Source organism: Mandrillus leucophaeus, unplaced genomic scaffold (genome assembly GCF_000951045.1).
Source record: "Mandrillus leucophaeus isolate KB7577 unplaced genomic scaffold, Mleu.le_1.0 Scaffold388, whole genome shotgun sequence".
Classification (NCBI taxonomy): domain Eukaryota; kingdom Metazoa; phylum Chordata; class Mammalia; order Primates; family Cercopithecidae; genus Mandrillus; species Mandrillus leucophaeus.
In genome coordinates, this window is record NW_012104120.1 from 2792798 (window position 1) to 2914477 (window position 121680).

General features: G+C 40.4%; 1 protein-coding gene across 2 annotated transcripts; it reads right to left on the minus strand.

Annotated features, from left to right (window-relative positions):
- Positions 1-16006: 16006 nt before the first annotated feature.
- On the minus strand, positions 16007-95704 carry LOC105547377 (DNA excision repair protein ERCC-6). Of its 2 annotated transcripts, XM_011990952.1 has the most exons (21): positions 95522-95704; positions 89297-89732; positions 87602-87722; positions 85247-85355; positions 80943-81690; positions 62828-62956; positions 57477-57635; positions 50683-50818; positions 40953-41123; positions 40299-40475; positions 35664-35780; positions 33530-33625; positions 31341-31556; positions 30790-30900; positions 30228-30347; positions 29697-29791; positions 28325-28470; positions 27534-28241; positions 18703-18907; positions 17726-17804; positions 16007-16578 (listed from the first exon to the last, which is right to left on the minus strand). In XM_011990952.1, exons 2-21 carry the CDS (start codon positions 89716-89718, stop codon positions 16159-16161), a joined length of 4485 nt encoding a protein of 1494 aa, XP_011846342.1. In that variant the 5' UTR covers positions 89719-89732; positions 95522-95704; the 3' UTR covers positions 16007-16158. The 2 variants fall into 2 exon arrangements, with proteins under 2 accessions (XP_011846342.1, XP_011846343.1); XM_011990953.1 differs by lacking the exons at positions 16007-16578; positions 17726-17804; positions 18703-18907; ... (11 more) ...; positions 57477-57635; positions 62828-62956 and adding an exon at positions 71998-74005.
- Between the last annotated feature and the right edge of the window lie 25976 nt (positions 95705-121680).

Consider the following 121680-nt stretch of genomic DNA (forward strand, 5'->3'; position numbering starts at 1 on the left):
AAAAAAAAAAAAAAAAAAAAAAAAAAAAAAAAGCAAGGAAGACTAAAAAACTATGAAACAAGGGTCCAGCTCAAATTATTATTTGAAGAATTAACAGACTAAATTCCAAAGCCACCAAAGGAAGAAAATGATGTAAGCATATTCATTGGTGAAACAAATGAAATTGAACCTCTACCTCTCTCTATGCTTAAAAATTAATTCTAGCTGTATTAAGTAATTAAATGACAAAATTAAAAATTTCAGTAGGAAATACAGGTAAAAATCCAAATGTAGAGTAGGAAAAGACTTTTTTAAAAAGACACAGCAAACACTAGCAATAAAATAAAAGATTGATAAATTTGACTATATGTAAAAAAGTAAGCTCATCAACAAATACCTTAGCGAAACAGAAAGACACATTAGAAACTAGGAGATAATATTTACATAATCTATGCTGAATCTGAATCAAGAATACAAAGAACCCCTACAAATCAATAAGAGAAGGACAAACAAGCCAATAAAAATAAACAGGAAAAATAACTGAAAAGGAAACACACATGAAGAAATGTCTGAAACCATTAGACATAAAGAAAATCAAATAAAGGTCAAAATGAGATTTTAAACTCATATGGTCTACAAAAATTGAAGTCTGATAGCATTACATATTGGAAAGGATACAAATCAGCAGGATTTCTTATAAAGTGTGATAGTTGGCACAATGGGTACAATTCCATTCTTGGCTCTATGTCCAAGAGACAACCTCACTCACATGTACCGGGAGGCATATATCGGAGTGTTAATAGCTGCAGTATTCATAATGGAAAAAACCTGAGATAACTGAATGCCTTTCAATAAGAAATCACATAGGAAATTAGAAATTAGAACCAGGTAAGAGAGAATAGATAAATTGTGGAATATTTACAAAATGGCCTATCATACCATGGTGAAACAAAAAAAGTACAGTGATACGGTTTGGCTGTGTCCCCACCAAATTTCATCTTGAATTGTAGTTCCCGTAATTCCCACCTGTTGTAGGAGGCACCCGGTGAGAGATGATTGAATCATGGCGGGTGGTTTCCCCCATGCTGTTCTTGTGGTAGTGAATAAGTCTCAGGAGATCCGATGGTTTTATAAGGGGAAACTCCTTTTGCTTGGTTCTCATTCTCTCTCGCCTGCTGCCATACAAGACATATCTTTGTTCTTCCCTTGCCTTCCGCCGTGATTGTGAAGCCTCCCCAGTCACATGGAACTGAGTCCATTAAACTTATTTTTATTTATAAATTGCCCAGTCTCAGGTATGTCTTTATCAGCAGCATGAAAACGGACTGAAATATATAGCTACATGCCATAATGTGGATAAAACACACCAGTATAACACTGACTTTAAAAACGAAGTCTCAGAATATTAAGTAGAGCAAGATCCCTTTTGATTACATTAAGAACAACTAAAAATAATGTTATTCTAGGTATACACAAACATAGAAGCAAGGAAATAGTACAAAGCTGAGAATAGTGTTTACTAGCTGTGGAAGAAAGGTGGAGGAGAGGAGAGGAATAAACAGGTAACTGTGAGTTATTGGGGTGTCCTTTCTCTTATGCTGGGCAGTGGGTTCATGGGTGCTTACTAGTACAGGCACAACCAAAATAAAACAGGCATGACAGGATGACGGGGAGCCTCTTCTGCCAAGAATTCTGGCTTATCTGGTTCTGAGCACCTGAGGTCTGTTAGAAAGTTAACAACAGAGTAATCAAATAAATAATAAAAAGCTGATTTTTTTGAAGAGGCTAATAAGAGAGACAAATCTCTAGCATGAGATCAAGGTGAACAAAGGGAAGAAAAACATGGAAACTTTTTAAAAAAAAAAAAGTTTTTTTTTTAAAAAAAGTAATTAAGTTAAAGTCAAAATTTAAATAACCATTTGAGAACAGGACACATGTGCATTTAACATAGGCACATCCTCCTGTGTACTTTACATCATTTAAAGACTACTTGCAATACCTAATACAATGTAAATGCTATGCAAATAGTTGTCATACTGTATTGTTTTTTGTTTGTATTATATTTTATTGTATTATTATTTTCTAAAAAAGTATTCTTGATCTGAGGTTGGTTGCAGATCCAACCACACTGCAGATCCAGTGTGGAAACCAGGGACAGCAACGGCCAGAAAGGCATGGTCAGTGAATGAAGCACGCCCAGAGACCAACACACATCAACTTTAGAAGGGGAGTACATTAGTCTGTTTTCACCCTGCTGATAAAGACAACCTGAGACTGGAAAGAAAAAGAGATTTAACTGGACTTACAGTTCCACATGGCTGGGGAGGCCTCAGAATCATGGCGGCAGGCAAAAAGGCACTTCTTACATGGCAGTGGCAAGAGAAAATGAAAAAGTAGCAAAAGTGGAAAACCCTGATAAACCCATCAGATCTCATGAAATTTATTCACTGTCACAAGAATAGCATGGGAAAGACCAGCCCCCATGATTCAATTACTTCCCACTAGGTCCCTCCCACAACACGTGGGAATTCTGGGAGCTACAATGCCAGATTTGGGTGGGGACACAGCCAAACCATATCATTCTGCCCCGACCCCTCCAAATCTCATGTCCTCACATTACAAAACCAATTGTGCCTTCCCAACAGTCCCTCAAAGTCTTAACTCATTTCAGCATTAACCCAAAAGTCAACAGTCCAAAGTCTCATCTAAGACAAGGAAAGTCCCTTCTGCCTATGAGCCTGTAAAATCAAAAGCAAGCTAGTTACTTCCTAGATACAATGGAGGTACAGGTATTGGGTAAATACAGCCATTCCAAATGGGAGAAATTGGCCAAAACAAAGGGGTTTCAGGACCTATGCATCCAAAATCCAGCAGGGCTGTCAAATTTTAAAGCCCCAAAATGATCTCCTTTGACTCCAGGTCTCACATCCAGGTTACGCTGATGTAAAAAGTAGGTTCCCATGGTCTTGGGAAGCTCCACCCTTGTGGCTTTGCAGGGTACAGACTCCTGCCCAGCTGCTTTCACAGGCTGCCATCGTCTGAGGCTTTTCCAGGTGCACGGTGCAAACTGTTGGTGCGTCTACCATTCTGGGGTCTGGTGGACCGTGGCCCTCTTCTTACAGCTCCAGTAAGTGATGCCCCAGTAGGGACTCTGTATGGGGGCCCTGACCCCACATTTCCCTTCTGCACTGCCCTAGCAAAAGTTCTCCATGAGAACCCTGCCCCTGCAGCAAACTTCTGCCTGGGCATCTAGGCATTTCCATCCATCTTCTGAAATCTAGGTGGAGGTTCCCAAACCTCAATTCTTGTCTTCTGTGCACCCTCAGGCTCAACACTATGTGGAAGCTATCAAGGCTTGGGGCTTGCACCATCTGAAGCCACGGCCTGAGCTCTATGTTGGCCCCTTTCTGTGCCAGCTGGAGCAGCTGGGATGCAGGACACCAAGTCCCTAGGCTGCACACAGCTGGGAGACCCTGGACCCAGCCCATGAAACCACTTTTTCCTCCTAGGCCTTCAGGCCTGTGATGGGAGGGGCTGCTGTGAAGACCTCTGACATGTCCTTGAGACATTTTCCCCCATAGTCCTTGATTGACATTTGGCTCTTCATTACTTATGCAAATTTCTGCAGCCAACTTGAATTTCTCCTCAGAAAATGGGTTTTTCTTTTCTATCACATTGTCAGACTGCAAATTTTCCAAACTTTCATGCACTGCTTCCCTTATAAAACTAAATGCCTTTAACAGCACCCAAGTCATCTCTTGAATGCTTTGCTGCTTGGAAATTTCTTCTGCTAGATACCCTAAATCATCTCTCTCAGGTTCAAAGTTCCACAAGTCTCTAGGGCAGGGGCAAAATGCTGCCAGTCTCTTTGCTAAAACATAACATTGAAAGTTAAGAAATTAACAGAAAAAAATTGGTCCCAGGCTGATAATACCCATGAGACACAAGCACATACAAAAACCATGCTGGTGAGAAAGCCCCTTTGAAGATGACTCACCCATCTTTACACACACACGAGTCACACACACACACAAAACCAATTTACTGTGAGGGAGAGAGCCAGCAGACACCACAAAGAGCAGGATCAACAGCAAGACCTGCAGCTAGTGCAGTAATCCGATGAAGACTATGAAACAGTGGTGTTTAAAATTATTATAGCCACAAGAAGAAAAAATAAGAAAAAAGCATTGTAAGACAAAATCGGGAAGCTTAGAGGGGAGAAAGGAGCAATTTTAGAAATCAATATTATAATTATAAAATTAAAAATTCAGGCTGGGCACAGTGCTTCATGCCTGTCATACCAGTGCTTTGGGAGGCCAAAGCAAGAGGATCACTTGAGGCCAAGAATTCAAGACTGGCCTAGGTGACACAGCGAGACTCTGTCCCTCTGAAAAACTTTTCAAACTTCAGCCAGGTATGGTGGCACCTGCCTGTAGCCCCAGCCTCTTGGGAGGCTGATCACTTGAGCCCAGGAGTTCGAGGTTGCAGTGAGCTATGGTCAAAAGTTTGCAGTGAGCTATGATCATGGCTATGATCATGCCACTGCACTTCAACCTGGGCAAAAGTGAAACTATGTCTCAAAAAAATAAAATAAAAAGTCAATGGATAGCTTAACCAGAAAGTTAGAAATAAAAAGTTCCAGAAGGGTGAAAGCAAATGAGGAGAGGCAGTATTCAAAGAAATAATGGCTACAGTCTTCCAGAACTGTTGAAGGACATGAATCCTTAAATTCAAGAAGCACACACTCCATACAGGAGTGTAATAAATCCACATATCTCTGAGGACTGAACCAGAAGGGGAAAAAAAATCACATAAATCAGAATGAAACTGCAGAACACCAATGACAAACAGATGATATCCACAAAGGAACAACTTTTAAAAGAGACAAAATAAACAATTTTCTAGAAAAATCTTACCAAAATTAACTGAAAGCGACACGGAACACCTGAAGGTATTTTTTAAAGTGTACAAATCAGCAGCCTTTAGTACATTCACAATGTTGTGCAATCACCACTTCCATCTAGTTCCAAAGCACTTTCATTACCCCATAAAAGAACCCTATTCCTATTAAGAAATCACTCCCCATTCCCCCTCCCCAGCCCCAGCCTCTGACAACCATTCATCTGCTTTCTGTCTACAGAATTTCCTGTTCTGTGTATTTTATATAAATGGAATCATACAATATATGCTATCTTTTGTGTCATACATGTTGTTGCATCAGTATTTCATTCCTTTTGTTGCTGAGTAATATTCCACTGTATAGATATACCACATTTTGTTTACACATTCATCTGTCAATGGATGCTTCAACTGTTTCCACATTTTGACTATTATGAATAGTGCTACTATGAATATTCACAAACAAGTATCTGTTTGAGCACCAGTTTTCAGTTTGTGGAATATTCCACAAAGTATAACTGTTGGATCATATGATAATTCTATGTTTAACTTTTTGAGGAACCACCAAACTGTTTTTCACAGTGGTTGCACCATTTTACATTCTTACCAGCAATGTATAAGCGTTTGCTTATCCATGTCCTTGTCAACACTTGTTACTGAGTTTAAAATATTTTATTATAGTCATGCTAGTGACTGTTAAGTGGTATTTCATCACGGTTTTGACTTGCATTTCCCTAAAGACTAATAATGGCAAGCATCTTTTCATGTGCTTTTTGGCCATTTGTATATCTTCTTTGGGAAATGTCTATTCAGATTCTTTAAGCATTTTTAATTGCGTTGTCTTTTTGTTAAGCTCCCAATTTATCTTGCACCTTATGTTAATTATGTATTAACAACTGTACTGAGATATAATTCATATACCATATAACTCAATTTATTTCAGTAGTACAATTCAGTAGCTTTTAGTATATTCAAAGATATATGCAACCATCACCACCTCAATTTTACATTTTCATCACCTGAAAACCTAGAAACACCTCCAAACCCCCAACTTTTTAACTATTGTCCTCACTTATGACCCTTTACGCAACCTACTTACCACTTTTTCTTTAAGCAACCACTAACCTACTTCCTATTTCTATAGATTTCCCTATTCTGGACTTTTATATGGATGGGATCATAGCATGTGGTCTTTTATGGCTTTTTCACTTAGCAGAAAATTTTAGAGGTTCGTTAGTGTTGTAGCATGTATCAGTCCTTCACTGCTTTTTGGGGCTGAATAATATTCCATTGTATAGATATACTGCATTTTAAAATCCATTCACCTATTGATGTATATTTGAGCTGTTTCCATTTTTTTACTATTATGAACAATGCTGCTAGAGACATTCATATACAAGTTTCTGTGTGGACGTATGTCTTCACTTGGTTATATACCTAGGAGAAGAATTTCTAGGTCATAGGCTAGCTCTGTGTTTAATCATTTGAGAAACTGCAACTGTTTTCTAAAGTGGCTGCACCATTTTACATTCTCACCAGCAGTATCCATGGCTTCCAACTTCTCTACAATCTCAACACTTGTTACTTTTTTATTATTTTAGCCAACTTAGTGGGTGTGAAGTGGTATCTCATTGTGATTTTGCTTTGCATTTCCCTGATGACTAATGATTTTGAGCATCTTTTCATGTGCTTCTTGGCCATTTTTATTTATTTGGGAAAATGTCTAATCAGATCCTCTGTCCATTTTTAAAGTTATTTCTGAGTCTTTATTAGCATGATTCACAAACATTTTCTCCAATTCTGTAGGTTGTCTTTTCCCTTTCTTGATGGTATCCTTCAAAGCACAGAAGCTTTAAATGTCAATGAAGTCCAAATTCTCTTTTTTCTTTTGCTGCTTGTTTTTAATGTCATATCTAAGAATGCTTTGCCAAGCCCAAGTTCATGAAGATTTATCCATTTTCTTCTAAGAGTTTTATAGATTTTGCTTTGACAGTTAGGTCTTTCATCTTTTTTTTTTTTTTTTTAAGACAGAGTCTCACTCTGTCACCCAGGTTGGAGTGCAGTGGCACAATCTCGGCTCCTGGGTTCAAGTGATTCTTCTGGTTCAAGTGATTCTTCTGCCTCAGCCTCCCAAGTAGCTGGGACTACAGGCGCATGCCATCATGCCCAGCTAATTTTTGTATTTTTAGTAGAGATGGGGTTTCACCATATTGGTCAGGCTGGTCTCAAAGTCCTGACTTTGTGATCTACCCACCTCGGCCTCCCAAAGTGCTGGGATTACAGGCGTGAGCCACCACGCCTCGCCTCTTTCATCTACTTTTTTTTTTTTTTTTTGAGATAGGGTCTTGCTCTGTCACCCAGGCTGGAGTACAGTGGCATGCTCATGGCTCACTACAACCTCGACCTCCTGGGCTCAAGTGATCCTCTCACCATAGCCTCCTGAGTAGCTGGGACTACAGACGCACATGACCATGACCAGCTAATTTTTTTTTTCTGTAGAGACATGACTTTGCCATGTTGCCCAGGCTGGTCTGAAACTCCTGAACTCAAGCAATCTGCCCCTTTGCCTCCCAAAGTGCTAAGACTCCAGACATGAGCCATCACACCCAGCCAACTTTTTAAATATAATGTAAGGTAAGCGTTCAGCTTTATTCTTTTGCACATGACTATCCACTTGTCCCAGCACCATTTGTTGAAAAGACTGTTCTTTCCCCACTGGATGGACTTGGCACCTTTGCTGAAAATCAGTTGACTACAGACGTTTGCATTTATTTCTGGAATCACCATTTTTTAAAAAATACAATGATCTATGTCTATGCTTGTGCCAGTAACACACTTCATAATTACTGTTGTTTTGTAATTCAAAATGAGGAAATGTGAGTTTTTCTACTTTATTCTTTTTCAGGATTTCTTTGGCTATTCTGGGTTCCTTGCAATTTCATATAACTCTTAGCATCAGCTTGTCAATTTCTGCAAAGAAATCAGCAGAGATTCTGACAGAGATTATGCTGAATCTGTAGATAAGTTTGAGGAATACTGTCATCTCAACAGCATTATACTCTTCTGATCCACAAACATGGGATGTTTTTCCACTTATTTATGTCTTCTTTAATTGCTTTCTGCAATGTTTTGTAGTTTTCAGAGTATAAGTTTTGCACTTTTTGTTAAATATGTTAAGCACTTTATTCTTTTTTATGCTATTATGAATATTCTTAATTTCATTTTTGATTATTCACTGCAAGTGTGTAGAAATACAATTGATTTTTAAATACTGATGTTGTATCCTCCCATCTTGTTGAACTCATTTATTAGCTTCAATAGTTTTTTTTTAGCAGATTCCCTAGAATTTTCTACATACAAGATCATGTTATTTGCGAACAAAGTTTTTCTTCTTCCTTTCCACACTTTTTTTCTTCTTGTATAATTGTAATGGCTAGAACCTCCAGTACAATGTTAAATAGAAGTGTGATAATGGGCATCCTTGTCCTATTTCTAATCTTAGTGGGAAAGCATTGTTTTTCACCATTAAGTATAAAGACAGCTGTAGATTTTTCATAGATGCTCTTTATCAGGTTAAGGTAGTTTCCTTCCATTCCTTGTTTTTCAACCATTTTTATCATGAAAGGGTGTTGGATTTATTCAAATGCACCTTTTTTTTTCATCAGTAGAGATGACTTTTTAAAATTATATTGACATACGTATTACATTGATTTTCACGTGTTAAGCCAATCTTGTATCCCTGGGATAAATCCTACTTGATGATGGTGTATAATTCTTTTTATATGTTGCTGGATTTGGTTTGTAGCATTTAGTTGAGGATTTTTGCATGTATTTCATAAGACATATTGGTCTGCAGTTTTCCTGTGATATCTTTGAGTGGTTTTGTTATCAGGGCAATACTGGGAAGTATTCCCTCCTATTTCTTGAAAGAGTTTGAGAATAATTGCTATTAGCATTTCTTTGATTGTTTGGTAGAACGCAGGGGTAAAACTGTCTGTGCCTGGGCTATTCTTCGTGGGCAATTTTCTGATTGCTGGTTTAATCTGCTCACTAGTGATAGGTCTATTCAGATTGCCCATTTCTGTAAGGTTGGTAGTAGTGTCTATTATTTCATATTATATCCTAGTAATTTGAGTATTGCCTTTTTATTGGTCAATCTAGTGAAATATTTGTCATATTTATTGATCTTTTCAAATAACCAGTTTCTAGTAATATTTTCTCTATTGTTTTTATTGTTTCTACTCTAACTATATTTCCTTCCTTCTGCTTGCTTTAGGTTTAGTTTTTCTTTCTTCAATGACTCAAGGTGGAAGGAAGGTTACTGCTTTATTTCTTCCTTCTTAATACAGGCATTTACACCTATAAATTTCCCTCTAAGCACTTTTTTAGCTGCATCTGTACAGTTCACTTGTGTCTTAATTTTCATTAGTCTCAAAGTGCTTTCTGATTACCTTCTTGTTTTCTTCTTTAGTGTATTGGTTATTTAATAGTGTGTTGTTCAATTTCCTAATTGTGAGTTCTTCAAATGTTCCCATTTTTTATTTCTAATTTAATCCTGTGATTATGATCACAAAATGCTCTTTGTATTATTTCTATCCTTTTAAACGTATTGAAGTTTCATGGTCTAGCACAAGGCCTATCCTGAAGAATGTTCCATGAGCATTTGAGAATGTATATGCTGTAGTGCTTGGGTAAAGTGTTCTATAGATGTCTGTTAGGGCCTAGTTGGTTTATAGTGTTGGTCAAGTCTTCTATTTCATTAACCATCTGTCTAGTTCTGTCCATTATTGAAAATAGGTTATTGGAGTCTCCAGTTACTATTATGGCCATTTTCTTTTTTCATTTCTGTCAGTTTTTGCTTTCTGTGTTTTGATACTGTTATTAAGTTCATATATATGTTTACAACTGTTATTTTTTTTTGATGAGTTAACCTTTTTATCATTATAAAATGTCTCTATCTCTAGGAGCATTTTTGTCTTAAGATCTACTTTGTCTGACACTAGTACAGCCAGTCCAGCTCTTTTGTGGCAATTGTTTGGACTATTTCTCTTTCTATCCTTTTACTTTTAATCTATCTGTGTCTTTGAACCTAAAGTGTGTCTCCCATAGATAACACAGAGTTGGAATGCATTTTTAATCCAATCTGACAGTCTCTGCCTGATTAAATTAACATTTATTATTGATAAGTTGAATACACATTACTTTGTTTTCTATTATCTATTGTGTTCTTTTCATTCTCTTTTACTATTGCCTTTTGCATCAAGTGAGTATTTTCTAAGGTAGTATTTTAATTTTATTAATAATTTTTCAACTATATTTCTGGAGTTATTTTCTTAGTGGTTGCTCTAGCATTTACCATATACATCTTATCAGAATCTAGTAGAATTACACAAGCTTAAGTCCAATAATATATAGAAGCTTTCCTCCTATATAGCTATATTCCCTTTCCCCCTTTTTGTGATATTTTAGGTATACATACTGTATCCATTAATGTTACAAATCCAACACATTGTTATAATTATTATTTTACCATCTGCCATTTCATTAGTCTATTACAGCTTTGCTCCCAGCCACCTCCTTTGTGTTGTTTTGACAAATGTTATATATATGACATTTTTGAATGTTATAGACCAATACATTACATACATATTATTTGATACAGCTGCATTTTGAATCAGTTGAGAGGAGAAAAATATGCATTTATGTGACTTTTATAATTATATAATTGCTTTTACTGGTGCTCTTCATTTGCTTTCAGCCTAAAGAACTTCCTTTAATACTTATTAGGCAGGTTGGTTAACAACAATTTTTCTGTTTTTGTTTATCTGGAAAAGTCTTTATTTCACTTTCATTTTTGAATAATACATTTGCTGGATATAGGATTCTTGGTTGACACTTCTTTTCCTTCGAGCACTCTGACTGTTATACCTGCCCTCTGGCCTCCATTATTTCTTCTGAGAAGTCAAGTATTAATTTTGTTCCCTAAGTGATGTATCTTTTTTTCACTCACTACTTTCAAGGTTTTCTCATCTTTGTTTCCAGCATTTTTTACTATGATGTGTCTGTGAATCCCTCTGCATTTATCATGCTGGGAGTTCACTAAGCTTCCTAGATGTTTTTCAATCAATTTGGAGAGTTTTCAGTCATTATATCTTTAAATATTTTCTTTTTCTTCTGTCCTTCTTGTAATCCCATTACATGCACACTTAATGGTCTTCAATGGTGCATATGATGGTGCTTCACATTTCTCTGGGGTTTTGCTCATTTTTCATTTTCATTCTCTGTTCTTTGGAAAGCATCTCTCTCTTACTCTATTTGCCAGTTGGCTGACAATTTCTTCTGCCAGTTCAAATCTACTATTGAACCCCTTTCGTGCATTTTTTCCTTGTCATAGTTTTTAACTTCATGAATTTAGCTCTTGCCACTTGGAGCTGCAGGGGATAAGAAATGCTGGCATCTTGCCCCTCCCTGTGAGGTACCATACCTCTGGACAGGGAGCTGAGGGAGACGGAGCTCTGTTTTCTTGGCTGCACCCACTGAAATGGGAGGGAGGGGGGAGTCTGTTGTGGCTGAAGAGTCTGACTCACTGTTCTTACCAAGATTTGGATTTCCTTGAATAAGTGTTACTTTATTCTACATGCTTTTAGGATAATTTTCAGTACATTAAGTGTTTGTGTCTCTCTGTATAAGAGGAAGGTGTTTATTTTTTGTTCCAATTTTCACCAGTTAAAGCTAATCCCTAGGACAGGGGGTCCAGAGGGCCCTTCACATTGCCATTCTGGAAGTGAAAGTCTAAAGGATATCTCAATGTTAGAAAATTTAACTGTGTACTTTACTACACTAAGAAAAGCTATACAGTTATATCAATATATACCAGAAAAGACTTTGAGGACAATCATTCTACCACGTGTGATAACCAATTATGACACCACAATGATAAAAACAATGGGTTACTAGCAAAGTTAGATAAATGGACCAATTTAACAGAATGCAGAGCCAAGAAACATTTCCATAATTATATGTAAATTGGTAAAGGTGGCATTATACATCAGGAGGAAAATAATAAACTATTTGTTAAAGGTGGTAGGGAAACTAGTCATCCGTATGGGATTAATAATTTATGAGAATGTATTCATGACCTTAGCTAGGGAATGGTTCTTAAAGAAACAAAAAAAATGGAAAGACTGAATTTACTGTATTTTAAAACTTCCATATGATAAACATCACAAAGTAGATATGAGAATATGTTAATTCTCCATATTTTTAGATAAAAGTTAAAAGACTCACAACCAATACTAAAAATCTGTAAAACACCTAGGAATAAGCCTATTATGAAATGTGCAAGAGATTTATCATGAAAGTTATTAAAATTTCATCCAAGAATATAAAAGACTTTAATAAAATGAGGCCTATCATAATACTAATCAGAAACATAATATTAATTATAAAGAAGTCTTTTATTCTTAAATTAATGTGGAAACAAATGCAACCCTAGTCAAAAGAACACCACAATTTTACTGGAATTTAATAAACTAATTACTGATTCAGCTGGAACAGAAAACACCCAAGAATAAGACACTGAAGAGGGGGAGAAAGGAAAAGCAACTTGCCCATGAATGGCAAAACACAACGCAAAGCACCAAATGACAGCATGAGGAGTGTGGTTGGTAGAACCAACACCTGGATCCACGGGTCAGAAATAGACAACTTAGCATGTGATGAGTTGAAAGCTGACATTTTAAACTGGTGGAGAAAAGAATATTTGTTGATCATTGGAATAATTGCCTTTTTGTTTTTGTTTAGGGGAACAATCCTAAAAGATAAACAACCCACAGGAAAACTAGGCAAATATAACACAAATAGGCAAAGTATGGTAGAGATCTACAAATGGCCAATAACACACAAATGTTTGATTTTATAAGTAATCAGGGAAATTCAAGTGAAAAAAAGGTACTTTCAATCATGAGACTGGTTAAAACAAAACAAAACAACCTACCGATATTGATACCACTTACTGTTGGCAAGGGTTTGGAGAAATGGGTCCTTTTATGGAGGGTGAATTGAAGCAAGTAATTTTGCTACATCAACTGACATTTAAAATCTACACAATTAATCCAACAATTCTATGCAGGCAGAGCTATACTTACAGGAATAGAAATGTCTTGCACATAATATTAAATGAAAAGTTAGTTGCAAAATAAGGATGGTATCACCCCATTAATATAAATTACATATTTAAAGCAAACTGGTTGCTGTAATAGACTTCAAAAGACAGTAGTTTAAGCAAGTCAGTATTTTATTTTACTCTTAAATAGCAAGTCAAAGGAGAACAGTTCAAGACTGGCAGGCCAACTTCTCCTTCCTCAATACATGACTTCCATCTCTTGAGATGCCAGGTCACTACTGAAGCTCCCATTGGCCTCCCAGCCAGCAAGAAAGGGGAATGTCAAGGAGAGTACATACCCTGCTTCTTTATTTAAAGGGCCAATTTGGAAGTTTAAAACTTAGTCATATGGCCACAATTAACTTTAAGGGAGGTTGAGTAGTAGTCTTAAGCTGAGCAGCCAGACGTCCAGGTAAAACTCAGAAATTTTATTAGTAAAGGAAGAATGAGAAAATGACATTATAGCAGCAGTCTGTGTCATGTGATTCTCTAAATGCATGGAGAAGACACACCAAACATAGGACTGTACTTAGCTGTGGAACAGGTGCAAGATGGTGTAGGGGTGGGGAGGCAGACTATTGCTTGAACATTTTTAATGGTGATGGTATTAACATATTTAATTTTTTGACAAAATTTTAAAATCCTTTATTTGTGCTGATAAAGCATGTTAAATACATTAAATCTACACTGTACAAAGCTTTTAAAGTTCCAAAAATTAGATTTTTATCTAAATGAATAAACTTCTCTGCATTGTTAAAACCATTCTACTTACTGCAATGTTCTCCAAGTCCCTCCATCCAGGAGGCATGATGACAATGTGTGCAGATCTCCTCACTGAGACACCACCTTCCCAAGATCATGGTACATCAGAAAAACTGAGACAAGAACTGGAACAAGGACCACCTTGCTCCTACTGCATTATAGCTTTTGACAGTATTTGTTACTTGAAGAGAAGGCTATACCTTGTCTAGCTCAATACAGTTTATGTTTCAGACACTATAAATGTGATGCCCAAATGCTTCATATGAGTGAACAAGGTCAGTAGATCACCCTGAGAACAAGGAAGACACAATTTCCTTATAGGCTAATGATTATAAAAATAGAAATTAAGAGCTCCCCAGAAACAAACCACTTAGTCAAAAAGGAAGGAGTTTTGACTTCCTTCTAAACCAAGTATTCAAGTTTAAGACTTACTGGCCTGTTTAAAAATTCCTTCTATGACTTCTCAACAATGATGGCAAAGTGACAAGAATAATGTAATCATCATCTTCCCTCATTATATATAAACCAAACTAAAAACCAAAGAAATGAACAAGCTATAATCCAAAAAAACTAGAAAATCCTGGCAGGAATCATAAAGAACATCTCTAAGAAAAGGATTCTTGGCTTAAGCAAAATATTAGAGCAGAGAAAGCAAAACTCATGTCCTCTCATGCAGTCCGGCAAGGCTCCCCCTGCCCAGGACCCTCCTGTCTGAGTCACAGGGACAAGCAGACAGAAGATCTGGACACAGCTATCCATGTTAAGCATGAGCGAGATGTAAAGAAACAGCACGGTAGGAGGGCAGGTATACTACAGAAAATGAGAGAGGAAAAGAGCAGACCAGAGAACACAAATCCAAGAAACAAACTGCACTGAGATAGCTACAGAAGAAATTCAAGGAATACAATGAATTTCAGAAAACAACACTTCAAAGATGAGATGATAAAATCATCCTGAGAAGGAAACAAGAAAAACACAGGTAAGAAAATAAACTGGGCTAGGCGCAGTGGCTCACGCCTGTAATCCCAGCACTTTGGGAGGCCGAGGCAGGCGGATCACGAGGTCAGGAGATCGAGACCATCTTGGCTAACACAGTGAAACCCCGTCTCTACTAAAAATACAAAAAATTAGCCGGGCGTGGTGGCGGGCACCTGTAGTCCCAGGTACTCAGGAGGCTGAGGCAGGAGAATGACGTGAACCCGGGAGGCGGAGCTTGCAGTGAGCAGAGATCACGCCACTGCACTCCAGCCTGGGCGACAGAGCGAGACTCCATCTCAAAAAAAAAAAAAAAGAAAATAAACTGAGGATCAAAGCAACACCATCACAGAACCATAAACACATAAACAGTAGCGAGATACAAACAGCCTTGGCTGGAATCCAAACCACAGAAACAGGAAAGCCAGTCACAGGGAATGCAAAGGCAGGCGCAAGACAAAGGCAACTGGAGAGAAGACAGCCTGCCAGCCTGCAGATAAGAGAGGTCTGGAGTGGTGTCACTTCATAGTAATAACAGCTGGGTCTGCTGTGGGCTGCAGTGATGTTTGTGTGCATGCACATGTGTGGTTTTTATGTACCTACTTTTGGCTTTAATTGGATTTTTTTTTTTAATAGCACATTTTGTGACTGTAGGAGGGAAAAAGATGCCCTTTTGTGACTGTAGAAGGGAAAAAGATGCCCTCTGCTTAAAGGAAAGCCAGGGTAAACTGAATACCCTACAACTTTCCACAAATACATGTCTTATCATTTATTAACAAACTGTTTCATGCTTTACTAATAAAAATACCCACCAATTTGCCAGTACCTTGAAAAGAGGATCTTTTCAAGAAAATTAATACAATTATCAAACAACAAATAACAAACCTGACCTTTGTGGGTGGCAAACAGTAAATTTAAATGTTTAAAGGTTATGCATCAAAATAATGCTGTTATCAGATATTGATGAACTTACTGAACAGGTTTGACTGAATATAAAACCTGTTTTTAGCACCAATAAAAAAAATTATTGAGATTTCTGTTCTGCAAACTTCTAAATGTGCTCCCTGACAGCATCTTTTGGGTAAAGGAACAAATGTGCTCCAAGGAGTAACCGTTAGGTCCCTGATTTTTTAACATAATTCAGAGTGCCAAAAAAAAAATCAATCCAAGTATTTTCTCCTTTAGCTAGCATTATTAAAACTTTTTAACTTTCAGAGAAGAGTTTCGTCTTCTTAAAGTTTTTATTCTGAGGTAGATGTCATGCAAACAAACATCAAGTGCAGCCAACTTCCATTGACAAACATGATTATTAATAATAAATTAATAATCAGAAATGCCCATTAGAAAAAGTGACTTGAAAGTTTAGGAAGCAATGTTGTTTAGCAGTATTCTGGCTTGAGTTTCCAGATTCCTTCACCACCAGAAGTTCTATGAAAAGTGCACAGATTTCTCAATAGTTCTCGGAAGACACAAGACTGCGATGCAGATAACTTGGATTCAAACTCCTGTAGTATCTCCCTAGTGCTGGCCTGGCCATCAGTGTGGGCCTGGAAAGCGATGAAGTTTCTCATCTCCACCAGAAGGTCATCATGTTCTGTGGTGGGAAGCAGGGCAGAAGCTTCCTGCAGGTGCCCGCTTTCACTTTCTAAACGCTCTGGCAGAATCAGGTGGTTTCTAGCTCTCATTTTAGCCAAGAGTGAGGAGGAAGCAAGGGCCCCGGACGAAGAGTCTGCATCTTCTGCTCTTCCACTAAAATGCTCAGGGACATTATCTTTTCCCTCCTTTTTCATGATGCCATCCTGGAAAAAGAAGACCACTACATTGATATATTTAATCTCTAGTTTATACCCCACTTCCTTCCCCAAAAGCTGTGAGGGGTCACCAGACAACACGTGTGCCAGGGTGGTGAGGTTGACGGGTTAAGACTGAGACTCCACCTAATGAAAAGGGAAAGGAGGAGGGTCCGGTATCTAAATCCTCCCACTGTTAAGAGACCATTTCCTAAAAAAATAAAATAAAATAAAAGGGGGGCAACCAAGCCATTCCCTTAGTCACCACTCTGCATGGTGGTGGAAGGGAAGGCAGAGTGGAGGTTTCCAGGCAAGGTTTCAGGAAAATCTGTCTCTAGGAGGCCCAGGACCACTTTCAGTGCCTGTGGGCTTTTCCTATTCTTCCTCTCAAATGGACCCTGACCTGTACACTGTGGATAAGGAACAGTATCATAGCTATACTTCTTTTTCCTCACTTTTAAATCTTCTTACTCTTTCCTACCTTACATCTAATGCAAGTTTCCTTAAAAAAACACAAATCTAACTCTGAAAGGGTCTCAAATCCCTACTGCTAAAAGCACAGAACATGAGAAGTCAAAAAGGTACTCATATTCCTAAACGCGTTCATATTAACTTAAAATTGGAGTCTGAATCTGGGAGTTTTAACATAATCCTTAATCAGAAAGACCACAAAGACTTCCACTGAATGGTGGAGTCTGGACTAGTTTTAATCACTGTAGCACTCAAGGCAAGCAGGGCATTCTTGAACAGAGAAAGACAGGCACTCTGCTCTAGCAGCTAGTGAGTTACAGACACCAACATTCAAGGTAGTTTTCTGGACCTTTATTTCAGAGGATTGTGGTCTCTGGAGCTGGCACTTCCCCTCTAGACAAGGCAGGCTGTCCTAGCAGCGACACACCCATCCCTGTGTCAACCTTCTAATGGTAAAACAGAAATGCTGCTACGGATCTTGGGTTAAAGACTTTGTCTTTAGGAAATCAGCAGGTCCTTTTAGATTCAAGTGAATGTGCATCGTAAATCAGAGCATGCAACACAAATATCAGGTGTCATTACACCAGAGATAACCATTTTCTTCACACCCAAAATCAGGTGAAATTTTCATGGCATTCAATCAAGCAAATCTCACCCTGGAAAGCAAAAAGGTTATCTATATTACCTGGCACTTCTCTGTTGGAGATGTCGATGAAGAATGCTGCACAGAGAAGTTAGAATTCCTTTTCTTACCAAATCTACTCCTAAAGAAGGAAAATAATCACAGTAGATTAAATGTTTGCTTTTGAGACTCAGAGATCAAAATACTCTTTCAACAATGAACTTCTTCCTGGAAACATTTCCATCTGCATGGTTATTCTTTCACAGCCACGCCATTTCTGGTCTATCCCCCTCGACTCTTCCACACCACCCTCCTAGAAAGTAACTGCTGGCCGGGTGCAGAGGCTCATGCCTGTAATCCCAACACTTTAGGACGCCGAGGCGGGCAGATCACTTGAGGTCAGGAGCTCGAGACTAGCCTGGCCAACATGGTGAAATCCCATCTTTACTAAAAATACAAAAATTAGCATGGCATGGTGGTGGGAGCCTGTAATCCCAACTATTCGGGAGGCGGAGGCTGCAGTGGGCTGAGATCACACCACCGCACTCCAGCCCAGGTGACAGGGCGAGACTCCGTCTCCAAAAAAAAAAAAAAAAGGAACTGCTGCATCTCAGAATGAGAACCACTCAGTTTCTTGTTCAAAAGATGATGGGAACCATTCTCAATTCCAGGTAGGAAAATCACTCTAAAAGAGCATACTGAATAACAAAGTAATCAATGTGTGTTGTAAATTGGCTAATTATCTCATTCAAGTTTAATCATTATCCTAGATCTCTTACTATTTTTAACAACACCATCTCTCAAATAAAACCAATCACTTCTCCTGAAGCCACTTTGGAAAACAGGGGATGAAAGCAAGCAGGAAGGCAAAGTTGTAACAGTATTTCTACAAGTCACCCAGATTTCGCTGCTATAATCTTTCCATGAGGGATTTATTCCTGAAGAGAAATAACAACATAAGCCTCCACACCTGCTCTGATTTTATTTCTAGCCTTAGTTGTTTGGCCTCCTTGCAAGTATGGCATGCAACAATCTCTTACTTTGTTCCTGCTGGTGCACCAGAAATCACCCTGTGGCCAGTCCAGGTGGGAACACCAGACACTGCTCCCAGACACTGCTGACGAGAGAGCCTCAGTGCTTTCAAGGCATCCTGAGCCACTCGGTTGGCTTCTGCTTCCACCAGTACATAATCTGGGCTGGCTCCATCCATGATGGCATCGTGCTTCATGACACTGTGCACGCCAACTAGCAAGAAAAGAAACAGCAAAGTGATATTTCACTTTGTACGCAAGAAAGACACTTTTCTCCTCTGTATAAGTACAATATTGTGGTAGACAAAAAACAAAGTCATAGTACACTTAGAAAACCCTAGAGAATCAATGATAAAAAATAGTAAAATAATTCAGGCAACATAAAAAAATAAAATTCACATACAGAAACCTGTAACGTTCCTATTTACAAACAATAGCCAGCTGAAGATAAAATGGCAGGAAAATTCTACTTACAGTAACAGAAAAGACAAAACACTTAGGAATAAACCCAAGCAATGTGTAAAGCTTGTATGGAGAAGACATGAAAACACTCCTGGGAAGAGAGACCATCAGACTTAAACAAACAGAAAGATATCCCTTGCATTTGAGAAGAATGACTCAATAACCATTTTCCCTGAGTTAATTTATATGTTTAATGCAATCTCAATAAAAATATCAAGCTTTCTTATGAAGTTAGACAAACTGATATTAAAGTTCATATAGAAAAATAAACCTTCATGAATAGATCAGAAAACACTGAAAAGGCAAAGTGACACCCTACTGGACAATAAAACATGCTCCAATTACAACAGTTTGGTGCTGAGGAAGGAAGAGACACAACAGGAGATTGACCAGAAACTAGAAATAGATTGAACTACATTTGGAAATGTATTACATGATAAAGGCATCTCTAATCACTGAGAAAACCATATTTGAAATAAATGATGCTACAAACGTTGGGGCACAAATGTTGGGGCATTTTATCTTTGAACCAAGATAAAATCCACACCTCATACTCTAAATGGATCAGAAATCTGAATGTAAAAAGCAAAACCATACAAGTAGTACAAGAAAACATGGTGAATTATCATATGATCTATGTGTAGAAAAGGCTTAGAACTACAATTCCAATTAATAAAAGACTGACAAGTGTTTTTTTTTAAAAAAAACCTGTTTCATAGGAAAAAAATTATCATAAGTAATAAAAGACAACCAATGAGGAAATACTTGTAACATATATGAAAAATGAAAAGTTAACATCCCTAATATATAAAGAACTCTTTAAAACCAAGGGGAAAAAGGGACCAAAAATCTGATTTAGAAAATGGACAAAAGATATGAACAGACAAATTCACATAAAGAAAAATTTTTTAAATATAAATGGTCCTATAAAAAGTTCAATTTCACTCAAAGAAAATAACTGCAAATTGAAACTTAATATATCTTTTCTCACCTATCAGACTGGGAAAAATTAAAAGTATAACACCACACTCTTGACAAGGCTCTGGGGAACAATTGCTGGTGACAATTCAAATTGATCTAAACCTTACAAAAGGGAGTTGGGCATTATTCAAACAAACAAAACAACCTTACATATGTGTTCACCTTTTGATCTAGCAATCTCTCTTGTACAAGCACAGGATTATTTCATGCAGCATTGTGGCTGAAAGAAGCTATAAACAATCTAAATCCTCATATGTGGATAAACTGTGGTACAGGTTTAATATCTCTTAATCAAAATTCCTGGGACCAGAAGTATTTCAAATTTTCACTTTTTTGGAATTTGGAATAATTGCATATACAAAATGAGACATCTTGGGGATGGGCCCCAAGTCTAAACACAAAATGTGTGTATTTTTAACATACACCTTACACACATAGCCTGAAGGTAATTTTAATATAATACGTTTATCAATTTTGTGCAAGAAACAAAGTGTTAACTGTGTTTTGACTGTGACCCATCACATGAAGTCAGGTGTGGAATTTTCCACATCTGGCATCATGTCAGTGCACAAAAGGTTTTGATTTTTGAGCATTTTAGATTTCGGGTTTTGGGTCAACATAGCAGAGTACTCTAGCAATAAAAATTGTTAAAGGAGGAATAGTTCTCTGTTAACTAATACAGGAGTGGCTGTCAGGATATATGAAGTTTTTTAAAAAAAGAAACAGAAGATAACATAATGTACAACCTTTTGTGTAAAAGAATAAGGGAATATGAAATTATACATGTGCCTGCTTATTTCCACAAAAAGAAACTGATACAGTTCAGCTGTGTCCCCACCCAAATCTCATCTTGAATTGTAACTCCCACAATTCCCACGTGACAAGGGAGGAACCCAGTGGGAGGTGATGAATTATAAAGATGAGTCTTTCCTACACTGTTCTCACGAGTGAATGAGTCTCACGAGATCTCATGGTTTTAAAAATGGGAGTTTCCCTGCACAAGCTCTTTGCCTGCTGCCATCCATGTAAGATGTGACTTGCTCCTCCTTGCCTTCTGACATGATTGTGAGGCCTCCACACCCACATGGAACTGTAAGTTGATCAAACCTCTTTTGTAAATTGCCCAGTCTTGGGTATGCCTTTATCAGCAGGGTGAAAATGCACTAATACAGTCCATCTGTACCAGTGGGGAGGTGCGCTGCTGAAAAGATACCCCAAAATGTGGAAGCAACTTTGGAACTGGGTAACAGGTAGAGATGGGAACACTTTGGAGGGCTCAGAAAAAGACAGGAAAACGTGAGGAGGTTTGGAACTTCCTAGAAACTTGTTGAATGGCTTTGACAAAAATGTTGATAGTGATATGAACAGTAAGCTCTAGACTGAGGTGGTCTCAGATGGAGATGAGGAACTTGTTGGGAAGTGGAACAAAGGTGACTCTTGTTATGTTTTAGCAAAGAGACTGGTGGCATTTTGCCCCTGCTGTAGAGATTTGTGGAACTTTGAACTTGAGAGAGATGATTTAGGGTATCTGGTGGAAGAAATTTCTAAGCAGCAAAGCATTCAAGAGGCGACATGGGTGTTGTTAAAGGCATTCAGTTTTATAAGGGAAGCAGTGCATAAAAGTCTGGATAATTTGCAGCCTGACAATGTGATAGGAAAGAAAACCCCATTTTCTCAAGAGAAATTCAAGCTGGCTGCAGAAATTTGCATAAGTAACGAGGAGCCAAATGTTAATCCCCAAGACAATGGGGAAAACGTCTGCAGGGCATGTCAGAGACCTTCATGGCAGCGCCTCCCATCACAGGCCCAAAGGCCCAGGAAGAAAAAGTAGTTTCATGGGCCTGGCCCACGGTTCATGCTGTGTGCAGCCTGGGGACTTGGTGTCCTGCGTCCCAGCCACTCCAGCTGTGGCTGAAAGGGGCCAACACAGAGCTCAGGCCATGGCTTCAGATGGTACAAGCCCCAAGCCTTGGCAGCTTCCACAAGGTGTCGAGCCTGAGGGTGCACAGAAGTCAGTAACTGAGATGTGGGAACCTCCACCTAGATTTCAAAAGATGTATGGAAACACCTAGATGCCCAGGCAGAAGTCTGCTGCAGGGGCAGGGTTCTCATGGAGAATCTCTGCTAGGGCAGTGCAGAAGGAAAATGTGGGGTTGGAGCCCCCACACAGAGTCCCTACTGGGGCACCACCTAGTGGAACTGTGAGAAGAGGGCCACGGTCCTCCAGACCCCAGAACGGTAGATCCACTGACAGCTTGTACCATGCACCTGGAAAGGCTGCAGACACTCAATGCCACCCATGAAAGCAGCCAGGAGGGAGGCTATACCCTGCAAAGCCAAAGGGGCAGAGCTGCCCAAGACCATGGGAACCCACCTCTTGCATCAGCGTAACCTCGATGTGAGACATGGAGTCAAACGAGATATTTTGGAGCTTTAAGATTTGACTGCCCTGCTGGATTTCAGACTTGTGTGGGGCATGTAGTCCCTTTGTTTTGGTCAATTTCTCCCATTTGGAATGGCTGTACTTACCCAATGCCTGTACCCCTATTGCATCCAGGAAGTAACTAACTTGCTTTTGATTTTACAGGCTCATAGGCAGAAAAGACTTGCCTTATCTTGGATGAGACTTTGGACTGTGGACATTTTAGTTAATGCTGAAATGAGCTGAGACTCTGGGGGACTGTTGGGAAGGCATGATTGGTTTTAAAATGTGAAGATATGAGATTTGGGAGAGGTCAGAGGTGGAACGATATGGTTTGGCTATGTCCCAGCCAAATCTTATCTTGAATTGTAACTCCCACAATTCCCACGTCATGGGAGGAATCTGATGGAAGGTGACTGAATTATGGGGTCGGGTCTTTCCTGTGCTGTTCTTGTACTAGTGAATGAGTCTCATGAGATCTGATGGTTTTAAAAACCGGAATTTCTCTGCACAAGCTCTTTGCCTGCTGCCATCCCTGAAAGATGTGACTTGCTCCTCCTTGCATGATTGTAAAGCCTCCCCAGCGTGTGGAACTGTAAGTCAATTAAACCTCTTTCTTTTGTAAATTGCTCAGTCTTGGGTATGTCTTATCAGCAGTGTGAAAACAGACTAATACAGAAACACGTGAAGGAAATGCCAGAAACTCGAGACTGGAAAGGGAAGGAAGGGGTGGGGACAGGGTGGGGAATGACACAACTCTGGTATTTCTTTTTGCATATTTTGTCTTTTGTTACTATGTTAATGTGTTGCTACTCAGAAGATAACATAGAGTCAACAAGGATGGGAGGAAACCCTAAAGTGGAATACAAACAAATAAATTAACCTAACTATATTTTAAATTGATAGCACACACTGAAAATACAAAGAAGAGAAAAAAGAACCAAGTTTTTTTTGACTCAAGAAGTGTTTTGACCAAAAACTTAAAGACAAAAATAAATAAAAACAAATACTGAACTCTAGTTAGTATAAATAAAAACAAATATTGAATTCTAGTTAGTATAACTGTTTTTGCCGTAGTTCAGGTTAGAAATTCTAAAAAACTACCATGTATCCTAGGATTGAGGAGTAACTCAGTACGTTGTGAATGAAGGTCTTAAAGAGGGAAGCTACAAACATGGAAAGGGCCCTAGGGCGCTGAAATGAAATTGGAGACAACAGTATCCCCTCATTTTATTTTGCTTTTTGGAGCTTGTTAGAGTGTAACTGATATGCAGTAACTGCTAAAGTACAGAATTGGTAAGTTGTGACATTATGTACATACCATGAAACTATCACTACAATCAAGACAATGAACATAGCCATCACCTGTAAAACTCACGTCCCTTTGTAATCCCACCCTCAAATACCCCATCCCCAGACAACCAAGCCACTTTCTGTCATGACTGTGTTTTCTAGAATTTTATGCAAATGGCATCAGAGTATGTACTAATCTTACTAGTCTGAAAGTCATCCATGCTGTAGCATGTATCAATACTCTATTTCCTTTTATTGTTGAATAGTGTATGTGTGTGTGTGTGTGTGTGTGTATACATATATATATATATATATATATATTTTGAGATGGAGTCTCACTCTGTTGCCCAGGCGGGAGTGCAATGGTGTGATCTCAGCTCACTACAACCTCCACCTCCCAGGTTCAAGCGATTCTCCCGCTCAGCCTCCCAAGTAGCTGGGATTCCAGACACCTACCATCATGCCTAATTTTTGTATTTTTGTAGAGACAGGGTTGCACCATGTTGTCCAGGTTGGACTCAAACTCCTGACCTCAGGTGATTCACCCACCTCAGCCTCCCGAAGTGCTAGGATTATAGGTGTGAGCCACCAAGCCTGGTCTGTTGATTAATATTTGATCATACGGATATGCCATGGTTAATTTAACTATTTACTTGTTGATGGACATTTGATTTCTACATTTTGGCTATTACTAATAAAGCTGCTATGAATATTCACGTCCAAGTCTTTGTATGGACATATTTTCCAGTTCTCTTGGGCAAATACACATCCAGGACTGAAAAGGCTATATCGTAAGGAAGGTGCATGCCTAATTTTTAAGAAACTGCCAAACTGTTTTCCAAAGTGATTGTGCCACTTTACATTCCCACCAGGCGTGTATGAGAGACCCAACTGCTTCACATCTTTACCAACACTTAGTATGGTCAGTCTTCTTTCATTTTAGCCATTCTAGAGGGTGTGTAGTGGTGTCTCATTATGGTCCTAATTGGCATTTCCCTAATAATTAATAATATTAACAAGTTTCATATATTTATTTGCCATCTACATATCTTTCTTGGTGAAGTCTGTTCAAATTATTTGTCCATTTTAAAAACTGGGTTATACATTTTATTTATTTATTTTTTGACATGGGGTCTCACTCTGCTGCCCAGGCTGGAGTGCAGTGGCATGATCACAGCTCACCACAGCCTCAACCTTCCAGGCTCAAGCAATCCCTCCACCTCAGCCTCCCAGGTAGCTGGGACTGCAGGTGTGTGCTACCACACCCGGCTAATTTTTTTTTACTTTTTGTAGATGGGATCTGACCATGTTGCCCAGACCTGTCTCCAACTCTTAAGCTCAAGCAATCAACACACCTCAGCCTCTCAAAGCACTGGGATTACAGACTGAGCCACCACACCCAGCCAGTAATTTTTGACTGGGTTCCAGACACTGTGAATTTCATCTTGTTGGATGTTGGGTATTTGTATATTCCTGTAAACTCTCAGGTGGAGCTGAAGCAGTGCTCACTCCAAGGCTGATCATTCCCTACTACAGAGGCAAGACCCCCTACTCTGTCCTATACCCAATGCCCCATGAAATATTTTTCCAGTCTTAGCTGGTGGGAACAGGCACTATCCCTGGCCATGGGAGAGCACCAGACATCTCTCCTCTAATTCAAAAAGTTAAAGAGGAAAGGCCTTTTCACTGACCTTAAGTAGTTTTCTTGCACAATGTGCTGGTCAGTATTCAGCTGAGTGCCAAAGGAGATTCTGCAGACCTGTGGGGTTCTCTCCCTGTGCAGAGCTGTCTCCTCTATCATCTCTTTTATGTGAATGCCAGCCACCCTGGCCTCCCCTGATGCTCAGCTCTGTTTTTTCAACAGAGGGTCTGCCTTGGACTCTCATCTGGTTTCTTCTTCTTTCTGTCACAGCATGAAAATTCTCTCAAGGCAGTAGGGCAGGGCTGGAGAGTTCAGTTCATTTGTTTCCCATCTCTCAAGAGATCACTGCCCTTTGGTGCCTGAAAACCATTGCTTCGTACGTTTTGTCATTGCTTTCATTGTTTCACATGGAAGGATAAATGTTAATCTGTCTTTGCTGGAAGCCAAACTCATGGTTTTTATAGACATAGAGATAGGTGTATCTGTGCAATTTGTTGTGCATATATATGCATGTATGTATATGTATGTACACAACAAACACATACACACACATACATACATCTATTTCCTGATACTGTTGGCTACAAAAGCAATGACATACTAGCAGCAATGAACACTCTGAGAACCCAGATCCTAGTTCCTAAATACCATTCTCCAGGGCTCCTTGAAGAAATGGCTGATTCCAGGGCTGGCACAGAATACCAATTGAGCTCAGCATATATTAGTATACCAAGAAGAAAGGAGGTGCTCAAAGAATGGGGGGGACATACCAGAGGGACAAAGGAGCCTGCCTGAAGGAGCTCCCACCCACGAGGCAAATCTAAGACAATATGAGCATCATAATACCCCTACTAATGGATTACAGTTATGGAAAAAAAGAATCCATTAGTCCATACTGATCTAAAAATAAATTAATAAATAAATAAGGGAGAAGGAAAACCTTCCTTACAGTAGAATGTTAATCACCACTTGGCAATCACTGTAGTAATAACTGACTGAGGAAAGAATCATCAATGGATATTAAAACTAGTGGATAAAATTTGGATGAGAAACAGGATATTTACACAGTCTCAAAGCATATTCCTTGAAAGTACAAATTAATTACAAAGGGAAAAATATTAATGTTAGCATTGAGAAACCTGGCAGACTCCACCTTAATCTTGAAAATTAACTTGTACTAGGTCAAACCACCATGTGTCTCCTGACAGATGCATTGAGTAAGATACAGTATCACCTCTGTGGTATTCCTGCCAAAAAAAACAATGTATGCATAGATGGGTGTGTGTGTGAATGATAAAGCAAAAGCTGAAAAATGTTAATAACTTAGGTAAAGGATATAGGAGAGTTCTTCGTATTATTCAAACTGATTTCTTTAAGTTTGAAATTACTTCAAACTATGAAATTAACAAAAAAATTAACCATGCTAAATAAAAGTCTTTCTGAAATGCTACACATAAACCTGCCTTCTTAAACTGAATGCCATAAGCAGCAATCTTTGGTAACTCAAGGTCATGACATTGTGAATACAGTGACTGCTAAGGGATCACTAAGCAGGGCTATCTATACTCCATGGTCTTGAGCAATTGTTGAGTCTACATCTCCTAACTTTTCTCCCTTGACATAAGTTATCAGCTTTCGTACTTCTAGAATGTCTGTCTCTAGCCACAAGCCTGTCTCTTTCCCTTATAATGTTACTTTAATCTCCTATGGTTGGAAAATCAGATTAATGTAGCACATAGCATGTAAAGTAACTGCCTACTAATGTTCAGGTAGTACACATCTATTTAAGAATTGCACACTTCCCATAAGTGGCCATAAGTACTACCGTTTTCCAAAGTTTCAAATTCTTCTAGGTCTTCAGAAAAGAGGCGTAAATACAATTTTTTAAATGTCAATATATTTCAAATCTAAATTTTTGAAGAAAAACGCTTCTGACTGAGAGCCCTCTATGCACCATCAGTTAAAGACTGCTACTGCTAGAAACAGCCTACTCATTTTCTGGTCCTAGCATCCCTGTGGCAAATGTATCAAATGGATTACCTGATTTTTTGAAAAGCTTTTCCAAAACATAATCATCATTGCTCTGTTCCTTGGCCTCACTCTTGTTTTCACTATCTTGCTTCTGGTAACGCCTTTTCTTCACCAGGTGTGGAATTCGAGTTCCTTCAAACTTGGCGTCTCTGCAATGCTTAGGGTTCTTAGGCTTTCGCTTTGGTCTCAGATGTTTCTCTAGGGTCTCTTCTTCTGCCACACTATGATGTTTTGTTTTTGACTTGTGCTTATAAAAATTATTTTCCATTTGTTTATTCTCCCAAAAAGATTCTGTTCGAGCCTGGCTGGGTCTTTCTCTTTTGTAAGAAAGACCCAACTTTTCATCAATGCTTTCATCACCAGATGGCCTAGAAGTTTTGCCTGTTCCTGAAGAATTTGAACATTCCCCATTTCCACTAATCACTGACGACTCTTCCGGTCCAGATACTGCATTTGTCTCTTCTCCAAGCCTATCATTGCTAGCTATATTACTACTCATGTGAGGGTCATCTTTCAAAGGATCACTTTGATTAGAAGGTACTACATTTACTTCAGCTCCTTTAGCCTCAGATTTCTCTTCAGATGATGTGGCATCATTTATTGATATGTTAGAAGCAGGGAACTTTTTGCGTTTTGGAACATCATGGTCTGCTCCAAAGGCTGGTTGAATCTTTCTTTTTAGATGGCATTTGGGTGTCTGAACATCTGATCCAGTTCCTGTAGAGGAAAAACACCGCTAATACTATATTGTATCATCTTGTGCAACTGATTACTTTAAATTAAATGATTTTATGTAATACCTGCAAAAATCGCACTTGTTTCAGTGCTCTGGGATGCATCAGGGCTAGTCAGAGTAAATAGCTCATAGAGATCATTGGATTTGAAAAAACGCCTTTGTTTTGGGTCTTTTAGCACTCTATTTGTCAAAAACTGCTTGAAGATTTGTCTAAAAAAATAAAAGATAAGCTGGTATAAAACAATGTGTAGCTCTACCTAAAAATTCAAGTTATAAAGCAATATAAGAGAAATACGATAACAGCTGCTACATGAATGGCTAAATAATACCCCAAATTTTCAGCCTTGGAAAATTACAATTCAGAAAATATATAATACATCAGTTAATCTCCCACATCTTGCAGAAATTAAATTAGAAATAATACCTTATTATTTACACCAAATGAGCTTTTTCAACCTCTAAGATCTAATCCATTTCAAGAAACACCTTTTCACATGCCATCATGTGGCTCATAGCCTCTCTTAGCCTCCCTGACTTGAATACCAAGGGTCCTGCCCTGCCTAGAACCTTCCTATGATAGGGCTCAGCAAACTCTCTTACCTGGGCTTTGCAACATCTCCACTCTGACCTCTCTCTCCCTGCTCCCACCTGCAGGTCCACACTCTGCTGAAGCCCCATGCCACTGCCACTCTGGAACAGGCACCTCCACCAGCCACACTGTCCCTCTCTGTCATTTATTCTCCTGGCTAAAGCATAAATCTGTAAGAGGAAGCTCTATTCTCACAGGATCCAACTCGTCCTCCACCCTCACACAACAGTCCCTTGAGGAAGATGTAATGTTCCCAGCATGTGATGAAGGGCATAGAACTTCCTATAAAAGCTGGGCTATGGCTCAAGGAGAGTCTGTGGTGGGGGAGTGGGAGAAGCTGGCAATGTCTTGATTCTACTGTTGAAGTTACCACTGTCTAAAATCCCCTAGTCATTACAGAAAGACAGAGGAAGAAACAGGCATCCTGTCAACTTCTTTGTAAGGGGCATCAGAGTCAAAGACCGCCAGAACACCCACACTGATCCCACCTGCATAGTATGTGTAAATACCAATATGGTAACATTTAACCTTGTCACTTTTTAAAATTTTTCTGAAGGCAACACACCATAGTAGGCAGAAATATTCCTTTCAAATAACAATACGAAGTTTACACGTACGTGATTCTTGAGGTAGAATAAGGTACAAAAATTATCAGGTTCAAAGACATTTTCTGACAACTCACAGTAAGCCATCTAAGCATATTTTAAAGGGAAAGAAAAAATACAAAACAAAAACCAAAACCTTAACTTATAGCAACTATTATTCTAAGATGTTAAGACTTTTAAAAACAACACTTTGGAAAAATTCCCTGCTCAAGACTCCAAGAGCGGCCGTCGTGTGCACTGACCGGTGGTAGATCTTTTCTTCAATGGTGCCTGCAGTGAGGAGCCTGTACACAGTCACCTGCTTCTTCTGGCCTATTCTCCATGCTCGCTCCCGGGCCTGTGGCAGAGAGAGACCTCTCAACAAGAATCCTTCCCAATGACAAGCACTGACTATAAGAAACAAAGCTAGCCGGTCACAACCTTTCACTCCCAGAGTCAGAATTTTGACTCATGATGTCAAGTACACCTAAGGCCTACTCAGGAAGATGAAGAGCCAGTTGACAAGACATCTGTACTTGAAAAAAATGTTTGTAACTATGCCTATGTTCTTTTTGCCCCAACTCTAGGAAAGAATGCTATGGATAAACTGTTGAAGATGGTTCCTGTCCACGTGGCTCTGAAGGGTGTCTTCTTCCACGCTGAAGAACACTAGACAACCAAAATGTGAAATGTACTCTGAAGTCAATCAGAACATCAAAGAACAGTCACAAGCACTAACCATGAAACTATATTTCTACTAACATATTCTTTTCTTAAAAAAATAAAAAACAAACCTGTGTGTCTGTGCTTGGGTTCCAGTCGGGGTCATAGATGACAACTCTGTTTGCCCCTGTCAGGTTGACACCTAAACCGCCCACCCGCGTGGTCAGAAGAAACACAAATATGGATGTGTCCTAGAGGTAAGACACACAACACTGAGCACACACACTTAAGACCAGTTATAGCTCTCAGCCTCTGCCTCCACATACTGTACATACGGAACTACTGGGCTGTTCCCAATACAAGGAATGGTAATGTCCTAGAGACCTCTAGTGAATCAAAATCTCATTTCACACCTTTTACTTTTAATATTTAATAGAAATATTGAAAAATTGGGTTTTTAGGAGGAAAATACATTCTGTGGAAAACACATTCTTTGTTTGAACACACACATGCCCACCCCCACCCCCAAATATCTAGAAGTGCACAGAGTTAAAAGCAACAAATCTTCCCTTAGGCCCCCTCCCAAGCCCAGATGTCAACGCTGCTTCGGTGGGTAAGGGTGTGGATACGCTTAGTCCTTTCCCTCCACGTACAGCAGCACCGCTCAACTTTCCTGTTACATTCACATGTTACCTCATTGTATCTTGTAATCAGTGGCTGTCTTGAAGCTATTGTAGTGGTACCATCCATCTTGAGATAGGTATACTTTTGGGCTCTAAGGAATACTTCAAGTATGTCCAGCATCTGTTTGGAGGTGGAGGATAAGAATTTGCAAAGCAAATACACATTCCCAGTGAGTGCTTCTCTATTTGTGTAAATGGTCACACCTTTCCCCAACAGGCCTATGTTAAAAGGAGTTTCTTACTTTAGGACAGATAAACAGAACTGTTAAAATAGTAGTTTTGGTATATCCGTATGGTTAATTCTTACTTTTGTCAACAGCCAAAGCACAGGCCTAAACTCACTTGCAGACCAAAATCACATGGTGAGCTTTTTTAAAAAGTCAACTTTTAGATACCAACTCTAGAGAAAGATCTAAACTCCCAAAGAAATCAGCAGACTGCCACCTCAGCATCAGTGGTAGACTTGCTTCAGAATCATTACTCTAGACTGAATCCCATTTTGTGAGTTGATGGCTGTCATAAAGAACCAGCCTGTTTCCTGTCTGAAGTCTGTGCACTCACCTGCCTTGACTGAGAAAACAGCAATACTCGCTGACCCTGCTTGTGCCATATTTTCAACAAAGATTCAACAACAATCATTTTCCCAGAACGTTTCCAGTACCCAAACTGATCTTCTTCTAGTTCATCATCAGGAAGACCTTTGAGATTCTTGGGACCTCCAGAAAAGAGATCAGGGTGGTTGCAAATTTTCCTTAGGGCTATGAGTCCGGAGAAAATCTATGATAAAAAAGACCATATGTACACTAAGATGACCCCATGTAAAGTAAGATTCCCTAGGCAAGGAGGCTATTCAACCTATAACACAGACTAAAAAACAGGTCTCCACCAGTTTCTTAGTTTCTTCTCTAATCACAGCATTATCAGGAGCTGGGAGAAATTAACTTTCACTCATCTTGTTTCCCTGATAGAACAAGTTCTCGGAAACAAAAAAATTCTACTGGACTGAACACGTCTACAGGGGTCATATACAATTGCTGACAATTCATTTTCCCTCGCTAGAAAAAAGGCATGCTGTTTACAGTATTATAAACTTAATATAAAAAAGGAACTTGCCTTTTAAATATAGATCAGAAATGTCCTATCAACCTAAACTTGAAGACATCAGTCATGTGACTTATCAAATGCATTTAAATATTACACTCCTAAGTACCTCACTAAAAGTTCTGCAGTTTAATATGAGTCAGAGGTTGAGGATCCATTTACCTTTAGACTATTATAATATCCGGAAAAAAAAAAAAAACTGCATGAAAAATGCACAAATCGGAAACATATGAAGTATGGTCCATGCAGAAGGGCACAGAAGATGAGGGGTGAGTGCCCCTGGCCCATCCCCACAAAAGGACATTAACAAAACTTCAATAATGGGGCTCTTCCAGCCTTGAGAGGATGACTCAAATCAAACTCACTGGTATAAAAGCTTGAGCAAAAAAGGAGAAATCACCATTAAGCCAATAATCAAAGGGTAGGGCAGCTATCACTAGTAAACAACAGTTAAACAGATTAACAATAAATGATCTGAATAAGTCAGGAACACTGGCAAACCTCCCCAGAGTCATCCGTGACTCATTTTTCTTCCTTTCAATCTGCACTGTCCAATGCAGTAGTCACTAGTCACACGTGGCTCCCGAGTACATGAAGGGTGGCTAGTTCAAACTGTGATGTGCTGCATTTGTAAAATACACACCCAATTTCAAAGACAAAAACAGGAGTAAAATATCTTGCTAATCATTTTTAATTTTTGATTACATATTAAAATGTATTTTAGATACATTAGGTCAAATAAAATATATGATCAAAATTAATTTCACCTGTTTCTCTTTTTCCTTTTTAATGTGACTACTAGAAAATTTACAATTCCAAGTGTAGTTTGCATTCTCTCTCCTGGATAGTGTGATCTAGACCTTCTAACTTGGAGAGACCTGAAGAAGTTAAGCGGAGATTCACGGAGACGAACAGATGTGAATGACTGAAAAAACCTCCTGTAGCTACCAATAAGAAATGAAATAAGAAATTGTGAGAGATGGTTAAAAGAAATGAAATGACCTAATCACACTCACATTAATAGAGTCTTTTGGAGAAAACACTAGCTAGGAACTTCTGAATTCTGGACACTAGTAGAAAGAGAGCTTTCTCAGTATTGAAAGGAACAGAATCACCATAAATAAACTACTGTCCTACCCCGGGGACAATGAGTATTAGAGCCAGGGACATTTGAACTAGATTTATATCTGGTTCCTAACATGGCAATGGTTCATAAACATTTATTGGGGAATAGGGCTCCTTTAGGAAGCTGATAAAAGTTATGAATCCTCACGATCCTCTCCACAAGATATATAATTTTGGTCATAATATCTGGGAAAACCCAGTTACGTACCTGACACTTGCCCACCTAACAAGTAAGACCCTCGGAAGTAACAGTAACTGCACAGCTCGCAGCTGCATTTGCGTCTGGGTTCAGATCCACAGTGCACAGCTCTGCAACCTTCCACCTTCCACCAGTTACCTAACTCCTCTGCACCTTACGGCTCCAGGCCATAGGCTGACTGCACATCTACCATGCAGGACTGCATGCAAGTGAAGTGAGATGACAGTATGTGAAAAGCCTGGCATACTATAGATCCTAGTTTCTTTTCCTCCCTCGCTTCCCTTGGTCCACAATTCATTTCTCCAGCTTCTATTTTTTAGCTGACCTGCATCTCTCCATTGAGAATCCTGTAAACTTCTTTGGAATCAACGAAATTTTGGTAGACTTTATGCTGCTCATCTGTAAGACGGCAAAATAAGACCTACAGAGGGGAAAAACAAGGAAACTATAATTTCAAAAAAAAATTAACAGAAATAATTAAAATAGCGACAAAACTTCTCGATCAAAAGAGCACAATGCATGCGATTTTAATGATATCCCTATAATTAATATGAAAACAACAAAGGGTGATAATACTTCTCACCATACCCTCCTCACCAGCCCCTCCATCTCTGTCACTCATCTACCTCCAGGGCCCACCCCACAGTACCCAAAGACTGGCTTCCTGCTCACGAACAAGTTCAGGGCCCAGGTGCACAGACCGTCCTCCATGTTAGCCTCCAAGTGCTCAAACCATCCCACCTCCCATGACCCATGCCATGCTCTACTCGCAGACCTGACCAGAGACCACAACCTCACCTGGAGCTCTCCTTTTCCTGGAGCTCTAAGTGCAGGCCCATGAGTTACCAGACTCACCTTGGAAGGCAATCCCTATCCTCCCAGCCCACTGCACCAACCACTCCATGCCATCGTGCTCTGTGACCCTTCACCTCTCAACCCTCCCTCCTTCGTGAAGTCCACTACCACCAGTTACATTCCCATGGATGCTCATTTAGCTACCCCTCTGTCACCTACCTGGACTGCTTTCAACTCCCTGCATCTTCCCTGTAAACTTCCAAATACAGGTCAACTCAACCATCAGTCTTCTGTAGGCCTATGGTCAGTGCCGGTGCTGCTGGAGAAAAGCTCCTACCCGGCAGCTTCCTGCCATGGCCTGCCCTGCTCCAGGGGGTCCTCTATGCATGCCCACCCAGAGCCTTCCATAAGCCCAGAGCAACTGTGCCCATGTTCCTCACCACCTAAGCCACCCACACCTCTGTCTCAACTTCTACTTAAAAACAATCAGACAAATAAAAACAAAATGAAAATCAAACCTGAACCTACCAGGATCAGGCATGATTCCCTGGTTTTCACTCCCTAACATGTCTCTACTTCTGCATCCACCTCATCTTCCTTTATTCCCAGAGAAAGAGGTTCCTGAACGGGATGGAAGGCAACGCTTCAACCTCTGCACTGCATCTGAAGACCCACTCATTCTCCTCAGTATAGCGTGCCTCACCTGTTAGCCTCCAAGTGGAAGATGGGGGCTTCCCTGGGAAAATAAGGTACAATCCCCACCTCCACTTCCTCACCTCCACTCACTCCTGAAGCCTACACACAGAGCAAGCCTCACATGCACCTCTGTTGATGTCACTGAGGCATCACTCATGACTTCCTAGTGGCCAAACACACTGGGTCCTTACCAGGTCACCCTACTCACCTTTCGACGCCCAGGCCTTCACTTCTGCTCATGCACCTGTCTTTGCCAGCCTCCCCAGTCTTCCCAGCTAGCTCCTCCTCTTCTACCCTCCTCCTTGCTCTCAGCCCTGACCACACTGCCCTCCCTGCTGTCCATGGAGGCCCCAAAGCACTGCCACAGCCCACCATCTGCAATGCTCTGCCTTCAAAACCTATATGACTTGCTCCTTCGCCTTCTTTAGGCCTCTGCTCAAGTGTCAGTTCATCAAAAGTCGTCTCTGACCATCCCTTATAAATGGCCCACTTCCCCAAATCCTTGCCCTCAGCATTCCCAGCTTATCCTTCAACCCTGCTTCATTTGTCTCCACACTTACTGCTGCTACCTGACATCTTCCAGAGTTTCTGTGACACTCTCCCTCAAGAATAAATGTGGGTTCCCACAAGAACAAAACTTGCTTTGTTCACTGCTATATCTCAGAGCCTAGGATCATGACAGACACATGGTTGGCACCTAATATAATTTGTAGCATGAATGAATTAGGGGCTTAAGGAGAATGGAGATGTTTAGAAGAGCAATTGTAGGAACCCATGTGTCAATAAGAGGGAGGTCAAAGCCTGTGGACTACAGAAGAATCCACTGAGGGCAGACGCCACAGCAGGCCTAGCCTGACCACAGTTCCAGGATCATACCTCACCAGACTCACCCACAGTGGAGAATCAGAGTGAAGAGAAAGGCACACTTATGCTTTAGGAATGCTTTGTTAACTCCTGGATTTACAGACCTGTTCATTTTTATCTGGCAAAGAAAGGCTCATCTTGACATCTGACTTCATTCTCCGTAGTAGATATGGATTTATGGTATCTCGTAATACACATGCACACTTGTAAGCAGTTTTGACCTTTAAAAAGAGCAGAGAAGAGAACAATACCATACATGTTTAAGGAATGTATTTGTTCTTACCTCTCAATAGATTCCATTCCTTAAAAAAAAATAAAAGAATGACCAACAGCTGTACAAAGTCAGTGGGAAATGATTGCAAAATGGTTTGAAAAAGCTAGCATAAGTTCCATATACTCCAAGGGGTGGTAGCTTTCATAATATTATCAGTTAAAAAAATTATCTCATTAACCACAATGTACAACAAAACTGATAATTTTGTGCCTTATTTCTCTTGTACACTTTCTTTTAATTATTACTGTACAGTTAAACCCTAAAGTAGAGACTTATTGGGTTCTTGACCACCACCCCTAGGGGAAAAACTGCTTTTGTACAAATCTCTGTTTATGATCTTGTATTCTCCAAAAGCTACAAAGGCACTCTGTAAAGCTGAAGATCAAAAGCTAACTCTAGGGAAAAGCTGCAGTGATGGAGCAGCCAGCCAATAAGCAGAGATTAGTGCCCACTGGAGACTTACAAGAGTAAGTTCAACAAGAGCCCTCTGATCCTAGAAACGAAAGGTCACTCTGCCCTAAAACGCAGCATATGGTTCTGTAATGGAGCACGGCCACATGAGATGAGTACTAAATATACGCAAAAAACAAAGCCCCACAGCCCAGAAAACCACTCCCTCTGCAATTCACTTACAGGCAAAGCAGTCAATAAATTATTGCTACTTCAAAAAAAAACTAAATAGGCTTAACAACTTAGTAAATTACAATTTCATGGAAAAAATTCCAACCAAAGTTTCAATTTAAGAAAGTCAGTTGTAAAATGAATGATAATAAAAAAGAGCTTGACCACACAGAAAAAAAGTTAAAAAATTAACTTGTTAAAAAATATTTTTAAAGAATGCTAAAAATACCTCACTCATGCACATATATGTATGTGTGTGTATCTGTTGTGTGAACGCATGTGCATAAATATTAAAATAGGCTTTACTTGGAATAATACATAAAAAAGCTCAACTAATCAATGACTTTTATTTATATATAACCCCTTAAATATATCATTCAGACATTGATAAAAATCACCTTGAAGATGATGATGAGGTACCTATTACTATTTCTGATGCAGAGATGATGAAATTTCAGAATTTAAAAACACAGTCCCACCAAGGAAGCATGAATGTACAGTCTATAAAGAAAACTGCCCCCACATCCTCCCTCCGCCTACACCCCCTTCCGCAGAAGAATGAGCATGATGGTTGGAGGTGCTGGTTAACTACACCAGGGCTAGGCTGGGGAGCGGCCGGGCTGTGGCTCCTGCTCTTTCCTGCATGCCACCCCACGGAGATGATCTTCTGTTTCACTCCCAACTGGCTCCCCCAGTCTGTTTCTCTGTTCATAAAAATACAAGGTGGGATCCAGCTAGATTTCTCTACCAATGCTCACATCCCAGTGCTGTGGAAAATGGACACCTTGCTGAGCATGCCTACGCTACTTCCTACTCTGACAAGGAAGAGTTCTGCCTCTTCCTGAGCACAGTGGCCTTAGGCAAGTCACCAGAACGCTGGGAATCAAAAACCTTGTGTGTGGAATGAAGAGGGTCAACTAGGCATCTCTGCAGGCTCTTCTCAGTTCTCACATGCCCTGCCCCAGCTGAGCACACCAACCCCAGCAGCAGTCTGTATTTGGGCTGCTGACATGCTCCCCCTCACCTTCCTCACCTTTCAGGCTCCAGCTTAGTCATCCCTGCTCCAGGAAGCCTTTCTGAGCTCCATAAGCTCTGACACTGGGCATCTCCCCTGATCACAGTTGTCACTGTCCTGTACTGGGACCAGGTTTATTTGCCATTTTCCCCTGTGCCCACCCCTACTGGACTGGAAATACCTTGGGAAGGTTCTGGTTTCCAGCTCCTGCCATCATTTTAGCACCAGCATGACAGAATAAATATCGGCACACAGACTATCTTCTTAGAATTCAATAATGCATGGCAACATGGTTTTTTTTTTTTTTTTTTTTGAGACGGAGTCTCGCTCTGTCGCCAGGCTGGAGTGCAGTGGCCGGATCTCAGCTCACTGCAAGCTCCGCCTCCCGGGTTCACACCATTCTCCTGCCTCAGCCTCCCGAGTAGCTGGGACTACAGGCGCCCGCCACCTCGCCTGGCTAGTTTTTTTTTTTTTTTTAGTAGAGACGGGGTTTCACCGTGTTAGCCAGGATGGTCTCGATCTCCTGACCTCGTGATCCGCCCATCTCGGCCTCCCAAAGTGCTGGGATTACAGGCTTCAGCCACCGCGCCCGGCAACATGGTCTTAAACAAAAAGGAGCAAATACAACCAATGCTCTGCTTTCAAAGATCTCACCCGCTAGGAAGGGCAGAAAGACAAGTACACAGATTCCTGAAACAAGAACTTCAAGGAAAAAATAGATCATAATGACATGTTCTCAAATCATTTTTCTATAAATGACTTATTAATGTCAAAGGAGAAGTGGTAACTTCACAGAGTTTAGATCTGGCCAACACCAACTTAAAGTAATCAGAGTTAACATCACCCATAGTGGGACAGACAGACAGCATGTTCCTCCAGATACCACGCACTGAGGAAGACACATCATTTCTGTGATATTCCTGGTCAAAATGTATAACCTGAATCCAATCATGAAAAAATGTAAGGCAAACCCAAACTGAGGTACATTCTACAAACTAACAGGCCTATAGTCTTTAAAAATGTCAAGATAATGAAGGGCAAAACAAACGGTCCCAGATTAAAGGAGACTAGAGACACAGAAACTACTGGAACAATTGACAAAATATGAGTGATTATAGACTAGATAACAGACTCCTATCAACGTTAAACTTCTTTCTGATTTTGTTGCTTACACTGGCTATGTAAGAGGCTATCCTTGTTCTTGGAAATACACACTGAAGGATTTGGAGAAACGGGCATCAGATCTGCAACCGGCCCTCAGATGGTTAGAAAACAGTAACTTCAGCTGTGAATCTACATGGAAAGAGGTGCGGGAGAGGGAGGGGAGGAATAGTAAAGCCAATGTGGCAAAATGTTTGCAAAATGCTAACAATCAGTGAATCTGGGTGAAGTGTTAAGAGGGTTTTCTTGTTTGTTTGTTCTTTTAAAATTCTTACAACTTTTTGTTAAGTTTGAAATTATTTCAAAATGAATTTTTTTTAAAAAAATAGAATGGTATAATGGGAGATTGAGAGAAAGAAGAGAGTCCTTACAAAAGTTAGCTGAAAATAATTCAATCTCAAAATGTAAAAGATGTTAAAATTGTTTCTGACAATCTTTTAATCTTAAAGGTCTAAAATTCTTTTTCTAATTAAATATTCCAAAATACAAGAGCTTCTCTTTTGGTGGAAAGTCTCATCCCTGGCTCAGCCATGACCTGGTAGGCACAGGCCAACCCAAGAAGGGCTGCCGAGAAACCCTGCCTCCCATCCAGGCTGTAGCCTGCCCTACAAGCCACAAACTGCCCTGTGGCTAACTTTACCTCCTGGCATTTCTGCTTGTGACCACCCCATTCCATCAGGTGCCCGGGCCTGAAACCTCAGGAGTCAGTCAGTCATTCACAGCAAGCTTAGCCCCTACTCCATCTCCTCGATCCTATCAGCCTCCAAACCTTGTTTGTTCTGCCTAAAAATGCCACCTGAGTCTCCTGCCCCACCATCTTTCTCAGACCACCACCCAAGATCAGGTACAGGTCCTCATGGCCCTCACCCCAGTGGTTCCTGCAGGTCACTCAGTGCCAGCCTCCCTCCTGTGACTACCCTGTAGCATGACGAACCCCTGAGAACCAGCATCTTCCAGAGTCCTGCTCAGACACTTTCAGTAGCCCAGTCCTCCCTGAGTGCCACTGCTTCCCTTTCAAGGCCCTTCAGTTCTGGCATCCACAGCTTTCTAGCTATGCCCCCACAAGCATCTCCGATCCAGTCAAGTGGGTCTCTTCACTGCCCCCAGCCACATATGGTGGCTGCATTCACACTGTTGCCCTAATCAAGGATGCCCTCACTCTCCATGGCCTACATTCCCAGAATCAGGTTAAGGGCCATGTCTCATTAAATCATCCCTGAACAGTCCGATCCTCCTGGTGTTTCTAAGTTTCTCCACCACTTTATAAGATGCACTATCCCAATTTGCAGAACTAAATTACATGCTGTTCCAAATGATTTGTCCTTGTTTCATAATTTCTAACTGCTCTTCTGACCACATGTGACATCTTTTTAAAATTTGTTGTCTGACTAAAACATCCCAGGAACAATGCCAAAACTGTTTAATTTCCATTAAACAAAGAGATATTTTATTCTAGGGCTTTCCTCTCTGTGAATATTTTTCATGATGTTTTAAGTAAAAAAATACGATCAAGCAAAAATAATTTTGTGATTTTTTTTTTATCAGATACTAATTTATAAGCCTGGCCATCTTTCTCACATTCTGAATGACTTGGCTACAAATTATAGTATTTAATAGGAGCATTTTAAATACTAAACTGCCAAAAGTATTATCATCCTAATATATTACCTGTACTGGGGAAGCATTTGAATATCCCCCCATGGTGATGGGGACGGAGAACTGCTCCATAAACACAGGCAACGTGCCTAACTTTCCCGGGAAGATGAAGTCAAAGAGTGACCACAGCTCTCGGAGGTTATTTTGCATTGGTGAGCCAGACAGGATGATCCGATGAGGGGTGCGAAACTATTTGAGGAAAGGAAACACCTTTTTATTAAATTTACCTTTTAGCAATCACCATTCCTACCCCAAAACGCTCCTCTGCAATATTATTTACACATTTACTCATTATTCTTGCATCATTTTGGTACTCTCTAAAACATACACATTTTATGCAATTACAAATCCTTAATTACATTTAGATGAAAAAATTACAAAGAATTTTTTCTTATTGTTGAAGCTGAATACTATAGAGTTGGGTTTGGTTACATTCTAACAACTGGCCCCTACAAGAGACACTAAATAACGTGAACAATCAGAATTAAAGACATGATCAAGGGCAAAAATAAGGAGTTCTTTGCATTAACGAAAATGCACATTTTAAATTCCTTGTGCAGTTGGCACAAGAAAAGATTAATAAATGTGTTACTAAAAGCAGATCGTTTATTCTGAATTAAATATTCTTCTCCACCTGGAAATCTCCCTTGTTATAAGAGGTCATACCTGTTTGCAAGCAAGGGTGACAGCAGCATTTGGATTTCGAATTTTGTGTCCTTCGTCCAAGATCACATAATGCCAGTCATACCTGCTAATGTCATCCTGCATCAGTCGAATGTAGGAGTAAGATGTGATCAAAATTCCATGACAATGAGCAACATCTCGAATTAGTTTCTCCTAAGACCATAATAAAATGGTAAAGTCAGTTTTAAATAAGAAGTGACACCCTTTCAATCATGACACAATCTAAAGCACTTTATAAAAATGCATAAATACAAACATAACATGCACAATCATAGACATTATCAGCACTGGAAGTGTATTTGTTAACCTGGCAAGTAGTAAACAGTCATTATTGGGGGAAGGAGACTCTCAAAAAGATGACAAAGTTATAATACATATTTATATAAATATATACATATATTAAATTTTTATTTTTATTTTTTCAAAACATCCTTTGTGTCCATCCTTGTTAAAACAACAATGTGAATGGAAAATATATTAATTTAAAACAAAAGCAAGAAAATAAGAGAAAATCCAAAGACACACGGCAGACAAATCTAGGATCTCTAACAGTGTATAACAGGAATTCCAGGACTGAGTGGAAAGGATATAAAAGCAATGATTTTAAAATGATAGAAAAAAAGCCAGTACAGTGGCTTACACCTGTAATCCCAGCACTTTGGGAGGCTGAGGTGGGTGGATTGCTTGAGCCCAGGAGTTCGAGACCAGCCTAGGCAACATGGTGAAAGCCTATCTCTACTAAAAACTTTTAAAAGTTAGCTGGATGTGGTGCCAAGCACCTGTAGTCCCATCTACTCAGGAGGCTGAGGTGGGAGGATCCCTTGAGCCCAGGAGGTCAAGGCTGCACTGAGCGGTGATGGCACCACTGCACTCCAGCCTGGGTGACAGTCAGACTCTGTCTCAAAAAAAAAAAAAAAAGAAAATGATAGAAAACAATCTCCATAAATGGAGCCGAGATTTGAATCTACAGAACAAAACATCTCCCAGAGTGTCAGGCAGAGACACTAAAAAAAAGACATATCTGTAGACGTAGCTTACTAGATGTCTGAATTCCAAAAATAAATAAAAACAGCCAGGCAAAGTGGCTTATGCCTATAATCTCAGCACTTTGGGAAGCTGAGGGAGGAGGATCTCTTGAGGCCAGGAGTTCAAGACTAGCCTGAACAACAAAGCAAGACCTGTCTCTACAAAAAATAAAAAAATTAGCAGGGCATGGTGGTATACAGCTGCAGTGCCAGCTACTCAGCAGGCTCGGGCAAGAAAATCCCTTGAGCTCAGGAGTTTGAGGCTACAGTGAGCTATGATCTCACTACTGCATTCCAGGCTGGGCGATGGCGCGAGATCCTGACTCAAAAGAGAAAAATACTTTTAAAAATAAGAAGAAAGTGTCATACATTCTAGTCAGAACAAAACAGAAAAAGAAAATATTCCCACAGAGGAAAAGGACTGCCTGCATCAGACATCTTTTCTGCAGCACTAAAAATGTCCGAAGGCAAAGAGGAAAATCTTTACATAATTCTAAGAAGGAAAAGTGGTGACCATTGATTCTACATCAATCCAAACTAGCAGTCATGCCTGACGAAGAAAATAAACAAATTCCAGCTTCAGATAGGAAGGACTTGGAAGATCAGTCACCAACAGATTGGCTAGCTACCGTGCACTGTACCCAGACAGTGGAGTGGCGCAGTCGTGGACAAAAGGAAAGCATGCACAGACGCCGTGACCTGAAGAAAGACAGCAATGCTCCCGCCTCGCATCCTCACCACAGCCCATGCTCACAGCAGCTCCCCAAGGAAGGACAGAGGGGCCATCACTAACTCCATTTTACAGATGAGGGAACTGGGGTTGGAGATGGTATCTAATGTACCAGGTCATGCAGCTGCTAAGTGGTGGAGTCAGAATTCAAATGGAGAAAGGTAGCCAAATCCAAAGCTAGTACTACTGATATTAGGCTACACTACCTCCTACTAAAATATAAAAGAAAAAATTTAAAAAGAAGATTATATGTGATATACATACCATTTCTTAAAATAAATCATTAAAGCATAACAAAAAAGCCTAAATATTAAACACTTAAATATGAATGAAACTGTTAAGAAATGATCTAAAATATTAAAAGGTATATATTTTTAAGTGTTACTGTAATTCCTATTTAGTTTCATAAAAGCTGCAGTGAGATTAAGGGAAAATAAAAGCAGACTAAAAATTCCACCCTCTCCAACGATAGAATGGGACACAGGAAATTGATAGAGTTTAATTCTTAACCATGTCAGAAAAATATGTTAAAATACATTTGTCAAAACTTTAAGCTGATTACTGAGTAACAGTTGCTACTTCCACATAAATACTAGAAAATAAATAGAATGTAGAACTCTCAAACCATTACAAGGGAAAATAATAGAAAATAGCAAAAATCAGGACAACAGAAAACAGAAAACAAGATATCAGGTTTCAGACTAAACCTGGTAACCCACCACATGACAGTGGGTTATTAACAGTGAGACATTCCACTGGGTAAGGCAAAAACCTAGCCTTCTGTTTAAAAGAGACCCAAAGCAGACTGGTACTGAAAGTTGTAATACGGGAATTATCAAAGATATATCAAAGAAATGCAAACCAAAAAAGGGGCAGGATTAGCAATATAAATATGAAACAAAAAGGAGTAAATAGAAAGAGGGATATTTTATATTTTAATGGAGATGCCACAACAAGAAAAAAAAGCCATGAACCTTTACCTACCAAAAAGCGCAGCAATAAACACAAAAGCAGAGCCCTTAGAGCTGTCAAACTGACACACCCACAGCCTGAGAGAGAGTCAGATCAAAGAAAATAAAACATTTAAAAAGAGGATGCAAAGGATTTGAGTATCACCATCAGAGCTCCTTTTAACTGTGATCAGCAGCACTTTAGACTATACAAAGAATATTCAATCTTTACAAACACTCTATTAAGAAAAGATGAAATCAAAATGAGCAGTCAACTTAGCCTGCTAAAAAACGAAAATAAGAAAATTAGTAGGATAAAAATTAGTGGGTACTAAAAAAACTGGTAGAATTGATGAAGCAAATAATAACCCTTTGGAAACACTAAACCAAACCAACCTCTGAAAAGTAAGTCAAAAGAACAGACTGAGATGTACAGCATCAGAAATGTTAAAGGAACACAATTATAGATGTAGAGAATACGAAAGTGTTAAACAACATACATGCCACAAAATCTGAACATTTTGACAGATATGATAGCTAAAAAGTTCATTGCCAAAATGGACCCAAGAAAAATCAGACCAACAGAACGAACCAATACTGAACAATGTGAAAAAGATGTTACACTCTTCTTACCAAAAGTCTACCAGACCCAAAGGGGTTTTATGAGTAAAGTAGGAATAGATCCTATTACTGAAATTGTTCCAAAATACAGAAAAAGAATGGATTCCAAATCATTGTTACAAGGCTAGCAAACCCTGTTTTCGAAACTGACACAGCACACTTACATGTGTGCATACAAGCCTCTAAACTAGAGATCCACCACTTTACAGATAAAACCTAGTAATATATTAACCTAATAAGGCTTATCACAGGAATACAAGAATAGCTATCAGGAAGCCTAACATAATTCATGTAATCACAATCATCTCATATAAATTTTATAAAATTCAACATCTTCAAAAAATGGTAATTTTGTATCTTCTTAAAGAACTAGGATTAAAATGTGTTTTAATTCAACAGAGTATAAAAGGGTACAACAAGAAAGGCTAAGAAAATCTTAAGGAACAAAATAAAGAAGGGACATTGTCTTCTCATATGTTGTAATTCATGTAACATTCAAAGAGTTAATACAATTGCTGCAGAGAATAACCACAATGCCTGGACCTATTAATAATTTGACAGGTGTGTGCCATATTTTTATTACTATTATGACTACTCCTCTTCCATCTTCCCATTCACAGAATTCAACACCTGCACAATACCATATTGAAGGTCACACCTGAAAGAACCATTTCCTAACTTCTGACCTCACAAGAATACAGCAATAAACACCTTGGAGTGCACAACGGCCTTAAAAACACACATACGGGTTCTTCAGGACTCCCTCGCACCAGCCCCACTCAGCTGCTGGTGCCAGTGAAGAAGGCAGTCTGCCCAGAGAAAAACCGTCCACCTCCAGCACCTCACCTGGTCAGACCTACGACCTTTAGAAGCCAAAGCCAAAATGAATTCTGGACATCACCTAGTGTAGCTGGAGCTTTTCCATAGTTATCAAATGAGACACCAAGCTTCTCAAATGTATACCACTGGAATGATGTTTAGTTTCTTATGCTTGTTTAAGGATTGAAGTTTATTTGGAAAATTCTAAATACTTTTATAGGTATAGAAATGTTAGCTATAGAAATACAAAACTTCGACTGTGTTCAGGAAGATGTATTAATGATTAACAAGAATTTAAAAGATGCTTATGTAAAAAGAACAAGAAATTGTTCAAAATGTCCCAACCGAAAATATAATCTCCACTTAGCCACTGGGTAAAACCCCATCTAAGATCATTTATTATCACCTGATTCAATCACAGAATTCTATAGCTGCCTAGACTGGAGTTTCAATAACGGTGAATTGTTGAATATTATGGACGTCTCTATCCAAACACTTAAGACAAATCATCTCGGGCGGTTTCAAATTAAAAGCTTGTAAAATATGTAACCTCTCCTAGTTTTTGCAATTAATAGGGTACATCTGCAATTAGCCTGACTTACTGAATGCAGTGCTGTTGTCATTAAAAGATGTCTGTGAAAGTGCTGCTGTTATTATGCAGGCTCAAGAGACCAATCCCTCCTAGAGGGCAAACAGTGGACTGGTGGAAAACAACAGCCATAAATCACACTGTCAGGCGGCGGGGAGAGGAGTGAAGCACAGGCACATGAAGGCCATTCACGGGAAACACAGTACAGCCGCTTCCTAGGCAGGATTTACTGCACCTGTAATTAATTAAAATTTCCTTCAAGCTAAATCTTTAATAAACAAGGATTTGTGCTGACAATAAGGAAAAAAAAAGGGGCTCCAGCAATACAATTTTACAACATACCTCGCAGAACAAGCCCAGCATCTATCATGTCTTCTATCAGGTGTATACACTGACTCTAAAGTTAATAGGAATGATACCATTTTGCATTCTACTATAATTCGTGCACTTAGAATGTGTCTGAAATATTTCAGATGCTTGAGGAATAATGTGGCTTTTTTTTTTTTTTTAAGTTTCTTACTCCCGTCTAGCTTTTTAAAAAGCCATGTCTTTTGCTCTAGTTTCAGAAAACAGGCCCTTTTAAAGAACGTCATGTTGACGGGAGTTTCATCGGATGGCCAAGTTTTTGTGTTATTTGCTTTTCTTTTTTTTTTTTTTTGAGACGCAGTCGCCCAGGCTGGAGTGTAGTGGCGTGATCTCGGCTCACTGCAAGCTCCGCCTCCCAGGTTCACGCCATTTTCCTGCCTCAGCCTCCCAAGGAGCTGGGACTACAGGTGCCTACCACCACGCCCGGCTATTTTTTTCTATTTTTAGTAGAGACGGGGTTTCACCACGTGGCCAGGATGGTCTCGATCTTCTGACCTCGTGATCCGCCCGCCTCGGCCTCCCAAAGTGCTGGAATTACAGGCATGAGCCACCGCGCTGGGCCATTATTTGCTTGTTTAACCACACCTTGCACTTCACTGTTTCCATTTGGGGCCAAATGTATCTGAACACGAGAATAAAAGGTCTAAGTGATGTTGAATGACCACGAACATTTTTGATAAAGTACATGTGTACCGTCTCTCTAGACTACATATTGAGTCAATCAGCAATGCCTCATTCAGCATCTTTTCTTTTCCCAACCTCTGAGGTGAAGAGGCCTAAATATTCTTTGTTTCTAACAACAGCAAGAATTACCTGAGTAAATGTTACTATTAGAGACCACAATAAGCTCTTCATACATACATATTAACCCAAAAAGTCCTCACAAGTTTACCAAAACTAACCATTTTACAGGTGATCAAATCAGGCTCAGAAAGGCAAGTGACTCGCCCAAGCTTGCAAAGTTATAAAACAGGAGATCCAAGATTCAAACCCTGGTCTTATAAGCACAAAACCAATGCACTTAAAACTGCATGCTCTTGTTGCTTCTCCCACTCTTATGCATCTACATGTCATGAATTGATTAAAATGAAACAAAACTCTTTAAATTACCTAAGATGTTACAGAACTACTAGAGCCTACATAGCAAAAAAAGGTAGGAGAGAGACAACTGTTTCAGAACATAAGCAATTTCTCATTATATATCTTGCAATAAATTGAAAAAAGGATCCTTAATCATTAAATAAACTTTACAAGACAGTGCTAAAGATGTCACCACCTACTGTGAATTATGGGATAGGTATCACAAGACTGCCTTCTTTATATCTCTTCATTTATTATATTTTCTTTCCCCAAGAAAACAGTTGGCTTTTTAAGGTTAGTTAAAAACATCCTTTTTTTTTTTTTTTTTTTTTTTGAGCCCTAGCAACATCAAACATCTGAAATGCAGTGTTTCTGGTTGTTTTAACAAATAAATATTAATCAACTCACATGAAAGTTGCTCTATACTAGAAAAAAAGATCACAAAATATAATGAGAAAAAGGAAATCTTGAACTTTTATTAAATGAGGTTTCAAGTGATCATTAAAAGAGATTCAGAAGCCTAAAAATTTCTTTATCAGATTTCATCATTTGGTTGAAACTATCAGCTGTATATTTTTTTGCATGGCTGCTGGGTGTGCATTTGACAATTCTAAATTATGCTGCCAATCAAAGACTATTAACAAAGATAACATAGCATCAAAGGGTGAGAGAGGTGGGAAGCTAAAGGGCAATCTGGGGAAGAAGAATGGTAGATGTGCTCAATTGAGAAATTGACCATTTGATATTTTTCCAAATAAAAAATTGTTAATTTTTTTTTTTTTTTTTTTTTTTTTAAGACAGAGTCTCGCTCTGTCACCCAGGCTGGAGTGCAATGGCACAGTCTAGGCTCATTGCAATCTCCGCCTCCTGGGTCCAAGAGATTCTCCTGCCTCAGCCTCCCGAGTAGCTGGGACTACAGGCGCATACCACCACACCCAGCTAATTTTTGTATTTTTAGTAGAGATGGGGTTTCACCACGTTGACCAGGCTGGTCTCAAACCCCTGAGCTCGTGATCCACCCACCTCAGCCTCCCAGAGTGCTGGGATTACAGGTGTGAGCCACCATGCGTGGCCACTTTTCAAAATTTATGTCATACCAGCTACAACAAAGCATTTGGAAAATAAAGATAATCTACTTGAATGATAAAACAATTCTGGCATTATTATTCTTTTAAATATTTCTCAACAGAAATTCTCTTCCCTTCCCTGTTCTGTCCAGCATTGAATGTCCCAATGTCAGAGTACCATTATTAAATTTAGACAGGACAGCTGGTGGGCACAGAAAGTTCACTCACTGCAAAAAGCAATCACAGCTGATAAGGAAGTCAGGCATTAGATGCTGAGTTAGAGGACGAATCACCATAAACAGAACTTTTGAAATATGAATAAGAAACACAGGCTCTATTGTAATTTAACACACATGTAAGCCAGCAGGTATGCATGTGTGGTGACAAAGATCTGCACATACAGAGAAGATTGAAGGTGCAGAGGAAGCAAATACCCCTTCAGTAGTTGAATCCAGAAACCAAAATTATGATCTTAGAAATGTCAATATCAAGGCCTATGGAAAGAAACTATTAATACATTTTCAATGTGTCATCACCACAAATAATAAGCCAATATTAACATTAATAAAAAGTAATAAACATAGCGCTTCTAAGCAAGAATATAGTTTGATACATATAAATACATCTTTTTGATCTTTTGCCTAACAGTTTACATCTTTAGTGATCTAAGATACTTTATAATGGAAAAGGAACGGTAGGAAGAGAGTTAAGAGTTTGAATAAAAACACAAGAAAACCGTAATCCTGTTTTTCCTCAAAAGTTAATTAAGAATCTTCAAGTTAAAGTCCTTGGTAAACTGTAAAACACTGAAAAAATTATTAACCACCATATGTATGCATGCGTCTATGAAGGTAAAACAACCTCAGAAGGTAAAACCACTGCAACCAAAAGTGAAATATCTCTTCTTAAAAGTTTGCCCTCCAAAGTTAAGGAGGCAAATTTCACCAAGTTCACTGTCAATTCTATTTCCATAATGAGTCCATGTATGTGGTTTACATGAAGGCAGTTCTTCAAACTATGGTGACAAAGGAACTGGAGGCAAGCTATGATCCAGGTAAAGGTGTCCAATACGCACACTTTACTACTCCAAAAGAAAATGAAAGGAAGAACATTTTTTTAAATTGCCTTTATAAGACAAACATCAGCTAATGAGTCCTGCTACAGGATTTTGCAGTACAAAACACTAAGAGATGTTAACAGATAACAGAAAAGAAAAAGGAACCACAAATGCTTTACAAGGATAGTGACAGGAGAGTTTAAGGTTTGACAAACCATTTAAGGTTTGACTAGACAACAATCTAAACTGTTATTATCTTCATATTGCTAAAAATCACTTCTTTTTATAACTCACAGCATTTACCCTAATTTATTAAGTATCTTATCCAGTTTATTTTCCACTTATCACTTAAAATTCTGGGCAAAGTCAGTTGGTTTTAACAATAACAGTGTAAGCAAAATTCCATCTTGCCTTACTTGTGCTACCAAACCATAGATTTTTCTGAGTCACTTCTATCAAAAGCTTGCTTTTCCATGAACACAAACACAACAGGAATCCTGGAGTTTCATGGTCCCCGTGCATCTGACTCCGTGAGGCAAACACCCCATAGCCCTTGCAGCCGGCACTGCTTTCCTGGGCCCTGAGAACTCACTCAAGAGCTCAGAAGACTCAGGAAAGAAAGAACTAGCTCCTAAGAGACTGCTGCTTCTCCTCAATAATGTAACCTGCAAATTCACAGTGAAACTGTGTGATTATTATTTATTCAGCAAATGCTTATGGTCACCTGGGATACAAAAATGAATCAGACACAGTCCCTACTCAACAGAGCTCACAGTCTGGATGGTTGGAGAGATGAGAAGAAAAAAGGAAGAACACAGCGTATCTATGCTACCCACAGGTGCACAGATAAAGCTCCTTTTCGATACTGTGATGTTACCAAACTATAAGTGAAGAAATACAACTGTCAATACATGACGATCAAGGATTCGGGGAACAAAACACAACTAAAAAGCAACAACACTTGGGAAATTCTCAAAATGGAAGGTTTCTTCTTTCACTCATCAAAAACAGATTTTAAATGCATATTAACAAATGCATTTACCAATTAAGAGTTGTTATTCTACTTCCGTATCCACTTTCCTAAAACTGTTTAAAGCCGCTAATGCCCAAAGTCTCTCCTTACTGGACGCAGCCACCTGCGCAACCAGGCTTGTGCCCTGTCTGAGACGATTCATATTTCACTGGACAACAGACATGTCACAACACCACCACAGACTGTTGGAACAATAAGACCTATATTCATAACTGTTCTGAAAACACAGAGCTCTAAAGTAAGTCAATAATAAAATAAATGCACAGGAAAAAAACAGGAATACACATTTGAGAAACACATGGATCAGAGAAAAACCAAATATGTAAAATGGAGGGCATTAAAACAAAACAAAAAGGTATTGAAATATTATGTTACCTTTTTGTGGGTATAGGAACCGGTTTCATGTAGAATTGCCACTCTGAATGGAGGCCACCACGTGTGAAATTCCTTCACCCACTGATGCATCACTGTTGTTGGACAGACAATTACAGTTGGACCCAACCCCTCAAACCTGCATCCAAACGTCCAAGAAGAAAACAACCATGAAAGAGTATATACAGTCATCAACTGCTCAAAAGATCCCCCAAAACAACAAACAAAAAACTTAGTTCAAAAAAAAATGCTAACTATGGATATTTATTGATATTTTCTTTAAGAAAAAGTTACTGAGGTTAAAACCCAGTAAGTAAAATCTCTATAATCCCATTGATTAATTAGCGGATGTAGGTGTTAAGAGAAAACACTAAATAATATATTAAGAGATATAACATCTATAGTAACATAAAAGAAAAACAAATATTATTTAACAAAAATACTCTTCTTTTCCCTTCTACTACAGATTAGTGAAGTTTTTATACATTAGTGAAATGTTTCTTAACCTAACTGAACATAACAGGAGCTTAAATTTGTCTGAAGCTTTATAGTCTAACAAGAGTTTTCAACCCACAGAATTTCAATCTCGCTGCCCTAGGAAGCAAGCAGGCCAGAAATGCTCCACTGATGCGGGCTCAGAAGGCTGGCATGGCACAGGTGACACGGCTACCAGGGGACAGAGGGCTGCCTAGCAGCCAGTCTTCACTTACTGCAGCCTGTCCTCACTACACCACCCTGCCTGCTCCTCCACACCACAACAGCGCCATGGAGGAGCACCGCAGTGGGTGTTCTCTCCTGGGAAGCCCACACCAACTGAGTAGCACTGCTGTGTGGGCAGGTGGCTGGGCAGCAAAATCAAGAGCCTTAAAGGCACTCATGCATTGACCCAGCAATCCCAATACAAACATTTACACAATGGGATACACACTGGAGCATTCTTTTTACTGCAGAAAAAGTGGGCGCTACCTATGTCCATAGAGAAGAGGGAAGCTGAATGAACTATCCCATTTCTTTAAAAAGCATGGGCCAGGGGTTAGGGGCACTGCCTGGATCTGAATCCCAGCTCTGCACACATTGTATGATCTCGGGCACACTATTTAACCTCTGGAAACCTCAGTTTTCATTTTCAAATGGGAATAATAACAGTATTGATCTTATAGGGTTATTAAGAAGATTAAATCAGTTAACATCTGTAAAGTGCTTAAAACAGGACCATACAGAAAATACTGTAAGATTCTGTTAAATAAGATGGAATATCATATAACTATTAAAATCATTTTGAAGAAGTTAATAAACTAGAAAAATGTTCATCATAATTTTTAAAAATTATTTATGGAATCATCCCAATTTCCTTAGACATAGGTATAGGTGGAGAAACTGGTCGTGGCCATTGTCTCAACATCCATTCCCCTCTCTCTTTCTCCTGAAGAATCAGATTTCTGCAGGTGCGCCTCCTTCTTCCTTCCCGCAGACACAGTTTATGGGACTCTGACCACTGCTTGGCTCAGGAGCAGGAATCTTGACTCATCTATAACCTGTCAGTGCATGGTACCCCCCTGAAACTCTCACTAGTCCTGAAGCTGGCCTGGCAAGACTGACCAACTTTGTAAGGAAGAATTACATTCTAGGTTGGGAGAGACTTTTCTCTCCTGGTCTTTCTAGCTACATGTACAGACCAATGGTCGCTGGGTTACAGTGGTAAGGAGATCTAATGATTACAAGGAGACCTGGCCTTAGGCAAAAATTAAAGTATTTGGGTCCCTGAAGACATCACTGAACTGCTGATCACGCTGTGTCCACAGCCTCCCCCTCTGTAGGTTTCTAAGTGTACCATATATTTGTGAATGTTTAACCCAATTTAAGGCCAGGTTTCACTTAGGTGCAGTCAAATATCCCGATACATCCTACACTGTATTCCCTGTCCGCATCTGCACTCCTCCTGCCCTTCTGGGACAATGGGACAAGTGTCCCTTTTCTTGTTTGAGACCAATCCCTTTAGCTAAGCTCTTGAGCTTATATCTCCACAAGCAACGCTCCCATTAATGTAGCCAATTTATCTTCAGTCTTGCTGGAGGTTGGGTGCCAGTCAGTGCATAAGATGAAAATTAAGCAGAAGTCAAAACTAACCATGGCAACCTCTTCAACAACACTCAGCTCATGTTACAAGAGGCAACTAAAAACTGGGACTGACTGAGGGCATCACAGGGCCACACGCCTGCCTTTCACACACCTGGAACAGAGTTACTGCACTCTGCACACAGTCATCCCTCCCCTCCACTCCCTTTCCTGCCCCACAAAGATGTTGACTGTGTGAAGCCAAATGCACATACATTACTCCATTGTACACACTATCCCCATTCTATCTCACTAATTCCCACAATTTCAATTCTAGATGCTGGTAATGCCAAATCTAGGTCTCCGGCCTAGATTTGCAGTTCACTCTTCTGAACTCCAAACCACCACACACTAGGTATCTCACTGCCAATATCCCCATAGCACCACACACCATCCTCCCTTACCTGGCTGTCTCCCATCCCCATGCTTCCAAACCAATGGACAGAACTGTCTCCCACTGTCCAGGTGCCCAAATCAGAAACCTAGGCCTCATCCTTGAGCAGACCTGCTTGCTCTCCACCATGAGCAACCTACACTGAGTTCACATCATTTTTACCTCCTGAATCCTTTCAGTCACAGTATCTCTCCACCTACACTGTTACTATGCCAGTTCCAGCCACTCTCCTCTCTCATCTGGCTTACTGCATCTTCAAGGATGATTATTTCAAACAGTAAAATTTGAATTTCTCATCCCCTCACTTCAAAGCCTCTAATGGCTGCCCACTGCTCTTGGGACAGAGATTAAACACCTGGATTTGGCCTACGAGGCGACAAAGACTGACCTCTGCTCGGCTCTCCTGCCTTACCTCTCACTGCCACTATCCTAACACTTGTTCCTGTGGCCAGGAGCCCACCAGCCTGAACCATCTTCCCTTCTTTCAATCGACCTTCACCTTGTCCTGGTTACCCTCTTACCCCTCCAGCTACCTTCTACTCAACTTTCAGATCTCTAGCTTCCTCAACAAAGCCTTCCCTGTCCCTTTCTCCGTAAACAAGTTAAGGACTCTTCCTTAGTGCACTCCACATTAACCCTGTCGTAACACAAATCACCTTTACTGTAACTGTATGAGATCCTCCCTAAACTCTGTGAGAGGAGAGATAATCTCTTCTTCAAATGATCTCAATGCCTAATGGCAAGCAATTAAAGAATACTGGCTTTATTAAATTAAAACATTTTTTAAGATTGGAAGAAAATATATCAACATGCTAAAAGAGATTATTTCAGAGTTGCGGAATCATAAGTGATTTTTGTTTCCTTACTAGAGCTCAGAAATAAATGATTTCTGAACTTAAAACAATTTTTGGCCTGGTGCAGTGGCTCACGCCTGTAATCCCATCACTTTGGGAGGCCAAGGCGGGTGGATCACCTGAAGTCAGGAGTTCAAGACCAGCCTGGCCAACATGGTGAAATCCCGTCTCTACCTAAACTACAAAAATTAGCCGGGTGTGGTGGCGAGTGTCTGTAATCCCAGCTGCTTGGGACGCTGAAGCATGAGAATCGCTTGAACCCGGGAGGCGGAGGTTGCAGTGAGCTGAGACTGCGCCACTGCACTCCAGCCTGGGCGACAAGAGCAAGACTCTGTCTCAAAACAAACAAACAAACAAAATACAACTTTTACAAATAACTAAAGAGTAAATCATACAGTGCTTGAAATATTAAAAATCATCTACTATACAACTGAAAAATAATCTGTAGTTCTATAGAAAAATAACAAAACTTTGGTCAAGCCCTAACTTAAATGAAGCCTACCCTTATACTCCAACGTGACAAAATACCTGTCTACTTTGAAACTCTCCCTGCCTCCAGCTACAGTCACCACTGTCCCTGCCCTTCAACTGGGTGGAAAGGGTCAGACTACAAGAAGCCAGAGGCTACAGGAGACTCCGACACTCTTCCTACAGAGTTTCTAAGCTATGCTCCTCACCAAGACAGGGCCTCTCTAGGCACCCCTCGAGCTCCCTGAGGAGAGTGGGACTCTGCCCTGGCCCCTTCCGTGGCAGCAAGCCTTTCTAAAAGGATTAAATGCACCAGCTTCTTTCTGTCCTCCAAGGGGAATAAAAGAGTTATCATCAATACGCACTTAGCAGGGATTAGGAAACAACCAATCAAAAGCTGTCTAAAATATTTTTACAACAAACTCACATTCAAATAAGCATAAATACATGTATATGTTTTTTCAGGTTATACAGTATTTTTTTCTCTTTTATAATATGCCTTCTGCAAACTGCTACATTGATGACTCACATTTTGTTATTTAAGGCTAGTATATTCTTCTGGCTGAACATCTATCTGGCATTATTATGATGCCCTTTAATTTCTACCATTTTCCCTCTAGTAGAAAAATTTGGAGATTTTCATGCTGAGTTGAGATCTAGAAGCAGACCTAGATTGTTGCTGGACCACAGCAGGACAATCAACTCCATTAACAGTCACGTCGTCAACTGAATCACCCTTTCCTAACCCCTAATTCCAGTGAGATGAACTTGAGTAATGGCTAACTGTACTACAGTGATTAGCATCAATTACCAAACAGACTACAATTCCTTTAATCTTTGATTACCATTGATTACCTAATAAATTTAGGGCAAGCCAATAGCTCCATGGTCAAATATATCAACCTGCAAGATGGAAATCTGCTAGTCATACCCAGAACTTACCAGGAACAACAAAGTAAAATATTTATCCTTGAAAGTTTATTAAATTTAGTAACATTATAAATTAACAAAATGATATCCAAGACTTTAAAAAATTAACTGAAGTTTGAAAAGTCAAATTATTTCCTTTTCATTGTAAGATGATAGGATATAAGCATTGATAGTTAATTGATTACAGCTGTTGTTCATTATTAGCCTTGACTTCATTCTTAGTAGGATTGTCACCACCCAAGAGAGCATGTTTTAATTTTTAGATCAAAACTACACTGCAGGGATGACTTTAGGTTTCCCAGGACCCAAGCATTAGACTCCACGTAAGTTTGATGATAATAGGAAGGGAAGCAAAGAAAAGAAATGGGAAATAAGAAAATCCCAGAAACCATTTTAAGGAAAGAAAGAGTCCTAGAAACCATTTGGAGGAGTTTGGGGTAGTCTAGTTACCAAAAACACCCAATAGAGTTGCAGAAAACAAGCCAACCAAAGAGCTTATTTGAAACAGAAAAAGCATATTATTTGAAACAGAAAAAGCATATTAAAAAAATGAAGTCATAGATAAGACAACACTAAATGCCCACTTTCAACTTCAACTTTTCCTTAGATCTGGAATGTTTTCACATGCTTCCAAGCAAAATGTAATAGAATTCTCATATTTGAAAAAAAAATCCCCTGCTTCAACATAACTTCCTTGTAACAACAACAACAAAACGTCTAGCATTTAAAAATCTCCGAGTGTTTTCTTCCCCTTCCTACATCTATATAAATGCAACTGGGGTTCTAAAATATTCTAAAACTCCAAACACTCCTCACAGAAGTATTGATCTGCTAACTTAATGAAAAGAGTAAGAAATAAAAAGAAAACACTAAACTCTAGAGACTAAAACAAGATCTTGACTCAGTTTATGGTTCATATTTGGCTCTCTACTAAGCATTTTGCTGCTGATGAGCTGGAGTGTAGGAAGAACTTTGGGCACTTGCTGACTTCAGGCACACTGACACTACTGTAAAGACTATCTCCAAATCATATGTAGTGAGTGTCTGAGGTTTCCAGGGCACACCCCTCTAGCAAATACCTTGCTCTTACTCTTTACATAAGCCCTGAAACACAAGGAGCTTGGACTTATCTGGGTTCAATATGATGGAATATCCTACATAATTTACCTACCAATATTTTTACCAATACCAATTTCTATAAAGTCAATTTACAGTTTAAATATGGAAGTGCTCATAGTACTTTCTTTCAAAATAAAGTATTTCAGTCCTACCACACCAAATAAATTAAATGCTTATCCTTCTGGAATACAAAAGCCTTAATAGTTTATTTAAATTTCTAAAGAGAAGAAAGATTAACATCTAAACATAGTTTTCTACCATTTTAGGTAGTCACTTAGGTTTTGGCCTTAGAATTTATTACATAAAGTTCATAGATTGGGAAAGGCAGAAAGCACAAGGATCAGACAAGTAACTTCATTCAAAAACAAAAGACAGAGCAAGCTATCTAGAAATGCTATCATGCACACTCATTATAAAGGAAATTAGGGAGAATGGCTTCTTCAAAGCTCCAGCTCTCCCCATGAATAGACTTTGTACTTACTGTAATGCTCACCTGGTCTCCTGCCAGAACAACTATTTTAATGCAAAATTTAATAAATGGAACTAAAGGTATTATGTCTAATTTAAAATTCCATATTGTGTAAACTATTGATATTAACATAATTGAGTTTGTAAACAATCCATTTGTAGAAGCTAACCTTAGACATCGTATTGACCCAAAATATCTAGTGGGGCTCATCTGCAAAATGAAGCATCAATGCCTGGAATTCATTAAAAGTGTTACATGTTTAATTTCTCCTGCCCTACAGCTCCATTGTCTCGTAAAATTTTTCCTTTGATGTCCCCCACTAAAAGAATTAAAGGAATATTGTAATTGAAATATCATCAATAATTCACAAGACCCTCCTCCACAGCAATACATCTGATGAAATATTAATTGAGCTCCACAGACTGACAGTCTGCAGAGGAGCACTTGCCTGTAATTTGAACCACGAGTCCTGATCTTGCTGTAGCTCAGACCTGCCAAGAAGGCAATTATCTGGATGGTCTTGCCCAATCCCATTTCGTCTCCCAGAATTCCTCCTGCCTGCTGGCAGTGCAATTCCCACAGCCACCTAACACCTGTCTGCTGGTACCTACAACAACAAACACCAACAAGAAAAGAGAAAATGGCAAATGGTGGATAATACAGATCATAACAGAAAGTACTCATGAATTAATCATTTGGCTAGGTTCTAGTACCAGTCAGAGAAACATGCGGGATGTGTGTTTTACATGAGTATTATATTTATAAGGTCATACATTTTTGATCACCTAGGCATAAAATCACAAATTCTTCTTTACAAAACGTTAACACATTTCTAATTAAACTGATAGATGGGGTAATTAGAGACTATTTCCTTTCTTTTCAACATTAGAAATAGCTTGCTAAACAAGCATAAACTTACTATTTTTTACTCACTTTCTGGGGGAAAAAAATCCCAAACATTTTTCATAAAGTTCCATTAATTTTTCTACAAAACAGAGGCACTAATGTTTATTTTTTCAATCTGAATAGCATCAAAAAAGCAGGACAGAGAACACCACAACCTACAGCTTATACTGTTGAAAAGTCATTTGGTAATCATATTATCTTTTAATAGAAAAAACTAAATTTTAAGGTCATAAACAAGTCTGAATAAATAGGGCTGCTCTCAAAATTAGGACATAACAGATGATTCTGTCATATTACTAGCAGATGCAAAAAAGAACAGTTTAAAGACTCAACAATACAAAAGGTCTTTTTAATATTTCAAAGCAGAAATTGATTCAGGGAGTTTACCATAGGTATAAAAAGATCATAGCTATTAAGATTTTAAATAAGGAATATGGGCCAAAGAGAAATAATTTAAACCACCCTCCGCCCCGCAAAAAGTAGAAGTTAATATTTTTCTTTCTCCATCAATGATATGTTTAATCTAAAACCTAAAAATAAAGTTAAAAAAGGAAAAATACAAAAAAATTTTCTGAGAGTGGAAGAAACACTTAACAACAGGGAATGGTATGAAGATTATATCCCAAGTTACAAAATCTAAAGCAAATACCACTTGAATTAAAAGATGATGGGTTAGATGAGGTGGCTCATGCCTGTAAATCCCAACACTTTGGGAAGCCGAGGCAGGAGGATCACTTAAGCCCAGGAGTTCAAGACTAGCCTGGGCAACATAGTGAGATCTCATCTCTACCAGAAAAAAAAAAAAAATTAGCCTGGAGTGGTGGCACATGCCTGTGGTCTCAGCTACTTAGGAGGCTAAGGTAAGAGGACCGCTTGAGCCATGGAGGATGAGACTGCAGTGAACCATGATTGCACCACTGGATTCCAAACTGGGCAACAGAGTGAGATCCCATCTCTAATAAATAAATAAATAAATGATGCAAGATAAAGGATTTTTTTTTTTCAAAGAAAATATCAAGGCTAATGGGCTACCCATCTTAAAATAAGACGGTTTTGTTGTTTTGCTGCCCAAATATTTACTATCTGGTACCTGGTATGTCTACCTAAAATCTCATTTTGGACTTCAGCTCATTTAACTGGTTTTATTTAATCTCCTCTCAGTAAATATATCATAATTAACTTTCTCCCAGTATTTTGCAAAGCAATTCTAGAAGTTTGACTCTAGCTGTTCCATTATTACCTATTACATAATGAAAACTCTGAATGAGAATTTTGCTGCTTATTAAGTCTGCTAATTATAATACACACACTGGATATGCACCTTGGAGAAAAGGACTAAAAATCAAAACACGATGAAGTCTAGTACAGATATAAGATGGTTCAATTTGGGAAGAAGGACAAATTCCAAAAATATGTGGTATATAATCAGAGAATAATGGCTACCACTTAAGGAGCAGGCTGCTGAGGAGGCACAGGCCAGGTGGTTTGGACACAGCCTCACAATCAACCTGCACAAAGGAGATTATCAGCACACTTTATCACTAGGAAACAAAAGCTCAGAATGCTTAAGTAACTTGCCAAATGTCACATTGCTAGAAAAAAATGAGCAAGCCAGAGCTGAAATCCAGAACTGTATGTTTCCAAAGTGATTCTAGAAATGATCTAGACCAATAGTTGTCAGCCAGGGGTAATTTTTCTCCCTATGGGACATTTGGCAATGTCTAAAGACATTTTTGTTACAACTGGAGAAGTGCAATAGTAGAGGCCAAAGAAGCTGTTCAATATCTGATACTGCACAGGACAGTCCCCACAGCAACAAATTATTTAGCCCTAGACGTCAATTGTGTCAAGGTCGAGAAACCCTGATTTAAAACAAAAGTTGGTTCATGAACTGGCTACACTAGAATAATCTCAACTTTTGAAAAAGACATACTGCAAAAAGCTCTCCAAAAAAACTGATGTGCAATTAGTTTCCAGAATCACTAAATTCTAGTCAATTGACCTCTTTTTGCTGAGATACAGAACAACCATGGGACCAGCTCCTCCAGTCAGGGAACAAAATCTCCCAGTGATTATTCTAGTGTATTATTCCTACACCACACTGCCTCCATCCTACATGGGTCCAACAACTCTTTTTGCTTGGGGCTCATCAACTTAATTAAAGTGGGGAGAGTATGGAGAGGAGCAATTGAGAAATTATTAAAGGAATGGTAAATAGCATAGGATCCCTGAGAGGGGATCTCTCAGCAGGAACCTGAGAGGGGGTTAAGACAACTAGATTCTGTGTGGCCCAGGAGAGGCAGCATACAATGTGCTGGATGTTTCCTCATCTACAAATCTAATCTTTGAGGGCTTCCAAACAGCATGTGAATGTGTTTACAAGAAGATGAACAGCACTAAGAAAATGACATTAAAAAACATATCTTACTAGGCAGCATGTAAGTCATATCTCGAGTAGGATCCCTAACAACTAGGGATAGTTACAAAGACAGCAAAGAGTGGCTCTTTCTTTCCACACAACACATGAAGGCCCTCAGATGGTATTTAAAGGAAATTCACTTGCAGATTGAAAGCACTAGCCACACAGCTGGTAGATGGTATACATAGCTGGTATTGCTAGATGAGGAGTAAGCGGCCTGACTCAGGTTTCAGCGGTGCCACTAACTAACTTTGGTTTTATTGCTTTACCTTCCTAATAATAAACAGTGTAAACCAATTACATAGTTTAAATAAAAACATACTATAGAATCTAGTTTTCAAAATTTTTGAAAAGCATATAAAAATTACTTTTTAGGGACAGTTAAAGATTTTTGTAACTATACAACATAAAAAATGTATTCTGCTATCCCTTGAGACTGAGGCATCACTATGTGACCACAGACAATTGGTGTGCATTGGCATTGCCACACTAACCCAAGATTGCATTTACTAGTGTGGCTGAAGGTAAGCTCAAAAGATTGAAGTTTGTCATTTGACTGCTAAATTAGATAGACAAATGTACTTGCTGGGCAAACTTTCAAAACAGAAATTTAAGTGTTAAACATTATCTTGCAGAAAATAGTACTTAAACGGCTAATTGTACCTTCTGACTCCCTTGTGTGCAACTCTATACCCTGTTAATTCAATTCCACAGAATGCAGTAAATACAGTAAAAAATACATCTACAGTTTAAAATTAAATTGGTCCCGCTAAAATGTAATCATAAAAGAAAAATGGAGACTATCAATTCTGTTAATTTTTTTCATACAGCAAAAGAAAATGAACAGAAGTTTTATGACATTTATAAAATATTTAAAATCCTGTTTTTGCAGAGATTAAAAAACACATTACTTTCCAGGAATGTGCAATTAAGACTAATTTTTAAAAAACAAGTATTATTTATATTAACTACTATAGAGTTTTGTCAATACACTGAATCCTAAATACTTTTAGTAAGCAAAGTTTAGTTCTATTAATTGTGAAATATCTTTGCTAGAAAATCTGACATTTATACAAAAATGCAGACTCAACTTGATCCTTGAGGATATTTGCCAAATCACTTACTACACATACACAGAAGCATCCTGTCTTTTTTAAATCAATTTAATCTACAATTTGGGTGTTCCTTTTGCTAGTACAACACTGATGGTATTTGGCTTGTTTCTTAATAAACAATCACTTTAGAGAAAACAAAAAGAGTTGCCAATAAATGTGGCCTTTATTTACCTTTCCATAGTTAATTTTCATTTGGGAGAAGCAATAAACAAAGCAACCACCTCTCTGCAAATATTACTACAGATTCGGATTTCAACTTCTGCATGGCTGTTCCTCTGTCCAGTTAAAGCAATCACAAGTCACTTCACATCTTCAGAGTTTGGCTTTCTATAATGTTTAGTGGGATAAAATAACTACTCTTCGCTCTCCACTCCCCCATGGAGAGAAAAATTAAAACCATAATATAAGCTCTTTGAGAGAAAATATAAAGAGCATGCTGTTTTTAAGTAAACTTCTTCCACAAGTTTAGGGCATGGCTGACAACTGAATCTATAAAGGAGACTAAACTTAATCATCTCAAAGAAAGAACTTTGCATCCTGCTCCCAACTACAAATTGATTATACAAAAGAGACAGAAAGAAGCTATGTAATGGTTTAACTTCCTACATGCATCTAAGAAGCCTTCCTAAAGTATCTTGTTAAGTAAATCCCAGGAGTGATGAGACTGAAAATGTTCCTCAGTATTTACATTCATCACGGGAGACCGGCCAGCCCTTAGAGATGACATGCACGCATCTATCAGGCAGCATCCGGTCATCTCCAATGCTTGGCCACTTACACATGAAACCTGGCTTCAGATAGCAACTTAATCGTCAAGGTGTTGCCCATATCTTCTCTTTTGACATTAGAATGACATCCTACATAAAATATTTAGATGCGCATTTGGTCAGCTCAAAAATATTATACTCTCAGGTACAATATAAGACACTCAAAACATCTCAAAAGTTTTTTATTCCCACATACAAGAAAAAAAATCCTTCCCAATATTGATTTTAATATGCAACTCTTCCTATTAATCTGATTTAAGAAATTAGGAGTTTGGCACCTTAAAATTACTAAGAACAAAAAAATTATTCAACATAGATGGCTTTTAAATGTGTTGCTTTTAGTCTGCTGAGACAGGTCCATATAGATTCATCAGTTTACAAACATACCCAATGTACACTTTAGTCAATTTATTATCATCCAATTTTAATGAACAGCACGTGGCTATAATTTCATTTGACAGTATCTGTTTTTGCAATAAATTGCTGCAAGTACCTTCAGGGCCCACAGGTAACTACTATGTAATTCCTAAAATGTTAATTTGTACATAACGGCTTGACAGCAAATAGAAAGGAAAGAACACATGGTACATACTTAAAAAGCTTTTTGAACAGAAAACCTGGCACTTTAAAACCTTCGTCAAATTCAGCATCGCTTTCCTCAGAATCGTCCTCCAGCTTCAGACGTTTCTCTTTGTCCTGCAGTCTCAGTTTATTCCATCTCCTACCATAAAAATAAAAATCGTATTTCCATTATTTTGATCACAAGATAGATTTAAAAAGATAGCTCCTGATAATGTACAAGAAAAAACGGGCAAATTAAAATGGTCTCTTAGGTTAATGCTGCCATTATTACCTAAAACACTGATATTCAAAGAGGAAAAACAATTCTCTTCTCCGGCCATCTCAATTCATTTCTTATGTAAATTATTACAGCTGCTCTAGAAATATTTCTTTAAGGTCTCATTTCATTATCAAAACTACTTTCTCCTCTTCTGGCATACCCTAAGGGAAAATTTCTCTGCTAGTTCGTAATACATGAAATTAGTTCTAGAAAAGATTCAGTAAAAATTTCAATATAATTGAGTGCCTTCACAACAGCAATACTATATAACAAAAAATAGATTTTATTTATAATTACTGTTTCTGTGCTAAAGATATGATAATCACAGCATAAAACAACAAAGTACCTTAAACATAAAGCAAATTTTGGGTCAAAAATCACTGAATCAAGTTCACATTACTGATTACTTAACTGGGGGAAGAGGCATCAGCAATATATAAGCACTGATAGTGCTACCACTCAAAAAAATGTGTTCACTGAATAAAATCTAAGTTACAAATTTAGTAATATACTTTCAGATATAAAATAAGGCAAACACTTATATTTCAGAAGGAAATATATTTCATCTAAATATCTGAAAGTCTTAGCAACACACCAAGGTTGTGGAGAAGGTGCACCCATTTAACGAGACTAATTTTGCATTTATATAACTATAATGGACCCTAGTTGTCATGAGTGGGGAAAAAAAGCCTCAAATTCTATTCACTTTCAAAATAAAAAGGTGACTTTTTTCATTTGGCATGGTGCAACTGATGCTCTGAATTTCACAAAATGGTGGAAATGGAATAAAACAATAATACAGAGAAATGCTTTCAAACTACAATTAAAAAAAAAAACTCACAGGAAGTAAGAGTGGCAACACATATACAGCATTTATCTGCCACTGACTATGCAAGAGTAAGAGAGAATGTCTGAGGCAAGGCAAGAGAAAATGAAAGGGTAATACTACACATGCTGCCTGGTCAGACGTATGGTGTGTTGTCCATTACAAAACCAGCACAGAGCCCAATGCTAGTATCTGAGTAGCTGCTGGTGGGCCTTAAAGCACATCCTCTGATAAACTCTTGCCTTGTTGAAAATTTCAACTCTTCAAGGTAACAAAAGGAAGGGCTAGCTGAAATTTACTTGTGATCAATAAGAACTGGTGATCTGAAATTGCACTGCACGGTAGTAAAGGACCTATAAATAAGATCAATGAAGCACTGTTGGTCATTTCCAGAGAAGAACAGTAAATGGAAGAGGCAGTATATGGCTAAGTCAAGGAAATAGCTATCATCTGACAATAGTTTAATAAGTGATACTCTTTTTATAGAAAAATTTAATGTCCTTTTTGTGCTTAACTTCTAAAGGCAATCTCTTCTTCTCCACTGGTATTTTTCTTCCTTAAAAATTATCACCGTCCAATGGACAAAATGAAGTATCTCTAGGTGGCTATGAGTCTTCTGGGTTTCATGTTATTTACAAATTTAGTTAAATGCAATGGTGTACAACAACCGTTCTTGACAGGGAGCAATTCTGTCCCTTCAACCCCACCCTGGGGTAATCTGACAATGCCTAGAGATATTCTTGGTTGTTACAACTGTGGAAGGAGTCGGGAGGATATACTACTACTGGCATCTTCCATGTGAGTCCAGGTATGCTGCTAAACATCCTACAGCACACAGGACAGCCCCCAAACCCCCCAGTAAAAAGTTATCAAGTCTCAAATGTCAATAATGTCAAAGCCAAGAAGCCCTGGCATATAGGTATCCCTTACTATCAAAACTTAGAAACTAAACAGATATACTTTCCTGATACACATATCTGAATTCTTGTTACTCACTCTGTAATTCAGCAATCAAGCAGTTTACATAATGAGAGAGTCCTCAGTATCAAAACTATGAACTCAGAGCCAAACTTCTGCATAACAAAAGATACTTGTATTTAGTAAACTTGTGGATAACATAAACGCTGGAAGAATCACAGCCACTTAAACATACTTCACTTTGCAATTTCTCCAAGATAATTTTACGGAAGGAGAAATAAAAACACCAGAATATATTGCCTTTAGAAGTCTGACACAATAAGGTCATTAAATATTTTACATACAGGGTATCACTTTTTAAACTTCATTGATATATGACGACCATTTCCTTAGACTTAGCCAGTCGATCTTTGTGGCTGTTAAATTTCCCACCACATCACTCTGCATCGAAAAGATTCAGCTTCCTCCTCCTCCCTCCCTCCTAAAATATATAGGCATCTTGTCACCACAGAACTCAGCACCTAGGAAACCACATAAGCCACTACAGAAATGATTGTATTCTAGTGCCTTCCGCTTCATAAAGAAAGATGAAAAGGGCCAAACATTTATTCAGTTTGGCTAAAGGATGACTAAAAGTGGTGGGGAAAATCATTATTGCCTACAAGTATTTGTATCATTGTGAAGACAAATCGTCCCAGTAGAATTATACACATATTAAAGACAGAAAATACCATGGTTATAAAACCATACGTATACAGAGAGGCGAAGAGATTCTTCTGTTACATAAGCAATACTTCCTCATGTGACTTATCTCCAAAATAGACCTGACCATCTGATAAGGGTCCACTGAAGCAGCACAGCTGAAGGTGGGGCCGACAAGTACACCATAGCACACTAGGGAAAGGGGGAGAACCAAGTTCATCCACACATACACAGAAACATGTCTTCCTCATCCCAGATGCTGCCAAGAGACTTTAAGGTGCTCTCTTTAACATGTCTAACCAGCCTGTCCTGTAATCTGGCAGACTGAGCAGTCTGTCTGGCCAGCAGATGTAAAGGATTCTGTATACGAACACACTGGGTTTGACATACGCAGAAGCGCAGGTACAGGCACAAAAGTCTGAGCTCATACTGGCTGTAGTCAAATCCTGGTGCCATTTACTAGCTCATGAACCCTCAGCAAGTAACTTAACTTCGTCCGCATCTAACTTTCCTCCACTGTGAGATGGGGAGAACACCAGCACCTACTTCACTGGGTTCTGGGAAGGATTAAATAAGGTGTCACATACAAAGCACCTTAGCACAGAACCTAGATTAGGAAGTACTTAATAAACTGATATAGTATTATGTATAACCACATACATTTTCTGAAATCCTCACGACAACCCTGCAGCAGATACTATTATTATGTTCACTGAAAGAAGAAACAGGTTACATATGTGGCCCAATACAATGTGCATATTGCAATGTACCCTGACTGTTTAACAGAACTATCTGAACATGTATACCAGAACAGAAACTGTGATAGCTCATCAAATGGATGCTCAGTAAATTATTACGAATAATGTGTTCACCACAGGAGTAAAGACACCTAGTCTTCAGATGGTACCTGTTGGAATATCTCAATTTAAAAATTTCGTCACAAATTTGTAAATAGTAAACCGCCATTAGGTATGGCAGTCTTTTACATGATAGTAACAAAAATAGATACAGATTGACTTAAAATTGGTAGGCAGTGGGTAAGAATTAAGATCTGGGCCAAGTAAGCTGAAATCTTAAAAATTAGAAATGACCTCAAAATGTCTAAATTCTGTTATTTCAATAAGTAGACCAGTTAACTGAGAAAAAGCAGAAGGGAGCAGTAAATAGTCCAATATTTACCCTTTTAGAAAACAAATAACTTTTTCATGTTCTCTATTCTCTCATTTTAAAAAATCCACACACGTAATAGTCACAGCTGCAGCCACATAAAACGAAGTGGTGGGCATGGTGTTCACTGGCTGTGTTTCTAGCTCCTCACAGAACTGCCAGATTCAGCCTGCTGTCAACTCCACTGGCAGCCAATTACAAGAGAAGCTGGGAACAAACATAAACCTAAAATTCCAGTCAGATGCAGACAGAGAAAACACTCCCTGGTTTCCCTACATTCATGCAGGAATGAGAATCTGGCCCAGGCTGTGGGGCCTGGGGCTGAGACTGCAATAATCATCTGTCAGAAGCAACTCAGACCCAGCACAACCAGTTGAACAACACTAGGAACAATGCTTCCTCCAGTTGTAACCTATTAGGGTGCCTTCTCAATGGAACCCTGAAAGCTAGTTGCTGTCATTTAATATATTTTAGAAGAATTTTCAGCACTCCGAGGATGTTCAAAATAAGTAAGTGGAAAGACACAGCTAGCTACCACTGTGCCATACCACGTATGCAGCCTCCTCATCTCTGTGCACCTGCATTCCTGTACTGTCCCCAAATCCTTCCCCTAACACACATATCCACACATTCAGCAGACCTTTCATACCCTCACTCACGCAGCACCTCCACTCACAGAAACCTCCCATGACCAGCCAGATTTAGGCGTCCTCTCTTCTAAGGACCCTCCCAATCCCGTGACATCTTGGACACACCTGAGAACTCTACTACAGTGCCCATCAAGTATAGCATACTGTGAAATCCATACCAGTGTCCTCCACTGGACTGGAAGCCACCTGGGGACAGACACTGTCCTAGCCATTTTTATAGCACTAGAGACTGGTATAATGCCTCCTCATGGCAGACAGTAAGTGCTGAATGAATGAATGAAGTTCATAATTGGGTTAGGGAAAAGGAAGATACAGACAGAGAAGCATGGCTTGAAAATGGTCAAAAGGGGTCATCCAGAAATAGGTTCTGGAAACTTTCTGTTCTATCTCATTTAGAGCCTACCTCTTGCTGCATTTCCTACTCCTTCTACCCGTATGACTTTAAAGCACTGCTCCTAGCTCTGTCCACTGGATAAAAATGCTTAAGGTTCGTTACAAAAAAATGACCCACAATGAGGGTGGCTGTAACATCAGATAAGTTCTTTATTTAGAATCTTATAACAAAAAAGAGATAAGGAGAAGGAAAGCTCATTATTTTGAACAATAAAAAGGTAAATAAATAAAATAAAAATTGTGTGATTTAAGTCTGAGCTGCATTTTTTGGGTTCATCACCAGCAGGTGACGGTAAGGAGCCTGGTTTCTGCACGCCGGCTGACAGGAAGAACCAGGAGCCCTGAGTTTGGTCCCAAGCTTCCCCAGGACCAGGTGGGAAAGGCTGGGCAAAAGAAGTACCTTCTTATGAAAGAATTCTTATGACGGGAAAAAAGTCTAGCCTTAAACTGTCTTTACATTACTAGGAAGGAAATAGTGTTTTTGATGTTCCTACTTTCATTTGTTTCTTTAATATATACATGTAAAAGTCACAGCTGCACCCAAATAAAACAAAGTAAGTATGTTGTTCATCTTATTTTTTTCTTTTTCTTTTTTTTTTGAGACAAAGTCTCACTCTGTCACCTCAGCCGGAGGGCACTGGCGTGATCTCAGCTCACTGCAACTCCCACTTTCCAGATTCAAGCAATCCTTGTGCCTCAGCCTCCAGAGTAGCTAGGACTACAGGCACGCACCACCATGTCCGGCTGATTTTTGTATTTTTTGGTGTAGATGGGGTTTTGCCATGTCGGCCAAGCTGGTCTCAAACTGACCTCAAGTGATCTGCCTGCCTTGCCTTCCAAAGTGCTAGGATTACAGGTGTTAGCCAACATTCCCGACCCATCAAGGCATTTTCTAACTCCTAAAGCCGGCTCCAGTGGTGGCCACTAGAGGAGAACCCAGCAACAGACACAGATTTAAGATAAGCACAGATAAGTGAAAACAATGTAGGCAAAAGAGGTGCATTACAGGCCTTTAACTAGTAAGGGGAGGCCTGAACTTTAGAAAACATAATGTAACATTATTGAATCTGCCTCCTCCACCACAAAATGAGCCAAATAATGACTTTTTATGAGGACTAAATGAAATAATGTATGTACATTATACTTCTGAAACTACATAAATTTCAGATGCTATAACAGTTGGCAGATTACACAAAAGATTGAGAAATTTTAATTAATTGCAGGTTAAACGGGAATAAAAAATAGCAAATGTCAAAACACCTATTGCAATCTTAGGCCAGCAGGAGCTCAGTTCAACCCCCAAGCATAAAAGACTGTCATGCCAGTTCACTCCATACTGGTCAGTCAAGATCGGCAGGACATTCCAGTCAGGACATCCTATCATCCAGGACAGCAAGGAGGCTGGAAATCAAGCCAAAAGAGAAGACACAGAAGAGGTACAAGAGAAGGATCTGGTACATCTACCTCAGAATACAACTGTGAGAAACCACACCACAACCTTGACCTACCTACACTTAGAACCAAGGGGCATGTTGCACGGTTTGTCCCCTAGACAGATGTCTGGTGCCCCCTAGTGTGTTCAAAGGAGAAATAATTATATTTCTTCCCAATATTGATACCGTACTTATATTTTTATAGACATTTTATCATTAAGTGGGCCTTAAGCTTATTTTTAAAAATGTATAAAAGGTACCAAAAGCATAACATCAATAAAACAAAATTTGTAACAGCTAACGATTTTGCTATGCTTATGACAGGTTGAACAGTCCTTATCCAAAATGCTTGGGACAAGAAGTGTTTTGGATTTTGGAATATTTGTGTGTATACACAATGAGATATGTTGGGATGGGACCCAAGACTAAACATGAATTCATTTATGTTTCATATTCATTCATTATGTTTCATAACTTATACACACAGACTGAAGGTAATGTTATACAATATTTTCTGCATGAAACAAAGTTTTGACTGTGTTTTGACTGAGACCCAACATATGAGGTCAAATACGGAATTTTCCACTTGTGGCATCAGGTTGCTAAAACATTTTCAGATTTTGGATTTTCAGACCAGGGATGTCAACCTGTGGTATCAATTGTTAAACTGCCTTTACTTGTGAAAGATCACATTTTCATATCAATATTTATATACCCTCCTTCATGGTTCTCACAGACCCTCATTTCAAGCATCTTACTGCCTTGGTGGAATCTCTGTCATAACTTTTAGCTAGTGGGCGTGTAACAAGAATAGCTAATATTTACTGAGTGCCTGATGTATGCCAAATATCTTACACATATCATCACCCATGAAGAAGGTACTGCTGTGATCCCCATCTTACCCCATCTTGTGAGTGGACACACAAGACCTCAGAGCTACTCGGCAAGGCTCTGGCACTCACTCCATGGCCCGTGGTGTCTAACCCGTATGCTATTTACTACCTCCTTAAGGAAAGTCAGCTAGCTCTGGACAAGTTTTGTTTTGAGATTACATATATACCCATACATACATATTTTTTAATTGGGTCAGAAAACAAATAGTAATTATGACTGACAGTGATACTGGGCACTGGGCACTATTTTAAGTATTTCACATTTATTAATTCATTTAATCTTTACAACTTAATAAGGAAGATACTGTATGTATGAGTCCATTTTCACACTGCTATAAAGAAATACCCGAGACTGGGTAATTTATAAGGGAAAGAGGTTTAATTGACTCACAGTTCGGCATGGCTAGGGAGGCCTCAGGAAACGTACAATCATGGTGGAAGGTGAAGGGCACCTTCTTCACAAGGTGGCAGGAGGAAGTGAGTGCAAGCACAGGAAAAACTTCCACTTTTAAAACCATAAGCTCTCATGAAAACTAACTGTCGTGAGAACAGCATGGGGGAAACTGCCCCCATTATCCAGTCACTTCCCATCAGGTTCCTCCCTTGACACATGCATTACAATTCAAGATGAGATTTGGGTGGGGACAGAAAGCCAAACCATATCAATACTATTGTTATTGTTATTCTCTCTTTTTTCTTTTTTTTTTTTTAACAGTCAAAGCAGACAGGGAGAAAGAAAGGAAGCTGTCCAAGATTACCAATGAGTTAAGGAAAAGATTCAAACCCAGATAATCAGGTTCTAGAGTCTATATTTCTATCTGTTACATAACACTGACTTCAAAAAGTATTTTCCAAACTCCCTAGTACCACTGCTTTTCTCACAGTGCCAGCAGAAGGGTCCTCTTTAACTGCCACAGAACAAAAGCAATTGCACAAGAACAAACCAAATTCTAAAACTTCAAACCATATGTTGTCTTTAAAAAACATCAGGACTAAGGTTTAAAGAAGGGAAAGACTGCCTTCATTTTTATACAATAACAAGATTCCTTCTCCACCTTAATACTGTGCAAGGTAAGTCAAAACTCACTTTTCACTATACCCCTGCAAACTTTTCCAAGTAACAGTAAAATCAGTGTAGCAGTTCTTCGAACTATACATAATCTAGGCTGAACAATCATGTAATATACATTTTATACTAAACAAATCAATGTACACAACTGCTCATACCAACACACAAAAAGGACAGAATACACATTAATGGGAATTGTCAAATATTAGTAGCCCAAGATCATATTAATAAAACAAACATGCCGTCTCCAAAACTTCAAGGAAGTCACCTACCGTGGTGCTCAAATTTCAAAACAGACCTTATTGCTCTACTGTAATATTTTTATGTTGCAAGGGTCACTGTACACAGAGCAGTTTAAATCTGCACTGTCTGTAAGGAAAAAGCTGTGTATCACACAGTTAAATCATTCTTAATAGAGTGACATTTCAACCTCAGGATCATTCTCTACTTATTGCAATAGCCATTTAAGAAATTCAACAACAGAGGCACAATGAGTACAATTTGATTTTTAAAAATATATTCAGGCACCAAGCTGGGTATTTAATATAGTTTGCATTCTGTAGTATGATAGGCTTTCTATTTCAGACAGCTAAGAATCCCTTACAGATTAGTCTAATTTGCTAAATTGAGATACTTGGTGTTTTACTTTTCTTATCTGCCTTTTTATGGTCTATCTGGGTAAACTTAATTGGCACATCTGAGCAGATGAAATACCCTCAGTTAGGAGTGCAGATCTCATGGAGTAAATTAAGACTGATGCAGACAATTATGCCCAGAGCCAAAAATGAAAGGTATGTAGAGCAGGAAGCAAAATTAGTCTTCATTTGTGTCTCAGCTTTGTTATTTAAAAGAAGCCAATGTGCTAAGAAAACATCTTTAACCCATTTATGTCTAAGGTTACAATTTTTTGAATTTTTGCATTAAATTCATATATGTTACCTAGAAAAATTCAAGGAACAAAAATCTGAAGATAAAAAAAATTTATTATGTTCCATTGTTATGTGACGTTCCAAAATTGGAACACTAGGCAAAACCACTGTACATAATGTATAAAATTATGTTTCTTGTCTCAGGAGGTGGTGACACCTGCTATTCAGTGTGATATTCAACGGAACACTTCACATGTAAGGCAACATCACATTTTTCACATCGAAAAGTGGTGTTCTTATGACATTCAGCGCACCGCGTTTGCTTTCCCTGTTTGACTATCACATGATTTATGCCATCATAACGGGAGTCAATGTTACGCTTCTGAGGTCTTCCTTTTTGGCCAGGTTCTGGAGGATGACCATGGGTCTCCAGATAATGGCATACCACACGTCGACGAAACTCCAGAAAATCCACTGGTTTCTCATCATATGTTTTATGCAATTGCCAAGCATTTTGTAAGACCAATTCAAAACAGAACAAAAGAGGGCTTGAATACCATTTCTTTCCACGGATTGAGGCCCGATACTTATCAATGTTTTCATCAGCTCTGTCTACGCCTCCCATGAATTGGTTATACACTTTGATCATGTTTGGCTGCTGAACTTGGATCTTCTTTTTCAATTTCTGGGAATAACGACTGACAAGACACAGGGGATGGATACCAGCACCAGATGAGGCAACAGTGACAACACTGTTATCATTCCATCTGCAGACAATATTGCCTTTGCCATCAATTCGATAATCAAATGTGCCTCTTTCTTTTTTCTTTAAAGCTACATCTGATTCCAGTGGAACTTTGTCAATGTGATCCTTTCTCACTGTACCTGTTGCCTGATGTCCCATTGAACTGAGTTTATCAAGAAGTGCAATACTGGTGAAAAAGTTATTGAATACAAAATGGTATTGTCCAGGGTGTGCCTCTGTAAGTGCCTCACTAAACTGAAGGACAAGTGACGCACCAACACCATATTCCTCATGTTTAGTATTTGGGTTTTTACCCTGATACGGCTGAAACCAGCAAATGTAGCCCAGACAGGTGGCACCACACCAAAACTTATAGCCAAACCGAATGGGCTTTCCCCGAATAAACTGTTTGCACCCATGACGACCAAAATAAGGAACCATGAATTCATCAAAGCTGAAATATGTTTCATTTGGAACAAATTTCATGCATCTCTCATTGAGTTTGCTTATGAGAGGTCGCAATTTGGAAAATTTGTCCACTGGATCCAAATCTGCATTGTCAGCAACATGCAAATTAGAAAATATAGTTTCAAATCGGTCACGTCTCATGGCAGCACTAACCAGCACATTATGCACATCCGTTCTTTGTTCCCAAAACATACGCCTTCTAGGAACTGAAACATAACCACTCAGAAAAATAATTCCCAGAAAACATTTGAATTCAGAGCTAGTCAAGCCAAGATGTACACCTTTACTGTCAGCATATAAGTTGGAGTACTTGACAATGAGTTCAATGACCTCGTCATCAAGAAAAAGTTCAAGAATTTCTGTGGGAGTTCTCATTTCGGTGAAGAAATCGTTTGGTGGTGCTGTAACTCTACCTGCTACGGGTTGTACAGTTAGGTCGGCTTTTTTCCATTTGCAAACAATTTTTGTCATTTTCCTCCTCCTTGATGGTGGAGGTTGCTGCACAGTAGACGTAGATGGAACTTCGTCAGGAGAGTCATCTTTAGGTGCGTATGAGGGATCATCTGAGTCAGACTCAGCATCAGAGCCATCTTGAATAAGATACGCAGCTGTGTGCAACAAAGAACCTGGCAGATTTTTTATTGTTCCACCTTCTTCATCTCCTGATTCCTCATCAGAAACAGGTGCTGTAGCATTTTCAGGTGGTTGTATCACTATAGCACTTGCTTCTATGCTGTCATCTGTCTCTAAAAGGTCAGTTATTTCATGTAAACTTAGTGTTCGAGGCATCTTGGGACTAAAACGGAAAAAAGGTATTATTAGTCCTAGTGGTAGTGGTTTTGCCCAGTGTTCCAAAAATGGAACATGAAAAAATGTCAAACCCATAACTAATGCAACAATAATACTTTCTGTATTTTCTTTTTACTGCACAATAGCATAACTAATAGAGAAGTTATTCTTTTAAAATTACTAGTATAGAATGTAGTGCAATAAAGTTATATGTACCTGTCTTTGGATACTTCCTCAAAAATGTTTCTGAAAACTCACATCACTTTTGACAAGCTCCCAGCATGCCAGTATCTGTAGCAGTAACTAACTCTGTGCACCACGTGATAACATGCACCCTCAGGAGGCAGACGTGTGAAAAATCAGACCTTGGCAATGACATTGAGCAGTAGGGTATAAACAACTCCCACATGCTTGGCGTTCCAATAATGGAACACTAGGCATAAATAAGTTTTAAGAGTGTAACTTTTTCTTTCAACTTATAGATTCCTAAAAAAAAAAAAAACATGGGCATCATTCTTTCTTTTTTTTTTTTTTCTCCCAGGCTCAAGTGATCCACCCGCCTCAGTCTCACGGGTAGCTGGGACTACAGGCGCACACCACCACACCCAGGTAACTTTTTCTACTTTTTGTAGAGGTAGGGTTTCACCACGTTGCCCAGGCTGGTCTCGAACTCTTGAGCTCAAGCAATCCTCCTGCCTTGGCCTCCAAAAGTCATGGGTTTACTGGCATGAGCCATTGTGCCCGGCCAGGCTTATTTCTTGAGAAAAATGAACTCTCAGAGAAGTTAAGAACATTCTTAAAATCACTATATTTAGGTTTCTGGGTAAAATCTCAAACTTTTACTAAATTCAAATTTTGGGAGAGTTTAGTTTTTTCTCTTTAATTTGAGTTTTAAAAAAAAAAAGGCACGATCAAATCAACCTCCATATTGTCAGCTGGCCTTTGCTGAAGCACAGCATAAAATTGCTAAATCCTCATCGGGTACAAACCAGGATCCAAATTAAGGACAGACAGGACAATCCCAGTGCAAACAGGTGCTAGACGGAAGGAAGAGGTTACCGGAAGACAATAAAATGGAAACAGGCTGGGAGGGTGGTGGTTCTCAGGGCACTGCCTTTAGAAGCATTTCAAGATAGGAACGGGACAATGGGGTGGAGTTGGCCCCCATCAAGTGGAGGGAGAAACCAGGCACTGAAGCAATGCTTGTCCGAGTCTGCTGCAGCAAAGCAAGCTGTGAGATCACTCTCATGTGTCCCAAACCACCTTCAGACCCCTTCTCCTTCTCCAAGCCCTTCCACTGACTGCTACCTTGAGCAAATGACTTCATCTCTCTGGGCTCAAAGTCCTATCTCCTGGGTAGCTGTAAGGATTAAACAAATTAACCTATATAACAAGAAGAACCACAGGAACCACTAAGAGGTACACATTCAAACATGTCAGCCATCATTGTTCTTGTGCACCACCCCTACCCCTGCCCCCACCCCCACTTAATGCCACCCGTGCTCAGGCCCTCAAGGCCTCAACGTTCCAAATCCACAAGACTCTCTTCATAACAGTCATCCTACTTGGCTTGACCCCTCAGCATCTGAAATGCTGAGAGCTACCTCCTCAGAACAGTGGATGTGCACAACCCAACCCTCCCAAGCCAGGATCCAATGGGGCCCTGGCCACAGAGGCCCAGTGCTCAGGGGAAGGACAATGAAGAGTATTATCTTCACAGGAGATTACGTCTCACAGACTATTAGAAGACATGCTGTAAGACTTACACAATGAATAGAATCTTTATCAGCCCTTTACATCTCAAAGTTACTCATATAGAAAAGGTAAAAAATAGGGCACAAGAAAAACCTTTAGGATCAAAAATGTATTAAAAACCAATTATACCAACAGACATCAAGACTACAGATTCAGGTTACACCAGATCATGAAGTAAATTCGATCCCCATCCACACCATACTTGCCAGGTCTTCCATACTCCTGAGCCATCTCCCTATATCCTCATCCAATTCCCAGACCACAGGCTTAGGTTTTTGGTTTGGTTTCCAGTCCAACGGAGGTGGGGGCAGCTATGTGTTGATTCTTGGCACCACCCTGTGGTCATACCTAAATATTGCACCTTCTACTCAATCCCCCAAAGGGAAAGAAACACAAGTATGCAGAGGGCCCAGCCAACTTAAAATCTCAGCTCTACTTCACAGTAAGACTGTGGGCAAGCCAATTAACTGGAGGGGCCATGATTATAACCATGTAAAGATGTGTATTCACAGAACCAAAGACTGGAATGACATGTAGAAAATAAAAACATAAAAAATAGAGGTCATTTTTTCATCTTAATATTATCATACTTTTACAATAAAAAACAGGGACTCATCAGAAGTGCTGAAAGGTGGCGAGGGAGCCTTCAAACCATTCAGAGGAACCAACTCAAATCCACTTCAGGCTGTGTGTTTAGCAGCTTAGCCCAATGCACCAGGTCATCTGAGGAGACTCAGGCATCGCCTACTGAAGAGTTCATTTCTGAACTCCCCACTGTGTTTCCCTGATCGGGGTGGGCACAGGTTGGGGATTTATCCCAGAGGCAATTATTTGCTGAGTGTGGCCCAAAGTAGAGAAAAAAGCATTACATTCTCAAGCCTCAACATCCTTACCAACAATGCTTTCCAACTGCCTCAAAGCTCTCCTAAATGAGAATACAGTTATTTCTGAACAAGGGCCTGTGGACCATGAAGAATGTCACCAAGCTCCCCCCAGAGTCAGCGGGAGCTCAGCCAAAGCACAAGTGCAATGCCCAGCTCCTCCTGCCCCGCACCTGCCGCCTCGGACTACCCAGGTTGAGCTTAGGCCCCTACCCACTGAAAGTGTTCCCCATGTGATTCTGACACACACACCCCACAAGAACTAGATGATCTATGACATATAGCATTTAGCTAAGGCTCCCTGCCAGGCCCTCCCCTGTGTACATACAACTGTGCAGGGCACATAAAAGAAGATTTTTGAGAAACTGATATACAAACTGCATTAGCCAAAAGCTGCAGCCCCAAAAAGAAGAAATATGTAAGACTGACTTATTTCCATCCCTAGCTCCCAAACCTGATAGTGATCAGAGCCACCTGGGAACATATTTTAAAAGTCCTGCCCGGTGACCCCATGCTAGACTTCCTGAGTCAGCATCTCCAGTGTTGGGGGCTCCCAGTGACACTGCATATTCAGTCTGTGGGTGGGGAAGCTTTGCTGTTGTCTGTGCTTGCTGCCAAGGAAGTAGTCTGTGAGGGCAACAACTTAAATAATAACCGCTGGCAAATGAAAACAGAGTAAGAGCTTGGGGGAATGAGTTTAAGTCAAATGATAAATGCTAACCCTAGTCCTGGCAGCAAGAAGAGACAAAAACATATCTGGAAGTGCATCTTCTCACTCAGGATGCAACCCATCTATGCCCACAGCCTGACCAAGCAGCGCTGACCACTGCTGGACAAAGAGGCAGGAGTCAGTGACATTTGTTTCCTATGGCAAGGTTGGCAACTACCTAACATGAATGTTGCTAGTTCCCCACTGTGCGTATGATAGACATCACTAAGGAACTGCAGACTCTTTCCCAGCCCACCCAAAAAGGGCCTCGGAGCCCCCTGAATAGACTACCACTACCCAGAAATCAGAGCTGGCTGGAGAGTGAAGCCCACCTGCCCTCCCTGTCCTCAGCTTCTCTGCATATTGTGGCATCACACCAACCTCCAAGGCAATCCAAATGAGAACCCTGAGGAAATAATGTGCCTCCAAAGCAAAGCAAATTCCTTCCCTTCTCAATGATGTACCTGGAGCTTAGCGGCAAATGTGTAACGTTGTTAATTGGGATAAGGGCCATATTAATATATCTGAGCTACCCAACAAGACGAGGCCCTACACTGGATGAACTTCCTCCACAGTCTCTCCCAAATATCTCAATCTGAATTCATTATTCCCTTCACACTTGGTTAGGTCCTATTTGTGCCCAAGTCCATCAACGGACTGCAAATTTTTTGCCAGAAACCCTTGAAGCCAGTCCAAGGATGCAGACATGCATTCCTGACATGAAAGCAAAGATAAAGCTATGTGGGCTGACCTCGAATATGTCAACTGGGAAGTGAATCAACAACATGGAGGTAACAAGGACTGGGGACAAGCGCCCTGATCTTTATCACCCTGAAAGGGAAAGGTTCATACGAAATGTTTGGTCTTCTGGGCCATCCAGGGCTGTCTTGGCTGCACAGCCTGGACTAGGTAAGTAGCATGTAGATGCTCACCAGGAACCCATATCACTCAAACACTGAAGGTGTGTTAGTCCTATTAAATCTTTATTTGGCACCTGGAGCTCCCAGGCCCACAATGTGCAAAGCAGTAGTATATTTTAAGAAAGCAGTAGACCTCACAATCAACAGCCAATAGCAAATGGAAACTGTGGTAGCACAAAATTAAAATGAAAAAATAATGTATGTTTTATAAGACCTGTATATCATTGACCATAGAACCGACAGAACATTTACTTCTAAGCAATGGCTCATCCATCCTGTATGATATGAAATGGTATGAAAACCAGGGAACCCACTGAGGAGCTCGCCTCGAGATACAGTTCAGTGCAGAGGAGGAGGCAGGAGAAATACGTGGGAAGGGGGAATACACGGTTTGAAAAATGGTTAAAACTTCAAAGACTGAGCTGAGAGTCTGAGCCAAATGAAGGAAAGCAGGATCCAAGGTGCGACTGCCCAGTTCCATAAAGAAGCTATGGAAAGGGCTTGACGGGAAATTCCTAGTACCAGCTAAAACAAAGGTACCTAGTTAGGGTGAACCTAGTGCCAGTGAAAGGCCAATGGCTCTCACGCTGAGAGAATAAAGAGGATGAGATATCCAGAAGTTACCCACTCTCACTTCCTAGAGTTGAAAAGAGCATTATAATTAACAGGCTATACCCTCAGTAAAAGGTGTTAAGTTCAGCTAAGGGTGCCTACCCTGAGAACTATTTCTAAATTCTAACACCCCCCAAAAAACTAATTTTCTATGTTGTAAACTATATGACTTATTGTAATCATCCATCATCAAACCATTGCTAAGACAAGCAACCCTAAAGGTCTTTTTGTTTCTCAAGGGAATAGCATTACCATTTCAATCAGTCTACGAAGATCAGCAATGAGTAACAAAATATAGAGAGACTGGCAGTTCTAATATGCTTCTCAATCCTGAGCATTTTATTTTCCTTTAACATCCCCCAATCCAGAGAGCACCAAAGGAGACGTAATACAAATATTTCAATGTGGATATCTGCAGTTTAACAGCCTTAATAACTGTAGCTATAAAATGTTAAGAGCTAACGTATTTTGGTGGCAATTAAGAGTTATTGATATTTCTGAAATTCATTTGAGATTTTACTGTAGCTTTAGCAAAATATTGGCTCTGGAAATAATAAATTGTTTTACAATCTTAACATTATTAAGAAAAACTTACTGCCATAAAATTAAACTAAACCCACATTTAAAATTCAGTCAAAATAAATTGCTCTTGATCAAAATACTGATATATTTTAAACATATTTAATATTGACCCAATTTAATTGGAAAAATATATATTGCTCCATTTATAATCAATATGTTGAGATTAACACTTTTATTAATTCCTTGCAGTAGTTAAGAAAAAGCCTGACACTGCTCACTGTTCAAGAGTACTGGGCAACATTCCTCAAACAACTTTACAGGTAATAAACATGCACAGAAACGAAAGCTGCACTGAGGGATGACGAATATATGCCAGCCCTCATCTGTGCATTATTACAGAAGGTGCTACTAGAATGTGAGTGCCACAACTCTAAAGAACAGGATTTAAGTCACAGGTCCTCAAATTACTGTTTAAAAGAATTCTGACGCATCTATTTTGGAAAGGTTATGGTGTCTGTAGTGTCTGGACAGGGGTTAATGAGCAGTTCTAAGTAACAAGAAAAAACACCAGGTCAACCTTCACTCACAAAGGCCAATAAATATAACAAACTAGGTCTCTTCACCTTGAGAAATAAGAAAAAACTGTTGAGGATTGGGAAAAAACCATCCCACTATCAAGTATTTTAAAAGTAATAAAGTTCCTTGTTCCCTTTGAATTCCTTACAGCTAAGTGAGCTCTAAGTCAAGGAGACTTGAAATGTGCAGCAGTAGCACAGTGCTCAGTGGGCCACCATGGGGAGGCCTGCAATGCCGATTATTTTTCCTGGCTCACAGAAAACGTGTAGCAACATGCAATTCAGACTTCGTGTTTCACATGTTCACCTTCCCTTTTATGGTGCTTGCTTTATACAGAGACAATGTCATGGAGCTAAAAGCCAAAGTCAGTCTCTAACATAAAAAACAACAGCGAAGAGAAAGGTATGCTGTGCATACAAAGTATACTTTTTGCACGATGGTAGTTTATAATTATGCAGATGACTATCTTCTCAAGACAAATGAAGGATTTACAAAAACAAGCTTATTCTTTCTATGCCAAAGCTTGTTTCAGCTTGTTTTTGAAGAAAAGTTCTCTAAAATTACTTTCCTGCTTCAAAAGGGAAAACAGAAACCCCTATCCAGTATGCATGACATAATTCACCCTTTTCTTTTTCCTGATACTTATTCTAGGATGACTGTAGATATCAAGGCGACACAGCTCACACTCAGCCCTCTGTATGCCTCTTGCCCCACGCTTCCCTTAAGTTTTTCATCTTCGACTTGCCTCCAAATCCAAATAAAGACCTAGAAGTACATGCATTTGGGGCCAGCACCATTAAGGACTCAGGGGCACCACTGCTTCTAGCAGGTTAAGGCTGCAGAAATCCAACCTCTGCATAATCGGGGGTCTAATATATTAAGCTGGATCTAGAATGTTTACATATTAATAAACCTGTCACCTAAGATAAAGCAAACAGTACAATATATTTATAATCCCCACAGACCAACCTTAACCGCTGCTTATAATAATCTTCATCTCCATCATCTCGGTATCTTCCTACTTTCCGACTTCCTCCTCCTCCTTCTCCTATAGGAGAAGCTTCAGCTTCTTCCCCAGAACTTGGGAAAAAGTCGTCATCAATCTCCTGCACTGGGACTTTCTTCTGCCGTTTCCGGCCCTTGGGCAGAGGCTTCAGCTCATAGTCAGTACCGTCTCCAGACAGGTCTGCCTCCACCCCCTCCACCTCGTCATCTTCCTCCTCCTCCTCCTCCTCTGTGGGGAAATACTCAGACTCTTCACCCTCAGAGTCTCCCTCTGCCTCTGGCCTCATGTCTGACTCCCAGGGTCTCCTTGCCTTTGGCAATCCCACTTTCCCCTGGAACTGCAAAGCCCTCTTCTGGAGTTTCTTGATGTGCTTTTTCAAACGCTCCTCTTTTTTGGACAGAACTTTGGCTTTCTTGTTTGGTTTGTTTTTACTTTGTGTTGGGGCCGGAGGCGTGACTGAGGCTGGAGCTTTTCTAGCTGGTCTTTTATTATAAGTAGCTTGCTTCTTCCTTTCAAAAGACAGTTTTGCTTGATCTGCCAAATACTTTTCGAAGCCTGATGCTTCATTGAGCATGATTTTTCTGGGCTTTTTCTCCTGTTTCTGAGGGATCTGGGTACCAAAAGGTGTCATCTGGCCAGTGCGAATGAGCTCTTCCCAGGCAGTCTCCTGGACAGGCATGAGCATGCTGCCAAGACTGGATGGCCCCGGCTCTGAAAGAACAATGGCAACGCGTTTTGCACTAGCATGAAACTTTTCAAGGGTACAAAAGAAATGCTCACTCTTTCAAGAAATATTAGGCAGCTACAAGTAACTCATATAAAAAAAAGAATCATCCATGTACTAAAGCATGTTACATACGAAGGACAGAATAAAATTTATTATAGCATCACACTATATTTAATATATTCCTGTTCAAAAAGATGACTTCTCAGTAACTTTTCTCCACAATATTTCACTATAAATATACTCTCTGCCATCCAAAAATAGGCTGATTACTCTATAAATACAGTTATAAATAGTCACATTTAGCTGTGTTTCCTTATCAGCCAAGGAATAGTCCATGAGGAAGCAAGCTCTGAAGTTCTCATATCATTGCTAAAACCAGCATTCAGATGGACTTAAATTCAAGAGACAGTAAAACCGAAAACAGGCATCTCAGGGATCACCACATATCTAAATAGGAAAAACATAAATGTCAGCTCTACGCTGCCCAGCATGGCACTTACCAGTCACCTGTAGCTATTTACATTTAAATTACATTAAGTTAAAAACTCAGTTCCACAGCTGCACTTGCCCTTTTTCAAGTGCTCAAGAGCTACACATGACTAATGGCTACTATAATGGGCAACACAGAGAACATTTTCATCACTGTAAAAAGGTCTATTGGAGAGCAGCACTGTGTTAGATATGTGAAGTTAACTGACGTGAAGACATGAACTAAAATTGGAAGTTACACCATAAGCGTAAAGTCACCCAGAAAGTATCCCTCTTTCATTAGTTGAAATTCATTTCTGGCAAAATTAGCACATAATCAAAACACCAAAAGACATAAGGCTTAATAGGAAGGAATCCATATTCTAAAATCTATGACTCTTGCAGGCCAATGATACCCAGTTTTTCATTAAACTTGCACTGAAACAAAACACACATCTGAAAGTGCACAAATCATTAAGTGTAGAACTCAGTGAATATTCAGAAAATACGTACTCATAAACTAGCACCCATATCATATAACAGAAATTACTAGCACCACCAGATGAGCCCTTCAGGCTACCTCCCAGCCTCTATACCCCTCAAGATAATGATGGACCTGGACTCCTAATGTACAGACAAGTTGTGCCTGTCTCTGAATGCTACATAAGTAGAAATGTTTGTCCTGTGTCCACCTTCTTTCGTGCAACATTATGCTTTTGAGCTGCATCCTTACTGTTGAATGAAGCTGTAGTTTGTTAACTGTCACTGTTAATGCACATTTGAGTGGCTTCCAGGTTTTGGCTACTAGAAATAATGTTATGAATATTCTGATGTACATCTTTCGGTAACACATATATACACACACACACACACACGTGTATATACACACACGTGTATATACGTATGTACGTATATATAAGTATATATGTATATACGTGTATATATATACACGTACGTGTGTGTGTGTATATAATTATCTGAGTATGCTAAGCTTTAGTAGACACTGTCAGTTTTCCAAAGTATTACCTTCCAAAGTCCCATCAACTGCTCAGAAAGTTCCAGCTGGTGCATATTCTTGCCATTCCATGTTAGCTATTTTGGTAGATGTGTAGTGGTACCACATTATGGCTATAATTTACATTTTCCTGATGACTAACAAAATAGATGCCTTTCATGAATTTATCTTTTGGACAGTCTTTTTTGTATAGAAAGTGTTCCAGTCTTTTTCCCATTTTTCTTTGTCTATTTTTTTTAAACGACTGCTAGTTCTTTATACATCCTAGATTTGAGTCCTTTGATTCACACATGTATTGCAAATTATCTTCTCCAGCTCAGTATCTTGCCTTTACACTCTCTTAATGTTATCTTCTGATGAACAGAAGTTCTTGGTTTTATATACAGTTCATTTAACAAATCTTTTCCTTTACACTGAGTATTTTGCCTCAAGTCTCAAGTGTTGGCTGCTGTCCAGACGGAGAGATGGAACCAGGAGCTCAAAAAAAGAGCAAAGCCAGATGTCTACAGATCTGTATAAGGTACTAGTAGAACCTAGGTGGCTGCAAACGCCATGGGGAATAGATGACCAGGAAGAGGCAGTAGAACAAGAAGAGGGCTCAGAGAAATCCTGAGAAACATCAACATTTAAGATAATGCCAGAAATAACTATGCAGAAGTAGTCAGAGGGCCAAAAAGAAAACCAGTAGAGAAGTAGGGATCCCAGAAGGAATAGAAGTGTCAGCTGCTGTAGACAGGCAAAGTGGAACAAGGATAAAAAGGGGTTCTTGGATTTGAGGAGGTAGCTAATAACTCTAGACAATGTAGCTATTAACCCTACTACCAAAGTAGTAGCTGTTAACCCTGAGAGGTAGCTATTAACCCTACTACCAAAGTCACAGTAGGAGGTGAAAGACAACAGCAGATCTGAGACAGCCAGACAGGTACAAACATCTGTTACCAATGAGAAACACAGTACCAAGCAGTTAAAAGCACTGGTCATAGGCCTAATGAATTCTGAGAGACTGAACTTTAAAACCACGTATTTTTGGGCTGGGTGCAGTGGCTCACACCTGTAATCCCAGCACTTTGGGAGGCCAAGGTGGGCAGATCACCTGACGTCAGGAGTTCGAGACCAGCCTGGTTAACATGGTGAAACCCTGTTTCTACTAAAAATACAAAAAATTAGCCAGGCGTGGTGGTGCGCACCTGAAATCCCAGCTACTTGGGAGGCTGAGGCAGGAGAATCACTTGAACCCAGGAGGGAGAGGTTGCAGTGAGCTGAGATGGTGCCACTGCACTCCAACTTGGGCAACCAGAGCGAAACTCTGTCTCAAAAATATATATATGTACTTACATTTTTCTATTGCCTCAATTAATTCTTCATAACAATTCTCATCTTACTGAATAAACTTGTAAAGCTAGTAGCAAATAGTTGCTTAGAGAATTTAATGTTAAGCAGCTTTAATCTGTATTTCAAATAGTCAATGCCTAAGCAGCCACCAACAATTTGTACACACACGCACACACACAATGACTGCAAAGATAATTTAGTTCCAGAGCTTATGAATTTTCCCAAAAGGTTTTCCAAAAGACAACTATCCAAGACAGTAATGTAAATGAAATACTGGCCACAGTATAACCTGAATGAAGATGTCTTTTCTTAAACTGATGTTTGGAAAGCCTGCCAAATACGCTCCTTAAAGACATGTGAGAGCCATTCTACAAATGGGGATTGATGATGTTGGGCTTCCAACATGTAATTTAATCACGATGCTAGTTGTCTTTATCAAATTAACAATATAAGAATGTTTAAGATTTCCAATGTATTAAATGTAATAATAAATGTGTATCAGCAGCCTCCAATGAACTGAGTAAAAAGTTTACTTTAATTCTCTTTGAGAGGGATTTGGTTCTGCAAGTGTAAAGAATAAAATTTTCCTAAATCTGTTTTGACACTAAAGCAAAGAAATGGATTTTTCTCAAAACCCAGGCAAAGACTAAAGAGACACCCTCCACTGACTACAGGCATCAGGCATCAATTCAAGAACACAGAGAAACTGCTCCCAGCATTCTCACCTGCATCTTCCTCTAGACTGGCGTGATCTAGTTCAATTTTCACCTCTGCTCCTCCAAGGATGGCCTGGAGATGCTTTTGTTTTGCAGTGATCTTTTTTAGCTGTTGTTCCTTGAATGGTAAATATCGAAGACAGAAAATAGCAATGAAGTGATTTATTGTTAAATACAAAAGATAGCATTATGAAATTTTAAACTTTAATCCAAAGTAAAATAAAAATAAAATATACATTACATTATATAAAAATTCCATACATTACTATTACTAGAGAGCCCCATGTGAGCAACTACCACTTTTCTAGGAGTAAAGGGGCCATGAATATTCCCAGCAGACAGGCATGCCTGCACCACCATGCTCTCCTAAGGGCGGCAGACAGCCTTCTATGTGCCCGAGCCCTTAAATACATGGACACTGACCTGAAAGGTGGACTTGTTCTACTTGGTTTCCCCCTTACACACTGGGCAAAACCCTAAACTACTCTGTGTTTCTGATCTTCGGAGTCAATGGGCTATGGAAGTCAATAGGCCATAAGATAAGAAATAAAAACGCAAGTGTTCAGTTGAAAAAGTTAGTCCCCTTTGATAACCTACCATATTTATGACTGTCCTTTTAGTATTCTATCTAATCAAAAAGCCTTAAGAAAAAAATATATTTTGCCATGCCTCTTCACTCTGGCCACTCCAGACTCCTCTGTCTTGTTTCCTTCCACATCACTAGAACTCAGATATGTGCCCTTGGGCTTCATTGGGAAGGCCCAATGAACTGGGCCTGTGGTACCTGGTTCATCTTCCCAAAGTCAAGAAGTTTCAACTTCAAATATGAGTATGGGACTAGGGGAAATCCTGAACATAAATGCCACATTGCAATGACTTGCAATTTGTTTTTTCTCAGTCTTTCTCTCAGCAACATCCTGTTTAAAGCACTTTCCCTCTGAATAGTCTACCTAACCATCAAAGAGCTGTTAAAGACAAGAATGTATAATTAAGTTAGACTAGGACCTGAAGTGGTCTCAAGTTTGATGCTCTACACCCTTGAAATCCCAGCCCACCAGAAGCCCAAGAAGATATTTGTGCACATCAATTTCACATGCTCCCATGAGAGACCAGATATCCCCTCTCTGATTTGGGAGGAGCCACCTGCCTTGGGCAACTGCTAGCTTTGACCTTTGGGCTTGTATTCTGGAAGCAAGTGAGAGAAGATGGGGTGGTGCAGATAACAGACTGGTGAGTGGAAAGTATAATAAAAGGAGGGCCACATGAACTGAGTCTATGCACAGCCCTGCCCCTGGAGAGTTTAAAGAAAAGATGCAAGGACTCTACTCACTGCAGCGAATCAACTGTAAGCACAAGGACATCTGTTAGTCATTTGGGATGGCAGAACTGAAAAGGTTACAACTAGTCATTCCCATCTATTGCAATATATTTTCACAAAGGGGTACATAAATCCTAAAAAATGTTTCAAACCTCACAAAGCTGTACATAAATCCTTAAAAAAAGTTTCAAACTTCATAAAAATAATATCCGAAGTAACAAATATTCCCTACCCTTAAGTTTTCCAAAGCTAAGTACAGCTCCAGTGTGGCTGGGTGCTGACTGTACCACCCAAGGTGGGAAGAAGAAGGTGGGAAGAAGTGTCACTCTCGCAACAGTGAGCAAAGGTGTGTGAGGGTCAACAGCTGCACTGCCAGGAAACAGAGTGGAGCCAATCAGAGGAAGCAAGGTTGAAGCAGAAAAGAATTCACACAAGACCAGGAGACTGAGGTCAGTGTGACCCTAAGCCGGGCCAAAGAAATGGTGATGCAGGAAGACTAGGGAAGTGCACCCAAGTGAGGCAAGCAACACCAAAAAGGAACTTTTCTCAAATACACAGATGGTCTCCAACTTACCAAGTTCTGACTTGCAATTTTTCAACTTTGCGATGGGTTTATCAGGGCATAACCCCATTATAAACTGAGGAGGCTCTGGACTTAACTACGGTTTGACTTACAATATTTTGACTTTAAGATAGGTTTTTCAGCGTATTAAATGCATTTTTGACTGACAATATTTTCAATTTACGATGAGTTTGTCGGGATGTAACCCTGCCGTAAATCAAGGAGCAACTGTGTATGTATGGATGTGTGTATGGATGGATGTGTGTGTATATGTATCTGTGTTTTTTTAAATGCAATAGAATGGGATGTCAAAGGGAAACAGCAGAAAGATTAAACATAAAAAAGAAACCCAAAATTTCTCTACTGTAATTATAAGTATTTGCTTCACATCTTATAAGTGCTTTTTAAAATACTTCCTAAATTAAGTGGGCCTAAATGATGACTTTTTCAAAAATGCAATACTGAATATGTTATTCTGAATCACCTTATTATACTTCTGTCGTTTTACAGAATCTAGTTTCCTGTTGATGTCTCTGCTGGTGGCAGCTTGAGGGCTAAGCTGTTCAATAATTTTATTGATTTGCCTTAGTGATGTTGTACATGACCTGAAAAATAAGATAAATTGTCTATTTTCCACTCTGATAACATTTTTATAGCATAATATAAAGAGAAAAATGCTAAAAACACATCCCTTTTACTTATTATTAACTAAAAGATAAAAGAAACTAAACCAGAATACATACCCTTATTTGCCACAAATAAAACTTGTAGGATCATTAAAGGTTTAAGATGACTGCTAGTGTTTTCTTTTATCTAGCGGATTTAGATCAGCTCATTCCCATTTGTAAGCTGCTTCATTCATTCTACAAGCATTATTTAAGTGCCTACTTTATTCAAGACACTATGCTAGAATAATGTGCAATAAGTTGTTCTTTTACATGAAAAAATGCATACATGGGCTTTTTAACCCTTTTGCGGAAGCCAAAGTTTGGAAGCATCCTAAAAATGCTTAAACATTTTCTTATATAAATCACATATCTGCAACAATATTTTTCTTCTACATAAATGGAAGATTCACTTACTATAGCATTAAACTTTGCGGTGCAAAGAAAACAAATCAATTTAAAATAAATTACTCCTAAAATAGACACCATAGAATTGTAGCTTCCAATTTTCAAAACACAAATTCAATCTTCTTGATGCTTGTGTAATTTGCTGTTTGCATCCTCTGTGGATTACAGGATAAACAATGCATATTACTGGCTGAGATACCACATGCCAACAGCCATCCAGCATCACTCTGCATGGAGACCCCACAACTTTCCTCTGTCACCTCTGTAGAAAGAGGACACATTTCCAAGATCAAATGTAAAAGTATCATTATAAAGAGTTGAGGTCCTCAACACTCAGACTATAACCATGAATGTGCACCTGCTCCTGAGGAGACCAAAAGAACACACCAGGGAATGGTTAGCAGAAAACATGTCTTTGCAGTACCAACAGCCACATTCATGACAGCTCCACACTCCACCCTCCCCAGCTATCCTCTGCGACACTGCTCCATCCTCCATCCAGTTCAGCCCTTGCCTTCTTTCTTGCTTACCTGACACTGCCCAGAACACTGCCCAACAGGGGGCCACGCAGCAATGATAAGTGAGCTCAACACCTCCCACTTCCCCTCTTCTGTCCTCACCTCCTACCCTGGCTCAGGTCTACAGTTTCCCCTATTTCTAGAATGCAAATCTGAAAAATTGCCCAAGGACTGAACACTAAGTTTGGGGACAGCAAGCTAGAAAGAAACTACTGCACAGAGAAAAATGTGAAGGTGGCGGAATGTATTCCTGGCATCTCAAATAGGAAACACCCGAATTTTAGGTGCACTTCTCCTGAGATCACTTTGTGTACATGCTGGTGAACAGCCCTTCTCTTCTGGACATTATGCATGCAACTGGCTTTCATGAGCTGGACGGAGACTCTAACTACCATGTACAATGCCACTCCTGAGGGGAAGGGCTAGGGCTCAAAGATGAGGCTGAGGATTGCCCTTACTGACTCTGTTCTCCAAATAAAAGACTCTACACATCTCCTAAACTTCTGGAATACTAGAGCTCTCCATTACCTGAATATCCCCGTTATGTTTAACCACAACTTTTAAAGGAAGAAGACGGGCTGCACTCACGTGAGGTCATCCAGGACCGACCGATACTCTTTCTCTACGTCAGCGAGCTGGGAGGTACGGCTGGCCTCATGGATGGCATTGTCCACCTGCCGAAGCACACCCTGTTCCAGCACATCCTGGTCATAGACGTCCACACCCAAACCCTGCAGCTCAAGGGCCTGGGCGCTAGGCTCCACCGCCTGGATCTGATGACGGTTGATATGCAGCAGGGCTGGCCCTCTCCTCGGAGCTGCTGATGCGCACCCCTCGGCAGAGGTGGACAGTCCGTCACCCACGGAACTAAAGGGCAGGTATTCTTCCACCTCCCCATCACCACCACTTTCTTGCTTGATTGCCATTTCTTCATTATTACTGACAAGTTGACTCTGTAAATAGTCTTGCTCCTGAGTTTGACTTGAGTGGGGGATTCCCTCATTTGGCATTCTCTACAGACTATCTAAAAGGAAAAAAAATTTATAAGCCTTTTCGTTATGTAGGATTCATTGTAGTTCTTAAATATTTTATAATTAGAGCAGACCAATTTCTAAAAAGATCAAGTAATAATCTTCCAACTATATAAATTCAAGTGTCCGAGTATTAATTCACTAAAAAGGGACAAACAATATATCTTCTTGAGTTCTGATAATAAATAAAAAAAATTAACCAGAAATAGAAAAGCAGTGTCATCAACAAAGAACATTTAGGCAGCCAGCTAAGAAAGCTAGCCACCAAAATCCTGGGGTGATGGCCATGGAATATTCTTCAAAACAGTTGAAGTCATTTGGCTGCTGTTTTCCAAGTTAGCATCTTCATTTCATTATGACACAAATGATTTATATTATAGTGGCAAGATCAACTGTAATGCATAGGAAACAGTGATGTTAGGAAAGAGCTTCTGTGTGAATCTGAGACTAGAAACTCCTAGGCTGAACACCTATCCAGTAAGTAGGGGCTCTGAACAAATCAAAAGCTCAGCAGATTAATTAGGCCAGGCACGTGGCTCACTCCTATAATCCCAGCACTTTGGGAAGCCAAAGCAGGAGGACAGAGACCAGCCAGGGAAACAGCAAGCTCAGGACTTCGAGATCAGCCTGGGAAAGATAATGAGGCCTTGTCTCTACTAAAAATTTAAAAAATTAGCCAGGTGTGGTGGTGTGCACCTATAGTCCCAGCTACTCAAGGGGCTGAGGCAGGAGGATCACTTGAGCCTGGCAGACGGAGGCTGCAGTGAGCCATGATTGCACAACTGCACTGTAGCCTGGGCAAAAGAGCAAGACTATGTAAAATAAATCAGAAGTTTTTTTAAAAGATTAATTAAAATATTCTTGAAAATAGGCTGGGCACAGTGGGTCACATCTGTGATCCCAACACTTTGGGAGGCTGAGGCGGGCAGATCACTTGAGGTCAGGAGTTTGAGATCAGCCTGGCCAACATGGTGAAACCCCGTCTCTACTAAAAATACAATAATTGGCTGGGCATGGTGGTGGGCACCTGTAATCCCAGCTACTTGGGAGGCTGAAGCAGGAGAATCACTTAAACCCAGGAGGCGGAGGTTGCAGTGAGCTGAGATCTAGCCACTGCATTCCAGCATAGGCAAGAGTGAGACTCAATCTCAAAAAAAAAAAAAAAAAAAAAAAAACCTCAAAAATAACTCCATTTTAATACATAGTATAATTTCTCACCCATCAGGCTGGCAAGAATGTAAAGCCTGATACATCCAATACAGACAAGCAGAATGATCCCCTCCCCCCTCACACACGGCTGCTGAGAATATAAATTAGTAAAGCCCTTTGGGGGGACAACTTAGCAATAGCTATTAAAATTTTAAACGCACATGACCTTTGTCAAGCAATTCTAGGTATTTATTCCAGAGAATTATTCCAGAGAACTAGTCAAACACAGATGCAAGGATGTTTACTGGAGCACATTTTTAACAGTTTAATGTAGCTACTAAGTATATTCTGTAGTACTGATACAAAAGCCATGTTAAGTGAAAAAATTCATGGTATGAAGCACTTATGTTGAAAGAAGTATGTATCCTGCACACAGAATGATCTGGCAGGATACAAACTAAGCCTGCAAGTCAGGAGTGGGGAAGAGAAAGCACAGGGAAAAATAAGGGGAAACTTTCACATTGTACTCCACATACTCAGGACCTGCTGCTTTAAGGAGAACATATTCACTATATTACCCATACAACTATCACACCTAATAAATATATTAAAAAGCAACACAATAACCAAAAACCAGTCTTGTTTTTTGTTTATCTGTGAATATACTAAGACTTCTTTGAGCACTGTCACTTTTCTGTTAAATGACAAGTTCCCCCAATGGGTCCCACTCATTCCTTATTAAATAAAATAAGCCCAGCAATAAAGCACTGGCATACAAAGATTTTAGCACCATCTACACCCGAGTGGCTATCCACTGGAGAAGCAGCATGTCAGTAACAACAGAGCAGGGCAGGTCAGCTAGCCCAGGACACGGACAAGAGGTCACATGAGCATTGAGGGACCTATATATGGTGTCTGGAGCCCAAGAAATATCACGGAGGAACTGAGATTTGAACACATGCACCGTGCATGGTCTGATAAATAGGAGGTGCTCAATATCTGCTGAAAGGAAGTGAGGTTCAGAGCTAAGTCTAATAAAAAGTTTGGTCTGGACAAATGAGTCATAAATTCAGTCACAAAAATGAGACTCAAAAAGGAAGCAGATGGGAAGCAGGACTGGCAAGCAGCTTACATGTAATCAGTACCACGTGCAGCATGCAGTCAGAAATGCACAGCTGAGCTCAAGGGAAAGTCTGGGTGATATGTGGACACATCAGCAGAGTGAGCAGTTCCAGGGTTCTTAAGGCTCTGACAGGTACCGAAGGTCATTTTGGAGGGTCCGAGGAGGCTAACATCAGAAAGGTTAAAAAGTGAACAACACAGTGAGAAAGTTCCTCCTTTTGGGGCCTGCTGATTATTTTCAAGAGGAAGGCTCAGCTCACCTCACTTTCCAACAGAGGGAGCAGGATTCCAGCTCAGTCTCTGTACGAGCTGGCAGTTAATAATTCTGTTTTCATTTTTCTTATTTGTACACACATGAGGATTTCTTTTTAAGAGAAAAAGAATGCCAATTCAACCAACAATATTAAGTAACCTTTTTTTATTTTTGTAAAATAAATAATATCAAAAAGTACTAGTATTGTAGTGCAAAGACAAGGTTAAAAATAATGAAGTTTGGGGAAAACTTCTAATAATAAAAAAGGAGGAAGAGAGTCCAGTGAATTGGAAAGGGCTGAGTGAATTTGGATACTAACAGGTCACCATTTACCCTGGTAAAAGAAGTTTCAGGCCAGGCTCAGCGGCTCACACCTGTAATCCCAGCACTTTGGGAGGCCGAGGTGGGTGGATCACCTGAGGTCAGGAGTTCATGACCAGCCTGACCCAACACGGTGAAACCCCACCTCTACTAAAAATACAAAACTTAGCCGGGCGTGGTGGTGCATGCCTGTAATCCCCGCTACTCAGGAGGCTGAGGTGCGAGAATCCCTTGAACCCGGGAGGCAGAGGTTGCAGTGAGCTGAGAGCGTACCATTGCACTACAGCCTGGGCAACAAGAGCAAAACTGTCTCCAAAAAAAAAGTTTCAGTGGAGGATGGGGTCAAAAACCAGACTGTAGTGGTTGAAATGTAGTTGGTGTGAAAGGAGCAGATGAGAAAATGGAGGCCACAAGGGAGTGGCCTGTCCTTTAAGGAGCTTGCCTGTGGCAAGGAGACAGCTAGAGTGATAAATAATGGATTTGTTGGGGGTGGGGAAAGAACTAGGACAAGAAAAACTAGAGCATGTAATGACTGGAGGGAGACAGAGGAGATAACTCACACAGAAAGGTGTACCAAAAGAGACAGCAAAAGTGGAAGGTCCTGAGCAGAAAGGAACAGGAGGCACAACACATCTTTCTCGGACTCTGGCAGAAGGAGGAATCCTGATGGATCTAAATTTGCAGGTGGAGAGGAGGGAAGCTGAAGTGGATCATAGACAAAATATCCCACAAAGTAGCAAGTTGGGCAGTTCCTGGGTCAGGAGACAAAGTTGGCACAGGGGCTGAAGACTGAGTCTGGAATAAATGTCCTGTACAAGAGAACAGGGAGTTGACAGGAAACAAACACTGATGATTGCTGTGGAGGACCTACCTGAGGATCCCCGCCCCCAGCCCTGCAGAGCCATGGACTGCTAACAATCTCCAGGGCTGTACAATCTCCTCCTTCAGCAATTAGCAGTCCTGGGGGAAATGTCACTATCGAGGATTTTCAGAGCAGAAATGGTACAGCAAAAGGGTCATGGGGTTGAAGATGCTGAGAAGAGTAGCTGAAGTAACTGACTTCAGGGTCCAAGCTGAGTAGGTTTTAAAAAAAAAAACAAAACAGAAGGGGCCTGGAAATGGGAGAAAGGTGTCAAGAAGCCATTTAGTGTCTGGCAATGGCCAGAAAACCAAGTCTTCTGGGAGTGAGAGTTGGAAACCAGAAGGCTCTTATCAGGTTAAAGAATTTCAGAAGTGAAATAAATCATACATTTAACAAATAGTTACTGACAGTCAATTACACCAGGCAATGTACTAGGTTAACTAATTCCTGTCCTCATAGAGCTTAGAGTCTCATGAAAAAAACAGATATTTAAAATCCATATATATATATACACACACACACGTACACAATAGCGATTTCTTGGACACAATATTAAAAATAGAAGGGCAGTTGACTGATACTAGTTTCAACGCTTGAAAGTAAAAGCAGATACACAGTGGTTCCCAACTTTTGAGACACATACAAGTATAATTGTGGTGACTGCTGTTAGGAAAGTACAAGGCTTTCTGACAAAATGAGAGAAACCAAACTGAAATTATGGAGGTAGATGTGGGGTCAAGGAGGCCTCTCTGATAAAGTGACATCTGAGGACTCAGTCAGATCGAAAGTAAAGTGAACGTCTTGCAAGGAAACAACGAGTATAATTTTTTTTTTTTTTTTTTTTTTTTTTGAGACAGAATTTCGCTCCTGTTGCCCAGGCTGGAGGGCAACCTCTGCCAGGCTCCGCCAGGCTCACTGCAACCTCTGCCTCCCGGGTTCAAACGATTCTCCTGCCTCAGCCTCCCGAGAGCTGGGATTACAGGCATGTGCCACCACGCCCGGCTATTTTTTTGTATTTAGTAAACACAGGGTTTCACCATGTTGGTCAGGCTGGTCTCGAACTCCTGACCTCAGGTGATCCACCTACCTCGGCCTCCCAACAACGTGTGTAACTTTTATCACTAGAAAGAGCTGATGCATTTGTGAAAAAAGAAGAAGGCTAGAATACCGAATTTTTTACTTTATTTTTGACTTTGAGTTAAGAAGAGCCAAGAAGGGCTCCATTCATGGCCTAAGTTTTGCAGAGTATCTTCTAAGGCTTAATCATCTGGGACGCTAGTATCTTCATCGTCCTTCCCCCAGCACTGGGGCTCCCGCAGCCAGGGGAGAGCTGGGTCTGGTTTGGAGAGTTGGTCGGACACAGGCACAGTTCTGAGAGGGGACAGGCAAGGGCCAGATCACACAAGGCCTGGGAAAACACGAGCATGGATTCCACTCCCAGTGCAATGGAATGACTCTGAAAACTCTTAAGTAGGGTGATGATGGCATGACCTACTTTATGCCAGAGACCACTTGCACAACTGTGCGGATAACGGATTGGAGGAGACAGAGCAACAAGAATATGATAGGAAAAGTGGAGGAGAAAAGCAAGGGCAGCCTGTCACAGGATGACAGCAGTGAAGACGCTGCGTGGAAGTCACGTAACAGCAGCATTTACAGGCGGCCTGCCCCATCCGCCCACACTCTACTAACTTGACTCTATCAACGCCCAAAACCTCGGACGTACATCTAGCCCGACTCTCTTTAAAATAACAGCTCCAGCATTTTAATCGAGATCAAAAAGGACCCAGCTGACCCAGCGCGCAGGGGCCTTACACAAAGTCGGAGAAGTAGCTGAGTTTCTGGTCGGCCAGGGACTCGGGCCGCCTCAGGTGAAAGCTCCGCGGCGCTACTTCCGGTCTCAGGCTAGGCGGCCGGAAGCGGGCGCCTGGCCCTAAGACCGCTACAAACAGCCCTAGTTGACAGGCTCAATCACCACCGCGAGACCAAGGCGCGGGGCCGCGGCCGCCCGAGGAGCCTGAGCCGGGCCCCGACATCCACTGCCCGACATTGGGCCGGGCCCCCCGAACACTCACCCAGGGCTGCGTGGCCGCCCACACGGAAACGGAGACTCTGCCGCTGCCACTGGCGCTGCCGCCGCCGCCAGCCGCCCGGGAACCCGGCTAGACGGGCCGTGGCGCCTGCGCCCTCAGCTCAACCGTAGACACCGCCCCCAACAGGGACTCCGACTCGGGCTGGCGCGAGGTGGCTCGCGGCGCATGCGCCTGGCTCAGCGCTGGTTTTTTAAGCACGGGCAAGACCACGTGGTTTGGAGGGAAGCGCTCAGCCGCGCCTTTGTCTTTGCGTGCGAGCAGGGCCAGAACGCCGTCTCTGCTGCCTGTCAGCTGGGCGGCTTGCGGAGGACGCTTCGCCCCTAGCGAAAAATACCCTGCTAGTAAGGCAGTTATGAAAGTTAAGACATATTTCCACGTAGAGGGGGATGCGGGTGTGCCATGCGAATGTAAATCCTCATAATTAACCTTGAACCCTGCAGAGAAAGTCCGCTTGGGCAGGGGAGTTAGCCCCAGGCTTGACCTCTCCTGTCATCTGGCACAACTTAACACGGGAAGGATAGAAAGCGGTCTGCTTCTCTCTTCCCCCTCCGCCACGCGCGCGCCTGGGCGCAGTGAGTGCCTACAGAGCCTGCTTACATGTGTACATTGCATTCCATCCAGCGTTTAGTATCCGTCCTCAGATCTCAGAGGTAGGCAGGGTTTCGAGGCAGGCAAGGATTTTACCGTGGAGCGTTTGAAAAAAGATGTCCACACAGAGGTTCAGAACAAAGGGAAGAAGTTGAGCTTCGCCTGGGGAAAGTTAAGCAGCCCACGATGCATGGTGGCTGTACCAGACAGAGCTTCTCAGCTCAGGATCGGCGCTAGGAGAAGGTGGACGTTCCAGGGCCCCGAGGCAGGATGTCCTCTGGGAGCGCAGTGACTGCGGGTCACTGCCTGGGAAGTGCCGTCCTCACTTGGAAGCCTGAAGTCGGACAATAGGGAAGTGGGGTCGGAAAGCGGCCCCAACCCACAATGTAACTTGTTTTTGTTGGTGGTAGTGGGTTTTTTTGTTTGTTTTTTGTTTTTGTTTTTGAGACGGAGTTTTGCTCTTGTCGCCCAGGATGGAGTACAATGGCGCGATCTTGGCTCACTGCAACCTCTGCCTCCCAGGTTCAAGTGATTCTCCTGCCTCAGCCTCTTGAGTAGCTGAGATTACACGTGCCCGCCACCATGCCCAGCTAATTTTTGTATTTTTAGTAGAGACAGGGCTTCGCCATGTTAACCAAGCTGTCCTCAAACTCCACCCGCCTCGGCCTCCCACAGTGCTGGGATTACAGGCGTGAGCCAACACACCCAGCCTGTAACTTGTTTTTTTTAAAGAAGAAAGAATTTGGTGATTTCTTGGATAAAATATTAAGAATAGAAGGGCAGTTGATTGACATTAGTTTCAATGCTTGAAAGTAAAAGCAGATATATAGTGGTTCCCAACTTTTGAAACTGAGGTTCCCTTTGCAGTGTACTATTTTGGAGACCCTTCCTATATCAGAATTTGGACAGGAAAAAGATGATCCACTCAATAGGGGAAGTTGAGAGTTATTATTTACAAAGACGTGGGCAAGGTTCAGGAAAACAACTCAGGGTGATACAACTGGAGCTATTAAGGGCAGAATTGTGTCCCCTCCCCAAAACTCATGCTGAAGTCCTAACCCCCCACCCCCACCCCAGGACCTCAGAATGTGGCTGTATTTGAAGATAGGGTCTTAAATGAGGGCATTTAGTTAAACGAGGTCCCAAGTTATTTAGCAAGTCGTCCAACCCCTTTTATTCTCCTGCCCCATCTAATATTTCTGCATCATTTGTGTCCTTCACTCCCTGGGTGCCTATGCTCAGGATTTAGGGAACTACTTACTCTTCTCCCAGGAAGGATGTGCTGCAATTGGCTCCTATGGCCTAGTAAGCATACTGTTCACCTCTTTCCAGCTGTCTTCTCTCAGGCTGCCATAACAAGTGCCATAGACTGGGCAGCTTAAACAACAGGCATTTATTTCTCATAGTTCTAGAGACTGGGAAGTCCAAGATCAAATGCAGGCAGATTTAGCTCATTTAGGGAAAGCTCTCCTCATGGCTTGCAGATGGTTACCTTCTCACTGTGTCCTTACATGGGGGAGAGAGAGGGCTCTCTCTCTTCCCTTTCTTCTAAAGTATCAGCCCTATTGGATTAGGGACTCACCCTTATGATCTCATTTAACTGGAGTTACTGCCTGAAGACCCTGTCTCCAAATAGTCACATTGAAGGTTAGGGATTCAACATATGAATTTGGGGGGCACCCAGTTTAGCCCATAGCACCAACTCTGCTTTGTTGACTTCACATTAATAGCTTGAAATCAGCCATGGTAGGAGTATTTATACCACAGAAATGGACAAACTATAAACTGGAACTTTGAAGGAGGGGCAATTATTAATCTTTTCCCACATACCCCTATTTGTTATTCTGTCACTTCTGTGATCTTACATGATCTTACAAGCAGGTCCTTCTGCTTAGAATTCTCTTACCCATTCCAAACTCAGAAAAAGTTTATCTTTTCTGAAGCTTTCCCCTACCTTCTGACAGCAACTGGCTCTTGCATCTCCTGTGTACTCCCAAACCAATATTTCTAATGTCATTATAGTAGTTATTGATTTGGATTTTAATCCATTTTCCCTACCATTTTCTAGCCCTTACTCTAAGCTAGGCATTATTTTAAACACCCCACCCAAGGGGTTTTTGCTGCCCACTGCATAAAGAAAGACCATAGCATTGTGGTAGAAAAGGAGCTTAATAGACACAAGGCCCACCATGCCAAGTGGGAAATGAAGGGCATACTCAGATCGTCTGATCCAAAGTCTGAAGCTCATAGGCTGGGAGTTTTTCAAATGCAGCTTGGAGGAAGGGGTGGGGGTGGCCAGGTAACAGTTGCTTGCTGCTGATTGGTTGAGGCTGAGATGAAATCATAGGGGGAGTCAAAGCTGTCCTCCTGCAGGCTGAATCACTTCTGGGTGGGGCTGTGGGAGTGGGGTTGGCAGTCCAGGTGGAGCTATGGTTGTCAGACATGCAAAAAACCTGGAAAGATATCTCAAAAAGCTACAAATAGTGGTTGTATTAGTCCGCTCTCATGCTACTAATAAAGACATACCCAAGACTGGGTGATTTATAAAGGGAAGAGTTTTAATTGACTCACAGTTAAGCATGGCTGGGGAGGCCTCAGGAAACTTACAATCATGGTGGCAGGGGAAGCAAACATGTCCTACTTCACATGGTGGCAGCAAAGAGATGTGTAGAGTGAAGGAGGGGAAAGCCCCTTATAAAACCATCAGATATCGTGAGAACTCACTCACTATTAGAACAGCATGGAGGTAATCACCCCCATGATTCAGTTACCTCCCACCAGGTTCCTCCCACAACACATAGGGATTATGGAAACCACAATTCAGAATGAGATTTGGGTGGAGACACAGCCAAACCATATCAGTGGTGTTATTTGCAGGAGTAATTGGGAAAGTTGAGCATCTTATAACCTCCAGAATAACGACTGACAATCGTTCATATCTGCGACTTAGCAGGACTCAGGCTCCTCTCCTCCCCCACAGCCTGATGGCTTCCCATTAGCTTTACAAAAACAGTTGAGTTTCAGACAAGGTCTGTTATCATGTAAACTACAGCCTAAATGTTTCTCAAACTTAGCTGGCCCCAGTAGCTTAGAAATAATTAAGGGAAAGGCAAGATGGGGGTTGGGGGTGAGGTGTTAGCTCAGACCTCTTTCACTGTCATAATTTTCTAACTGATATAATTTTTGCAAAGGTGGTTTCATTGTCTTGAGTGCTTTACTAATGTTAACTTGTTTAACTATGACCATATTCATCCTTGTGCCTTTATTCACATTTAGTGTTCAGTGTAAGGAACCACTGACCCTACAGAACAGAGGTTTGAGTTGACTCTCACTTTTCAAAACTTCTGGATAATGGCAGTGCAACAAAACCAGTTTGGTTCTCTGATCCTCATAAATGGGGAAAATCTCATGAAAAAAAATTAGATGTACCGGAAGCACAATAAATACTTTGTAAAAATTATACATCAAAAAAGCAGTAAAAGCATATTATTTAGAATTGTGTTGGCAACCGCTAGAAAAACATGTTAAATGTATGTTGAATAAATGAACATGCAATCTTAAAAGCAATGAATGTATAAAAAGCATCCATTGTGAACTGTTACCAGAAGGGGTTCCTGATCCAGATGCCAAGAGACAGTTCTTAACCCTTGAGCAAGAAAGAATTCCGGGCAAGTCCATACAGTAAAGTGAAAGCAAGTTTATTAGGAGAGTAAAGGAATAAAGAATGGCTACTCCATAGGCAGAACAGCAACTTGGGCTGCTTGACTGAGAATACTTATAGTTATTTCTTGATTATATGCTAAAGAAGGGGTGGATTATTCATGAGTTTTCTAGGAAAGAGGTGGATAATTCCCAGAACTGAGGGTTCTTCCCGTTTTTTAAACCACATAGGGTAACTTCCTGACATTGCCATGGCATTTGTAAACTGTCATGTGCTGATAGGAATGTCTCTTAGCATGCTAATGCATTATAATTACCATATAAGGAACAGTGAAGATGACCAGATATCACTTTCATTGCCATCTTGGTTTTGGTGGGTTTTGGCCAACTTCTTTACTGCAAACTGTTTAATCAGCAAGGTCTTTGTCACCTGTATCTTGTGCCAACCTCCTATCTCATCCTGTGACTTAGAATGCCTGCCCTCTTGGGAATACAGCTCAGTAGGTCTCAGCCTTATTTCACCCAGCCCCAATTCAAGATGGAGTTGCTCTGGTTCAAATGCCTCTGACATATTTCTCCCTTCCCTTTTACAAGGGAACCCCTAATCCAAAGGGTAGTAGAGGGATGAAGATCCATCTGCTGTAACTTCTTCAGGCTGAATCACGGCTATGCTATTCCTACCTAACTATTGTGGTCTCTTGTATTCAGGGTAGAGAGGAGCACAGTCAGAAGTCATCACTATGGTGAGGGCCATTCATAACTCTTGAGGGCAAAAGGTGATATCCGGAAGATTAAAAAGTATTCAATTTAATAAAACATTGAGTAAGCTTATCCTGCACTCCCACACAGAGTACAACAGCAATATATTCCACAATGGTAAAGCAAAATAAGTAAAACTATCCCAAGTAAACTAAATTAGAAGGCTTTCCATGAACTTGGCAATGGTTGGAACTGGTCAAGCTGATATGAAGTTGCTGTACATGCTATATGTTCCAATACATGATCGGAATTAGAATATTGATCCAGATTTTTACATTACCCATTTCTGTTATTTTTTTCTGAGCAGCAGCCAGAGATCACTGGTTAGTTGGCAGGAATAAGTAGGGTTAGTCTAAATTGCAAGAAAAAAAAAAAAAAACTTAAAAATAACTGATGAGACTAGAATCTAGTAACAGGTGTACCATAGTTGGAACATAACTTTTTTCTCTCTTCAGGTTCCCACTTTTATTAAACACAAATCATGGTAAGACTGATTTGCTTCCGACTAAATAAATTTAGTTTTATACTTGGTCTGATTCTTTGTAAAGAGTGCAGCAAGAATAATTATTTTTCACATAGGGTTTTTTTTTGTGTGTGTGTGTGTGTGTGTGTGTGTATGTTTGTAATTGGATTTGATGGATATTTCTTCTGTAAGGAATTTTAAATAAGCCTTTTTAAAAAACTGAGCCCAGCCATGGGTTGCTGCCATCAAATACCTATAAGTTAGGTAAATTCCTCTCCTCCTGAGGTCCCAAGATATTGGGGTTCCTGGGCCTATGAGAAAGTTGCATTCTTTACTTATCACAGGCCAAGAACCCTGTATAAGGACTATGTAGATAAGGTATGAGGCCAGTTTTCCCAAGGGGTTTTTATTGTCTCTGTAAGTCAAGTTTGATTCCTTAAAGCAGTTTGTTTATATTTGAAAGCATGCCATTCCAGTCAAAGGCTTGGTAAAATAACCAGTTCCTCCAATTTTGTCCTGTTGTAAAAGAAAACAGATTCTTATTGCACTTATGCAAATAACCATATTGCCATAAGAATACTCACAAATAGTTTCCAAATTCTGGAGAAATCAGGTAGACAGAAATATGCTTCAAATTTTGTTTATAGGTGTACTCAGCTGCTACAAGTTGTAAATAAAAGTTTTCTTGTCTGTGAAAAACAAAACAAAGTATCAGCAACACTTTGAGAAAAAAGGCAAAAAGATTACGTTAGGCTTCTATTAGTTTACTCCATGCAGTTGACTCCTGTTCTGCTTGATAGTCATGAATATTTCAGCTCTCCATGAGAGTCCTGAATGTTTTTTCCTCTATTCTAATGTCACAATCTCCTAAGTTATCAGAAACCTGCATTTAAGAGCACCTGTCAAAGTCCTGTAGTTGATTATAAATCACCTTTTGAAGAGAATCAATACAAGATAACACTTATCTGTGGATGACAAAAAGTCTTAGGACAGCCACTATTAAAGTCACAATTGACCAGGAATTTTGGTTACTTCTGTGCATACAAAGACTTTTCATAATTATAATTATTAACAATATACACTAAGTCATATAAGAATTATAGGAGTTTCTCGGCTGGGTGCAGTGGCTCACACCTGTAATCCCAACACTTTGGGAGGCCGAGGCAGACAGATCACAAAGTCAGGAGATCAAGACCATCCTGGCTAACACAATGAAACCCCCATCTCTACTAAAAATACAAAAAAAAAAAAAAAAAACAAATTAGCCAGGCATGGTGGTGGGTGCCTGTAGTTCCAGCTACTCGGGAAGCTGAGGCAGGAGAATGGCATGAACCAAGGAAGTGGAGGTTGCAGTGAGTCGAAATCACACCACTATACTCCAGCTTGGGTGACAGAGCAAGACTCTGTCAAAAAAAAAAAAAAGAAAGAAAGAAAAAGAAAAAAGAATTATAGGAGCTTCTCATAATTTTGGAACAGATACAAATAAATATTTATAAAAATACAGCCCAAAGAAAGCCGAACACCATTTCATATTTGACAGTGCTTTCTGTATGATTTTTATACCAAATAAGCCAAATTTCACCATGGGATTAGTGCATTATTGATGTTAAACCAAATTCTTAATAAAACCTTAAAGATGAATCTATCCAATTTTAATGTCTGACCATAAGGTAAGATTCTCATAAATCTTTTATAACCCTTTACAAATTTTTGTTAAAGAGTAGATAAGTGCTCTAAGAAAAACCTGTTGTGTTTTTATTCCAATGTTCAATTTATGAAAAAACTGAATAATACCCCTTCAACTTTAGCCAATATGTTCATCACAGAATTTCTTTTACAATATGCATTTTTCACAAACCTTCCACCACTTGCTCAAAACTTCAACTTTATCCTATCTAACTTAAACCAATCCTTTAACCCTGTGAACTAGGCCAAAAGAAAAAGTCCACATTCCCATGCCTTCTTATAATATTTTACCAAAAATACATTTCACTTTCCTTACATACCTTGCTTGTAAAACTATTTCCCTAGTAGTCCTTTTTTTTTTTTTTTTTTTCTTTTTGAGGCAAGGTCTGGTTCTATTACCCAGGCTGGAGTGCAGCGACACAATTTCAGCTCAATGCAACCTCCACCTCCTGGGTTCAAGCTGTGCTCCCACCTCAGCATCCTGAGTAGCTGGGGCTACAGACATCACCACCGTGCCCAGTACTTTTTGTACTTTTTATAAAGACAGGGTTTAGCCATGTTGCCCAGGCTAATCTGGAACTCATGAGCTCAAGTGATCTTTCTACCTCAGCTTCTCAAAGTGCTGGGATTACAGGCATAAACCACCATGCTTGGTATATTTCTGGTCGTCTTAATTACGTGTTACAGTATTAACTCTTAGCAACTTTTACTTTTGGTGAAAAACCTGGTAAGTAAGTGATTCTAATTTTGTACCAGCTTTGGAGCTTAAGACACCAGACAAAAGTGTAGATAAGGTCTGACTCTTTCTAGCATAACCAGGAGGCATGGCTAATTCTACATGCCCTCAGGCCTTACTTAGAATCTAATGGCTCCAAAGCAGGTACTAGAACAATTTTTAAAAGTAAAAGAAGCAGTTGACCTTAAAGCATTCAGCAACCAGTGTAATTTAGATGAAATGTCTTAATTTTACCAATAATCTGTAAAACTGTCTTTATTTCCCAAAGATTAAACCAAGTAATCAAATAATCTTTGGGAAATAAAGATTGCTTGATGGCTTGATTGATTTAAGTTCTTATTATTTTTAAGCCAATTAATCAAAGCTCTTTCATTTATACACATCACACATACAACATATTTAAATAGACAGACAGATCTAGTAGTCGTAAGATTTTTCATTTGCCAGCTTTTAAGTTTCTCTTTAACGTATGCAATTTCTAGGGCCTAATAAGCAGGCACAGCTGGAAAGCGAAACAGATTCCCCAAAATTGAGGGTCCCATTTTTATACCAGATCCTGGATCCCAAAAAGAGGAAATCAGCCCATTTCCCATGGGAGTCTTATCTCTGAGTGGTGAGTGGGGATATTTCCATACCTTCCAGGGGGCCAAGAGCATGCTTCTCTGATTCAAACGTGCAAAGAGTTGAGTATCCCCCCCATAACTATCATTAGCCATCCCTAAAAGTACATTTCCTCCCTAGTTATTGTACACTAAATTTCTCTCATAGTGTAAATTTCTCATACCCCCAACAGTCAAAAACATCAGATAATGCAATGCAAAAGAGAACAGTCTTAGATTTTGAGAGGGATCTATCCACTTTCAATTCCTGGGGTTTTATGAGGAAAACAGAGATTTTTCCCACAATGAGGTCTGTGGCACCTCCTCTGTTTTTCCCAAGGAGTCCCATGCTGCTAGAAATTCTTAGGTCCTCTCATGTGTGCATCAAGAGTGGCAAGAAGACAAAATGGAGTAAAACTGATAAGAAAAAAAAAGCTTTTTTTCCAGAAAAACATATTCCAAGAAGAGACGAAACAAAAGCCTTTTTAAATATATGTAGAGCTTGGCTATCTACTTTTAATTAAGCTAACGTTTAACCATGGCACTCTTTTTAAAATGTCCTTTTAAATTTCTTGTTACTGATCTCACCCAGGCCAAATGGCCAATATTTCTGGCTTTTGAATTTTACCAACAGTAACCTCACAGGCAAAACCAGTAAGCCTTAACTAAGGTTATAACTTAACCACAAGTCAACAGGTTTTTTTCAAAGAGATGGTTAGCAGTTTTTACAAAATCTAAAATCTCCAAATGTAGCTCAGAGAAAGGAAAATTCAAGAAGAAAGTCAGAAGTTGTTCATGGAGGGGCAGAGAATCAACAAATGGCAACATTCACATAGATAGGAACCAAAAAGTACTCATTCCCTGGGCCAGGAATTGAACCCTGAACCCGGGCCCCCATTGTGAAAAGACAAAGCCTTAGCCACTAAGCTACAACACTGGGCAGTTTCCATTACTCTTCCCAGAAGGAGCCTGGAAGCAGCCAGTTTTTAGCTTGCAAAAACTTTTAACTGCTCAAGACAATTTTTAGGGCTATGACGTGATTTCCAAAATTCCTATTCTCTGGATGGTGGAAAAAGAGAAACTACTTCCCCACGGTTACAAGATCAAGCTCCCAAGAATGTAGAACAAGATAAGAGGGAAACCTCATCCAGTTTCATTGTTTCGGGGACCTGCAGCAAAGCTTGTTACTGACCAGTTTGCTGGAGTGTCTTGAACAGTGGTTTCATGGGATCCTAAGCCCATGTTCTCTCCTAAGGTACTCTTCTTTATGACAGAATGATACAGAAAGACAAATTTATAGTACAAAATACATCAGATTCACTACAGCTTAAGACTAGCCTCAGAAATCCTTTTTCTCATTAAGTAAAATTGCAAGAGATAATGCAAGAGATGGTGATCCTTTTTACCATTCCTACAACCAGTTTGCACAGAAAGAGAGGAAAGGGAAGGGAGAAAAGCATTGCCTGCAGTAGAGTAGGGAAGGCAAAGAACTCATGGAGAAAGATCCACAGAGAAAGACCCACCCATTGCAGTGACACTGAACCAGAAGTTCAGATGGCCGCCTGTCAGTCACAAGCGGATCTTTTCCAGCATGCCCATCAGCTCTCAGCTGTCCCCCTTTGGGGAGGAAAAAGCTCCCTATGTCCCATGGTCCTGTACATGCTTAATTCTGTCACCCACAGCCATCAGCAAAAAGTGCAAGACATATTAATCCAGAGAGAATAACAGTTAATATCCTGCAGTACCAAATCCATTTTTAACCAAGAAGGACTTTACTGACAGGGGACTCTAACCCCCTAAATCTTAGGAAGGACTCTAACCTTCCTAAGTTGAGCTTCAAACCCAAGTTCAGTCAAGCATCCTTGCCTTTTCTTAAAAGAGGCCTTTAACTCAATCTCATCCTTTACCTGAGTAAAATGTACCCCACCATGTACCCAAAGTTAGCCAATTGGTGCTGCAGTCTATTTCCTTTGGGTCAGGGTCTCCTCAGTGTAGTCCCTTTGCGGTTCACCAGGAAGATGTTGCCAGAAAGGGATGTCAATCCAGACCTCAAGAGAGGGTTCCTGGATCTTGTGCAAGAAAAAATTTGAGGCAAATCCATAGAGTAAAGTATAAGCAAGTTTATTAAAAAAGTAAAGGAATAAAGAATGGTTACTCCATAAGCAGTGCAGCCCCAGGGGTTTCCCATTTTTATGGTTATTTCTTGATGATATGCTTAAAAAGGAGTGGATTATTCATGAGTTTTCTGGGAAAGGGGTGGGCAGTTCTCAGAACTGAGGGTTCCTCCCCTTTTTAGACCATATAGGGTAACTTCCTGATGTTGCCATGGCATTTATAAACTGTCATAGTGCTTGTGGGAGTGTCTCTTAGCATGCTAATGCATTATAATTAGTATATAATGAGCAATGAGGATGACCAGAGGTCACTTCACTGCCATCTTGGTTTTGGTGGGTTTTGGCGGGCTTCTTTACTGCATCCTTTTATCACCAAGGTCTCTGTGACCTGTGTCTCATGCCGACCTCCTGTTTCATCCTGTAATTACAAATGCCTAACCTCCTAGGAATGCAGCCCAGTAGGTCTTAGCCTTATTTTACCCAGACCCTATACAAGATGGAGTTGCTCTGGTTTAAACACCTCTGACATAACCACCCAACGGATTCACCTTGCCTGCTGCCTATTATAAAGAGCCAATTTATAAAGACAGAGGAGCTGCAATAGAGAAAGGGTAATTCATGCAGAGCTGGTTGTGCAGGAGACTGGAATTTTATTATTACTCAAATCAGTCTCCCTAAGAATTTGGAGATCAGAGTTTTGTTTTGTTTTCCTTTGTTTTGTTTGTTTTTCTGAGACACAGTCTCTCTCTGTTGCCCAGGCTGGAGTGCGGTGTTGTGATTTCAGTTCACTGCAACCTCCGTCTCCCAGGTTCAAGCAATTCTGGTGCCTCAGCCTCCTAAGTAGCTGGGATTACAGGTGAGCACCACCAAGCCTAGCTAATTTTTGTATCTTTAGGAGAGACAGGGTTCCACCACATTGGCCAGGCTGGTCTTGAACTCCTGGGCTCCAGTGATCTGCCTACCTGGTCCTCCCAAAGTGCTGGGATTATAGGCATGAGCCACTGTGCCTGGCTGGGGATGGGAGTTTTTAAGGATAATTTGGTGGGTAGGGGCCCAATGAGTCATGAGTTCTGATTGGGCAGGTCAGAGATGAAATCACAGTGAGTTGAAGCTGTCCTCTTGTGCTGAGTCAGTTCCTGAGTGTGGGCCGCAAGACCAGATTAGCCAGTTTATCAATCTGGGTGGTTCCAGCTTATTCATTGAGTACAGCAAAATATCTCAAGAACTGATCTCAGGTTTTACAATAGTGATGTTATCCCCAGGAGCAATTAGGGGAGGTTTAGAATCTTGCAGCCTCTAGCTGGATGACTCCTAAACCATAATTTCTAATCTTGCAGCTAATTTGTTAGTCCTGCAAAGGCACTCTAGTCCGCAGGCAGGAAGGGGGTTTGTTTTGGGAAAGGGCTATTATCATCTTTGTTTCAAAGCTAAACCATAAACTAAGTTTATCCCAAAATTAGTTTAGCCTACACTCAGGAATGAACAAGGACCTCTTGGATGTTAGAAGCAAGATGGAATCAGTTAGGTCAGATCTCTTTCTCGTAGTAATTGTCTCAGTTACAATTTTTGCAGAGGCAGTTTTGATTGCAATACATGGAGCTCCATAGAGACTAAGCCAGGACAAGTGAGGGCCAGATGGGCACTGGGAGGAAAAATAACTAAACATGGACAAAGGAGACCCTAAGAAGTTGAGCAGCAAATTTGTTATCATATGCATTCTTTGTGCAAGCTTGCCTGGAGGAGCAGAAGAAGCACCCAGATGCTTCAGTCAGATTCTTGGAGTTTACTAAGAAGTGATCAGAGATGCGGAAGTCCATATCTGCTAAAAGGGAAAGGAAAAATCTGAAGACATGCAAAAAGCAGACAAGGCCTATTATAAAAGAGAAATGAAGGCTATGTGCGGTGGCTTACGCCTGTAATGCCAGCATGTTGGGAGGCCAAGGCGGGTGGATCACGAGTTCAGGAGTTCAAGACCAGCCTGGCCAAGATGGTGAAACCCCGTCTCTACTAAAAATACAAAAAATTAGCCAGGCGCAGTGGCAGGCACCTGTAATCCCAGCTACTTTGGAGGCTGAGGCAGGAGAATCACTTGAACTCAGAGGGCAGAGGTTGCAGTGAGCCGAGATTACACCACTGCACTCCAGCCTGGGTGACAGAGTGAGACTCCATCTCAAAAAAAAAAAAAAAAAGAAAGAAAGAAAGAAAAAAGAGAGAAATGAAAACCTATCTTCCTCCTAAAGGAGAAACAAATAACAACTTCAGGAATTTCAGTGTGCACAAGAGGAATCCTCAGGAATTTTTCTTATTCTATTCCATCACCCCAGAGTCAAAGGAAAACACCTGGACTATCCTTTGGGGATGTTGCAAAGAAGCTTGGAGAGAAGTGGAGTTGGCTTGAAAGGAAGTGGCTGAGGCAAAATTAATATAAGTAGAGAGTTTATTTGGGCCAGCCTTGAGGACTGCAACCTGGGAGCACAGATTCAAGTTGCCTTGGATATACATTCTGTTAAAAGTAGGTTTTTAAGGGAAAAGAAGAGGAGCTTCTTAAGTTGTTTACCAAGAATTTACATTAAAATGACATAAGCTATTGATTGTCTAGATATTGTTCTGTGTGTAGGAACATGAAGATAATTCAAATTCCAGGAACAGGAAGATAACGGGTGAGGCATATAGTCAGGAACAAGGTGTCTCTAGACAATTGCCCTCGGGCATGGGTGTAGAGGACATGACTGAAGTCCCATACTTATGTCTCTGTGGAATGAATAAATTTTGCATACTTCACATAGCTCAGAATGGTCTAAGCTATTTTTCTTTTCCCAGAAATAATGATACTGCTGCAGATAACAAGCAGCCTTAGGAAAAGAAGGCTGAGAAGCTGAAGGAAAAATACAAAAAGGAAATTACTGCATACCAAGCTAAAGGAAAGCCTGGCAAAAAGGGAGTCATCAAGGCTGAAGAAAGTAAGAAAATAGAAGGAGATGAAGAGAAGGAGGAATATAGAAGATGAAAATGATGATGATGAATAAATTGGTTCTAGCCTGGTTTTTTTTCTTGTCTATAAAGCATTTAACCCCTCTGTATACAACTCACTTATTTTAAGGAAAACAATTGAAATGCATAAGATTTGTATTTAAACTATACAGTGCCTTTTGTTTGTATAGCCGACACATTATCAAATTTGTCTTTAGAGAGCCTTGATGGTATTTTCAATAGACTCTAACCTTGCCTGGTACAGTATGGAGGTTGTAAATTGGCATGAAAATTTAAAGCAGGTTCTTGTTGGTGCACAGCACAAATCAGTTACATATAGGAATGATGGTTTCTTCATCTTCAGTTTACTCCAATGTGGCTTGTATGAAATAATTGTTTGTTAACTGAATAACACTCTGTAATAGCAAAAAAAGAAAAAAGAAGGAGAAGTTGCTGCTAATTTGTAACTGCCAATGGGTTCTTCTTGCCTGCTGTCCAGATGAAGCCGGTTTAACAAGACAGGGGAATTGCAATAGAGAAAGAGTTTAATACATGTAGACCCAGCTAAACAGGAGACCAGAGTTTTATTATTACTCAAATCAACCTCCCTCAAAATTTGGAGGCTAGAGTTTTTTAAAGATAGTTTGGCAGGTGGGGGACTAGAGACTGGGTCCTGCTGATTGGTTGGGAATGTAATCATACGGATGTGGGAAAATGGTCCTCATGTGCTGAGTCTGCTTCTGGTGGGGGCGGCAGGACTAGTTGTCTTGAGTGGCAGGTCTGGATGGAGCCATCTGGTCATGAGAAATGCAAAAGTCTGAAAAGACATCTCAAAAAGCCAATCTTAGATTCTAAAATAGTGATGTTATTTACAGGAGTAATTGAGGAAGTTGCAAATCTTGTGACCTCCAGAACAATGGCGGTAATTGTTTAACTATGCCTACATCTTAGCAAGATTCAGGCCACTCTCACAGTACTAATTTGTGGCCTTTTGTTAGTTTTACAAAGACAGTTTAGTTTTGGGAAGGGCTCTTATCAGCTAAACCATAAACTAAATTCCTCCCAAAGTTAGCTTGTCCTACACCTAGGAACGAACAATGATATCTTAGAAGCAAGATGGAGTCAGCTATATCAGATTTCTCTTACTGTCATAATTTTGCAAAGGTGGTTTCAGTTTTGTTGACATTCTGAATGCTTCTAAGTAAATACAGTTTTTCATTAGTAAAAAATATATATATGATTCCATTGAATCGTGTGTGTGTGTGTGTGTGTGTGTGTGTGTGCATGCGTATAGTGGGAGGGTGAAAGGTAGGAATGAGGAACAGTTCACTAACTTTTTAGTTCCACATCTACCATGGTGTTCTGTGCCTTTTTTACTCTTTTTCTCATTATTTCATATATACTGTCCAACTTTGTCTCTGCCCTGACTTTTTGTCAAGATCCTCCCTGCTTAATTTGGGCATTGTTTTTTTGGTAATCTTTTAGAGTCATTTTGATAATCTCCAACAATCATCTTACTCTTCAAAGCTGACCTAAAAGATAGATGAGCAAAGCTCTGCTCAAACTTTAGAAGAAGACATGGGCTGATCTCAGAGTGCCTTAATTTCAGCAGCTCCACTGTTTCAATGTAATTTTATCATTAATAACCAGCATTGTGATTAATATGTGCAGTTATACATGAAAGAGATTTTGAAGGAAATGGTAATGATTCTGAACACAAGAGGAAAAGTTATTGCTGATCTATTATTCATATCAGAGGAATCTGGCTGCAAGTGTGAACATAAATAAGAATGTAGCAACAGTAAAGAATAACCTGAGGGCATGGACATGTTTTCAGGATATCTAATTCCAGATAAAATCTGCAGAAAGAAAATGTAATCATATAATCTGTATTAGTCAGGGTTCTCTAGAAAGATGGAACCAATAGGATAGAGATAGAGAGAGAAAGATGGAGATAGAGATAGATAGAGATGAGATAGAGACAGAGATGATAGAGTTAGGTAGAGATAGATAGAAATAAAGTTAGGGATAAGGGGAGGGATATGGGCAGGGATAGAGATAGAGATAGCTGAGATAGAGATAGAAATAGAGGTAGAGACATAGAGATAGACATAGTGATAGAGATGATAGAGACAGAGCTAGGGATAGAGATAGAGATGTATGAGAAGGGATTTACTAGGGGAATGGGTTCATGTGATTATGGAGGCTAAGAAGTCACGCAACAGACCCTCTGCAAGCTGAAGACCCTGGGATAGATCTAAATCCTAAAGCCTGAGAACCTGGGAAGCCAATGGTTTAACTCTCAGTCTGAGTCCAAAGGCCTGAAAACTCAAGAGGCCACTGCCATAAGTCCTGGAGTCCAAAGGCTGGAGTTCTGATGTCCAAGTGCACAAAAGCACTGGGGCAGCCAGCGGGTTACTGCACAATCACCAGGGAGCAAGCAGATCCTCAAGACTTTAAAGACCGCACAGATCACCAGCATCCAGAGGAGATACAGGAATGAGTCAGCAATGGCAGCTTCCTCCACCAGCCAGTGCTCCCTACATGAGACTCTCCTCATGCCTCCCTGAATTCTGTATGGCTGGGGCAGGGAACAGAGGAGAAGGAGGAGAGAGAGACTTGTGGAAGAGCAAGCCACGTGATCTCCTCTGCCAGCAGCTCACTGCTGAAGACCAGGGCGGAGGATCATCACATCCAAGTAAATTAAGTATTTGACTGAAAGGGGTCAAAGGTTTTAACCATGTATCAGAATACTAGCCAAACTTATTGGGCAAGAGACCAAGTTTTCTTTCCGTCCCACTTTCAGGATCAGAAAAAGAATCTGAAAAGGCAAAATTGATAGTAGTGGTTATTGTGGGGGCATGGAGGGGAGGAAATCACCTTTGCACATTACTGGATTAAAATTCCCCAATTCAGCCTGTTACAGTCTCTCATTCCTTTTTCTCTCCCTAATATTTGGAACTAGTGACATGCCCGGCCTTTGGAGAATGGAAGGATGAATGTCTGAGTCTTTGCTCATATCCTCTCCAGCTAGTCAGTCTGGTGATATTCTAGGAGTCCTCCATGATTTAACTCAAATTCCAGCCCTTTTCTCATCTTTCCCAACACCCAAGGCTCAACTCTGCCTCAATACTCAACCAAACTGTTTTGTAATTGGCTGGATCAATGTCCGTTTCTCCCACTGATTGGGGAAATTGAGATCTCTGCTGCCCCCACCCACAATCTCAGTCCTCTAGGGACACAGGATACCATGTCAGCCCCATCCCTTCTCCCACAGCTTCAGGGATGTCAGACAAAGAGATAATCTCTCCATCCATCAGCTCCTGGTGACCCCAGATCTCAGACCCAGAAGCTGTTCCAAGGTTGTAGGAAGTGGTGAAGCTTCAACAATTTGCCTACTCCAGCCTGCAGGAGCCCCCACCCACAGCCCACCTCATTTCTGTGAGGTTTGTGTTTTGAGACCCACAGATTCTTCAAGGTGCTTTTTAAGACTTTCTGCTCTCTGCTGGCAAATTGTTAATCAGTTTGTGGCAGCATAAATAAAATTAGAGGGTTTAATTAAAATGAATGAGTGAGTGGAGACCAGCCTGGCTGCTTTGCTCTTGAGCCTGAGATGAGTAAATAATGAACGTGTCACCAGCAAGTGATGTGCTTTAGCAGAAGTGTGAGGACAGCAGAAAGGAGGCAGTAGAAAGCTCCTCCACCCGTAGCAATTTGCAAGCTGGTGGAATCTCCATTTGGGTGTATCTTTTTAATAAATTCTGCAGGAACTGTTTCTGTTTTCTAGGCCTTCCAAAAAAAGTGAGGAGAGGGCCACACACAGGATGCCCATTCTCTGGGTACCCCTTAATGTCATGGTCCTTGTGAAGGGGAACAGTGGACATATGGATGAGACAGCACCATAGTCATTTAGTGGATGGGGTGAGAAATTCTAACTTTCTCCATGTGCAAGATGCAGAAAGAGTTGTGTTATATCCCACAGGACTTTCAAATGCTTTCCCAGACATTCATGCAAGAGAGAGATGTTTGTATGATTATTTGGGCCTAAACCTGAACTCCATGTAACATAAAGTCCTTTTTGCACAGTTTTCTATGCAAGGCATTTTTCTAGAAATGCAACTACTGTGTGGAATGAGGTAAACTGGGACTGGCAGCACTTTTAAAACCACATCCCAGATGGAAACACCCCTCTTAGTGTTCACGCCTCTAGTACGGCATACTGTGACAGTCTGCATCCGAGACTGACGCAATGTGTTATACCAGACATGGCCGCACTCATGTTGACCCTACACATAGGTACAAACATCTTACTATTAACTTTGTCTTCAAGGCCAGGCCTACCCGAATATTTACATGTGGAAGAATTTTTTTTTTTTGAGACGGAGGCTTGCTCTGTCGCCCAGGCTGGAGTGCAGTGGCATGATCTCAGCTCACTGCAACCTCTGCCTCCTGGGTTCAAGCAGTTCTCCTGCCTCAGTCTGCTGAGTAGCTGGGATTACAGGCGCCCACCACCACACCCAGTTCATTTTTGTATTTGTAGTAGAGATGGGGTTTCACCATGTTGGTCAGGCTGGTTCTTGAACACCTGACCTCATGATCTACTGGCCTCGGCCTCCCAAAGTGCTAGGATTACAGGTGTGAGCCACCGCACCTGGCCAATATTCTTTTATTATAAATCACTTTCGTTTTATTCAGTGAAGGCATTATATTGACTTTGGAAAAACTGTGTGTGTGTGTGTGTGTGTGTGTGTGTGTGTGTGTGTGTGTGTATGCGTGTTTAGGAAGTATTAAGAGATATTTGTTACAGAAATGGGTGCACTGGGCAGATGAGTTTGAGAGGACCCCTGTTCATGTCCACATATGGCCGGGAAAACTGCTGAGAGGATTTTGGAGAATGTATTCTTCCACTACTGCTCCTGTTCCCAGTCCCCATCAACTCCTCACTTCTGGTTCAAGTCCTAGGAGGCATCGAAAAGCCATGTCAGGGCCCCTGGAGTAGCTTGTCAGTCTGGGCACATGGGCGCAGGTCTAAATCCTCCACCCAGCTGGCTGCCTGCCCCTATCCCCCGTTCTGTGCCCCTGCACCCTCTCAAGGAAGCCCAAGAGTGTTCCTTACCAGGGTTTCCTGACTCTCCCACCTGCTGTTATGTCTGGGCTTGGGGGCCATGAAGGTAGGGATCCAGGCCTGACCTGAACAGAGAGGTAGCATGGTAGGCAGGATTCCTCATGTAAATCAAAGAAAATGACTGAAGTCAGTCTCAATCAATTCAGAAGTTTATTTTACCAAGGTCGAGGATGTGCCTGGGAAAAAGAACAAAAATCACAGGAACATCTGCGATCCATGTTTTTTACAAAGATGGTTTGGAGGCTTCAATAGAGAAATGAGCAGGCAGTAGAGGAAAGAGGAAAGAGAAAAAGGAGAGGGTAGATGAAGGAGGCAAATGATTACATTCTTGCCAGGCTTTGATCAGCCTTCATAGAATCCACATTGCACATGTGAAAAGAGGGAGTAGAGGAACAGTCAACTATGCACTGGTCTTGTGCTCAGTGAATCTGCATTTTTTACATAAAATAAAGGAAATATAGAGTAAAAGATGCAGTAAAATATGCATTTGTCTCAGGTGGGCAGAGGGATGAGCACAAGTCCTGTCTGTCTTATACCTGTGAAGATAGGCTGTTGATTAAATTGTCCAAGTGAAATTCAACAGAAGTTGGTTTTAGGGTAAAGATCTTGGGCCCACAGGAATTTCCTTGTAAGCAAACTGTGAGGAGGCCCCTGGGGAGGTGTGTGGCTTCTATCTTTGCAGCTACCCATTTAGGAAATGGGAGGCAGTTTTGCATGACTCAGTTCCCAAGCCTAACTTTTCCCTTTGACATAGTGAGTTTGGGGTCCTGAAATTTTTATTTTCTTTTCACACAAGATGACCTGCAGGATTTCCCAGGCCCTGCCTCTGCCTTTCTTGTAACTGCATTCCAATGGAACTTCCTCCCTCTGCCTGGTCCAGTTTACCTCCCTTCCACACTGTAGTGTTACCAAAAGCACTTCCCAATGAACTTCCTCTGCCTGAGAGTCTGCTTCCCAGGAAACATGACCTAAGAGAAATAAGGCCAGGAGTAGTTCAAGGAAGTAGACTGTAAAATGGGATTTCAGAGTTGCATCACCCACCGGTTGACACTGAGGATCCCATAACCGGGACAGGTGGAGTCGAGAGTCCTGAGCGTGTAGAAGCAGGGCAACTATTAACACATGTGCCATGAACTTGAACAGCATGAAATGGGCCGTGAACAGCAGTGAAGGGATAATGCAGGCACAATGATTCTGGCACCATGAAGTAATTATTAAGCCAAACTGGTTGACCCTTACTGAGTGCCATTGATACATCAAAGAAAGACCTCAGAGTGATTGATTATCAATTAAAGGCATAGTGTGAAAGTCAGAGAGCCTTCTTGGCAACATAAAGAGATTTTCATCTCTTACAGAAAAAAGCTGAGATCAGGCCTGGGAGTTGATTCACTCTAAAAGTAGTAGAATGCTAAGGAAGTTGAATTCTCACCCCCAGCAAGTCTGCAGTTCCAAGATCAAAGACTGAGATGGGAAAGAGTAAGTAAGACTTTGAGGGACAGGGACATCTGGGTTGATGCATTTAAGAACTTGAAACTCCATGTCCCCCTGAACTCTCTGGGTCTTCAGAAGTGGCCCATTCCTCCTTCTTAAAGTCTAGAAGTCTCTGCTTAAAAGTAGGGGGAGGTATCTGCCTTACTAAAGAACATAGACCTCCTCAGAATCTCTCCCTACCCTCTCTCCTAATCATCAGACCAAGAACTAGGGTGAAAGCACAACATATATCATGGCTATGAGTGCTGAGTTGACCCAAATGTATAGCTTTATCAGAAAAAAAGTAAAGTGTTCCTGGTACGTGGTATGCAGGGAGAAAAAGAAATTTAAGACCTAGCCACTATATACCAACAGAAGATGATAGTGTGGACAGGTGGCCTGACTTGCAGAAAGATATGGACATGAGGCAATAGAATACTGAAGTCCTAAGAACAAGAGAAAAAGGCAGTCAGTGAAGGCATTGCTCAACTATACAATCAAAAGAAAGCTAGGATGATGGGCAGAAGGCTGAGGATAGCCACTTCAATAAAAGTCAAAATTTGTTTTAGTCAGTGTGGTCTGCTATGACGGAATACTGTAGACCAGGTAGATTAAACAACAGAAATGTATTTCTCACAGTTCTGGAGGCTTGGAAGTCCAAGATCATGGTGCTAGCAAGGTGGGTTTCATTCTGAGGTCTCTTATCTTGGCTTGCAGGCTGCCACCTCTCACTATGTGTTCACATGAACCCTTCTTTTTGCATGAGTCGGGGAGAAAGTAAGAAAGCTCTATGGTATTTCTTATTTCTTATTATAAGGGCAGTAATTTCATCATGATAGCTCCACCCTCATGACCCCATCTAGTGTTAATTACCTTCCAAAGATCCCATTTCCAAATATCATCACATTTGCGGTTAGGGTTTCAACATATGGCTTTGCGGGTAGTAGACACAAACGTTAAGCTCTAACATAAACTTTTGCCCAGTTTTCGGCACTGACACACTTTTGGGACCTGAAACCCTTTGACTGAAAGAGAGGCCAGGTCCTCAGAAAGAAGCTCCCCCTGCAATCATTCATGATCTCCCAGCTTTAAGGAACTGTTATCTCAAGCATTCTATGTCAGCCCCAGAAGTAGAGGCTGTTACTTGTATCTGTTACCACTGTGTTCTTTAGCATTCTCTTTAGTTTTTACTACCCAGTCTCTCCATTCCTCTGTTATAGTTAGTAATTATTTACGTTAAACTCCCTGCATTCTAATTATTGTGTGATTTCTCTCTCCTGATTGAGCCTTGCCTGATGCTGAATTGGTACCCTGAATGGTTTTATCTCCCACCCTCTAACTTGCATATATGTAACTAAGGCATCAAAAGAACTTGCTACTTCCTGCTCCTCAGATCTCAGCACAATGTTATCAATGCAGTGGGCTACTGTGATATTTCATCAGATGTCAAGATTATCCAGACCTCTGGACTGTAATGTGGCAGACAGCAGCAGAATTGACTAGCTCTGAGGCAAGAGTGTGAAGGAGAATAGTTGAGCCTGACAGGTGAAAAGCAAACTGATTTGCTGGTGGTCCTCATAAGTAAGTATGAAGAAAAAGGTATCAGCTAGGTCAATAGCTGCATACCACGTACCAGGAACACTTTACTTTTTTTCTGATAAAGCTGTACATTCGGGACAGCAGCTGAAATTGGAGTCATCATTTAAGTTTACAGCAATCCACAGTCATTCTCCAGATTCTTCTGACTTCTACACAGGCGGCACTGATGTATTACATAGGGATGTGACACCTGTCATTACCCCTACTCTTCTTAAGTCTTTTATAGTGACATCAATCTCTGCAATTCTCCCAGGGATATAATATGGCTTTTGGTTTACTAGAAGTTAGTTCTTAGGCATTCCAATCATAATTATCTTCATCTCATAGATCAGAGAGGCCACATAGTTACCAAGTGTGTCTATTACCATTATACATTCAAGAACTGAGGGCTGTATGTAGTGGCTCGTGCCTGTAATCCCAGCATTTTGGGAGGCTGAACCTGCTTCAGCCCAGGAGTTTGAGACCAGCCTGGGCAACATAGTGAAACCCCATCTCTACAAAAAAATACAAAACTTTAGCTGGGCAGAGTGGCACATGCCTATGGTCCCAGCCACTCAGGAGGCTGAGATGGGAGGATCACTTGAGCCCAGGGAGGTCAAGGCTGCAGTGAGCTGTGATCAATCCCACCACTACACTCCAGCCTGAGTAACAGAGCAAGACCCTGTCTCAAGAACAAACCAAACCAAAACACGAACTGAGGAAATAACTATAGAGTTGGTCTGTAGACCACAGGGCCCACTGTGAGTCAGACCTGGGCTAAGATTACACCACCTGACACCATAAACCCCTACTCTGACTGGTAAGCCACTGTGGTATTTTGGGTCCTCAATAATCAGTATCAACTCACAGCCAGTGTCATAATCTTGGAAAGGTCTGGGAGTTCTCTTCTCCCAAATGCAGTCACTCTAATAAACAGCCACAGGTCGCTTTGGAGAAGGCTTAAAGTAAGATTTACAGTGGAAATTTGCAATAGCGATGTAGGGTCCTTCCTCAAGGGTCTTCTTTATTCAAGGAACATGCTAAGTACATACATTGCCTTAGGTCTAGAAATGGGGTGAGAGGCTGTGACTCAAGTCAGACTTTTGGCTACCAGACCTAAAGTTCTTCCTGTTATACAGATCAAACAATGTAGTAAGCTGTCCATCTATTTGATTCCTGGGAATGCCATATCAATTGACCACTGCCAAATATCTCTGTGGGTCAAAGCATTCTGACTGCCTGCACAGCCCTGCTGCCCTTTACAGTGAATGTGCCTTTGGCAGTTAGGTGCTGCCTCTCGGCCTGTGATCCTCTGGGATTTCAACCCTATTGAAACCAGAGCCCATCTCAATGCAACATCCCCTGCAGTCATATCTGCCCTGCAGAAGAAAGCTACTGCAGAGCCGACCAAGGGTGCAGATGCTTTGCTCACTAATGCATTTCTCAATGCCTTAGCCAAGGGAGTGTCTTCTGGGCCTCCTCCTGGAACATAGGTTGAGGGTAGATGCACATTTGTGCATGATAAATCCAGCCCAACACTCCTATCTCCATAGCCTTTGGAGTCCATTTATCAAATCATACCAGGGAAGCTCTAGTACCTCAACCTCATCAAATATAGGCCACTATTTTGTCCAAGTTTTAGTCAACCAACCAGGTAAGCCATTAGAATCACCTTCAGCTGCATGAGTAAACACCTTAAATCCAGAATCTCCAATAAGTGCATCCATATTCACAATCAGGGCTGATCTAGTGTTAGATTCCACCTGCCTTGGTCTAATACCCTTAGAATGTACTTCCACACATGTACCCTAGGCTTCTGACAATATACATTAACAAAACCTTATCATTCTTTCTGTGTGTAAGCTATGTCTTTTTGGGTCACTGTGTATACCTGTTCTCTGGAGCATGCTGAGATTTGACACTAGTTATGGGTCTATGTGCATATGGTTTGAGTGGGTCTTGAGGATAAAGGGCATCCCCTTTTAAAGCATCTGCCTCAGGTGAGCTTATCACAAGATTCTCAAAGAAAAGAAAGGCTATTATTCTCAGACACCGGGGGCAGGCTTCTTCCATGGGTAAAGGAATATCAGAGTGACTTGGAGGTCTAAGATTGTCAGTTTCTTCTGGGTTCAACCAGAAGCTCCCGTTCCAAGTTTCAGAATCCCATTCTTTACCAATCAATGTTCTAAATTTCAAGTGCAATTCGGCAAAAAATTAAGTTGGTGTTTTATTTTCAGCATTATCAGTCCAGTTACAAAAAATAAGAGATTTTTTAGGGCTCTCCAGTTTTCAGACTGTGACTCAAGCTGAGAGTGAACAGAACTGTACTTCCCATTTCCTGTTTGTAAGTGCCCACGTGTGCTTAAAAAGAAAATCCGCCTCACATCGCAGTCCTCATAGTCATCATGACTGCCACCGCAGTTCAGTGCAGTGGCACTTGGGTTCCCAGGACTCTTACTGCTGGTTTTTCATCACAATCAGCCATGGGTGACAGCTTGATTCAATGTGGCACCACCACATGCCATGAGTTTCTAACATTCCACTGCCCATTGGCAAGGAGCTCAGAACTGCACTTAAGCCCAAGGGTCTGACCAAAGCAATGCTGATTTCTGCCTGTGTGGCCTCTCTCCTGGGATAACTCCTGATATCCATTCTGTACCAGTGAGAACCCAGTCAGAAGAACAAAACCAGACAGTAATTTTATCGGGAAAAAATTCAACATAAAAAATTATTAATATATCAGAGGATGAGCATGATGAAGGATTCTCTGGTAAAAAGTCAAGAGAACTTGAAATAACATCAGAATGGCAGCTAGAAAGAGCAGCCACCACCCCTAGGGCTCAGATGAGGTCGCCAGAGAAGAGGTCCCTCAGGCTGAGATGCAGACCTTGTAGGAGAGGGCGTGGCCAAGGGTCACTGAATGGCAGAGAAGTCACAGTGGGGCTGCAGCTAGGAAGAAGAGCCTCATGGAGAGGACTTCCTGATAGGAGATGCAACATGAGGCAAACCTGCCCAGAGAGTAAAGACCCTGGCCTCACTGAAGGAACATACCTCGAAATAATGAGCCATTTATGACAAACCAACAGCCAACATCATACTGAATGGGCAAAAGCTGGAAGCCTTCCCCTTGAAAACCAGTACAAAACAAGGATGCTCTCACTCTATTCTCCTATTTAACATAGTATTGGAAGTCCTGGCTGGGGCAGTAGGGTAAGAGAAAAAAATAAAGGGCATCCAAACCGAAAGAGATGAATCCAAGCTATCCCTGCTTCCAGACAACATGATTCTACATCTAGAAAACCCCATAGTCTTGGCCCAAAAGCTTTTTAAGCTGATAAAACAACTTCAGCAAGTCTCAGGTTACAAAATTAATGTACAAAAATCACTAACATTCCTATATGACAACAACAGTCAAGCCCAGAGCCACACCAGAAATGCAATCCCTTTGACAACCACCACACACACACACACACACACACACACACACACACACACACAAACACACAAAGAAAAAAACCTAGGAATACAGCTAACCAGGGAGGTGAAAGACCTCTACAGGGAGAACTACAAAACGCTGCTCAAAGAAATCAGAGATGACACAAACAAATGGAAAAACATTCCATGCTAATGAATAGGAAGAATCAATATGGTAAAAAAGGTCATACTGCTGAAAGCGATTTATAGATTCAATGCTATTCCTATTAAACTACCATTGATATTCTTCACAGAACTAGAAAAACTATTTTAAAATTCATATGGAACCCCTAAAGACCCCAAATATCCAAGGTAATTCTAAACAAAAGGAATAAAGCTGGAGGCATCATATTACCGGACTTCGAACTATACTACAGGGATACAGTAACCAAAACAGCATGTTACTGGTACAAAAACAGATACATAGGCCAATGGAACAGAATAGAGAACCTAGAAATAAGGCTGCACACCTACAACCATCTGATCTTTGACAAAGCTGACAAAAACAAACAATGGGAAAAGGATTCCATATTCAATAAATGGTACTGGGATAACTGGCTAGCCATATGAAGAAGATTGAAACTGGACCCCTTCTTTACACCATATATAAAAATCAACTCAAGATGATTGAACACTTAAATGTTAAACCCAAAACTATAAAAACCCTCAAAGGCAATCTAGGCAGTACCATTTAGGACATAGAAATGGGCAAAGATTTTATAACAAAGACACCAAAAGCAATTGCAACAAAAAGCAAAAATTAACAAATGGGATCTAATTAAACTTAAGAGCTTCTATACAGCAAAAGAAACTATCAACAGAGTGAACAGACAACCTACAGGATAGGAGAAAACTTTGGTAAACTATGCGTCTGACAAAGGTCTAATATCCACATCTATAAGGAACTTAAACAAATTTA

What these genes read in the sequence shown, in the direction of transcription:
- LOC105547377 (XM_011990952.1), bottom strand. Translation starts at nt 89,718, where the DNA reads ATGCCAAATGAGGGAATCCCCCACTCAAGTCAAACTCAGGAGCAAGAC. An exon ending in TCGGTCCTGGATGACCTCAC is followed by an intron (nt 87,723 to 89,296) that starts GTGAGTGCAGCC and finishes CTTATTTTTCAG; the next exon opens with GTCATGTACAACATCACTAA. An exon ending in CAAATGCTTCCCCAGTACAG is followed by an intron (nt 35,781 to 40,298) that starts GTAATATATTAG and finishes CTCTTTTTAAAG; the next exon opens with GTCAAAACTGCTTACAAGTG.